The following is a 144,179-nucleotide window of genomic DNA, read 5'->3' as shown; positions in this document are numbered from 1 at the left end:
TCGTCATCAAGAAACTTTTAATTTATTATGTTACATGTTTCTCTTTCGTTTCCACACACCGCTCATGTTTTCTACTCGCCAGTGCAATATTACAGCGAGAGAATTCAGACTGATTGCTGAACACGACCATAATAATAACAATTGTATTCAAGTATAGTTTTCTCGCACTTTGGCACAACAAAATAATATTAAATAAAATTACTGTCTAATAAGTGATATCGCACAGATGCAGATTCGTAGGCAGGCGCACAGTCTCCTCTTTGGCATTATAACCCCAAAATTAATGGCGGCCGCCCCAGGACCAAGAGAAACATGTGTACCTAACTTTAAGTTTAAAATAGCTTAGAGTTAGGTTATCTCAAGTTGTCAAGAGATATCGCACAGACAGGTAGACGGGCGGACAACGACACGATTTTAAGAAGGTCCTGTCTAGTACTTAATAAAAAAAGGAAAACTGTTTATTGAGTCTGTGTAAACACGATATATATTCCTGAAGTTAAATACTTCAGAATCAGTATATAATTCTATTCACATTATAGAAATACAATAAGTCCCTAAAACAAGGAAAACAAACAAAACCTTTAGGCTGTATAGGCTTAAGTAGAAAAGGTCCAGATTAATTCAAGGCGATAAGAATGTGTTTAAAATCAATAAAAATCCGGCAAGGCTTGATCACTTTTTTCAGTCATTCTTTCATGAGTCACTTGTTCCATAAACACTATAACTGTCTTACCTAGACAAATAATAAATAATTTTTAAACTAGGCAAACATCATGGTAACTCTTTCAGTTTCGAGATAACCTCCCTAGAGATTGACCATATTAATCTCTAACAAAGATGCAATTTAATGTGAATGCTGTGTTTATCCCCAGATCACCTTCCTCTTAGAGCATCGTCTGGAGTCTGACGCTGTCACAGAATTGATTCCTGGAATCTGGAGTGATCTTGTTCGTCTGAAGAGATCCAAAACAAATTAAGCGACGAAGAAGCTCCGAACGAACTCTCGACATCGTTTCGACATCAGAGACACCTAGACTACAAAATATAAAAATGAATGTCATCCGGTGAAAAGGTATTCTCATTGTCTCATCAGATACACGATTGGTGATAAGAGACAAGCTGAAAGCAACACCAGGATCTATTATTCAGTGTATTATTGGTTTGTTTCTGTACAGTTAACATTACATAATTAATATTTCTCATTTATTGTTATAAGCAGTAAACAATGAAGCTACAATCTGAATTATAAATAAAACTAAGTAACCAATTTCATTAAAGTTCAATTATTCACAGATCACCACAAGCCAGAATTCGGTAAAATTCAACCACTGCGATTGTTTCCACTCAGAGTTTAATTAGCTTTATTGCTTCTATTAGAGACATATACCAGAGAGGTCACTTTTAATTTAGGTACATTTTAATTTAAAGTAAATCAATTTGCTATTCACAACTCTGTTCCTATTTTAATGTTTGAATCTAAAGAGTAGTTGTGTGGTAAATAATTTGGTTTATACCTAGAACTACGTGTGGATTTCTCTTCTTATATTTTTTATTTTTACTAGCAAATAGTATGGATAGTTTTTTATAGTTAATGTCATATAAGATTAATATAATATGTTTTACAAGTTCAATATTGTAGTGTTTAGTTTAAAGGGAGGTTAATTGTAAGAGAGGGCAATATGGCCCTAATTTAATGAATCAATTAATGAAGTGTAGTCATATCTTAGACAGGACATCTGAGTAAGTAAACTTGTCCGGAGTAATGGAGCTCCTGTTCTAGATGGTTTATTATTCTAGTCTTGGCTCAAGTAGTGAAAGTTTAACGTAGTAAATGAATACTTGGCTTAAGAAATAGTTTTTAAAATAGTTAGGTACTTTTAAAATTGTTCACATCCAATAGAGGATGGTCTACAAGGAGTTCATTTTACGTAATCATAGGTTAAGATGTACATCAAGTAAAGTCCAAAGCCCAATCTAAAAACAAGAACTTTATATTATAATAGCGATAGTTTTTCCCCCTTTTTCATTCATATTTGGTAAACAAACGATTTATATGATTTATCGAACTATATTTATGTGACATTTTTGTTTAAAATGATGAGCACTGTTAGCTGCAGAATTTTGTGGCACCCTTTTGTGAACGCCTTCTATATACGCAAGATATATACAAGGTGTTCACAAAAGGGTTTTATTTCAAGGAACAATCTTGTCTAAAGTTATAAATTCTACCGAGGATGAAGTCTAATGTAGTAACTAGCCATGTGCAGTTATAACATTATTGGATTGGTCCTTAGATGATGAAACCGTAATATTAGTTATCAGGTCATTAAAGGAAATGCGGCTCAGTGTTTCAGTCCTAACAGGCAATCGCCTAACCGTATTAACTAACTATTATAACTAACTAAGTGAACCCTCAATCTTGTGCTTACTTAGGCTCAAACACTCCTAAAGACGGGCTTAAGGCCGGAGAGTATTAAAACTTTTCTCATTAGCTAGCTTGATCAGAAGTATCATAATAATAAAATATTTAGAATTCTAAGGAACAATAATAATACAACTTTACGTTGGTTGGCAGGAATGCATTATTCTATTCAGCAGTGCTTTTTTTCGTTACGACATTTTGGAAAAATGAAGAGGATATTTTCCAATATTATGAACGTAGTGTTCAATTATTGTAAAAACTAACGATAGCAAAAATCTGGATCCTACTATTCTTTCAAATCTGTCGACAAAAAAACTTAAAAAAAAGAATTTTGAAGCTCTAAAAGATTCTGAATCTCGCTTTGGTAAACGTCCAAGTTTTTATCTATCCATATTTAAGTTAGTGTGAGCTAACAAGTGATTCCTTTTAGTAAGAGCCGAGAGCAACGCTCAGTATTAACTATCAGTTATTAACTACCAGTATTAACTAACAGTATCCAGTTAATAATCCAGTTCCATAACGGAGTGGTTCGATATCCTTGTTAAATATTGGACTGTAAAAAAATGTAGATCTTTACACGAATTGTATACATTTCATGGATTGTATTGCTATAATACATGATTACTATTTATTTATTTGCTTTCTTTAGGCATGAACAGATATGCCAAATAATATTTTATCATAAATCTGGCACGTGGCAACGAGAATGGAGATCACAATCTGCTACAGGTTTTATAAGGAACGAATACTTTGACAAAGTTTGAAGTTTCCATAATCTTACGAGTTGCAACTCGCTGGTTAAATAAGGATAAAGTGGGTTAAAGTTAAAAGTCATTTCCATTGATAAAAAATATTTTCCCAGCGTTTTAATTCTGTGTTGAGTTCCATGACAGCAAATCCTATCTTAGAATGTTGGACAGCTAAAGGTGAAATTCTCTTGTCGCGGCATGTTTTTATCAACCAGGCTTTATGTAATAAACTTTAGGGTATAAGGTTAGGAATGATAGATTAAGAGTTTAGATATTCAATAAAGTTTTATTTTCGAATTCAAACTCTAGTGTATAAAAAGCTAATTGTAAACAGTTAAATTAAGAGTAACTAAATACGCGTACTTACATATAAAAAATATGTAAATATAAAGACTGTGTGTATGAGTTTTTGAAAAGTTTTGAATTATTTAAGCAAACTTAAATACTGTTAATAGTTTTTGGTTACTCAATAACCAGTGAATTTGGATGAAATTTTAGTATATGCAATAAGCTGTAATTTTCCATCGATTGGCAACTTTTATGAGGTCTTCTTACGTAGATTTGTTGTTTATACTTATATACTTTTAACGGTACATTCACCAAAACAAATCTTAACTATGACAACTTTGTATGTTCTCCCATAGAAATACGCTGATAGCGATGTGCAAGTTTAAACAGAAACTAGTCACTGATTGTCGTATTTTTTCCTATCCAGTCAATTCAAACCATTATCTTAACCATAACAATCTATTAATTAAAACTTAATTGACTTTTAAAAATGGGAAACACAATGCTCTTCATTGGAATTTAAAGTATGAATAGTTTTCAGCACTACATTATATTTTTTATAATACATATTTAAGAATAATATTGTGAAATATAACAATGTATCAATAGAACTAAGCAAATCAATTTTTTTTAACTATTCTTTTGGCCATAGTAATATATTTCAGATAAATTTATAACCTAGACACTAATGAAATGATTCGGCAGAAAAATCACCCACTAATTTAATATACACATTCATTTTAGTTCACCCATCATGGAGTAGGAACAATCCAGGCGATGTAAATGCTCTACCACTTTTGTGGTCCATTTATTTCACCTCCTGAAATTTATGTTGATGATAGAAGAAGAATTCTGGTCATAACTCTCCTGAAGTCCCCAAAATGATGGGTTTTAACTTACAAAAAATATCTTTTAAGATCAACATTAAGATCTCACTTCAGTATATAAAGTGAAAAAGTAATTCACTTTAATATTATATATATAAATATGTGATATGTTTGATATATATATAGTAAAAATAGTAGGAGCAGTCCTTGCATTTCGGATAAAACCCTGTAAGCTGTTTGTTGCTCAGAGTAGATCAGCTTAACTCATATTTCCAGGCAGCTGGCTCACTATTAAGATGAAACAAAGCGTCACTAATGTCAAAAACATCTGCCTCGGGTTGTTCATTGTTTAAAATGTCTGCTTCTATAGCGCTTATATTTTAATAGGTTTATTTTCTTTCTCCTGTAGAAAATTAGTTAAACTATTTTTGTGTTTGTTATTTCTGTCTCAAACTTTCGTTTTGGTTACTATGTGGGTTTTGCAGCTCTATGTTTCTTATATGATATTTAATTTTGTGATCAGTTTTTACTTTTTATGTATATTAGTACCTACATTATTTATGAGTTAGTTAAATTCTTATACATAAAGTTCAACCTGATTCTAGAACTACAACAGAGACACACAAACTAGAATCACGATAACACATTCAAATAATAAACACTGAAAATTAATTATGTCTAGTTGACTAATTGAACTTGATATGAAAACAAAACTACCTGCCTCTTTTCTCCTGACAGTCTCTGGTTGCTGAGTGTACAATAAATACTTTGGGACAAATCAACATCAAGAAGCTCACGGCCTACTCAAATTGTTAGAAGGATTGTTAAGCTGTCGCTCTGATTTGGCAATAGAAGCCTCCAGTATACTCCATTTATTGGCTAGATTAACCCTATCTCCAAAAATAACGTAATAAATAACTGGCCAGGAATGTCTCCACCTATAGAAGTGTCTTTTTTCAATCTCAAATATGGCCACTTCTAAGAGTGTGTCCCTCCGTTTCTGGAAGTCTATCAGCTTCTAAAAGTTATCGATTGTGGGGTTAAATTGAAGTAAATTTCATATTTACCCGGCTAGGATAGGGCTAATAGCCTTCTCTGACATTTAACTTGGGGACCAACAGCTTAAAGGTACTTCCAAACCACAACTAACGGCCGGGGAAGCGAGCCCGCTTGCAAAGACAAGATCGCTCAGCGGTTACCAGTCCAAACAGCAGCCACGCTCGACGTTGCTTGACTTGGGTCCTAAGCTTCTTGGAAATAAGGACATACAGAAACTTCTGGCATCCGAGAACTTCCGTCCTCTCGTTTATTTTGGCCATAGAATGCCCTAACAACTTGGAACTTCTTCTCTACAGCAGTAAAATAAGAATTCTCCGACCTAAAACTCCAGTTTACAGCGAAATATCGGCCTATGGATATCTGGCCTATCTGAGCTCCAGGATTCTTGAAACTCTCAACATAGAAAACGCTAATAGGTTTTAAAATTTCCAAAAATGAAATGCTCAAAAGTTTATTATTGGTCAAATATTTGATATAGTGCAGTTGGAATATTAGTATTAGCTTTGGAAGCATTATTACTTTAGAACGTTAATATATAGAACGGACTTTCTGTATACAACGATAAGGATCCTCTATTGAAAACTTTTTAGCACAAAGATTTTTTGAAGTATTATTAATAAATTGCTACTTCAAAAATCTTATGTGAGGAGCGTATAGCATGAGTTAATTTGTTTTAATAGCTGGTAAAATAGTGATATCCATTATCTAAAAAGAAAAATGCTTTTGTAAATGTATGAAAACGTTTGTAAAATATTAAAAATACAGCAATGAAACAGACGCAGGAAATTATTTTCCAGGTTAGAAGTGTACGAAGTAATATTACAGGTTAGAGTAAATTGTAAGATTATATTGTTAAGTATATAATCTACAGTTAACTCGTGAACTTTATTTTTAGTATATGTGGTGAGAATGGATAAATGAGTTTAATAAGCTATCATATGTCAAGGAGGGTAGTTTCTTAGTAACGGTTTGGAGATGGAACAGATTGTTTATCAGAATCCATTTTTCACTCGGAAACATCCAATATCCGATCCGCATCCAATGACAGATTGCATGCGTTATTTCTCTGAGCAACGGCTTTTGCATTTTGTAGTGTTTTTGAGATATCTAGAGAGGAAATAGTCAGCCAAATTTTCTTTCTTCAAATTGCACTCGAGGAAGAATAAGTACTCAGTGTGACGCACTAAAATTACGAGTGTCACTCTTATTGGGCAGATGTCATATAAATGTACATATTGTAATCACCCTCATACTAGGATTTTTGGGATAGTATTTTATACATTCTCCTACTACGATCTTGTAAAAACTCAATATGATAAATACATTATAATGCGGGTTTTGTCAAATATATTCTTGTAATGGCTAATTAATTCAATTCTTGTAAAAGGATAGGATTTGCACAGTATTGAATAGGTTTATTCGACAGTATCAACCAATAAAACTATTTGAATGGTAGTCGTCGGCATATTTCCAGATTTTATTTTGTCTGCTCTACACCAGATAAAACAATGTCACGTATTAACTCAAGAATCTTTGAACAATTTCAAACACGTTTTTTGTGCACATAATAGTCATTCCTCTTAAGTCTGAAAACAATTGGTTATTTAAAGTTTTGGAAAAGAAAGATTTTATCCATGTTAATACATTTTCTTTTTTAATTGGTTAAATGGACAAGGGTTTGAAGTTCTCAAATCATTTGCGAGAAATGTTCTCTTAAAATTATTTATATCCTGTAACTTTTTACCATAGTAGGACGTACCAGCATAAATTTTGAAAAATATCCAATAACATAAGGAAGATATAAAAAAACACAACTTCCATAGTTCATCACTCACTCAAAATAAATTAATTATGGAAGTAATTCTTACACACAAATGTAGTAAGTTAGTTAGTTAGTAGTAAGTTGGAACTTAGTTATTTGTAACCCAGTATCAACAAATGTACATTTTCAAGACGGTGCAACGCAGTGGCTTGTCGAGTTTTGTATACACTCAAACATGTTATACAACATGGAGTTGTCATGCAATGAACAATTTTTAAATATTCATAACAATTTTCGAATAACTTTAGCTTGGTTTTCTATATTTCAAGAAATTCAAAGAGATTTCACATGGCGACTGTTAAAAATGTTCTATATTGAATCGATACAGCTCAGCTATCCATATCGTAAAGCAAACAGGAAATGGCTTAAGAATAATGATTGTATTACCACTCTTTATCCCCACCATTTTATCTAGTGTGGTTTATATAGATGCCGTACAAAGGTTTGAGAATTATCATGCTAAACAATACCGCTGAATTCGTGTACCAAGGGTGCAATTGTCATAACATGTAGCTAGTAATACCTCAAATTATTAAAATTATAAAAATTATTATATAAAGTACATTTACTTTACGTTTAAAATCATCAAAAACAGCCTCTTTAAAACTAAAAATATTTCCGTTAACAAGGCCCTGCATCCTAGTAGTAGTACTAACGATAATTAACAATCCATCTCAAAAAGTTATTATTGAAAACAATATTGTTATAAGTAATAAAATATTAACCTTTCGTTTTACTGCACCCTAAGTAAACATTTTCTTAAGATTTGAAATTAAACGAGTGACAAATCTTGCGTGGTTTATATGCAAATGATGCAAGCACTGATGTCACATCTGTGGTTAGGATATGTGATGAGCGCCTCACCACAGATGTGCACGGTGTGGTTAGACCATATGGGGTGCACTGTTATGTGAGCCAGACTGGCATAGCAAAACCTGAGGGCTACATTAATCACGTCAAATATTCTGCATGGTCTGGAGCTAAACTCAGCCTCTTTGTTTGGTCTATTGTTTCCAAAATCATTATATTGCCAAAACAATTAACTAAAAACTGATGAATTTTTATGTTACATTCCTGGTTTATTGACGACATTGGAAGAAAATTAAAGAAACATAACACGTACATACTAGGTGACACACATTGGCTGCTCCAAATGCTGAAAACCACGTCAACTTTTACAGTTTACTAAATTAATTAAATGCTAAAATCTTTCCTTCGGAAGCAAAATGGTGTCCCATTTACAGCGTCAAGAGATATGAATACTTTAATACTTACAAAATCTCATGAGGGGCACTACTGGCATAGTTGTAATTATTTCTAAATAATTTAGTAAAGCACTCTGAACCTTTTAATATTTATTTAAAACATAAACATCATAAGGGTTAAATATAGATAAGGGTTTCTATATTTTTACATATACGAGGGCCACAATAACTTGTTTGCTTAAATGCTATGGTGTTTTATGTTACGTTTAAATATTTAACAGTTTGGTAGACTATTTCTTAGAGATTCTAAGGGGGTAAATTGAAGTTAGCAATAGATATATCCATGTAAATAAATTTTCATGTTCTAAATATTATTAAAACCATGTTTTTTAAAACTTCAGGATTATATTAATTTTTGTTTGTTGGATGTTCTACAACTAAACTGCAAGTTTGAAGTTCTTTGTAGAAATCAATTACATTGAAGGGGTGAAGCGCCAAGCAGATGTTATTCACAAAACGTTCATAAACATATTATACACGTATAAATATATATATTTATATAATATATATATATATATATTATATATACAGTAATATATTAATGGTGATTCGGCAAAGAGGCTTTTTGCGTTGTGGTACATTTTTTTTCCATTAGGGATAATTTAAGGAAAGCTGATGTGAAGTAAAGAACTGATGTTCTTTATTTATAGGGTAGGTTAGGACTATGTATGATACATGAAGATATCACTTAGAATTTGTCAGGTACTTTTAACTATTAAAACATTTATTCCAGGAGTATTTTATGTGGATTTTATGTTTATTTCATATCCCCAAACTTGACATTCCTTTTACATTTTAAGTAATTAATATTATTAAAATGTTTAGTTCAAAAATGCTTAGTTTTATTAGTACGAGTGTAAATAATTGTTAATTAGGTGATTCATATTGAAAATACATTATTTTTGGATTAATATTGTGATGAGATTGCATTTTACAAGAATTATAAATGCATACGAAGACCACTATCTCTCTTTTTAGTATATGAATTATTCATATGACAGTATGAGTAGGCTAATGGGTAAGTATAAACTACAGTGAAAGTCTAAACTTCCCGAGCAAAACTGTCGCAGGTGCTAATGGGGTTCTAAGGGCCCAGACGATCTAAAGAGAGTTTGTACTCTAAAGGGGTAAATGAAGCAACGAATAGATATTCCTATACATACAATATGATATTGGACATTTTCCCATCGTTTTGTTACAAAATGCATAACACAACGTTTCGAATATTAAAAACTATAATCTTCTTCAGGGTTCATGAAATAAAAAAAAAGATGGAAAATAAAAGGGGTTATAGGCCTACATACCCGAAAACTGCTTGAAGTCCAGGAGAAAATGAACCCTAGGGCTTTCATTGCTTAGGATACAAGTCACGAGCACGAGAATTCAAGAGTACTATCCACACGTCTCACCAACACAGGCAAAAGTGGGATACTAACAAGAAAATAAATATATCCACATCCTTGCGGCCTCACCTCATGTCATCTGAAATAGTAAGACAGGAAGGCGATGTTCTGCCTGGGAGAACTAGTAAAGCCGGACGCCTTCGACCCTAAGTTTTTTGGTCTAGACGTTAGTGTCATGATACCTGTACACATTTTGTTGGTTACTAAAATCCTTTTTGTTTTCCTAGTTAGTTCTTTTATAATATTGGCCTAACCTCAACGTAGGGTTGAGTACGATATTGGTCGGCAAATTGTATGTATGAAGCTTCAATAAATTTGCGTTTTAAAGAAATTGTCCTAGCGGTTGTAATATGTTGGCTTTATTTCATTTCATATGATAATTTGCAGACCAGCAATGTTGAGCAATTTTAGACTTTTCCACTACACCTCTTTTTTTCGTATTTTCTTTAATTCTCACATTTAGTGGTCTTTTTTTGTCGTCAATGTTTTCCTATTATAATAACTTATTAAAGTAAAGATGTCTTATTTTTGCCAATTTAAGGCTCAAGAAGCCCTCCCTAACACAACCTGGGGACCAACGGCTTACAGGTGACTTCGGAACCGCCACCAATGGCCGGGCAAGCGGGTTGCTTGCAAGGAGAGGATCGCTTAGTCAACCCACCCAAGCAGCAGCCATCTTGCTGCCGTTGTACGTGCTCCACTGCGCCATTGGCAAACTCCGTTTTTATAGTCCTGTTTGCCATATTTTCGTGTAATATTCTGGTTTTTTTCTTTAACAAGAATTCCTATTCGATTGTTGGTGATAAAAAATGGTAACTCTTAAGTCAAAGTTAACTTAAAACCATTCATTCCTTAGAAAGGGGGTTTCAGAGGCAAGGAAGACTAAAGGCGTTGTCCCAAAATAATATACCAGAAGATGGTGAATTCTGATAAAGAACTCTTCTCTTTACATTGTGTATAAATACACAAGGAACACGTCAATATATTTTTTCAGACTCTAACTTTAAGAAAATAATTTTTATACGAAAAAGAGTACCTTAAAAAGGAACTGATAATGCATATAATATTGAGGGAAAATAAATTGCTCTAATTGGCAATTTTTATATTCAATACTACGTAATTGTACACAAGGTCAGTTATAACAAAACATCTACAGTAAAGATAAAATTAACTATTAATAAACTAAATAATTTTATACGTATGATTGATTAGGCAGGAATATACGAATATAAATTGTAAAAGGCTCCTATTATTTAAACACTATTGATTTATCTCACTGAAGTTTCATTCTGTTAGTATCCTGATTAGTCTGTAAATGAGTCTAGTCTAGTCCATGCATATTTTATGCAATAAGTTTGGAGAAGGTGATAGAAAAACGAAAAAGCATGTAGAGAAGATTCAGACATTTTTTTATTCCTTCTTTCCACAGTAAACTTTGGGGTACTTAAAGCGTTAAACAAATAGTTTGATTTTCAAATAAGCAAATTAATATTTTATAATTGTATATCTCTGTAAGTATTTCCTTGACCCACTGAGAAGCGCCACATGATTTCGATATGTATTACAGAATAGGGGTGATTTATATTATTCCGACTGTTATATCAAAGACATTAGCTAACGTTATGGCACCAATATTACAGGAGTGAGTGCGTTTCATGCGGACCACACGTTCAAATTACACTAATAGCGTTCTCCATTACAGCCGAGCCACAGGTGGCTTTTACAGGTTCTGCTCCTGCTGCTAAACTCGTTACCTGCGTTTCATGTCATAAAAATATACAAAGAAAATACAAATTAAGCCGTTATCGTACATAAACCATACACTACTTAGATAATAAAATTATATCGAGTATTATTGTCATATAACGCTGTAAATTAATAATATGGAGATGTACGTTTTCTTTCTGTTCAACTGTATCAATAGTATAAATTAGTTCTCGACAGATGCAAAATTGATTACATTGTAATAATACTTTAGGGTGCGTATTTTACTTTTACATAAATTTATAAATTACAGGAAGCTTGCTAGACAGTTTAAGCTTTTAAATTAAGTGATTATATTCTATCGTCTAGTTAATAACAGATGTATATTTAACAATTCAAAAAAATAATAAAATTAGTTTAATTTTAAAGAATATTAATAAAAAATGTCATGCATTTATTTTTTTGTGTTCTGAAAACTCCTTAACCCGCCCTACATTTCTGCTGTATAAGGAAAATAATATATGTCTATAATTTTGAATTTTAGAACATATGAAAAGTGTTCAATATGTTTTTAACGATATAAATACAGTACTTCTCATGCCATTTTATCTGGTTGCCTTACCTTATAATGCGATATGTTGGATGATGGGTGGTTCCCTGTTTTCTCAGTATTATAAGCTGGTGCTGTTATCTCATTATTTATGTTAGTTGTCTGTACACATTCCTTAATCTCTTTAATAAAATCCTTAAATAAAACTTTCCTATTATAAGTTAGATTGAAAAAACACATCTTACAATTTTTATTTAAAGAAATTCAATCATCCATATGAATGCAAGCAGAATATAGTTAAAAACGCATTTTTAAAGAAGATGGTTATACAATTTTAATAAGGCACTATAGTACCTGCAAAAAGACCTAAATTTCTTCGAGAGTATACCTCGTTATTTTAATACACTGGACTCCTGCTAATACAAGGCCCAAGGGAAGACCTCGGATGAGATGGAGAGACGATGTGGTTGCTGACCTAAGAAAGATTGGAGCAAGAAATTGGAGAGAGGTCGTCGAGGACAGACCCCAATGGAGACTACTGATTCACCAGGCCAAGACCCATGGAGGGTTGTAGCGCCGAGGGAGTAAGTAAGTAATTAGAATTGAACGTGAATGCTGAAATAATTCTTTTTACCAGTACATTTTCATACTCATAACATTAATTTAATAAAATATGTGCATACACGCTCTTTTTATGCTTTCGATGTTACTTCAGAAATAGTTAATCATAACAGTGAATAAAAATATAGTTGTAATTATTTAAGTAGACAAAGCAGGTAAGACAGTAAGCTACACCCTACCACTAGATTTTATGTTACTCTGTGTATTACATAATAAATACAACAAGATACTGACAAGCTCAAATACTTTTAGCGTACAATCTCTACATTGCTTGTTCATTAACATATCCAAACAATAGTGTTAGCTACACTTTTATAAAAACATGCTACGTATTTTCAAAGTAATTTCTAGATCAAGTCGTGTATACGTAACTCCCTCGTCACTGACCTGACCTGTATGACAACTTAAGCGAATAGTTGTGTGTGACCTGTCCCGTATGTAACATGACAACAATCGTGTGGTTTTAGGTATATCATTTCTAGATCAAGTCGTGTGTACGTAACTCCTTCGTCACTGACCTGACCTGTATGACAACTGAAGCGAATAGTTGTGTGTGACCTGTCCTGTCTGTAACATGACAACTGACGTGAGTAGGTGTGTACGTAACTTCCAGGTCACTAACCTGTTCTGTATGTAACCTGACAACAAGGCCTTACGTATACACGACTTGATCTAGAAATAACATACCTACAACCACACGATTCAGTTGACATGTTACAGCCAAGTCAGTGATAAAAGTTGCCTGTATTTACAGATAATTTTATATAATATTTTTGTTAACAAAATTATTTTGAAACTAAAATAGTCTTGATTATTTTTTCGTATTTTTTAATAAAAATAAGACGAGAAGTAAAGAAAAATAATATATTATGCTCATACTTTATTTTGTTGATTTATCTTCTTTAGAATTTATAGTTTTATTGAATCTAATACAAATTATTTTAATGCTCCTCCTTTCAAAATTCCATTTCAGAAACAGTAGAATAAATAAATAAAGTCTGGATTAGTCCTAAATAAAGTATACGTCTCCTGATTACTAATAATTAAGGAAAGAAAACAGCTTGGAGTTTCGAAATATAAAGCGTGTAACCAAACTACGTTTTTAGAATATTGATTTCAAAATCACTAAAATGAAAAAGAGTTCTTTTTAACTACTTTTGTACCCAGTGCAACCAAATAAGCACTTTCAGAACAGAATGAGCTGAAGAAATTAAATTTTTATAAAGTTATAATCCCGCCCACCCCAAGAACAATTGTGTAAATTATGAATTTCTTCTTGAATTTCAAACATTAAAAGTAAAATTTCTTTTGAAATATACGATCACTAAATTAGACACAAGAAAAACAGATATCACTTGTGTAAACAATACAGCTAGTATGTAAATGATAACTATTGTAGATTAGGGTACATACATATACAGAGTCTCCGGAAATATAATGCCGGGATTTTGTACGGCCGTTACTTAATAACTCTTCAATATAACTAACGAATTTAAACGTCAAACTGAGGAGAAAAGTACAAATTTTGTTTCGTACCTTAATACGATCTGATGTTAACTCTATTTGTTGCTATGCGAGCAATACGTGGTATTCGATTTCTAGGTTGCTGTGACCCCATATCCGACAAGTATGACGATTAACAACACCACCGATTACAAAACCCTTTAAAAAAATTGGGGTTGCCATCAATCTCATTGAGCATAAACCCGCAAAGTATGACCTTTTTTGGCGATCATCGAGTTTAATCTGACACCTTCACTGAATTTTGTAGGCATGAAGTTATATGAATAACATCGTGACCTCTCGATTTGGATATGTTTAACTGAAGACCTCGTTGGACAATCGATTTTTTTCGGACTTTTGGAGCAGGATTATCAGATTTCTTCAATTTTGTCATCACTTTTTTTTGGACGGGCAGTTGAAAGTCCTTTCAAACCCTATGTCACGAACTGCGTTAAACCAGCGACGAATTGCTTAATCATCTGGCGAATTTTGACCTCGATACTTACTACTCGATATGTTACTACTCGAAATCGACGCTGCACACTAATAATCGATTTTAATTCTGTGTACCACAGAACACACTGTGCATTCTATTGCGCTGTAAACATCGTACTCGCCAGGCGTGTCAGTCACAATCGCGGACTGCCACCGCGCAGCTGTTCTGCGCATGCCAAGATCAACGTTTTCTCCAATGCTGCATAGAAAACTACTTAGTTTCAACTTTAATTTGACGTTAGGTTATCTTGAATAGTTTTTAAGTAACATCCGTTCAAAATACCGATATTGTTTTTTGAAGACCCTGTATTATATAAAAGGTATACTAAATATATAGTATCCTCCTAAAGAGCCATACATAACAATTCTTTGAAAGTCGTGACTGTTTTCTTGCAATATCTTTTAGATCTTATTATTAAATTTTTCTTTTATTCATTTTTTCCGCGCTTTTCCCTTAACTTACTGCTTTTTACTTTGAATGTTATGTCTGGTTAAATTTTAGGTAATATTTTTTTTCTTTCTTATACATCAAACATTTTAGTGCAACAAATGAACTTTTTCCCCGTGCACAGGCTGATGCCTATGTGGGGTTTTAATTCCTAGAATAGCCACAAACATATATTATATAAACATATATATAATTTGTTCATGTCTTAAGATTGCTATGATCGAAATAAACTAAAACAAATAAATTAGTGAAATACGTTTATAAAATCTTGTCTACGTTCATTCATCTACGTACATATCATTAATAAAACTACAGAGAAAACTTTTAAAGTTAGTCCACCGTGTTCATAGTGGATTTTATGAACACCACTAACTACTTCGCGGTGTACTGTAGGTTTTGGAATGCATTGCCGAGAGATGCCAAGCAAGGGTTATAGAATTATTTTAGTAAGAAAGTCAGAACCTTCCTTCTAATGCAGTGATATTACTGAATTTGAGAATTTCTGTCATTATGGAACAATTTTACGCTAATACATCAATTTGTACACATGTATTACTTTTGATACGTTTACTACTTGAATATTTCATTGACTGTGTAACTACATGCAAATTGAGAAATTTTAACTAAACAAATTCTTACAGCTACGTAGTATTTTATACCAAAACCCAAACATTTGAGTTATGTAACTGAATACAGTTATTAAACAACAATAATAAAAATTACTGCAGTTTATTGTTGTGGGAGCATGTTATGTACGTTGTCAATAAACTCTAGCAATATTCATAGCAAACAGAGTACTGTATTAGTGAATAATAACTATTCGACCGTATTGTCAATTTGGCTAAGCCAATGCAATACTGTTCAAACAGTGTTCACTGGCCATCGATAAACTGAGCCTGTATGTTAATTATCTTCTGTGCCTTTCAATTACATTATGGCTGTTAAATAGCAGGAAACTTATTCGCCACTGCACTAATGTTCTATTTCTTTCGTGCTTGAATTTGTTAATTAATACTCGTATATACGAACCAGACTAAAACCATCGGATAAAAATATATATATATATATATATATATATATATATATCTTATTACTAGCAGTTACCCGCGGCTGACCCGTAATTTTAAAAATTGAATTACATAGCCTTCTTCGTAAAATCACATTATGTAATCTGATGGGGAGCCATATGATAATTTTTATCGGATATCGGCATATTTAAGGTGCACACTATTGCAGTGTTCAAGGCTACTAATTTCAAAAGTTAAAAAAAAATGCGCTTGGCTCTCATTTGCGATTTTTCTTGTGTATGAGCAATTCTGGTTTTAATAAATTATATTTCATTCGTTATAGTAGCGTTTGCATTTTTGCCTCGATCAAAAAAAGATGGACAGGCTCAGTGTCTGAGAATGCTACCAAAAAGTGTATACAGTTCTTCCGGTTCATGAAATCTACTTCCGGCATTTCTGGAGCCATATTAGTGTGTACACTGCAATACTTTTCAAAAATTTCCATTAAAATACCTGTATGTTTGTACATAAAAGAACAATAATAATTCTGTACATACTTTATTACAAAAGTATTACCTGCCTATTTACAAATTTAACAACATCTGCTATAAAAAAATCGGATAAGAAACAACAGAATTATGATGCTAGATATAAAACAATTTACAGGTTTTATAGTATTACAATATACAGTATTACTCTTTAGCAAGTGATTTTAGGCAATAACAACTGTTAACACTTAGTGCTCACTTACTTACCTTACCTACAAAAACTGTTCAAAGATGCGGCCTCTGTTAAAAATCCAGGCATCTAGTGGAAATTCTGGTCATATAGTTAACCTTCACTAAACTCTCTACTTACTAATTTGTCTATTCGATGTTTTTCTCGTTTCAGTTATAATTGTCTATAGTAATCAAAACCAATTTAACCAGGTTTACCTTCTTGACAGACAGAAATCGGGATTCCCAATGGACCAGTGTTTATCATTTTAAATATCAATATAGATATGGATGTTCATACCAAACTTTAATCTACTGGCCCAGGGGTTCTCAGCATTGGGGTCGCGCGACCTCCAGGAGGCTCGCGAAAGTCCACGTCGGGGTTCACTTAGGATCGCAGAAGAAAAAAAGCTACGTTTTTATTCAATAAAGCTTACCGGTTTATTTATCCTTGAGTCTATGATTTTTGGTTGACGACGTAACATGTTCGATGGTTTCATTGATTCAGTGCACAGTACTTCACGATACACGAGACACTGCGCTTATTTCTTTGGTCTGCATCGTTACTTACGGGATCACTTTTTTGGAAAAAAATTACTCATTACGATACTTAACAAACTAAAAACAGCAAAATAAACACGTGAAGAGTAAGGCACTTACTTGTTAGTCCAAGCAGACAGAAGAACGAGCATGATAGTTTATAAAATCCCTAAATTAGTTCATATATCTCCCACGCGTAGCAGCACAGGCTGATCGCGCTCTTCTGCAGGCTTTATAAAGCGATAAAAAATATTACATTTTGATTCTTTTCCACGTTACGTACTATCGGTTTAACTGTTGTACTGTTATTAATGCAATAAATTTGCATTTTATTACGCATTTAATGGGAAAATAAAACCACAGCCTTTTACAGGATATGAGTCATATTTATTTATTGATATTGAATGCCTTGTCCCTCCCTCCCTCCCCCCCAACTGTAACTTATGGTCGGTGTTTGTCAAAATTTCAGACACAAAAAGGGGGTCGTAGGTGAAAAAGGTTGAGATCCTCTGCTCTGGGCTAACCCGTCCGAAAGTTATCATGCATACTGATGGACAAGCGCATTTACACGGATTACAGAAGACGGACATTGTAATTTTTGTTATACGCTCAACCAATCATGGACATGCGGTATTAACCTTATTAACCACATGTCCGTGTAACCCGGATGGGTTCAAGATAATTGGTATAAAACTCTAATGAGCTTTTTAATTGGTTAAATAATTGATTTCTCGCCTACTACGGAAATAATTAGAGAACACCGTGTTTACTAATGCAGATATAACACTAAGATAATGTTTCAACAATTTTAGAATATTGTATCAAGCCAAAACTTCACCACTCGTGTAAACAAAGTATTGTATAACAAGTGTTTGTAACTCGACTAGGGATATACAGAGCCTCCAACTTTGCTCTCGGAAGCTAGCAAAGTCTCGTCTGTTCTCATATTACTTTTTCTTGTTCATATTGTAACGAGTTTCCTGTTACTCGTACGTGAACTTCCTACAGTACAACTAAATCTGACAACATAATAACAAGTCGGTAAGTTTTCATAACTCAGTGTTAATAAGAGAGGAATAAAATAAATCAAAGACAGTCGAAACAAGATCTGAATATGTGAGTAAATTTTAAGAACATTTTCTCTTAAACTATAAATTTATTTTTATATAAGAAGATAGCTATACATTCTTCTAATTATGTTTCAATGACTAAGCGTTAGCGAAATCTGTTACTCGCGGAGCTGGAAAAATCAATGCAATTCTGCCTGTTTACCCGACTGTCCGGACGATATCGAAAACAAACTGACCAATGAATTTTAAAGGAATGTAGCATTTATTTCGAAGATGGTGAATATCACTCTAAGGGATATGGCTGAGCGTTAGTGAATATTTTTACATTCGTCTTTTGGGTAACCATGATTGCAGCAAGAAAAGGCAGAATAAATAAATTTGGAACCAAACAGAATCCAATTATTTAAGATTTCAACATGTGACTTCTAGTTATTGAATAAAACAAAACAGAGTATAAAGTCATTGTTAAAAGAATGTTTACTATGATGGTGCATTTCCAACCATGGAATTAGGCTGAGCGACATTAAATGCTATGACTCAGTGGGCTGACACCATTTATCTTTTTTCCTTTCGGAGGAGGTATAAAAATGTCTTCATGATTTTTCGTCTTTCTATCTGTCCATAACACATCTCGATAAGACATAGAGTTGAAATTGAATCCAAACTCATCAAAGCCAGTTACGCAACACGTGGGGTGGCGTACTCCTAAATTGTATTTATACATCACGTGAAATACAAGATTTCAAAAGTAACATAATGTTCAACAAGTTTTCCAAATATTCCATATTTGCTATACAAAAAAGTAATATTAATTCAATATCGATACGATCCAAGATTGTTGCCCTACTATCTTGTCTTTGCATCTGAATTGCATTATGTATTTTTTTTAACAAAGGAGTAATATTGTACGACTTTTTAAAACATTGGTTTGAAAATGTTTACATAGGTCGTGGGTTTCAGCCTCACAGGAGATGTCATTTATTTCATACATCAGTAACGATATGTGCAAACATTATGTGCCAACGTCTTACTTTAAAAGAAAGAAGGGTAACGATCGTATAGGACACGTCCACAGTAGATTTGCATTCGGTTGGCATCAGGTCGAATTTTTCTTGCTTGCCTTATTTTTAAATAGATCTCTCAACTTTTGACTAACTGTTATCAAGCCCAATTGCGATGAGATAGGGGAAGATGTGATTGCAAAACATCCTTGGAGATCATCGGATCCTGAAGGTAGGATATATCAGGCTGCACTAAGGGCGATGAATACACCACAAATCCTCTGTCATTACAGTTACAATAAAGAATTCATTTTCCAGCCACAACCAGTCTCACAACTCAATTGTGTATATTATATTCTTATCGCTGTGTATTCTTATCAGACAAAATTTTATTTGAAGGTTTTGCAAGACAATACCGATACGTCAGCCAACACAATATTGAGCACTTAGGTAAAAACCCATTCGTTTCCCCTGTACGTTTCCATTCGTAGGTAAGCCCTATACGTTTCCCCACCTCTATTAAATAATTATTTGAGGAATTACTATCTAGCTAAGACCAGAAATCCAGCTCAGGCCAGTTCAAAACCCATGGCAACAAGCAAAGAAAGGATTCTTGTACATAGCACTCCAAACAAATAGTGGTGCTGGAATTCACAAGTACGAGTTCACGGCTGTTGCGCCAAGGGAGAGCTCTTTAAAGTCGTCAGACATACTTAAGAGATTTCTTCCTGTCACTAAGCTGCTGCCTTAAGAAATAAAACACATTTGCTAGAAGCAATTTTTATCAGTACTGTACTAAAAAATATGTAATGGATTCTGTATACATAACAATTCAACTTGTCGTTTTAGCCCATCTGTACAGTCTTGATTGACCCAATCCTCGTTTATTAAAATTCAATTTAAATTTTTGATTATTTACTGTTTTATTATTTGTAGGAAAACTTATCTTTCTTCAAAGAATACTAATTTAATTTAAATATTCATAATTCTCATAAACAACATGTACGTAAATACCTGACATTTATTTAGGTTTTTGAATTTATTAGTTTTTATTAGAATAAAGGAAGTGAAATTAGGCAGTCCAATCCTCTTTCATCTATTAAATATCCTGCGATATTTAGCAAACGCAAGTGCACAATAATTCGATTGCAATAAAGCTTTCCTCTCAGATAAAACGGTAATTTATAACTGTACCCAATCACACGGAAACTAGCGATAGCTTTAGTTGGAGATAGATACTCGTAGTTAAATAAATATCAGTAGATGTCAGTGCCACGGCAATCTATCTCTACCCTGCCACCGCCACTGCGCCGCGCCGCTGCCAGGGTGCGGAGATTCCTCATCGTCAACACATCGTTTGTTTGGGTTTATGGACTTTTACTTAGAAACCTTCGACCATCAGTCATGAGTGTTGAAAGCATCCCGTAGAAAGCACTATAATTAATCCTAGTAATGGACTGAAGTTAAATAATTATAAATTTATAACTACATAAATCGTTTATTCGAAACAGGATTAATAAGTAATTATACTTTCAAACATTAATAAACAGACCAGAAATACGTCAGAAACTGACTTTTAGATTTCAATAAAAGTAATAATCTCAAATCACTTCAAATTAACATTAAGTTCTGCAATATAATAATTGTGTCATACAATATTAAGGTATGGTACAACATTTGCGCTATATTTCAAATCTGAATTGATAATTACGATGGGAATGCAGGTTTTTATCTGCCTCCCCTTCCCTCTACATTTTCTCATTTCACGATACTGTGCCACATGGAGACGAGCCTGCTGGACACCAAAACCCTTATCAGACCCTGCTTATTTGTCATTTTGATAACACTTTTCGAGTGAGTATATAGACTTTTATGCTGTACTTTGTATGTTTGTCAGCTATTTTAATTTTTTTTTGTTTTGTTTGTTCTCTTAGGGCAAGAAGCTTGGAAATTGCGCTGCTCCGGAGTTACAGGATATTCTACGGTTGGGGGGGGGGTTGGGACCGCCTCTTGTCGAGATTAAAAAGAATTTAGGGCACTAATCTCAAGTCATTATCCCTAAGAAGAAGAGGAAGCTAGCTCTGAATTATCCTCTTCAATCAAAGCAGTCAGGGAGTGTCACATCCTTACGTCTAGGCTAGCAAGAACCTTTGACTCTTAGGGAACGAACTCCACCAACTCCAAGTCATCGAACCAGACCTATCGACAGACCCATCGAAAATACCCAGACAGACATAGGCAGTAGACTAGACCTATCGAATTACCCTTGCATCCCAAAATCTCGGCATTTGTTGTTAGTGATGTGCCGCTCTTGGACATCCATAAGATTGCCCAGATTTAAGTGACACATCGGTTTTTGCTGTGCCTAGTGTGGGTTGAACTGGAAGGTATAAACCAGTCAGAAGTGAACCCAGCTGGAGGTGGGTTTCATACATATTGCTTAAGGGTGAAACCAAATGTGAACGATATTGGTTTACTCTTAATAGCATATATATGCTATATATATATATATATATATATATATATATATATATATATATATATATATACCTATATATATATATATATACCTTCAATATATAACATTGAATAGCAAAAAGTATTTGCTCCGCCGGGACTTTTCGTAAATATATATATATATATATATATATATATATATATATATATATATATATATATATATATATATACGATAGGAAAACAGTATCCTACTGAATTTACCACAAGTGGGATTTTCCATTCATGTTGATGGTTGTCAAGCACTTCAACAGAAATTGTAATGCAATAGTTGCGTGATTTTTTCAGTTAACTATTAAGACAGATTCCTGAATTAAAAATAATAATGATTTCCTAAATAAAGGATGGTGGATATTTATTTGTAGTAATTATCTTCATTCAGTTAACTTGGTATAAACATGAAACTATTTTTTGCCAATATCTTTGACAGTGTCAGCACCTTACTATTCATAAATAATGTTTGCTTAATTATTGAAAATACAACTCATTACATTTAATATTGTCACTGTTGATATTGTTTACAGTAAAATACATGAACGCATACAGTAACATGATTTCCTATTAAATAACAAGTATGACATAGGTATATCTTTTATAATGGCATAATTAAAACTTCTGGAAATGATTTATTGTCACTCGAAGATATTATCTATAATAATTTTGAATCGGAAAGAAACATGTTTATGGTAGTGTTCAGTGGTAAGAGACTCAAAGAGGAAACAACATTTCTACTGGCTCCTATTTCAGGGTTAACGTGTTAACAAGGACTTAGGCCATAGTACTGTTGTCCTTGTTTCCACGAACAAATATTAAACAATAGGTGCAAATTATAACTTTTCAATTCTAAGTGTATGAATCCCCTTTATATTAGGTATAAATTATTTGTCACTCAGTTTCAATCATGTTTTATAGTCACTAATTTATTCAAGAGCCAATTCCACAAAATAAAGGATGGTCATAACTTATTTTGTTCAGGTTAAACTGAAAATGAAATAAACAATACCTTTTATTATACTGACTTACACCCAAGTTGGCGACAAGCGGAATATAGATGACCACGATACCTCGCCAAACTGCACTAGTAGTATTCAATAAATAAACAAATATTGGTGTTTTACATCTGCAATGACGTAAAATATTACGTGTACATCGCTATCCCAGACATTATTTACAGTACTATTTCACAGTTGTTGTGCGATGAATTTATTATAACTCAACGGACATTTTTGTTTTATCGCTTTAAATCTTATTTAATATTCCAAAGTTTTATGTTTAAACTTAATATTTCTAGATCATGATCGAAGTAAAATATTGTTTATATTTAAATACTTAAATACGAATACGTCGTAAAAATTATCAATTTGTAAAACCATGAAATTGCTTTATGGGCTTACTTTGAACCATACCCTTTGCTTTTTTTTGTAAAGAAAATAAAAATTATATCTTATATAATTTATAGAACACCTCATTTTGTTCTACAAATCGTATAGGTACACTTTTTATTTTATTTTATAATAACGTACACCTAAGCCCCTAGGAATAGAATCCTTTAATCATTTTTAGTTCATTTCAATCTAATGTTATAAATTTTAAATTATATAAACATTAAACTGTACCATATCACATTTATGTTTAATTTTTTTAGTTCTGGTATACATTTTTTATCCTTTTCAATCTTGGTTCATTTGTGTAATTTAATGAGATATGATTTATAAACTCTTAAATTATATTATACTACAATTTTTGCCTAGATCATAGTTATATTTACTACATACTAAGTAGGTTTGGTAAGCCTATTTCAAAAATCCCTCTAAAGTTGCAAAGAATTCCATTTTGGTCTCTAAAGTTTCATTTCAGCAATCAAATGTTATTAATTACATTCTGTTGAATGTAATCAACTGCTCTGTATAACAGTTGTTTTATAACAACACAACCACATAATATTTCAAATATTTTAAATTAATTTAACCACTATTTTCAATTTATTTACATTTATCGTCTTGAGGAGCAACAACGCTTATTTATTACAACCTTTTCTTACAGCCGCTGTTGGGTACAGAGTAAGAAAATCATCAAGACAAGAAAAGGGGACACTTTCTTATCTCGTTTTTAGTGAGTTTTAATAAAAAAGATAATTTTAACTGTACACTATAGCAAATATTATGTAAGCAAATGCTTTGTCGGTACTGAAATGGAGATATCAAAGTTATTATTTAACTTGTTTTATAAATTTAAAGACTGTTTAAATATATATTATCTGTGTATCTGTATATATTGGAAAAACGAGCCAAAATAAAGTTGGCATAAAAAGACCGAAGTAATTATCATGGCCCTATTTTAAATATTTTTCTTTGTCTTGGTAAGAAGGAAACTCTCACATAGGCGTCGGTATTTCACTCGAACCAGAAGTCTCATACACGTGCAAAGCCTATGAAGTTGCGTGCGAAGCCGACGCTGGTGATTAAGTTATAAGTTATGAATAAAGGTCCAAAAGGACTGATAGAGGTATATCATGAAATGTATTGTAATTTATAGTATGGCTCGCACTTTACGAAGACGGATTACAAAATTAAGAGGAAAAGCACAGTTAAATATTTTTGGCTTTAAAAGTCTTGAAAAAATGAATATTTAACGGAAGAGAATTGTGACTACATTAACAGAAATGGCCGACAATGAAATGGTTTCTATGGATAATGCAGAGAATCCCTCTAGCTGTGACCAAATTGACCGGGAAAGAGCACGTTAAAACACAACCAATGCGAGAGTGTCCTCTAATCAAAAGCTTGTGCCTTCTAATCTCTCCGAAATGCTCTGACCTTTGAGGAGCTGATTTATACCATTAAGCCAAATTAATATTCTTACTGCTAAAGAGCTAGTCATAAATTACAAGGAAAGTACCTCAGAGCACATAATGTTTAATTCGACGTTTCTTTGTACACTTTATTATTTCTCCAAGGAGAAAGTATTCGTCCAAAAAAAAGGACAATTCTATAATTTGTTATACAAACAAAAGTTTTGCACGTAAAGTCAATCAAAAATTAACAAAACATTGATTATTTGGACTCAATAATCTTACTTCCCATCAAAATACATACCATCAGTGTCTTGGAAAAAACTAAAATGTCATAAAAGACAATAATGTTGCCTTAGAAAAATGTTTTAAAATAAAACAAATCTGATTGCCTGAAGGGGTTGAGTTATCACAAAATAATGACTTTTTACTTGCATTGTGCTCTCATTTCAACAAAAAACCACATTTGAATCTGATTCATCCAGGTTATCACTTGTACTGAGTATTATCCCTTTGAAACTTTAGTTCAAACATGCCTCTTGTCTAGCTAAAACATGTTTTCGTCTCCATTGTTGGACATGACTACACACAAGCAACATTACAAATAACTGATTTAGAGCACATTTACTGTGACAAAACATGGCCCACATTGAGGTTCTCAGCAATTAGCCAACAGTACAAAAACTGAATAAATGGCATCTCTCAATGTAGGCCATGTCTTGTCACAGTAGATCTGCTCTAAATCAGTTATTTTATTATTATATTTAAATAAATTTTGGGTTTCATTATATTTGTAATTAAAGCCTATCAAAACTGTTATTCTTGTAATTCTTGAGGAAAATTGTGGTTTTTTAAGATATTCAAAGTTTAAAAGTTTTAATGGCCGCCATTTTAAAATACTACGGATAATTTCTTAAAATATTTTACTATCATACACATTTGAGCCAAATTTTGGTATAATTTATTTTATTAGGTTTTAAAGATACTATTTTTTTATAATAAACACATACAGACAGATAGATGGGAGACCCATGTTCATATTGTGAAATATGTTTGTCTTGACCTGAGCAATACCGTGGTATATCTTTGTCCAGAGTTACGGGACACTCTGTATATGTAATATCATATCATGTATATTTTTCCTGCTACTATAAAGACGTGTATCAATTAGCCACTTTAATATCGCACTAGACTGTTATTTTGTATATTATTGTCTATCACTTTTATATATGAGCAAGAATAAAATAAAAGTAAATTAATTCATTTAAGGATAGGTGGTTTGGTTTTGGAGTGTTTCTTAGTGATTAAAGTAGAATCCTTGAATTAATGTGATTTTTCTAATAGCTTTCCACAAATTAAATAACTACGTTAATTCAAGCCCTCTGTTTACAAGCACTTGTAAGTTCCTCTCTCTGACCACTTTTTCCGCTGTTGAATTGAATTTCTCTCTATATTATGAACACTTGCGTTGTTTTATGCGAGATTTTATTCTGGATATTTCACATAGCACGTCAGTTATTTGTACGAAGGACGGGTCTCAAGTACTCACAGTCCATACGCTGAGAACTAATTTGCGCTCTATAAAAAACCACAATCAAGGTGTAACCTGCAGGTGTTTACGTGTGTGTACCAGACTAGGGTTATTATGGCAGCTGATTGCAGTAGATTGAGGATCATTGTTAAGATTTTAACGCTCAAGGTGTTCAGCACACGCTAAGTATTACGAAATATAGTAATATGTTCCATTTTAGTCAGATAATTAACGCTTTGTTGCTCATTATTCTACATCCTGATGAAAGGAACCCACTTTTTTTTTTTGTTTATTTTTAGTTCCAGTAATACCTTTGATATTTAATTAGCCAAGATCAACACGCTTTTCTTTGTTCCTTAGTTTGTTTTCCATCAGCAGCAAAGGATTTTCAAACAAGGAATATGAGAGGGAAATGTTTTAACTCGGCGTTGTCTTATGTCTCTAAGAACTTCAGTGGGGTTTCTTTGTACAATTATTTTGGTACACACAGCTTTTGTTTTATAAAAGATAATAAGTGGTGAAAAGTGTATGTTTTACTTTTTGGAGGTATACGCACATTGGCCATTTATTTTACTTGTAGATCCCTGTTTGTATCAACCACAGAACTGTGATAATAGACGGTAAGATAACTATCAGCTGCCCAGTTAAAACTTGATCCTGCAGGAAAAGCCGGATAACCAAGCTAGAGGAGTGGTGGTCTACTTTGACTCTGATTTCAGTTACTCTTATCAACTGATTCTTCTATCCTCTCTGTTGAAGGTATAAATGTTAGTTTAGATATTATATTTAATGGCTTTTAATTAAATCATGTCTATTATTGGAATATATCGTCAGTGTAAAAAAATCCATATAAATTTTATTTTTAATTATTTACAAATTATCTGAAAATTTATATAAATGCTCCTACTCGAATCTCAAATTCTTCTGTATCATGTACTGGTCACATTTTATTAAGTAGCTCCAGAAATTTAAATTTTCAATATTGTATTGATGTATGGATATTGTATGGCCTAATCATCGCTGAATCTGACGTACTTCGGTAGCGAAAATAAACTTAAATTTGTAAAATTAACAGATGGCAAGTCATTGTAAAGACAACTTAGACGTGCTGACTGAAATCCTATATTTGATATTAGATATGTAAACTTGTATTTGGCCAAATTTGTTTATAAAATCTTTAATTAATGTTACATGTCTTCCAGTAAACTTAAACAATTGAATAGTAAAAGTAGACAGCGGAATGAATGGGTAACTAATTCCTTAATAATTTTCATTAATCAAAAAATTAGCTCTATAAATTGTTTTCTATGGACAGCAACAATGGAGGTGTGTGTGTGTGTGTGTGTGTGTGTGTGTGTGTGTGTGTGTGTGTGTGTGTGTGTGTGTGTGTGTGTGTGTGTGTGTGTGTGTGTGTGTGTGTGTGTGTGTGTGTGTGTGTGTGTGTGTGTGATTGTATACATTTTAGTTATACTCATTGTTTGAGATGAGGACAGAGGACATATACACCGGCTGCTAATATAAATAACTAGCGACCCGCCCGCTACTTCGTTAGCGTCTTTTATGATTTCTTACGATTTTATTTTGTTTACAACTTCTTATATCAGAAAGATAGATGCATGTCACCGCTGACTTCATTGTACACGCGCCGTGCCGCGCCTCCGGCCAGCCGGTACCCCGCCGCAAAATGTCCTTACATTTTAACTTAGAACATTATTTTGATCTATCTCGTAGAGTTTAGCTAGCGTTTGCAATATAAGCGCAAAAATGTGTTTATTTACGACTTAAAATTATCTGTGGTTCTCTAATGTATGAAGCATGTTATTTTACTTAGTGGACCCGGCAAACGTTGTTTTGCCACATAAATTCTTTTTAAAAAAATATTTCAGTAAAATAAAATGAGTACATTATTATAAGTATGTGAGGATGTAGTGTATGAATAGTAGAAGCATGGAGCGCTGTAAACGATGACGGAAAATAAATATAACAAAACACGAAAAATTATTATGTTTTTTTATTCATCAAAACTTATTCTGTATAGTTATTGATATAGCTAAAAGTATACGATGATACTATCTATTATAAATAGTGGTCGCCCGCAGCTCCGCCCGCGTGGTTGTCGGATACAGCTGCAATAAGCCTACCCAGGAAAGACACGGTCAGCAAAATGATTCCCAGGTCAATTCACAGACACCGACACTAACATCGACACTAACGCAGTCATTATCCGCAGCCTGCACAGATTGTCATTCTGTGGATGTTAAAGTTGTTAATGATGAAAATATTTAAATGTAATTAATACTAAGATTTCACTTCTGCCGGCAGTCCTGGAGTGCAACCCGTTGTTTTAGGATAGATAACTAAAGCGATTATTGTACAGCTTCTCTATAAACAGTATTTGACGTTAAATTATTTTCAGGTAACAAAATATACTGATGGTCGGGAGCGCCGACCCGTGATAGGGCAACGTACAGTTGCCCATGCGTAAAACATTCTTTTCGTAAATCAATTCAAACTAATTTGAATGTTTGGCCCTGGGATTTTTTTTTATCGTTAGTGCTAAAGAAAGTTTTACTGGAAATTGGAGCCTTTTGAAGGGTATAAGCAAATCAGTAGGGATCATGGGTATTTCTTGGTATATGAGCTAATTCACCAGCTGCAGGGCCGGTGATAATCTTCGCTACTATTAAATTATCTTTTAGCTCCTTTATAAGAAGTCTAGTGCCATTACACATGTTGGGGGGGCTTAAATTTCTGAGAAGCATTATCGGCGTGCCAACTTTTAATGACAGTTTATGAGGTGGTAGGCCAGGGGGTTCAGAGAATTTAAAATTCCTGGGGGTAGTGCACTGCGTCCTCGAGGTTAGTGACGGTGTCTATGGATTTATAGCACTTAACTTCACCCGGTACTTTCTGCATAATTAAATTGTTTATTTCGTTGACTGTTTCATTTCTGGGAGAAACTATTGCTCTACGACACAGCCAAGGAAAATCATTTTGATGTAAGTTTTCGATGTCAGGATATACAACATCTATCAGACTATCTAAATTTATGGCCTAGAGACTCATCCAAAGTAACCGCATAATCGGTGCCCAAATTTAAAGATGGAAAAATTCCTTCTCCAAGTTTCAGCAGCTGTTGTGGAAAATTGCTATGCGTATATCCATGTAGATGAGCTCTCATATTGGTGCGCAAATTCAAATGTTGAACAGATGTCCAAAGGTAAGACGATTTTAAACATGCCTTCATAATATCTGCTCGCGTACCTCTGTTGACGACTGGAAGCGTTTGTCGGAAATCTCCAGCAAATACAAAAGTGATACCACCCATAACATTAGCAGAGCTTCGGAGGTCTTTTAAAGTACGGTCCACGGCCTCCACATGAGCTCTATGACTCATGGTGCATTCATCCCATATTACCAACGACGCGTCTTGCAGCAACTTCCCAAGAGGCCCATTTTTCGAATAGAGCACGTAGACCGTTGATCTAAAGGTACGGATAGCGGGAGTTAAAACGTAGAGTGAGCAGTTTTTCCTTCGTTCAAGAGAATTGCAGCAATTCCTGACGAAGCAACTGCAATCGCTATCTTCCCTGATTCCCGTATCTTAGCAAGTATCAAATTTGCGAGAAAAGTTTTTCCGCTGCCTCCTGGTGCGTCCAAAGAAAAAATAACACCATGTTATTGTTCACGCTGTCCACAATAGTCTCATAAGCATGTCTTTGATCTGGTACTAAATTTGGCACATTGTCATTAACAAACGCTGTTAGATCATTTCTATTATACTGTTGTACCATTGTGTCAATAGTATTATTCTGTCTACAAACGGGAGAAGGTAATCCAAAATCACTTAAATTTTTGTCGTTTAATTCTAGAAGTTTGTTTTCTATTTCAATTAATACTTCATTATAAATGATTTCAGTGTGATTTTAAAGTGTTTGTTGTTGTCTGATATTGTCTAATATCTTCACAGAACTGATCTTTGAAAGTTATCACATAACTTCAATGGTTCCGATGGTTGACAAAATAAAAAGTATGATTACGAACAACTCCCTTAGTTTTTTTGGAGAATGTGATAACGAAGCTTCGCTTAAAGTATTACCCCAATGGTCATCGTTTTCAAGTAAACCTCGGTCACGGCAAGCTGCTTGATACGTCTCTTTGACAATACCGTTTACAGTTTTAAGGTATGCGAATGAGGTCGGACCGCGTACGTGGTGCTGTAGAATCCTAAGATAAAACACTCTGATTGGGATGGATGGATCCTGTAGACTCTACCTAAAGCGACATCTTTTTTTTATCCCCGGATGTCCAACTACATCTTCACCATGCCTCCTTCTATTGATGTATTTCCTTAGTGAATTTGCCCATGTATAGTATTGCGGGACTTCATGATACAGAAGAGTTTTCGCGAATTCATCTTCAATACAGAGAGCAAAAAATGCCAGTAATGTGGTATTGTGTGGGTTTTGGACAACTTGATGAGCTGTCCCTGGTGTAAAATACACCCTTTGACCGTCCTCTAGATGAACGGCCAAATGCAGTACAGAAATCGTAATATTTTAATTTCGCCATAACTTCAAAACCAAACGTCCCATTTTAATCATTCAAAGACCAAATATTATCTACATAAACTGTAATTAGTGATGAAATAATTTATTTTGATAAGGATTAATAGCATGAGTACAATAAAACGCGTTTAAATGTAGTCCAAAAAAATTCAAGATTTTTAAATAAAAAAATTGTTGTCGTGTGCCTTACTCGACATAGATATATATAGTGTGTCACGGATTTTTTTGTAGATATTTATAAGATCTACAATAATTAATTAGAACATTTTATGGTTCTATCTATTATAGTTTAGGCAGCGTACGCAAAATAAGTAACTTTTCTGGTTGATTTTTTACACCTTGTGTCCGAAAAAACCCAAATATCTTATGGAACCCTATTTTTTCCAAAATAAAATATAGCCTATGTTACTCGTTGATAATGTAGCTTTCGAATGGTGAAAGAATTTTTTAAATCGGTTGAAATAAAATGGTTATTTCTGATATTCACAGCATTGCCAGGACACTGTTGTATTATCTTGAAATAGTCTCCATAAATACTTTTCACTTAAGGTTTATAATAACAACATTAAATATAAAAGGTTTTCCTGTGAGGCATAGGCCAAATGCAACTAATTTTTAAATGCTGAGAAAAGCTTGAAATTTTAAAATTAGTTTACAAGGATTGCACACTAACTTATTAATTTTGGCTTAAAACTATTCTACGAAGATCGTTTTCAGTTAAAGGAGAAATTATTATTAAATGGAAGGTAGAACTGGAACAGCAGGAACACTAGTAACTCATGTCCATTAAGATATGGATGATTTATTGAACACCTGAACAAACATGTATCCAAACTAAACTTGGATTGTTGGACTTCAAGTCAATGAACTGATAATAGGTGGATGTGACAAGGTGTGTTTACCTGAATGATATCCTGCCGTCTTTGAACGTTGACTTTTACGGTATTTCATAAATTTATCATTACATGCAAATTTAAATCAAATAAACAAATTAATATTAATACTAAATATGAAATGAATTAATTAATATCAAAGCTTTCTATTACATTTGAGTATGACTTTTTTAGTTATAACTATGTGTAGTTAAATCCAATTGATTAATCACACCTTGTTATTATTCATAAACACAAAATATTACTCTGCAGTAGTAATACATACTGCATTAAGATTTAAGGTCAATGATCTTGTTTTCAGTGGGGTGAGGGGATACCCGTACTAGTCGGGTAGAGTAATGAAGGTAGACAAACAACCTACAAATGTGTAGTTAAATATGAAATAATACTTTTTGCCACTAATAAAGTGGCTACGATTTAAAAAAAATTACATGTCATTACTTTTAAAAATCAAAATACCCTTTGGAATCAGTCGTTTTAAAACAAGGACATAGTTAGTGAAGGGGTTCCAGGGGGTTCGGATCCCCTTAAAATTGTTAATTGTTTCAATTACTTTTTTAGCAAATGATTAATATTATTTAAATAATTCAGTATTACTGACATGTACAGCTGGAAAATTGTTCTCAATACAGATACGGGTCAAGAACTTTGTAAGGAACAAAATGAGGCCTTACTTTCTGTCCACTTGGGGAAGATATTTATTGTCTTGACCTCCCCATCCAAAAAAATTCCTGGTTACGTTATTGCTTTAAAGCACAAAGATGTGTACTCTATAAAGACTGATTTAAAAAAGTAAGTGAAAATGTCACATCATTAGAAAAAACTAATAAGTCCTAGATTCCAAAGCACACCTACTTCCACCAGGTTGAAGAAAACACCAAAACCTAACATGTCTCTCTCCAACCAGATAAACAAATCAACAACTCATGAACCTAGCGTAAACAAAAAATGTCTCAGTGGGCACTCCTGTAGATTTGAATTTCCTCCATCAGCAGAATGCATTAACAAATAGGTGCATATCATTGGAAAGGACCTCAATAGGAAAAAGAATTAAATCTGACCTTCAAAAACACCAGTAAAATCTATTCTGGGTCAACATGAAGATTTGCATACCCAGATTCTCAAATATGAGTTGAATCGCTGCAAAGAAGAAAATAAAATCTTTTAATTAAATATTACACTCCTCCAGACTGACAACCAAAAACTATAAAAACACCTAGAAGAAATAAAATCTAATGGAAATAATTGTCTAACCTTTTACCAACCCTAGCACTTCCTAGTTATTTATACATTAATGTAAAAATTTAAACTTTTTCATTTGCTAGTAATGATACCTTTCAGATATCACAACAGTAGGCTGTACATTAATCGACAAGTTTAATTCAGTTTAAATTTAATCGTTAGTTTTTTTCTACCTACCAAAGTTTATAACTGTCATAATTAAAATATAAATTAGGTATTTTAAAGAAAATGCTCAAGTTTCTTAACGCAGGATTTTTATTTGTCAATATTAAATTACAAAATGCCTTTGTACTCACTTTACCTTTATGGTTTTTAATTATATTATTTTGATTTCATATTTGAATGTAAAAACAGTATTTTATTACCATTTTTTGGGAGAAGTTTACTCCTATCATTTGCTAATTATTCGGCAATTGAAAAAGTCATTTGGAAGAGACTGACCTTGCTATAAAACATATGTACTTTTTGCAAGTAATAAATATATTAAATACATTTTTTAAATTTCTCAAAGTAAGGGAAAGGGTTTTTGATTTATCAGCTTTAACCTAAAACCTTTAACCTTTAACCTTAGCTTCAACCTTTCCTTTAGGCAATTCTAAATAAGTTGAACTATAAGAACAATTACAACTGATGACTAGAATGACTAGAAGATGACTCATTCATAGAAGTCCACTCTGTTGACATTGGCAACAGTAGACTTCTTTTCATGTTAAGACAATAAAAAAAACCAGTTGATTAGTTTTCACGACTAGTCTAGTCAGTGTTTGAATGTAGTCGACTAGTCACTAGTCTGATAGTAGCCTTGCAATCACACTATGGTGGAAATCTGACTATCTATAACAAGGTTAAGATCCTTCAAGTTGTGCTTGACTGTGACCTTACATTTTCTGACCATGTCACTAACGCCACACAGCATGCACTTTGGCAACCTCTACAGGTTTAAAGCACTCCTGCCACAGTAACTGCCAAACTTCAGCTTGTGCAATTACTTGTCCTCTCGACATTCTGTTACTGCTTTCCAGCCTATGGAAACAGCATCTCAACAGGAGACATTAATATAATACGGGTGACATGAAGAGCTCACATTGATTGCTTAAATAAAAGACTGTCACGAGTTATTTATCTCTTGAGTAGACTGAACGATATAATACCAGTAAACTACATTAGAGCTGCATATTTTGTCTTCTTCCAATCTGTTTTTAGATATGGACTAGTACTGTATGGTAACTGCTCTAGGATTGAAGAAATATTACTACTGCAGAAGAAGGCTATTAGAGCTCTTAGAGAGCCTAGAGAGCGTTGTAAACCACACTTCATGAACTTATGATTCCAAACTGTTATTTATATATATATATATATATATATATATATATATATATATATATATATATATATATATATATATAATATATAAGCAAGTACTTTTTGTCATTCAATGCTTATTGAAATTAAATTAGGCTATTGCCACTTATACAAATTAAATGAAAATAAAAGTCATTTGACAGGTATTTGGTGTTAGTTTGGTTATTTAAACACACATGTGAAAGAATCGGCCAAATACAAAATAATTGAATCGTAAAAAGTAAGGGCTCTGTGGTGTAATGGTAGCACATTCACCCGGCAAGTGAGAGATCCGGGTTCGAGTCCCGGCGGAGCAAGTACTTTTTGTGATTCAATGCTTATTGAAATTTTATATATATATATATATATATATATATATATATATATATATACAGGGTGTATATTATGTCTGGAAACACCCAAATATGTCCTTTAATAATTTAAATATAAATTTGAAACCTCTTACAATCGTGATAGAGATTGGGCATCTACTTTTTGGAACAATGTTTTTGTTATGTCACACCAACGGGGGTACGTCCTGCCGAGGGTATCATGAATATTCTTAATGGAAGCCTATACCTTGTGATACATAATTTTTAAAAGGTAATAGCTTACTGAATTGAATGCCACAAACCGCATCTCAAGGGAATTATTCTATCAGAAAATAGAGCATTTTTAGTATTGAAAATTTACTGATGTTCAACAATGTAATTTTAACATGGTTCTTGCCACAAAATGTGTTACACTAATTTTTTAGCATTTTTTTTAAATGTTCAATTAAATAAAACAAAAATTTCATTTTTAAGCTGGTTCTATTAGCACAAATTTGCCAGTTTTTATTACAGTACAATTATGGAAATACTTATGTTATTGATTTCTTATTACAAATAAAAAATAATGTATGCTGTTAGAAAAGTCTTACAACAAACGTTTTTACCTGCATTTGGTGTCAAAGCAATTGTTCGAACTGTGTTCCTTCTACGGTTTGACAATGAGCCAATCTTGTGTAAAATGATTCGACAGAGTTGCCTAAACATTTCTTCAGTTATCAAAGCAATCTCCTCTATAATCATGTTTCTTAGGTCTTCCAAATTATGAGGCTTTCTTCTATAAACATTGGATTTTAAATGACCCCATAGGAAATAATCGATTGGTGACAAATCCGGAGATCTTGGAGGCCATTCGATTTCTCCTCTTCGGCCAATCCATTTATGAGGAAACCTTAAATCCAAATACTCTCTTACCTGTCTCCCATAATGGGGTGGAGCACCATCCTTGCTGAAACCATACATTATCAAAGTATTCTCCTGATGCAATTTTGAATAGCTGGGATTATTTCATTTTGGAGCATATTGTAGTAAAGTTCGGCATTTAAATTTCCATTGATGAAAAAGGGTCCAACAATTTTGTTACCTAAAATTCCACACCATACGGTTCAGTTTTTGTGGTTGCTGTGAATGGGACTCAGTAATCCAATGTGGGTTTTCACTAGCCCAGTAACGGCAATTGTGCCTGTTAACATTGCCATTTAGGAAAAAAGTTGCCTCATCAGAAAATAGTATGTTGGTCAGAAAATCTCTATTGTCATCACATTTGCGCATCACAAGTTCACAAAACTCAACTCTTCTGTCGTAATCATCCTCACTTAACTGTTGGACTAAATGAAACTTTTAAATGGTTTGTATTTATTAATTTTCAAAATCTTACTCACAGACATAGGGTGCATATCATGTTGCTGTGCAGCTTTTTTTCTGAGCGATGTATGTGGGTCTTCAATAAATGTTTGCAAAAACATCTAGTGCATGTTTCTTCATCTTTTGCAGATTGTATCCTACCCGACTTTGGCCCGATTACGTACACTCCCTGTCATTTCAAAACGCTCAATAGTTTTTGATATTGTTGAAACACTTATGGGATTCCTTTCTGGGAAAGTGTCATTAAACAAATTACAAACTTCCCGATAAGATCTTTGACGATCGCCATATCCTCGCATCATCAACAGAGTAATTCGTTCTCTTTCAGACAATTCCATTAAAAATGCCAAATAAAAACTGAACTACTGTAATTAGATAACTTGTTGACAGCAATGCTTCAGAGACACTGATTAACTAGACAGGAATGATATGACCTTTGTCCATTTGTAATTCCCAAGCTTAGACCTGTCTAGTGAAAGCTCCATGCTCAACAAACTGAAACCTGTAGACCAGATGATTAATAACACAATAATGTTTCTCATAGGCTAGTGACCTTTGTCTCTTTAAACCTTCCTGCTGACTGGAACACACCAAGTACAGATTCATAAGTAATCAGAGAAAGTGACTCATAAGTTTTATTCATTGTAATAAAAACTGGTAAATTTGTACTAATGAAACCAGCCTTAAAAATAAATTGTTTATTTTATTTTAATTGAACATTTAAAAAATGCTAAAAAATTAGTGTAACACATTTTGTGGCAAGAACCATGTTAAAATTACATTGTTGAACATCAGTAAATTTTCAATACTAAAAATGCTCTATTTTCTGATAGAATAATTCCCTTGAGATGCGGTTTGTGGCATTCAATTCAGTAAAGCTATTACCTTTAAAATTATGTATCACAAGGTATAGGCTTCCATTAAGAATATTCACGATACCCTCGGCAGGACGTCCCCTGTTGGTGTGACATAACAAAACATTGTTCCAAAAAGTAGATGCCCAATCTCTATCACGATTGTAAGAGGTTTCAAATTTATATTTAAATTACTAAAGGATATATTTGGGTGTTTCCAGACATAATATACACCCTGTATATATATATATATATATATATATATATATATATATATATATATATATATATACATATACGATTAGTTATCTATATACTTAAAAATCCAAATTTACTTAAATTTAAACATAAAATTCAAAACCATAACATGCGTAATAAAAATTATGCTGAAATTGGACAATGTTGATTAAGCAAAACCCTTAACAGTCATGTTGTGGTATCGTTGAAGGTTTATAATTATGTTGAAAGACAAATTAGCTCATATCCCTTTGACAGATTTAAAAATAATTTCTATTCCTGTCGGTTGGAGAATCCATTTTATAGCTTAGATGAATTTTTCAAAATTAAAAATATGGATTTTTAATGATTATTGCTTTTTGTATTCTGTTACAATCACTGTTGTGCTGTATAAACTTAATTATTGTAAGTTTTAAGATTTTGGCGTGGCTGTAATAATGAGCTGTATCTTTGACTTTGTCAATGATGTTGTACATTTTTGTAGCAAATAAAAATGATGAAATGAAATGAAAATGAAATGATATAATCTGATAGGCTAGAAACTTGAAAACGTCTTATAACCTTTCATTATCAAAATAAAGCCAAAAAATGGAAAATAATAAATTCAGAACAGTTCTTCTTACACTTTTTTTATTTCATATAAGAACATAAATGCTGTACAACTAATATAATGTTACAGTTCTTAAAGATAACAACAACAACTAAAAACAATATATTAATTTTTCTACTTAAGTAAGCTAGCCTAAAGCTCAATTTTGTTCAAAGAGACAGTATAACAATATGATTTTCACAAAATACAATATTTTAATTGAACACGTACATTACATAGTATATTACTTGATATAGCAATTTATGTATAAACATTAAATTTAAATTGTCATGGTAGGCTTCTTTGTTATGAACTAAAGCTATTTTATAAACTATTTGTATAAAATAAATCTTTGTGGCTCAAAACAAATACAATATAAATGTGTAGAGAAAAACAAGAATTTGTCAATTAAAAAGAAAAAGTACTATATTTAAGAAATTTGTTATAAAACTCTTATGTAAGGGCAAATTTAACAATCATGTAAGCAACATGTATGGTTGAAAAACTAAAGTAAATAACTGGCCATATACTAATTTGATCTAGTCATGAATAATTATGTAGGGGATAAAACGTAATATTCAGTTAAAAAATTTTACAAGTTGAAGCTATGACTATTGTATTTTAAAACTCTAAATTGTATTTAAAATATTGATTAAAGTACAAAGTAATGTTGTGTTCATTAGCAGTATTATCTCAATGGAAATGTTGTTACTACAAATAACATTTAAAGTATTACAATGTGGTTAAATACACTATAAATACAATTTTCTTATAGTAACAACATGTTGACAGATTTTGCAATACAAACATGGTATAACAAGTTGCAAAACTAATTAAGTGTTTCATTGATTTTTTAAAGTTATTTTAATACTTTCTCCTGAGTGCATAATACATTTGAAAACATTTGATAATGGTCTATATATAACTTTAATTAATTCTACAGAAATTGTTGTTTTGATAATCTTCAATAAAATATATTGAGTTCACTCATGAATTTATTTAGTGAATATGGTAAGTAATCTATAACTAAAACCAATAAACTACATGGTTTGATGGGATTCTGATTTAAATTCATTGCATGGCTATTTGATATTTTCTTAAAATTTAATTGTTTGGCCAAAAATTTATTTTTTTATCTTTACTCGCCCATTTATTAAAAACGAGATCTGAACACAGAATTTTAAATACTAAAGCTGAGTATTAGGTGGACAGTACTGATAAAAATCCTCAAACTCAGCAGGATCCTAGCCAAAGCTACTTTTAACCCAGAATTTAGTCTAACTATACTGTGAAGCCACTAGTTTTACCAGTATTCCCAAAATTATTGTTATCCTTTTTATTCTTTTTTTTTCTTATTCAGACTGTCATCATGGGCAAGCAATATTTCGCCATGAGAAAGAAAGGTTAGAGTTAAAGTTAATGAAGCAAGCGTATTTTAATGTGGCTTGGAGGCCGGTGAAGGAAGGCTGGAGAAATCATTGTATTTCTACTGTTGCTTTGAGGCTGGAGAAGGAAGGCTGGTTAAATCAGTGTATTTCTACTGTTGCTTTGAGGCTGGAGAAATAATTGTATTTCTACTGTTGCCTTGAGTCTGGAGAAGGAAGGCTGACTAAGGGGAGTCAGATTCCCTATCTTCTGTAATGTTAACTTTATGCTGTTTATCTCTATAACTTGTCAAGCTAGGACTCTGAATTTTTTCTGTCCATTCTATGAACTTTTATTTAGACACACACACACACAAGATAAATAAAATTAAACAGACATTTTTATAAACAAAAAAATATATATTACGTAAATAAATTGCCCAAAAAATATTTTAAATATTTTTTCCCAACACAGAATTAGAGTTTATAAACATTATTAAATGCACAAACTGCAGTATAAACACCATTATTCAGTGTAGGTAATGTCACAAAGGCCCTTTTTGGGACCACAGACCACATGATGTAATGATGTATAACATTATTCATCAACTATTTGGATTCTGTGTTTTGTCCTTTTAGACACTTTTCCAAAAGCTACTTTGTCAAGTCCTGAAATATAGGCTTAATTTTAGACATAATCTCTTTTAAAATTTTGAAATGATTTTTATAGTCATGCTATGTTTTGTCTAATAAAGATTGGTTATATTTACTCCAGGTGCCATAACCAAAAATACACTATGAAATAGTTTATAAAAAATGTATATATTTGAAATTGAGATCAAACACAAAGTAATATACCATTGAAAAGAGGCGATTTCAATGCATAATAAACAACAAAAAAGTAAAAATTATATTTTTTGAAAGAATATCGAGTTAGACTCCCCTTAAATCAGTGTATTTCAAATGTTGCCATGAGGTTAGTGAGTCAGAAAGGCTGATGGAATCTGTGTATTTGTTGTAAGTGAAAGTAGGATATAAAGAGAGAGGGAGGTGTGGGTTACTGGCAAAACATGATTAATTACATTTCAAAGAGAAATAAGCAACAACTTATTATGAATGTTTTCATATTATACATAGCATATATTAACATAAAGAGCATAAAAACTAATGAGCTTTAAAATTGCTTCACAATTTTACTTAGAACAGAAAATTACAGCACATTAACAGATTTTAAAAAATCTAAGTAGTTATTTTCAATTTATGAAAAATTAGTTTTCATTTGTAACTGTATTTGAAAAAATATTTGTTTATTATTATCCAATCCACATTCTAAAGATGATCTAAATAAATCTACTAATGATAAAATACTAATAAACTCTACTCAATTTAAACACAACTGATAGGTGAAAATTCAAGCAAAACTATGAAATAAAGAGTATACAAATCTGGATATTTAATGTAAAAGCGAACTTTTATACATTAAGCTACAATAGAGATAAGTTATTATTCAATGAGGATAATATACAATTATTAAAAATAATAATTGGATTGCATTATTGGTGATTCACTTATAAAATCTATTGTCTATATTGAATCGCTAATCAGGTACACAATAAACTACGATGAGGGAATTACTCATAAATCATACAATATAAAGGTGAGGACTGTTTAGTTTACTTAGGATTGTTAAGTATTAAACTCTAATCATGGAGCAAATAATATTTATTGTACCAATTATAAAATCCACTTTTTTTAGTTATATTTAGTTAATGTAGTAAAAATCGGAATGTACGCATTTAGAAGATCCATAGGTAGGTTACGTACAGTATTTTATACTGTAATTCCAATAATGCACTAAACTTGTCAAAAGTCTTTCAAGTAAAAGATATACTGTATCAACACTCATGAATAAATATTAAGTAAGAATCACAAATTACAATTTTAATGAATTTAAATTTTAAAAAACATGTGTCTTTAAATTATAGTACTTTTTAACTAAAGCTAGTAACACGTCTTATGGTTAAGTATTCTGTTTGTGATCAGTGGAACAATTATTTTGAAAAAAGACAACTATTAAAAGAACTGTTATTAAAGAAATGTTAAAATTTTTTTATTAACTTTTGGGAACATAAAATACATTGAATTATATAATTGAGTATTCTGATTGTTCTTTATCAGACCTAGGAGAGTTTTATGTACTACAATAAATATCCATGTATACAAACTCTATGAGCTATGAACTATCATTTGCATTATAATAAATAACTATAATCAATTTGTTGATCAAAATAATATAAATTTTTTAATAATCATTCTCGTTAATAATTACTCAAAATTATTCCATGATGATAAGGAATAAAGGATAATCATTTTATCTCAAATAAATCATATTATAGTATTATGTAAAAGTTATTATTCAAACATTTAATGTTTTGTGGATCACCCATTATCTTGACAAAACTATCGATGGCAGATAATAATTTAGGTAAATAATAATTCTTTGGTTCAACAAATTGAGTTTTAAAATGTAGTTAAAGCTCAGAAAACCAATTTTAATAATTGTATTTGTTTTTCTATAGAAAATTTAAAAGAAATAAATATAATGGTTAACACACAATAAAATGGCTAAAGTTGTACTACAATTAATACAAACTATAGCTATCTATAAAAAAAGGTATATAAAAGATTAAATGGAAGTCTAAAATCACTGGTATCAAAATAAAAAAAGCACAAAACCTAACAAATATCAACATACACCGGTTATGCGGAGATTCGATGTAAATTTGTACTTTATAGTCTGTATATCATATTACTAAGTATTAGTACTGTTTTATTCAAGTCGAATGAACAGTAGAACCATGTTGTACACAGTTCACATTAAGTAGTAAATTGAATTTAAATTCAAAACTAGTATCTTTCTGGTTAACAAAGTTATGTACAAAAATAAATTAAAATTTTTACAAAATAAAAACTAACAAAATAAAAAAACAACAAAATAAAAGCAGCTTGAAAATTACTGCAGAGCGTGTAAAGTGCAATGATAGACATAATAAAAAGGTGTGAAAATATAAGCTTTGGTTATCAGTAAGCTTAGTGTGATGTGGTTATTAAGGTATTAATCCTAAATTGATGTATAAACATATGATATAACCTACAAAAATGTTCTTTACTTATTTAACAAAGAACATTTTTGAGAATTACCATTGTAATTTTATGATAAAAGTGATGTCACTAGAACTAATATTAAGCACTATGTATCTCGTACAAAAAATATGGCCTTGATACTATTCTAGTGTTCACAGGGGCAGGTATTTAATATATTCAGTCTATCGGCAGGCTAAAGTGTTAGGGAACGAGGTTTGAATTTGGTCTGGCCGAGGATCTGGTGAGCTTGCTCAGTCAGTTCTAGCTGGTCTCGGGTCTTCCCATATGCCACCATCTCCCACTTTACAACCAGCTGTAAAACATTACACAACACAGTTAGCAATGACCACATGTACAGCTCAGAACTTTATAAAGTCATAACAGAAAATTATACAAGTCATAACAAAATAAAAATTGATTCTAGTCAGATTGTGAACATTTCTGCTACGCTAATGCTCAGCGAGGATTGTAGAGCATTACATTTAATTTTTACTCGACTGGAATTATTGTGAACACCAAATTAATTATGATGTAATAACATGTAATGAATTTCTGCTTATAAATATATTTGATCATTTCCTAAATTTTACTTCCAATCCAATGAAAACATGTTAGTATATAGCAAAACTTCTATCAAACAATTAACTATAAACAACTGTTCCTGGATAATTAATTTTACAAAAACATTAACAATTCGTGCTCAGCTTTGATTAGATTTCAATTATCAATCAACACCTTTTAACATAATAGATTATTTTTAATAAGGGTCACTTTTTTATAACAGCTTTAACTAAAAAATGTAACTCTTCCCCGACCTTGCTCCTTAATATCATGCTGGTGTTTAGTTTCAGAAACATCGATAAAAACTTGCATAATGATCACATCTTTACCATCAGGATTTTTTCATAAACATAATAACTATCAATATTTATAGAATCATCGACAATAACTATTAAAGTAGTTTTGGTCAGATAAGTTTTTGAACTCAACTGCTATATTGTATAAAATATAAAATTGTATTGCAAAACATCAGTTTTAAGCATCACACATCAGAATTTATGGTCTTTGTAATATTGATAACAATTTTAATACAACTTTTTACATTCAAGTTTACTGTAACTTGCAATCTAGTCACAGTTACTGGTTTTGCATTTATCATTCTTTTAATATAACAATGTTCTACTTTAATCAAAATACTAGAATCAACATCAAGATAAAACTTTTTGGAATCTACAAACATATCCTACCTAAAGTTTATCAAAAACTATGTTATACCTGTCACCTAGGATATGTTTATGACATACATTACAATTCAATTGCAGTAAGTGGATTTTTCATAAAATTGAACAAAATTGTAGACAATGTTAATGAATGTTACTATATTTTGCAGAATGTAAAAGTAATTTATACTTATCTAAAGAGTTTTACCCACATTTTAAAGTCAGACTAATCTAGCTTATTCCTGTGTAATATAATGTATCTTAATAAAATATCATTGCTTGACTAAAATCTCATTTATGTTGTAAATAATCTTTTATAACAGGCCAGTACAACAAACAATTCATACATAACTATGTCTTGCGCATTTTTCCCTCAGTATTAATTATTACAAATACATGATACAATCAAGTTTTGCCTGTATTTTAATTATTGTTATACTACTAATATTTCTAACATATGAGTAATAGATTTTAGCACTAATACAACAAAAATGACTATAAAATAATGTATTGCCTTGGTTCATCCACTCAGTGAAGCCCACCTCTCAACAAAACAAAGTATCTGAGAAGTATCAGATTACAAATTTTATTCTTCAAAATAATTAAATTTACAGTGTAGCCCACCTCTCAACAAAACAAAGTATCTGAGAAGTATCAGATTACAAATTTTATTCTTCAAAATAATTAAATTTACAGTGTAGCCCACCTCTCAACACAACAAATCATCTGAGAAGTATCACATTACAAATTTTATTATTAAAAAAAATCAATTTCAATCAAAGTACAAACATATAAAGGCAATTATGATATAGAACTTAATACAAATTCAAGAAAGAATGAGTTTCTCGTTTTTTAACTGTTTTTAATCATGGAGTATGTTTACAATATCAAAACTGTACATAAACAATGTTTAATATTGTTGACATTTCCAGCAACATAAATTAAGGTAATTACAAAGAATATGGAAAAAAGAGAGAAAATACAAATATTTTGACTCCACACATCCCTCTCATCTTTGTCACAGAGTATTAATCAACCAAGACATGAGACTAAGTGAGACTACCCTCAGTGATGACTTAAGAGTCCACAAGAAATTATTGTAAACAATAAAAGCTAGGATGAACTTAGGCTGTGCTGTACAAATAGCTTGATTTTTCAACTACATATATTCTTGTCTGATGATCTACAGAACCATCGTGATTATGACACCATTCTCTGGAAGATAGCGAAGCGTTAAGGTTGTGACTTTCTAATCGACAATTCATGGGTTTCAATCCTGGGGAGGTTAATCAAAATTTGTAAATGCGTTTGGACTGATTCCTCTCAAAAAAGTTTAGTAACCAGTGGCCTTACAAAGAAACCAGAAACGCATCTTTGAGCAGAAGCAGCCATTATCAAACCCAAACAGGATTACAACGCCCAATGGTCTCAATTTTGTTCAACAATACTTTATCAAGCACAAAACTGTCTTCTTTAAACACTGAAAAGGAGAAAGGAGAGCAACATTTTTACTAGTTGGGATTCTAAAGCAGTCTTCGTTACCCAATCAAGGCTCAAATACAATAAACCTGGCATTGTATATGAATGTAATGACCCTTCTCTTAAGTTAATCACGGGAGATTCACAAACTTGTTCTTCATACATTGACTGGCAAGGACCAAAGACAAATTTAGCCAGATTAAAGACTACGATGTAGCCACCTGCTCCATAACATCCACAATCATCTCAAACCCTCACTCTGACTTCACTAACAAGATCAAAAAGAGTTGACTCAGTGGTTCTCTACGTCAAAGTTCACATCTTGGAGTGTGAACCTCAAAATAACATTCACACAAACAAAAAACAAAATTGGCAACCAATGGTTGACTGAAATACTAGCTGTGCAATAAATCTCTAATCCAACCAATCTCCAAATCCCCAATCCAGCAAGAACAAGGATTGATTAAGACTTTTAACACTAGAGGTGACTAAACTTGAAGAATTTGTTTACATTAGAATTGCATAAAGAATATTTTTATCCTTTCTTCTTCCTCTTTGCTATTATGCTATGCTTGGTAAAATACAGACTACAGACTACCGAGTCAATCTGTCCACACTCTGATTTGTTGTTGTTTTTAAGGCAATTACCTTTAAAATGTACCTATGGAACACAACTAAGCAACTACGACAATTAATAACTATCCCAAGTTTGACACTTGCTAGTTCAAAATGCTTAGGTAGTCACCACCCCCAGTTGTCTAGCAATGTATATTTTCATATTGATCGAGAAGCCAATTGTTTGGGCTCAGAAAGCTCTTATTCTGGATGGTAGAGAACAGCTACTTATTGAGTACCAAACAAATTGAGTGGAGTGTAGGAATACAAATCATAAGCTCCCAATTACAGAACTTAGTTCCATTAAAATCCTAAATAACGATTAAGTGCAGATTGTTAAATTACAAAAAAAATTTCTCCAAAAACACCATAGGAGAAGGGTGCATCTCAATGTCCAGTCCCAGGTCAGTGCTATTCACCATAGATAATTGTATGTGATACAAATTTGCCATAGAATTTAAGTATATGTCTGTAGTCCAGTAGTAAAAAAACACTTTTTCAGTGACAAGGTTGCTTTCGTTTAATGTTGCTGGAAATGTACAAAAACAGCACTCACACTCAGTTACTTTTTACACGATTAACTGTTCACTCGCAGTTTCAAATTAAATTAAATAATTTTTAAATTTGCAGTGATATTATTCAATGATAAATAGAAACCAAACATTCCTGTTAACTATAGATAATTTTTTACATTTTTCAAAAAATCCTCATTTACACCTAAACAACAGTTACGAGTGACACTAAGATGGAAGCGGTACCTTGGAGAGGTGGTGCTGGGTGGCAGACTCCTCGAAGTGGATACGTTTGCAGGCCGAATGTTTGGCAGGAACTGGCGAGCTCTGACAAAAGACATCGGCTACAGTCCCCGTAACTACAAAACCTCCCCACTACTCTAGCTCACATTACACTAGCTCTACTCTAGCTCTAGCGCATTCACCTATATGTTACACTTACCTGCACTCTACCGAAGTTATAGCTCAATGTGCTTCAACGGTTGAATAAGTATGTGGTACGAAATGTCTCACTGACTCTAAGAACATGTTTGTATTTCTATATATTTCTACCCTAACCAAATAATTTTTATGTATTGTCCTGTCCACTTCAATATAAATTAGAAAAGTTTACAGACGTAAAAAAAATTGTGAGCATTTTAGCACATAATAAAGATAATAAATGGACTAATATGTGGTAATGACAATGTTAAATCATGATACAAAAAACTAGGAATTTGGCAAAAACTGAGCTTGCATACCCAACTTGAAACTTCTGTGTGGTATTACAATAGATGACTGTTGCATAACTTGTTATGTTGGTTTTTTAGGTAATGACTGCATTATATAAATTATTCAAGTGATGATAATCCTACATAGATTTCAGCCACAGAATTAAAGCAGGTATAGTGGAATCCTAGCATTATGTGGTTTACTATTGACAATAATAATAAGGAACATCATTGAATTTGTTTACCACTCGTCTACACATACTATTCCAGGTCTTGTCTTGTTTGTGATTCTACATACTCAATATACTACATATCAAGATACTGTGGTTTCCAACATTTAAAAGTCTGCAGTGCCATTGCTTTTGTGAATAAACATTTTGATTTTGATAAATCCCATTCATATTTAGAGTTGCAACATGCTACCTCTCAACTTAAAAGTTTAATAAGAATCAATAATGTTCGTGAAATAAAAAAAAATATATTAGTGCAATCAGTATTTTAAAATTTTAAACTTTCACTTGTAACATTTGTAACCAATAAAGAAAAATTATAACATATTAAATTTATAAAATAGTTTACAAAAACTGCTTATTTTTTACTTTGTAAAACATATGTAGGGGTGCTAAAATGAAAATCTTAAAAGTTTTACAGGTGGGAACAATATTGAGCCTTCTAAATTAAAATAAAATATTATAATAGAGGTTAAATATGTTTAGTTTAATAAGGGCGTTGAAATGATTTGTCAAACCTTTTATAGCATTATCAAACTTTTTTATAATATTCCATAATTAATTTATAATAACTAAACTTTCAACTTTTAATTTAAGTAATATAGTAAAAATGTGTTAAATGACTAAATTATATTAGCATACTGAATTTTAATTATAAGCTAGTGCTGTGAATGTAAGCTGCAATATACAATCTCCAAGAAGGCAGCAAATAATATAAGTAACTAAGGACAAAGTTTATTTAGTCTCTCTTTCACAGCTGAATTTTAAGAAGTCAGTTACATTGTAATCGGTGGTTTAGCATGACTGTAAGTATCCGCCAAAGCAGGTTGAGTGGTAGAAATGAAAATTCCCTGATTTGTTAAATAAAATTTCTATGTGATTAATTGGTCTAAAATATGAAACAAAAGGACAAAAGTACTATAACTGACATTTAAGATAACGAAATCGTTGATACACAATGACGGCCTTGCATATTAGAATTGTTCAGTGGTTATAAAACTATAAATTCCAGGTAAACTTAAACAAGAATTAAATTGTGCATAATTTAAATTATTAGTAATCTAATGAATTCACTGCTGGTATCCATGAAACATGTTTAAATTATGTTATTTTAATACAATTTTTTAACTTTTCACAATTAGTTTCTTGAAATATGTCTGTCTTACTGCGGCGAGCCAATTTAGCGAAGAGAAGTTAAACTGAAACTCAATCCATGGACTTTGTGATTAAAAAGAATTTATGCACTCTCAACAGGCTATACCAAAAATGATCCTGCTCGGTGGATGTCTCCAGAAAACTGATCAAAAAACTACATTTTAACAAGTACTCAACCTTTTGACGTGGCTGTTGAGAGTTACGAGTTTGTGGTATGTACAGAAGAACTTTTTTAAAACTAGTATAAAACATTGAAGCTTAGTAATATCTCAATATCTTAGATAATTTTGGTCAGATTTTATATTTTTCACTCAAATATTTATATTTAAACACAATTAATCTATAATAATTTTCTCATTGATTATTTTTGTAAGCTTAAATTAAATTTATTAATTACTTCCAGACAACAAAGAAACATTGTCCATTCAGCAGTCGATTTCACTATCACAAGCTAACATTTTCACAACTCATTACAACTTGGAGATAACCTATTACAACATTAAACACTTCTATGAAGAAAAATCAATTCTGCTAATGTAAATAATCCATATAAATGTTCTAGTACACATAAATTACCACTTTGTTTATTCGCGCCTCCATAACTGCGGTCAGGTGACAGAAGCCTGTTAAATACTGAAGATATTCAGCAAAACAAAAAGAAATAAACAAAAAAATATGAATATGAGTTCCTTATTTTGTGTACAACGTTCTCTTAGATAGTTTGCACAATAGAACCGCGTGAAAAACTCACAGTAAAATAAATTACTCCAGGCTACAAAATATATGGTATTCAAAAATAATTTCTATTGACTAGAAAACCAAAGCTTTAAAACCATATACATAATACAGAAATGTTTTCACTGCTTCAATGTGTAAACATGTTATAATGACCACCCAATCAAAATGGAAAACATGGATATTGGAATTGATGTTTGGGTCAAATCGGACTTTGTTTACAAATAGCTTATTTTTAACTAAATTATTTATTGTAAGATTTCATAAAACTAATATTTAATAAAAGACGATCATGTAGGCATGTTAATCTTATAATTAAATATGCGATAAATGCTCACAAATTCTGTTACTAATGCGCTGTTCTAGCATTGTCATAACAGTACAATTTATTGATTTAATTTTCTTTATTTTCATCCATTTTATGGAGTTTCTGTTCATATACCTATGTACCTATTTTTTACAGGTAGAAAAATTCTGATTAAAATCCGATTTTGAGTTTTAAGCATGGTACAGATACTTTGCTACACGGGAGACTAAGTTGATGCAACAACAAAATTAAACTATGGAACATGTGTTCTTCAGAAATCTACAAATCTAACAAAACTAAAACAACTCATAGGCACGCAAAAATTTCAAACCCAAATAATAACTGATATAGTAAACTAAAATTAACATGCAGCTAAAATAACTACGTTAAATCACTTTGGATATTTGTAACATTATATTGTTCTTGAGTAATGTTTTTAATTCCAGACTTTTAAAGTATTATCCTGGTGCATTTTTACTAATGCTAAGCGAAATACAAAAATGTAATTGAAAAGGTTTAATAAAATAAACAAATCTTAAATGTTTGTAATGAAATCGCAGTTGTGTCCACCGATGCTCTTCTGTTTTGTGTGAATCGGGACATCGTAACTGTACTATGCAAACAGTGTTATGTTTTGTCATGTGTTTATTATTCAAGTCCATTAGAGTTATGAACACAAGCTCAATTTGCTTATTCTGTGCACGCTGATAACTGAATGTTGTCTTACCTAAAACAAACCGTTATTGCTTTTAATGTTGACTGAAACTCCCTTTATTTACAATGGCATTTACTATTATTGAAACCTGAGATAAAATAATATATTGATTTACCACAGTATTAATTTGATTATTATTTTGTTACCTAATAAAGCATATTTCAATAATTGTTTAATATAACCAAACATAGTGTTTGATTTTCATTGTTTAGTTATTATATTCACAAGTCTACTACATTTAATCATAAAATGGTTTCATCCAGAAACACTTAAAAATTATATTTTAATTTCTAATTTTTAAAAGATTGGTATAGAATATTTTTGTGGCCTGAATACATTATACTTTATAGAAATACTTTCATGTACTTTCCATTGTTCCTTATAAATTGCAGTTACTTGTCCCTTCCAAAGTAACAATTATAGTGGCGGCCATCTTGATTTCAGCCCATAAAAATAATGCTATCCCCATGGATTTTTTCGACCTCATTTTTAGTCATAGAATTATGGTAGATTCCTCATTTAAAAAGTATAATTTTTTCTATAATTTTATTGGATATTCAGAAAATAATCACAATTTGATGTACTTCTCCGTTATATATTAAACCTTTATACACTGCATTCCCGGATTCGCGGCAACACCCAAGTGCCAGGCTTAGTTACATATTAACCCTTTTACTGCCGACGTCCGACATATCGGACGTCGGAATTTTTGCCGAAAACGCCAACGTCCGATATGTCGGACGTCTGTTTTTTTTATTGTTACTGGCTACTGTTATGTTCAAATGCCGAAATATTCGGTATTTTGGTTGTTTAGGAGGAAAGGATAATGAAAGAAGCCATTTGAAGAACTTTGGATTTCTATTTTTGTCGTCTTTGACTAGAATTGACGAACTACCTAGACAGCTGTCAAAACCAGATGATCGGGTTAGATTACTGAAATCTTCGTTCATTGTTGTTGTTTACAATGTTATCGAAAGTTTTTTGAAGTGTTACTTTTGTTGATCAAGGATAAAATGAGTAAAAGAGTTACATCTAACTCTCCTGTGAGTGAGGGAACAATAATTAACAGTCTAATCGATGGTGGTGTACAAGTGCAAGACGAACTGAGTGACAATTTCCTTCAGAATTTGTCAGATTTAGATGCCGAGAACGATTCTGATATTAGTGTTAGGGCTATTAATGACAATCAAAGTGATGTGGATGACACTGATGACGATCCTGACTTTATCTTACCATCAGATAATGAGGAGTTATTAGATAGTGAGGGGGATGTGGCACAGATAAGTTTACCTTCAACTTCCACTGGTAGGCCTAGAGGAGGCCTACCAGTTTTGGGAAAATCCTCATAGTGCAGCTATGTTTCAAGGTAGCACCTTCAAATTTGGTATATGTTCTAAGCAATTGCTCTAGTTTATAATGATATCATGCTCAAAATTTTAGTATAATTTTAAAAATAAATTATCAGATGCCAAACACAATTTTTATTTTTTTATTTATTTTTTATTTACATAATTTTTAAAATTAAATAATGAGTTTGTTTCAAATTAAAATTTCTTTTTATTACTTGAAAAGCAGCATTTAAATACGAGTAAATAAAGTAAAAATTAATGCAAATCTAATGAAAAATAAAAAAGATACAGCATTTTTTGTAAATGAATGCACAACAGCGATTTTCCCCCTTGGCAGTTTTGACTGGTACGATAAAAAAATGGCCGGCAGTAAAAGGGTTAAGACTCTCCAGCATCGCCAAGTATAACATAACCATAACACGATAAACACTTTATTTAAAATTTAATAATAGAGTAAACAGTTAACAATGTTTACAAACAAATGTTTTCAAATAATGTAAATTGATTAAATTATTACAACACACTAACACTATCACAGAACTATCTAAGAATAAACATCGGAAAACTACACTTGCATGGGATATCTCAAGCAGGGTGGATGTTCGCAAAACTAAAGTTGTACGATATATCTCGGCCGTGGCAGTTAAAGAATTAAAAAATTAACTTAATAAAAAACCGTTTGGATGCGTATTAATAAGATCTTCAATATGATATTTCACCCATAATGCCACAATCAAATATAAAGACATAAAGTGCATGAGGTTTAACGTTGTTCTTATGGGGAAAAACCCAAGATTGTTTCACAATAGCCCGCTCTGAATTCTTTCCAGGATGTACCACGACTGTGAGATTGTGCTAAATGTCTGAGTACTTTTTGAGCCTTTCATCCAGGAAAATTGTAAAAGAATCGTGTACAATTACTTTTTTTGTATAACTTGTGCAACATATCTTTTGTGTTGACTCATTAAATAAATGAAACAAAACTGTCCAAATATTGATTTTCTTCATATTTTGTAAGTATACTACTACTAGCATAAATACTTTAAAGTTTATGCATACCTTTTTAAAAAAAATTGTAAACATCAAATAAAGTGTTATTATTAGTTTAGCTTTATAAACTCCAATACAATAAAATGAAAAATAACCTTACTTTTCAGGACAATATAACTATAAAAAAATCCACATCAGGCAAGAGTTGGTGTTGCTACATGATTAATTTATAGTCCTTGTCACAGTGCATTTCATTTGCATTTTGTACTAGTTTTTGATGAAGGTAATTGGGTAAAACAAGAACACAGTTGTCAATGCTAGTATGATCTCAGACCATCCAAATATCATTGTTTGAACCTGATATTCTGGATTAATATCCATGTATGTTTATTGGTATTTATTGTGAAGCTGGGAACCAATTTTTGTTGTCAGCAGAACTGGTAGAGAGTATTATTTTATTGCAAATGTAAGTATTTGAATTAAGTATCCAGAGCTAAGGTTTTCAATATATAAATAATACAGTGTCATTACAAATCAAATTACTCCAGTGTTAAGAATCAAAACTAGTCCATACCTAAATTCTACAATCAACAGGTTTGTAATCAACTGAATTCTTAACATTGAAATATAACCAAATTTAATTGAGTGATAATTTAATTTGTATAAATAATTTATTTACTGTTCTCTATTCTTTCACAAGATGTGGTTAAAATTTCATTGATTATCTAAATTTATTAACCAACATTCATTGGAGAAGATTGAGCTAGATGATGAGAAAAACTGTAGTTTTTGTATCCATCCATCTTTTGGCCCAAAAGTATTGAAAATTGTACTTTTTTCAAGTTTTATTCAATAAAAAAATTAAAAACACTTCCACCAAACTAAAAACTAAAATCACACAGCTAAAAGCACCACTAACTGGTGTGGAAAGTGCAGTCAAACACTAAGCGGTGAAAACTACTGTACTTGTGCCAAGCTAAAATTGTAACAAAGGTTTCACACGCCGGGCTCCTCGAATAGCAACTTACCCATTATAAATCTGAAATTGATAAAATCAACTATCAAACCAATGTCCTAGTACACATCAAGTAAAAACATAAAGCACAAACTAACAAGACAAAGGGTTAAAATTAATAAAATTTAATTGCAAAATGTACAAACTATCTGTACAATGCCTAAAACTTGGCAAACCCTACAACATTTAAATTTAGTTTAGAATAGTTTTAGATATTATACTTAAATAACAAAACTAAATGAGGGAATTCATATTGTGGAATATAAAATATGGTAATGGCTAAATCCTGCTGAATGATAAGAAACAATAATATTTCAAAGATAACGTTTACAATACATTCAATGTGTTTCATACAGTAACTTAAAATGGAGCTGAACATTTGCAGTAGTTTAAATGTTGTTTTTTTTTTTTCTTAAAAAAAGCATAAACTTGAAATGCAGTTTTCAAGTTTTCAAATATGTCCATAATTTTTATCATCTTACAGTACATGAGCAGCAATTTTTTAAATATATTGTTATATGAAAAATTAAATCATCATGATATGAAAAATATAGTTACAATGTATGAGAAATTGAAAGCTGATATTTTTTAAATGTTAAAGTAAGGAATTTTTTAAATGACTTCTATACAAGATGTGTGGAAGATTAGGCTTTTTAAGTCAAGTTGAGTTTTGATTTATGAAACAGCATGAAACATAGCATAATGCAGTACTTTACAGGTAATGAAGTTTCAATCTCTGTTTATGTACATTTGATTTCTTTTATGTGATATGAGACTCTATTTCTCTCATACATACGAGGGGGTATCCAAAAGTTCCCGGAATAGCTCTGCTGTGGGCGGAATTTGTGAAGTACGAACTTCTGCTGCTAGGTATAGGTAGCGGAATTTATTGCAATATTAGTGCCGCCTGGCTTGTTCTGTTCTTCTATAGTGACAGTTTTTGTTGTTGTTTTGTGGTATTTTCCTTTTTTATGATGACACATTTGAGTGAACAGCATGCAGCTGAAAATCTTGCTTCCTGCTGTTGAAACTGTTTTAAAACTGAACAAAACCAGGATCAGTTTCAAGCTGTTCTTTTAAATCACAACATCATTCAACTCGATGTTCTTTTTGATTATCAGTCAGAACATGAGGCACCAACTTGGTCTCTTCTCATTCCCAAATCTTAGATCTAAGTTATTGAACCGAGCTCCATGATAACCCACTAATCTCCGAAATTTGACCAATAGTCTGTTGATGATCTGAAAGCACAATTTCTTAAATTGTATGGACATTTTGATCTGTTTTGGCAGTCTGTTTGGATTGACGTCCGAAATGAAGCTTGTCATCAATAAAAATGTCACTATTTTTAAACCGAGAAAACCTCTTTTACACTTGGATTTTCCAAACAAAATTTCACAGCTGCACCCTGTTCACTCAAACTTGCCATCATAAAAAAGGCAAATAGCACAAAACAACAACAACAAAAACTGTCACTACAGAAGAACAAAAAAGCCCAGTCAATGATCCAGACAGTACTGAAATGGCAATGAGTTGCGCTACTGATTTCTAGCGGCAGAAATTAGTACAGCACAAGCCCCGCGACAGCAGAGCTATTCCGGACACTTTTGTGTACCTCCTCGTACAATGTTGCATAGTGATTGCTTAAAAACCTGGTAAAATATATTTAATTTATAAAACATTATCGGTGATAAAAAGAAATCTTTATTTAAGAAACAATTTAACTTGAGTAAATTCATGACTGCATTTATATTAAGACTATTCAAACCTAATCTTACAAAGTTTAAGGAATGTTCTTTAAAATTATTTCTTAAAAACGTTTCAAAAATGTTGGATATTTTACATTATCTTTTCCTCAAGTGCAATAAAAGATTTAATAGTATGAACATTATCATTTAGTAGGATTTCCTATACAATTCAATTTTGTTCCCAGAGTAAATGCACAAAAAAGCCCTATGTACTCTCAATATTCATCAGTGATACAAATTCTTCCAAAGTACCTTCCTCAGATAACAAAAATCAATATTCAATTAGAACCCCGAATTGCTCTCTAATTTTGGCTATATTTTGAGTTGAGGACTGACTGTTGATTTAGATTTTTTAAAGTATTCAACGCTACTGATAACTTGACTTTAAAATACCTACACTTTATTTATCTTCTATTAATGTTGTTAGTTTTCAAATTTTTTCTAGAAAGAATGTAACAAATTTAATTTATTACATTTTTTATCAGTATAATAATGGACTAATAACTAAATGAAACTTAAAAAATGTAATACATAAAAATGTTTGCACAAATATTTACACTATCACTAAGGATATTTACCTTTGGAGGTGAAAGCCTAAGGTGAGGGGTGGAGTGTAGGAACGAATCGTCAGTTTCACTCAACATGTCCCTAACTATTGAAGGCGGAGAGAAAAGTACAGAAGATTCACTTCCGGACAGGCACTTGCTCTGAAATGACAAAACAATACAAATTACAGCTTTTACCACAATATGGCACGTATACTAAACCACTTGGTGTAATTGTTTTAACTGTCATCATCTTCTTAACTGGCCAATCTCTAATCCATAGCAATTCTAAAAATAAGCCAAATATTCATTATTGTCAGAATTTTACGGTTAAAAATTTCATATCTTTATAATTTTAGTGGTTAAAGATAATTTTGAGTTTAAATTCTAATAAAAGTCCTATATTATTCAGTCCGCCATCACATATCAGTGAAGAGCTTATTTGTTTGAACATTATAATAAGATTGCAACAAATGAATTTGTTGATCATTAGTACTCACTAATGTTCAATAAATTGTTAGCTTTATGTTTGCATTTTACAACCAAATGGAAGTTATTTTTTGAATATCCTTTTATGAACAGATAAAGTTGCAATTACTCTTTTGGTTCTTAAAGTCACTAAAAAGTCACGGGTAGAGAAATTAGATGGAACGACCTAAACTTTTAGCTTGTTCCCTGGCTGAATGTTTATTCTTTGGTGTTGATTGGCTATTGTTCATAGTTGTGTATTCACCATAAAAATGTGATGTATTACAGTCCTGTAATTCTAAATTAAATTATGCTAAACAATTATAATAATTTTATACTATTGTACTACAAATAAAATAATTTTAAAATGAGTTCAAATTGGATTATATGGTTTGTAAAGAGAACATTGAACTTTTGATCTTACGTTTAATCAAAACTAAAATGGACCTACAACTAAACGAAAAATTACTATGAAAAGTTTAGTGAGCTTTTTTTTAGTGATTTTTATGACTTAATTAAAACGCATCAGAGCTCCTTCTATTGTAATAAAATTACAATAATTATATCCAAGACCTCCGAATCATCAAACATTTACATAATACCAAGTTTGACTGAAATGCTAAGACGTATATCTCACCGGTGTCTCGGCGAAGGACAGGTCTGTGACGCCAGGTACACTGATCATGCCCGGAGTAGACCATGACGGTGCCAGAGCCTTCCTCACCCTCTTGTGGGGCAAAGTGTTTTCCTTGCCGTAGTGTGAGGCCTGCGCTGGCTTCCTCTTGGCTGTCAGGTACCCGCTGTCTTGTTCACTCTGTCGTACAGAGTACAAGTACAGTTATTTACTGAGGTTAGTTCTTTCAGTGTTAAATACGCCACTACTCACTCCTATAACAATTTCAAAAGTAGTAAAAATAGGTTTGAGTTAGCTGTATGCCAGAAAGGCTAAAACAATTTGATAGAATATCCAGCACGACAAACATAAACTGAACACCTGCTAAGTTTGTTACACATTAAATAAACACAATAAACCTCAGTACTTGTCTTTAATTATTGTTTTTCCAAATGTAATGGGAGATTAGACAGTTAAGTATGTGAAGGTACCAGGATTTCTTATGACATTTGCCATCATTCAGTGACACAAGAAATCAAGTTCTGCAATCCAAATTTTCCATAATTGGATAACTAGCCATTTTCTGATCCTTACATAGCCAAATGAAGTCTTCCGGTTCACATAGCATCAAAACATTGTTTACACAATTGCCTTCTGTAAAGCACAAGAAAGACTTTCCAGACAATCACTTATTATTGGCAGTTTTGGTTTAACATCTGTTAACTGAAGATGCCTTCTTACAGTGAAGCCAAAATATTAAAAAAAAATAATTTGTATAATCAATGTTTAGGCATGGTGAGTACCGGAAGGCGTTGATATTAGTTATGACACAGGCCGTGTACATCTAAGATCTAAGATTACTGTCTGTATATTATGAGGCATGTTTTTAAGTAAGTACCATTTTGATACATACAAAAAAATAAGAAAACTATTTGTAAAAGTTTTATTTTTATATGAAAGCTCACAGTTTCTTTTCTACAGTTACTTTTCTACATAACTGACATCAATATTATTATCATATCTAAAAACAACCTTTTGTATACTATCATCATAATGATATATATCATGTATGTAATATCATGACGCCTGATTTAATAGCAACAGCAATAATTTTGACATTACTGTTGTTGTTGCAGTGCTGACCTTCAAGATGCTTCTTCTGATGAAAAAACAAATTATATGTTAGTCATTGGGGCTGTTTGGGAGACTATAAAATTGTTCCTAGCAAAATGCTGTGACAAAGAAAACAAATAACAGCACGTACTTCAATAGGATTCTCAATTGATGGGTGCATTTGAAATATGATTGTAAAAATAATCAATTTTTGCTGTAATTTCATCTGTGTCTTGCTAAAAGATAAAAGTAGACAGCGTGTACGTGGGGGAACACCGAATGAATGCAGTGCTGGACCAATGGAATTTATAAACCATACTTACTTTTAAATTTCAAAACATCTTCTGTTTTACTTGCTTTTTACTGTATATTGGCTGTGTTTTAAAATACTTTTGGAGTTAAGATATGTAATAAAAAATTTAATCTACTGTTAGAAGTAGAAGAGTGTTTTCTTAGAAAATAAACTCACGGTATTTGCAATAGACGTGTCCATTTCATAATGCGAATCTGACTCGTCTTGTTCCTTTTTGATGATTTCTTGTATATCCTCTACTAGCCTTGTCGGTGTTTGAGGCTGAAACAATTAAACATTTTATTAAATAATGTATAATGTATTAAATACTGTGTCTTTTATACAGTTTTAGTAAGTAAAAGACTTTAACAAAGTAAAAATTAAGTGACAAACTACTATCTTCTATTAACTTATTTTGTAAAGCATTTATATTTTAAATAATAGAAAAAGACAGCTGGGCAAAGGCACAGAAAATATGGTAATGAAATAATTTGAAAAATATACTGAAAAAAATGAAATCAAAGTTGACATTTATACATTCTCTAGTTAAACACTAAATTTGATCCTTTGTATGAATTCCAATAACTGTTTCTTCTATAAAACTGTATAAATTGCATAATTCTGTAGGTATTAAGTTTTAAAAGTTGAAGTGTACTACAATGAAATATGACAAAATTTATATTAGTTATCAAAACTAACACAAGGCTTGTGAAATATACAAGGATAGTCCAGAGAGTAATCTGTATAACCATCCAAAAACAAAAGGTATCAACACAAAAATTTATTTTAAAATGTTAAACTATGTGATCTACTTTTTATTGTAGTTGCCTCAAGTTGTCAAAACACTTATTGTAATGAGAAAACAGTTCCTTTCATAACTTGCCAACATCCGATATATCAAACATCTACAAAAATAATCTTTTGAATGTGCATATAATAAATAAATACATTACATATTTAAAAATGTAATCGTCATATTATGTCCAATTGCTATTAAACTACATCAAACTACGCAAAACAATTAATTATGGATTTGAACAAAAACAATTAATACATAATTTATATGAAATTATAAAATCAGTTATAAACGTTTTTGGTTTTATATAAAAAGCAACAAAATTATTCATAAATGCAATTGCATCATCAGTAAAAAGTTATTAAATATTATACAAACACTTTTAGAAACTAGAGTGCATTTTGTCCCAAAAGGGCTTTGAAAGTGTTCAAATATTATGCCACAGTGAAATGTCCATTTTTACCAGGATTAAAAACTGTTTTAGAAGAGGATTTTGTGACCATTTTACTTACTTTGTAAAATGCAAAAACAGTTTTACACATAGTAAGTTTATCAAAACTCTACATGTGAAAAGGTGGTTGTACCGTGTAGGAATGTCGTCGACTTCGCTTCTCTATTTCTGCCAGTGCGTTCTTGAACGGGGTCGGAGTTCTGGGGGTGTTGGCAGGGGGTCGGCGGGAGCGTGGGGGTGTGGTCTGGGGAGCCGTGTCCTCAGTCTGGGGCCTCAACTGTAGAGGGTTGGGGGTTACCAGCAGTCCTGGACTCCCAGATTTCATATCGTGACTTTGCTTGAGTGGCGTGGATGCAAGTGTCGCATCAAACGACAGGTTTGGACTGTTCAGAAACTGCAAGCGAACAATTTGGTTTCATGTTTTACCTGTCATAGTGACTAATGAACACTTTAAAATGACTATCATTTAAGTAACATGAAGTGTTCATGCATTCAGGAAAACACCTTAATTATTAGAACAGTATTCACATGTGATTCCATTAGTAATAATATACACAAAATAAAAACCCATCTTTTAAATTACAAAAATAAGAAAAAAAAAAAAATAACTACATGTAGGAACATAAAGCTTCCATATTTGTCAAACTCATCATGAAGCATTATTGTACCTCAATGTGTGCTTGAGACATTAGTTAAAGCCTTGTAAAAGAAAACGAAACTCTAAATAAAAAACAAACCTGTAAAGTTGTTTCAACTACTAATGTACATAGGATTGCAAACACTATAATCTTAGTAAAAAGATTAACACATCATAATCATAGATATTAATATTATTTGTTAATACTAAAATAAGGCATAATTTCAACATTTCAGCGTACTACTGTTATTTCAAAACCACTCTTTAACTGATTTTACCTTATATAGTATACGTGATCTAATGGAATAAAACATTCAATGTGAGTGTTGAGCTTTGCTCCAGTTCACATTCCTTTAGTGCAGCATCTTTACATGGCTCTAGGAATCTGCTGTCATGTTCGTCTGAAGAAGCTCAAAACGAAGTCTTTACATGGTATTGACATCAGATAACTAGAATATAAAATATAGTGCAATCTAAGTGAAAAAATATTCTAATTCTCTCATAACTGTAGTAGGTGTATATTTTGAAATCTAGATGTCTCTAATGTCGAAGCAATGTAAAGAGTTCGTTTTGACCCCCTTTGTCGCCGACTTTCCTTTTTCTTTTCAGACAAACATGACTCCACATTCCAGAAATCAAATCTGATGTCAAATTTCAGTCACTGCACCAAAGGAAGGTGAACTGGAGCTAAACTCAACACTCATATTGTATCAACCCTTCCCACCATATCTGCGTTATATGTAGAAAACATTCAACATGAAATTAACTGAATGCTGCTAACTGTATATAAACAAGCAATACAGCAAAGAAATTTGACCACCCTTATAACAGGAACTAAACCAGTCTTTATCTCCTGCACTAACCTGTGATGGACTGAAGGGAAGTTGTTTGATGGGAGTACTCTTCTCTGGTGTTCGAAGACTTCCTCGCATGAACGAGTTGTCTGTGTCTTCACTCTGAAAAACCACCTAAGTATAAACCAGAAGCGTAACCTAAATACTAAGGCACACTTTAACTTTTAATAAATGCAAAATTTTGTACAGCGTAAATACTGAAGAGATACTGAACATATGACATATAATACTCTAATCTAGTCATATTTAACCACAGTATAGTATACTTTATTTTTTAAGTTCAAATACATAAGTTTCATACCATATAGTTCAGTGTTGATTTTAAAGTTTGAAAATGTTGATAACGATTTACAAAACATATTTAATATTAGAGGTATGGTTACAGACTGCACTCCTTTGTCACTTAAAATACACACTTGGGTATCATTAACTGGACATATGAAATTTACACTCACTTAAATGGGATTTATTTATGAATCCCATTTTTTTTCACAAGCAAGAAAGTGAGACTCTTCTTTGGTTTTTTTAAGGAACACTTTCTGCGCCAATAGCACTTTTATATTTTTTAACAAGATAGGGGTACACTACACCACGTGTCGTGTAACACCCTTCGCTAAAATGGCATGTAACACTTCTGTAAAATTGCATGTATATATTTCTACACGGATTATTCAATGATTGTTCAGAAGTCCCGAACATAAAGAAATGTTAACAGTATAACAAATGTTTCTTTAGCCAAATAGAATAAGAAACGATCACTTACAGAGAAGGTGTCAAGAGGTATGTATTCCGGGGAGAGGTCTGTACACTCAGAAATACTTCGTCGTCTGGTGCGATGGCCCCTCCTCAGGATGGAAGGGGGAGACACAGTTTTAACACTGTTTAAAGGAACTACATCCGCCTCAAGGGATGATATTTGGAAGTCATTTGAGTAACCTGAAAGCATATTTTTCTTAGATAAAACATAGAAACAATGAACTACAGTACATCATTTTAATGCACAGAGTATTAAAATATAACGAAAACCCAAGAAATATTCAATACTCAAAATTCCAAGTAATGTGTTTTGATCCCAATATGTACTATAACTTCTTTTTATTATCAAAATAATTAACAGACTTCCTAATCAAAAAGCTGGAAATTTAGAAATGTGCAGATCTTCCAGCCAAGTACTTATTTCACTATCATCTGTCAGGTGCTACTGCTGTCCTCAATGTTTGGCTTGGAGAGCCATTAAGTTTATTTTTCTCAATTAACAATCAGTGACAAAGGTTTAAGTTAACAAATACAGCTGAGTTGGCTGCTCTATACTAAATTTAACTCATAATTTCACTGTGAAATTGAGCTAGTTTTTTTTTATCTAAGGTGCTAAGTCTTATTTATATACAAGGGCTATCCAGAAAGTAGATTATATTTTGATATAAACAAAGAACAAAATACAAGAAAAAAACTGTATTGTACGAGGCACGTCCAGAAAGTAAGTGTATTGGTACTCTCTTAGCTGTAGGGAATACTTACAATACCTCGGATTGGTCTCGTTTTGAAGGGGAGGATTCAGGCTACGCGGCAGTGATGCCAACATGTTGAAAAAGTATTCCGTACAGCTGTGAGAGTACCAGTACACTTACTTTCTGGACGTGCCTCGTATACATTGTAAAGTGACACCAAAATACTATTTTTCAACATAGTCACAATACAAATTTAAGCACTTTTCATAGCGGTGAACTAGTTTTGAAATCCCAGCGTTATAAAATTCTACCGTGTGAGACTTAAACCAGGTAGTCACACCCTCTCGCATTTCCACGTCATCATCAAAGCGCTGCGTCGCAAGCCAAGATTTTATTGCTTGTCTCGTCTCGTCCATGTGTCCTAAAATGTCAATGGTGCAGCCATATGCTTTTTATGGGTTTCTGTTAAGATTTGCACAGAATGTATGATATCCTAACTTCTGCATAACAATTTTGGGTAACTCCTTAAAATTTGAGGAAAACTTAAGAGTTCTGATATTATGAATCGGCGGTCTTCTTTAATCTTCTCATCGTTATCATACTTATTAGTTCGGCCATTTTTAAACCTACTGCACCACTGACGCACTCCACCTTCAGTAACCACATCGTTCCCATAAACTTCATAGAGTTGGCAATAAATCTCAATTGGTTTATTGTGCTTAGTCAACAAAAACCATATTACCCACCGCACTTCATAACTCGCAGGATTTTCAATTGCGTTACACATTTTAAACTGCTATTGTAAAACAACAAAGAGCAACAGTAACCTCTCACTAGCACAGCTGGATATCCCCTAAACTGAGAAATGCCCTGACATCAAAATGGTTGTGATAGTCCTGCCCCTAGCGACTACAGAGTGAAACGTAATCTACTTTCTGGATAGCTCTCATATTTTGCAAGAAAATTACTTTATGCCAGTAAATTTTAAAATAAAATTTGTACATTTACTTTTATAAGTCAATTCCACATACTTTGGAATGTAGTTATGCTGGTTATTTTTATTTGACATAAATTATACTTTAATATTACAACCAAAGAGCTTTTTTCAAAAATTCAAAACAGATTTATAAAGTAATATTTTGGCAATAATATTCTAAATTATTGAAAGTTTTACATGCATACATTTGGGTTATTATTGATAATTTCCATTCAACACTTTGTAAATTACCTATAATAGAAGGAGAGTTGGGATGACTTAACCGAAGGGGAGATGTAAAGCTATTGTAATCAACCACATTTAGATCCCCAAAGCCTTCATCAGGAGACGTCAGTTTCAGCGGACTAGCGTTGTGATGGCCCATTCCAGTGACTCTGAAAATATTAAAAATAGGTTTGATTATTATATGTAAACTTTGACCTAACTTAACCTAGTGTTTATGTACATCAATGTTAATGAGTGTAATGCATAATGAATGTAGAAGAGATGTCTTTGTTATAGCCAAATAACATTGTTTCATACCTCTCTGTCAGAACACATTGACATTGCAACATTTTCATTCTAATGCATTTTTTAAATTCTGCTTAACAATTAATTTGCTGCTTGGACTTGGATTTGTTGCTATTGGCATGTAGATGATATCAACCATGTTTTGTTGGTTTGCCAATATATAAAGTGGTCATTTACGTTTTTGCATATATGGAATCAAGCCTACATGGAGTGATGAAAGCACTGAAAATATGTATTTACACAACAACATAGTTTTCAGTGGGCAAAGATGTCCGAGTCTCCAATTAATAGAGTGAGAAGTACTGTGAGTGAACAGAAAAAATTACTTAAGTTAAGATGGTGAGGTTATAATTAATTAAAACACTAAAAAGTTTTAGTAAATAAAATATACGTTATTCTTAAAACACTAAATATAGACCTAGACGGATATCCAGTTGCAGCTGGACTAGAACTTCAATAAATATATAACGTAAGTAATCACTGAGCATTTGTCTCAGTTTTTGCCTGGTCTTATACTTATTTCAAATTAAACAAGATTCAAATTGTTAACCAAAGAAAATAGATAAAAAATAGGTTAAACGAAAGTCCAGTGTCAATGGTACAAAAGATGTTCTTAGAGTTTTATCCATATTCAAAATTCATAGCATAGATGTATTAGGATGCATCTGCAATTATGCATCCAATGTCAATATGAATTATACGTCACACAAAAATTCCTGTGCACCTTTACAAGTCTCCGTGTCAACTACAAAGTTGTTGTGGATTTTACGTGATACAAACGATGAATTCCAAAAACTATGCCACAAGTCCCAATCTTGCTAAAATTATGATGTACATTTATAGTGCTTAATAATAAAGGAACATTCTTTAACAACGTGCACTAAATTTAGAAATACTAAAATTCATAATCCATCATGTTCAAACCATCATTATAGAGATTACATGCACAATTGGATTTCCACCTACTAGCCAAGATATACACCTGCAGTCTCACAGACCTGTAAGTGTTGAAAGTGCGCTGACTAGGAGAGTCCAAAGGCACAGTAGCAGGTCTAGGAGGTGTATCCAGAGTCAACTCAAACTCTGGTACCCTTTGATGTAGTTGCAGCCTGGGAGGAGACAGCTCAGTCATTGGCTGCAAATAAATATTAATCATGATCTATACGGCTTATGTAAGACTGGTCATAATTACAGCAATCATGTAAACTTCACTATTGCATGTGATAACACATCAATGCTTCATAAGCTACATCCGGGTAGACTTTAATAAGCAGCCTACACTCGTTACTCTATTGCTATTATCTAATGGTACGATTATTTTTATCCGAAGGATAATTCAATATTATAATTTATTTAACTTAGCATACTATTTCAACTTATTAGCTATAGTAATTTTAATGTAAACAATAAACAAGAAGTAACTAATATTTTGAGACTTTGAAAATGGCGATGAATATGAGGAAAATATGTAAGATATTTCTCACAAGTGACGAGATTTGTTTAAGTAGCTTCAACACGTGGGTTTGACTCCTGGTCATCCTTGGGAAGAATTCATTCCCCCATTTCACAAAAGTGGTTACCTATTGATATCAAGCTGGGCAAGTTGAAAATACTGTAAGTTTTCTTTGATATCTAAGTCTAGACCATAGTTCGTTTTGTAATGTTATTGTATAAAATTTATGTATTTAAAAATTGTAATGTACGAGACTCTTCTTGTTACAGTAATTTATTATAACTCTTATTGCGCACGATTTTTACATATCTCGAAGTTGGATAACATACCAAATTGTTCGATAATAGCAATTGAATAACGAGTGTAGACCGCTTATTAAAGTCTCCCCCTACCTCCATCTTCCCACAAATTCTGGTGTTTCAAAGGCAGTCTTTGCTATTAAAATTTTAATTTAAAATGGTAATTGAGACCAGTACTCCTCTTTTGTTGAAATAGTTCATTAAATAGCTCATCTGCACCATAAAGTCAAAGATATGTAGGATTACCTTTAGAAATGAAATTAGCCTCGCTTTAAATCTGAATCTCATGCAGGGAATAGGCCCCTCACAAACTTGAACCTTTAAGGCTATTTGACCGGACACTGTACACTTGTAGTACCTGAGAAGCCGATATGAAGTGTTCCTGAGACTGCTGAGGGAACCATTCCTGTTTGACAGGCTGGATATGTCTGATCGCGTTGTACGCCTCATAGTTAGACTCTGCCCGCTCCAATGCCTGTGTCAACAGGTGTGTTTTACTCCCCCTCGCCTTGCTCACTTTATTCTTCTCCTCTCTGGCTGTTTTGTCCTCAGGGTCGTACTTGCGCCGCATTGTCGAGTTCCAGTGATTCTTGATTGCATTGTCCGTCCTATACAAACATTAGCTTCAGTAATACAACTGGTTGAGGGAGAAGGATTTTAAATCACGAACATTTGGAAAAAGTTTGGAATTCAAATTAGGTTTGTACTTTATTATTCTCTTTGGTACAGTGTTCACAAATAACTAACTGTAGTAGATAGTAAGTGAAACCAGTCCATTCTAACTTGCAACAACATGTATTGACAAGTTTTTTTCCTGATTGTCTGGGTATACTCTTCACCACACCTCTGTGGAGCTACTAATCGTTGTTTTCAATATGTTGAAAGTATTATATTAGTTCTATTTATGTAAATACATATAGACATCACAAAATAAAATTATTTCAAGTGTGACCATGGACAAGCTACAAACCATGGCCAATTATCAAGATAATTTTTGATATATTAGACCTAAAATACATCTTATAATAGTACAATAGAAACCATTATAGTTTAAACACATTGCTTTTTAATTTATTGATAAATCGTAAATGTATATTGTCAACACAACATACATTAAGTAATAGTTTATTACTATTGCCAATTTCATTATTGTTATGCTCTTTTATGCATTATTTGGTTAACATTACAAATTTGAGTAGTGAAAAAACCCATCCTAAGCTTGGTACATGGTATAATAGTAAAATTGTGAATTTTTGCCAATCAATATTCAGGCCGAACTAGATACTTGTGGGTGGCCTTCAAGGCCATCTTGTCTGTCAAACTATCGATAAAATAAGAAAAGGACACATATCTTATATAACTAAACAAATTCATTTACAAAAATAAAACCAAGATTTTATAATTATGTCTTTGACATACAGAATTTAATCCCCTTATTGCTATGGAGAAAAGTAGCATAATATTTTAAGTGGCTTTTTTTAAGTACACTAGTACTTTTTAACACTATTAAAATGTTTAACTGGTCTTTAGAACCACTTAATATCCCCTTTTTACAAGGAAAAACGTAAAAGATGTATCACACAATATGAACTGATGTTAACTTAATAACATTGAAAGATACATTTCATTATAAAAGATGTGTTTACAAAAAGCAAATAAGCAATTGCTTCACTTCAGCAGTATCTGTACCACGATAACACGTAGTTACCTGCCAGGCAGCAGTTTGGCTATCTTGGCCCACTGATTTCCCCAGCGCTTGTGTGCATCATAGATGACCCTGTCCTCGTCCTCGGTCCAGGCAGTCTTCTTGATGTTGGGGTTGAGATGGTTGTGCCAGCGCTCTCGACATTGCTTGCCTATCCTACCCTTGAGGTGCCGGGCGATCAACGTCCACTTCTTAGGGCCGTACTTCTCCACCAGCTCCATCACGGTCTCATCCTCCTGTCACACAGATCATAGTTCCATTATTGAAGCTTGCAGAGAACTCCAGAAAATTGTCAGAGGCAGTAAAGTCCTCTTAGTCTTGGGTTTATACGGGTTAATACAAAAAAATTATGTATTACTTTGGTATTACTTTATTCTTTTAGTCTTAAAGAAATAAATTTGACAAAATTGGTGAGATAAAATAAACTAATTGTTTAACTGGAGATAGAGTAGTGAGAAAGAGAACTTGTATATCAATTACAAAAGTAACAAGGTAAGCCTGTGTGCATCCACCATAATCTATTCACTTTATTGTTTCATGTACTTCATTACCACTGAACTTATTGACTGAAGTGGATTAGATAAGAGTAGTTAAGACGCATTTATTACATCACTTATCATCACCACTTCATAACAAATAAGATATTAATATGTTTGAATATTTACAAGCTACATTTTACATGTCCTAGCAATTCGTTTCTCTTCTCGTCGGCATTCATGAAATTTGTGTTAAAATTTGTAGAGGACTACCATTGAAACTATTAAGTTACGATTTAAAAAATTAAAAACAGCCAGACATGCTATGCTAAATGAACCAAAAATAACCATTTGCTCCTTAAGAAAACATAGACTGTCCACACAATACAAAAAAACGACATGATAATATTTGTTTTTGTTCAATATATGTTTCTTTATGATTAGGTACCTTTTTTCATTTATTTTTAACCGAAAACATCAAAAATACAAAAAGTAAATATAGTCGGTATAATGAATACGTACCATGAATTACATAAAAACATGTAACCTAATTTGTTTGAATAGTATGTTAGGTATTTTTACACACTTATGCAATCAATATTTGCTTGTAGGCTATAAAATTTGTGGTCTTCACCAAACAAGTTAAAAATGTAAACCAACGATTTGATGTAAGTAAATTTGTATACTGCTTTAGAGAACAAGAGCTATTTTATTGCAGATAGTATGATACTATACCATATCATTGTATAGTGCTTTAGGGAACAAGAGCTAATGTATAGCAGATAGTACGATACTATACCATATCATTGTATAGTACTTTAGAGAAGAAGAGCTATTTTATTGCAGATAGTATGATACTATACCATATCATTGTATAGTGCTTTAGGGAACAAGAGCTAATGTATAGCAGATAGTACGATACTATACCATATCATTGTATAGTATTTTAGAGAAGAAGAGGTATTATATTGTGTATGGTATGATACTATACCATATCATTATATAGTGCTTTGGGGAACAAGAGCTGTTTTATTGCAGATAGTATGATACTATACCATATCACAAGATTTGAATGCATCATTAATTATTTAGTATGTAATACTGAAGAACATGTTAGTGTTCCTGTAAAGAGTGGTGGGAAGGCAAGGTGGATGGGTTATATAAAGCTGTATATAGAATCGATAATTACGTGTAAGGTAGAAAGAGACGGAGATAGAGACAGATGCTCTGAGAGCCAGCTGCTACCTCACTTCCCCACCCTCTCTCTCACGCACAAGCATAGCTCTGTATTGTGTGTTATGGCAGCGTGAGTCATCATGGCATATGGCTATCAAAAGTACGATCGATTTAATTTCCCACCCATTCTCTCGATAAAACTCATCAAGCAGCCTTCATTCTGTTTCTGAATCTATAGCAGAACCGTAAAATTAGTAAAATTTAATTCCATAACTGAAATATCACTACACAATTTGAAAAGCAACTACTACAGTCTACAGCAAGTCTGTGTAAAGTATATGTAATAATAATGTAAGAATTATAAAATAAACAAATAATTTCAGGTCCTAATTTAGAGCCGTAAGTATTTAATTTTTTTTGCTAAAAGCATATTCTGTAAACAGAATAATACTAATCTAAAGGAGAACTTAAAACCAATGTCCTTCGTTTCCATCTTTAGTACATAACTGAAAAAAAACATAACCAAGGTTGACTTTCAAATCAATTTCCTATAATTCCATATTGTAAAATGAAGGCCCTACACGTTTTGGGTACAAATCACCACACGTGATCAACACAAGGAAATCGCCGCAGGGGCGTATTCAGAAGTACATTCTGAGGGAAAAACATTTTACTCTATAACTAGTATTAATACATATCAGGGTTCGTTTTATTCTAATTAAAGCAAATTATACATTTTTTTTAACTGAAAATACACAAACATTCAGGAATAAAATGTTAATAGGCCTAACAAATTTAGTTGAATTTCAATGTTTTCATTTTTTATTTAATATTTACTACTACTATAAACAAGCATTAAAAAGGATATACGCAATGTTGCCACCAAAGTCATTTACTCTCTTAATAACAACAATCTTTATTTTCACCTCCGAAAACTCTTTTTTGACACATATCTCGAGTTACGTTAAGCATTATTGACTAAATTAAGTAATTAATAGTAGTACTAGCTAATGTGAAGTTTAAAATATCGGGTTAAAATGATAAAAAAGTAGTAAGAAACAATTTAAATACAACTTTAACGTGTTCTGTAAAGAGAGTTGCACTCGTCGTGTAAAATCAACCTTACAACACCTTACTGAAATTCAGCTACTTTAAAGACGCTATAAAAGAAAAATGGTAAGAATGTTTTATGGAGTTTAACCATATTGAAGGAGGATTGAGCAGATGGCGGCCGCCCGAACTCAGCTGGAGGATGTGATTTGTAAATAATTTTCTGTGAATGGATCCAGGAAGGAACCTTTGTAAATTCCCCTTTGTATAATCGCCAGGTACGCCACTGAGGCTGGAGGACAGCGGAAAGGGAACGCAAATTGGAAGGCCCGGGCTAGTGGAACTTGACTTTGAGAAGGTCAAGGATTACATCATCGCCACTCTGCCCACTCTCCCAACTCAACCGTCGCCAGATTCAAACTGCCGGGAACTTTCACTCCTTGTAGCGCAATCACCAAAATTCATATTAAACATTGCAAACTACAAATTAAACCTCAAAATTTACTCTACAAACAAAAACGAATTTTAAGTCAAGTTTCCATATTGTAAATGCTTCCTTACTTCTGATCAAGTTTGCATGGAATTATACTAACATCAAGTCAGCATTCGTGAAAAATGCGCACGACTGAACAGGTCAGCATCTCATCTGCGATCCTCATTACGGTACTCGATTCAAATATCATTGATTAATAAATTACGGTTAAAACCAAGACCTGAAAAAATAACTGTTATAGGACTGATACAAAATCCATTAAAAAAATTAATATATTGTTCTAACAGAGCTACACAGTGCATTTACATTAATTTTACATTAGTATCGACCACTCTTATTCACCAACGGATAGAACTGAACCGTTCTTAAGGTTACCGTTTCTTGATAGTTACTTCTATACCAATGATAGACAGACCACTGTAAGATAAAATTGCTTGTAAATATTCGGTGTTTTGTCTCTGATAAGGATCCACATCAACCAGAGTATCGGTATTGCCTAACGCTCCTTCTTGCCAATCGTATCGGGAGAGAGAATCGCCTGTCATTTGTGACGGTGGCCCTGAACAGAACACGGCGAGGGGTGACAAAATACTAATATTGCTGCATCGACAAGAGGCCTTGGAGGACAAAGATGCGTGCGATCCGCGACTCTCTGGAGTGGTTCCGTAACACCGGAGCTACTTGCGCAACAGTAGAGCAGGGGTAGTCGCCCCTCGGCCACCAGCCCTCGTCCTACCCCAGCCAGGTGCACGCGGTGATCTGACGAAACTCATCGTGCCGCGGCTACGTCCAATCCTCTTGCGACATGCAAGGGCAGCGGGAATTGCGTGATGTTTGAGATCATTAGATACCGCTGTTGGTCAGTTTCTGCCGGATAATTATATTTCATAGTTCCGTATTACGAATGTTGACAGCTCCACTTCATCTTTCTCTCAGATAAGCATCTGAAATTTCACACTGCAACATTCAATAATTTTACAAATCCAACATTCAGGCCTAGAAGTGAAGGCGAATATATGCATCACTTTGACTTTTTGTTGGAAACGTCAGGGCATTTCCAGATTCCCACGTCTGAGCAAATTTACACTAATCTTTTACTTGAATGGCTGTAACAGCAGATCAATAACAAGATCAGCTTATTTAAAAAAAGCCAACTTGGAGAACAGATCTGATTACATTCTTTATGGGTAATATAGGAGAACTCGTGCTAAATCATACATCAATCAGTACGGCATCTTTCACATGAAAGACAGTCAGTTACTCGACAGTTTTCTACTTTGATATTGGCACTCCAAGAAAATTGAGTTTTAAGAGTCAACTGTTAAAGAATGTTTTTGACACCGATCTGCCGAAGTAGCAAATTAGCCAATTTGGATGTGTGACAGATCAGTCCTGATAAGAAGTACTTCGGTCCGGGTAAGACCAGCGCCATCTTATACTCCGACTCAAAGTCTTGAAGTCCGAGTGAGGCTACCGGACTTCCCTTAAATTCCACACCTACTAGTATTCAAAAGATCCCTTATAATGATTTACATTGCATGTAGGTAGGGAACAGGGGGGCCATTTATTAAACGGATATATGTAACTACTGTCTTCAAAATATTGGATTTCTACTACGCAGTTACACATTCTTGTCACTGCTGACTTTCTCCCCCACTTCCTCTATTTCCATACAGGACAGGTGGTACATCCAGCAGCATTAAGTTGTGGTGTGTCCCGGTGTGGAGGAAGACAGGTGTCCGACCATCACCTGCTGCCAAGGCCAACTCTATCCCACACCGCCCCTGCCCCTATGTGCTACCACAATTATAACTCTTCTTTTCTGCAGGTATTTCGTGTACCGATGTCCCTTGGAAGGTTTCATGTCACCATAATCATTAATGTCTAATTAGGCAAATAAGTCGATATAATGTGCTACTAAGGGGCCGAAGATGTTTTGTAGCCTCACTTAAATTTGCACTTAAATGTGCATTATCATCATCATATCGGGAAGGACATTCGTTGATCGATACAATCTAAAACCATGAAATGAATTCAAATTGATGAATCAAAGATATTACAAGACATTAAATTAGTTCAACAAATAGTCTTCAAAATAATGAATAACTTCACATTTCACGTTTCTATAAGATGTTTGACAATGACCTGGGATTGATTTCGAACAGAAACGTAACACCTTGATAAATACAACTCTTAGCTTATTACTATTTTTGTAGTAATGCTGGAATATATGAGACTAGATAGGCAGAGGATTTTTTACTGTAAGTACATATTCTGATTCTGATGCATCGCAGATAAAATGTAATGGTAACTTGTCCAAACCGGTTCAGTTGTCTCTATCACTTTGTCGTACACCTTGAAGATTAATCTGAGGATAAGAGCATACTCATAAGCTGTGAGGATACAAAACGGCAAAACTGGACGATACTGGTTGTCCCGGAGCAGTGCGCCTCTACGCCCGATTAGGTTTTCTTGAGCTTAAAAAAACTACTACAATCTCAATCGGAATAGACTTGTTTAGGAAACCCTGCACTATAACTAATAACTACGAGTGTCAATGGTTTATTACTATTTTTGTAATAGTGCTGGAATATATCAGACTTGATAGGACAGACAGTTGATCTTATGTTCATGTATTTTTAACGGGAGGTCGCCGAAATAAATCCAGTTATCTCCTGACACAGTTCAATTTTGACTTATCGGCAAGAAATATAAAATTTGTTCCGTGACGGCCGTCCTTGCTTCTTCTAATTGTATTTGTTTATTAATCATAGTTAATCTCCGTTGCATATACATATATCCTAATTAGCTTATTATCTCAGTGTAAGCTCATGTAGACGTCATTTTATTGTTACATAGGAGAATTGGTGGAGTCTTAAATTTTATGGGTAACTTCTATAATATTTATGATAGGGTCTAGGGGTGGTAATTGCTACTTTTCAAGGTGTGGAAAGCGACAGATCTTCCATGATCCAAAGGATGTAATCCCCAAGTTTATGGTAGGGTCGCCTTCGGGGTGTTAAAGGCTAGACCTCAAGCCTCAGTGGGAAGGGCAATACTTTCACCTCAGGAAAAGAGCCCAGAGATAATTCTCGAGTTAGTCCAGTTCTTAACTCGCAAGCTCTCTACATTTCGTATAGTCTAAGACAGAGGGCATCAGCTCTCTGTATATCATATCACTTTAGTATTACTCCAACATATAATATACAATCCACTCAATATAAATACAGTTTTTTACCAATAGTACAGTGCAAACTAAAATAAATTTGTTTTTACTAAAGAGTTACTTAAGTGTTGTTATTTATAGACAATTAATATTCCGCCACGTTCCTTACCTCCTTCGTCCAAGGGCCCTTGACGAGATCAGGATTGACGACTTTGTGCCACCGCTGCTGGCACTGCACGTCCGAACGCTCAGGAAAGTGTTTGGCGATCATCTCCCAGCACTCATTGTACTCTTCCACCTTATCCTTCAGAAGGTTATCCTGGAACATTCGACACTTGATGTTTTACATGCTTTTAACGCGGAAAGTAGAGTGTCAAGGTTAGAGGTCACTCCATACGTGATTCAAATAAGTAAAATTACTTAACATTTCTTAAAAAATTCTACATTATAAACAATACAAAATATCGAGAAATCTATTTAATCACACGTAGAAGACGCGATTGAATAACCATTCCTTTCTAAATCGCGAGGATGGGACACCACGCCCAAACAACGGCAACATCTAAGAAAGAACGTGTCATCTATTTATGGAGATTATCTGACACTTGCATAGAAATCCAGTTTTAACGTGGATTATAGAAACCACATCATGCTATTCTCCAACCATAACCACGAATCCACAAAGGAAGGAGCTAAGAGACTCCTAAAAAGTTTGACTCTGATACATTACTGATTGGTACACAGGACTTGATGAGAACTCCAGTATAGCACCGATAGACTCACTACGTCAGGCTTGAGTACTGCAACCAGATTTTTTACTAACGTTAAGAAGATGCCGAAAGTTTTTATTCACACTTCATCATTTGGACACTACAAAAGTACGATTTCCCAACTAACTCGGTATTCCTTGATCCGTGAGAAGTAATGACCAATGAGTGATCTCGAGAAGCCGGTGAACCGTGTGACTCTCGATGGGACGAATTCGCGGCACTTTTATCCACAGGGGCGAACTTCCTGCATGTATGCAAACAAGTCCGAGCTACCATTGTCTCGCTCCCCACTAAATGGTCCTAATTGTCCGCTAATTCCTTCCGCCATACCAATTATACGGGGAAATTAATCCATTATTTATACGGGGACCAGATCCGGTCAGTGTTAATTGCTTCACAACTATTATCACCATTGTCTTCTACTCTCAATATATTTAATAGCTATCTTAACACATGATTGCATATAAGGGGGCTCAAGCACCCCCCCCCCTCGAAATTTAGTAAAACACGTTAAAATTGCACTCAGAAGTTTGTTTTGACTTAGAACACATTTATGAGGTCTTAAAACCCAATGATTTCCCGAGGGAAGATTCCCAAGCCCCTGCTTTGGAGAATATTTTATATCTCCTAAACCACCCAGTGTCAAGCCCCTTCGAAATAATTTTCTATATACGCCACTGAAACACTAAGTGATGCGCTTAGGGAGCTATTAATTTATACATATACATTTCATGATAATATATTATGTATATATATATATATATATATATATATATTTCTTTGTGTTGTAACTTAGTAACCCTAACTGGACATAAAAATATTCACTTGAATAAGTGCTATAAACAATACTACCTATCACGTAATTTGGGACTAAATATCACGGGCATAATATTTTTTATCGGCCGTCTATGCATCATTGATTCAGTAAATCAATGTAATTAATTACATATTATTGCATATCTGTAATATACATTGTGAATTTACGTCATGCATTTCGCATACATGAAAAGAGAGAACCATACTTCTCGAACCGGTTGTTGTGGTCTAGGAAAACGACAGTCACCGATGACTAAAACGTCCCTAGAACCTGGACAAACCTCTGGTTCTGTAACTCGGATAGCAGAGAGCTTACACATACATTCTGAGCAGCAGGACCTGTCACTGGGTCAACGAAGAGGACTGATAAATAATCTAGTTGGCAACGTCATTATTTGAAACCTGAGCAGTCCAACAGAAACCTTGAAGATGAATTTTGTCTACCCTTTTTTATAGCAGTTTTGCGATCGGTAAAATAATATCGAGGAATTACTTGCTCCGCCTGTACGTGATTCGATGCGGCGACGGCTGCGGTTGGCAAAGAATTGGTTTTTACGCATCAGTCGTCTCCATTAAGGCTACCACTAGTTCAGGGTTCATCCTTAACAGGCTGCAAACCTTGCCTGCAAATCGTCTCCGACAGTATCGCATTCTGGATGTGTTGCGAAATGCTAGAGCTCGGAAGTCCTTACGCGTAGACGGAGAACATATATTTAGTACCCTAAGGAGAAGTGGTGGGCCAGAGAGAACTCAGGAAGTGCCCGAATATTACTGTATTTTACTGCACGGGTGGACTCTGCTTTCCAATGGAATCAGACGTCAAAATCAAAGCCTGCCGCTCAAATTAGGCCAGACCAAACCGCATGTAAACAGGATTCAATGTGTTATTGGCACTCAGGTTTGCGTGCTATGGAAATATAAAAACATCGTAATATCCAATCAACGTGGTTCTGTCTAAGGCAATAAAAGAACTCGTCCGTGCAGGACCACTTGCTCCGCGATCTTTGTCTGGTCAGACCTCACGTTTAAATTACTTATTGAAACAATGACTGGGGTTCAAGCCATGTGAACTTCAGAAGCTGAAACAATGTAACCAAGAGATGTGATAGGGTTGGACGAGGACTCAGCCCCCTCCCCCAAAACCACAAAAAGGTGGTTGAAATAGCGGATATCACCACCATCCTACCGCGATTTCCTATTTACTTTTCTCACAGTTCTTTGTTTCCGTTTATATTGTTAGCAATGAAAAAAACATGTGAAGTAAAATATGATGAATACTTTGAAATTTAATATATGACTGATTTTGTAATCATTCATAAGGGTCAAACTCAATATATCCAATGTACAAACAAGTACTTACGTTATTTTATATGAGTTCGACTGCGTAAAAAAAACAATGGTTGAGATTGTTGGTACCAGTAGCGTCCATCCTACCGCTATTTCTTATTTACTTTCCTCACATTTTCCCTTTGTTTTCATTTATACTGCTAGCAATGAAAAAGACAGGTGACGTAAAATATGGTAAATTGTTTATAATTTAATATATAATTGATAGTGTAAATCATTCATAAGGGTCAAACTCAAGAAATCCAATATTTGTACATGCGTTATTGTATTACGTGTCTTGATTAGCTTTTATTATTGTTTTCGATACCAATAAACAATCGCACTTTCTAGCGGTTCTGGAGTATTCTGAAAGCTGTAGCCGATTACCGATTTCCCAGTGACGAGTCGCCGAACTCGCTCCCAGAATAAATACGTTTATGATAGCCAAGTTTTATTCCGGTAGTAGGGTCAGAGTGCTTATAGGTATTTCTTTTTCTGTAAATAAGTCTTGAGTCACTGAGGTGACCAGCTGGAGTTAGCAATGCGAGTAGATAAATGTTTGAAATGTATTACTTATTTTGAATATTCTCAAGTAATACGCATCACACATTTTCCAGGGATTTCCAGAAAATTTGGAACCCGAATTCTGTATATGGTGTACCCGAGATGGCTTTCAACTTCTGTAAGTATCGGATATGTTCCAGTAGAACGCAATCTTGCAAAAGACACATCATTGCAATTATTGTAACTGATTAAACTACTATGAGTGCATTTTACAAGCAGTAAATTTGTGTCGTGTAAAATTTAACTAAGTTTTGTTGTATTTAAACAACTTAAATAATGTTTGCATCAGTTTTATGGCGGATTCTGCACCACTAATTACCAAGGACGTAGCTAGCGAGGGAGTCCGAGGGGCCCAAGGGGTCCGGAACCCCCTCCAAATATTCATTACTTTTTTATTAAACAATTATTATTATTTAAATAATTCACTGTTACTGATATTTACTGCTAATAGATTGTCCTCAACGAAGAAATGGGTCAAGAACTATTTAAGAAACAAAATGGAGCCTTACTTTCTGTTTACTACGGAATAATATCAATTGTCTGGACCCCCCCCCTCCCAAAAACAAACTTTTTTCCTGGCAACATTCTTGCTAACTACCAACACGATATCCCCAAGTATTTCAAATATCGAGACGTATATCTCGTCACTAAGTAATATCGATTGTTTCTAAACATGTGCAATTGTATCAATGAAGATTCAATTACAAAAAATGAAGAAGAATGCAGTTCCTAGACAAATTCTATTCCATAACCGCGTACATGTGATCCAGGCACATATAAAGTTGTACATGTTCATCCAAGTTATATATTTTACTACGAGGTTTCAGTATATCATAGCCTCAAACTAAAAATGTCCCAAAATACGACTTCAAAGTATACGGAATACCCTATCTTAAATGTTTTGACCTTCACTGATCACAAATGAAAAGTGTAAGTTTATACGATAAACAAGAGGAACCCCAAAGCTTCGATTTTGGGATCGAGCTTTGCCCACAGAGGAACATGTTGCTATCAGTATGAAGCCACTGCCACGGTGACGGTGACGGTGTCTAGTGTAGAAGCTATCAAGTGGCCATTGCCCGCCGGAAGTACGCATCGCCTCCCATTGCGAGGCACGCCAACCTCTCTTACCCATCGCTACCACGGCTCAGCGCGCCAACACACACTGGCCTGCCACTATCTGTACACTGCTATTTATAGCCTCTTACCTCCCAGCCACTCGAAAAATGGCGATGGTGCCACTAGTTTACTACTATTGATGCTACAAATCCGTGAATGGTTAACATCGTTAATAATGTCTCCGAATAAATGAAAATACGCGATATTAGGTGTAACTTACAAGTTAAGTAACGTCAACTTTGACCAAGTATTTGTCACAATTAAATGATAAGTGTAACCCGATCGTGTGTTAGTACTTAAGAACATTTCAGAACTTCTCACGTTGAAGTTAGCTAGAGAAAAACATCAACTGATGTATCCACTACAACTTAGCTCTAGCCAAAATTGTTCTCGTACTGAATTTGAGGACAACCACAGAATGAATATTTTAACTCAACAAGTATTTATATGCAATTACCGAGAGCTCAAGTAGCTTTTTTCAAATTAGAGATTGGAGAATTTACATTACAAGTTATGTGTAATATGTTCTTGTTCGCAACGGAGGGAAAACTGCGGATCGTACACGTGTACGGAATGGAATTTGTATACAATATAGTACAATATATTTTTATCTACTTTAGATTACACTAATTTCCAATAACCTGCAATACAAGAAACCCCACCAGTTTTCCTTAAATAAATAATAATAACGTTTAAATAAACATTTAAAACAACAATAACATTTTAATTAACATTTAAAACAATAATAACATTTAAATAAACATTTAAAACAATAATAACATTTAAATAAACGTTTACAACAATAATAGCATTTAAATAAACGTTTACAACAATAATAACATTTAAAACAATAATAACATTTAAGTAAACATTTAAAACATGAGAATAGGGCTTGCTAAGAGATTAAGAGTTGCAAACTATAATTAAAGCTTTATTGTACAGGCCTAAGTTGTAAGGCAGTTCACTCTGGTGCAAAGAGCACACACGTATGCGGATATGTCAGTGTGTAGTTGTACGTTATATGCACATTCTGAACTATCATTAGAGGTGTAATGACTGTTGAGACTGCTATGTGAACAGTACAACACGTTGTGTTGGGGACGTACAAATGTGTAAAACCTTCAGTCTGTCTCAGCCCAACCCGACGGGCACAGTTCACAATAGGCTGATCAGTACAGGCTCCTTACATTCTCAAAGGTATCGTTTGACGTCTGATCTCGCTGTTGACGTTTACACGGGAACAATGGCCGGTAATTCGAACGCGCCAGGAGAGGGTCAAGAACGCTCCCAGAGGCTCCGGAACTCCGGCCTCAGGGACCGCGCCGCGAGCCGGAAGCTAGTTCCGAGATGTTTTCTCTTTCACGGGCTCCCGAGGTCGGGCAAGGGAGGTGGGGAGCTCTGCATCCCTAAATACAATCGGAATTAATAATTAATGTAGGGTTCAAGAAATAGGGGAGGGCAGGGGACAATGGGGAGGGGCTGGCAGTCGAGTCTTGCGACACAATACCGAGAAGGGAGCCTTACGTACGGCCTTCGCGAGACAATGGAAGTGGAAAGTGAACCATCACTTACACTTGAAAGTGAGTTTTGTACATGAGAAGGGATGGAACTTCAGAGTAACTAATCGAATAAAGAATTGAATGTGTAGCCTTGTGTATATCTGTAACAATATTTTTGTAGACTTCGTTGGATGTATTTTTTTCAAATATATGAAACTACATTAGCTAAAAAGTTTCTTCAGTAATAATTGACTTTAACCCTGTAAAATCGGTTCGGTACAGCGAGAAAGTTGTAATTTGGAAAATTCTTTACATTTTTAAGTTGAGCTTCATTTTACAAATTATTTTTAAGGCCAAACACTTTAGCAACTAAACCAGGGCCGTCCGAAGAGGGGGGCGAACGGGGCGGTCCGCCCCGGGCGCTGCAGCCAAGGGCCGCGCCGCGGCTAGGAGGTGCCTTACTCATAGTCAATATTAAATTTGTAAAACAAAATTTCAAACGATATTCTACTATATACATACAAACCCCCCAAAAACTACGCAACATGTCGACCAACAGATTTAAACATTATTTTTTAATTTCATTTTAAAGTAAACAAGCATAATTTTTTGAAGAAGTTTCATTTTTATTAAAGATTATTTTATTAAAATGTCTAAAAAAACTATCAGTGCTCAGAGACGAAAATTAACAAAAGACAGTGAATTAGCTCACAGTGCTCTTTTTAAGTAAAAGTACCCAAGTTGACAAAATTCTTCACAATAGCTGAGGGCACTACCCAACAACCTACTTCATCTTTACTTGCTTCTTCAAATACCCAGGACTTCGACCATGAATGTGAACAAGACCTAATTTTAACTGAGGTAGAGGAGACTGCTGAAATACTGAAGGAGGAAACCAGTGACAAGCTTAAGAAGGGAACTGTTGAAATGTTAAAACTACCAAAAATAAAAATTTTTCAAATGACACGTCAACTTGGTCTGAAAATTTAACTGTCAGAAAGAGAGATGAAATCATAACAAGGGGTGCTCCGTCATTTAAAAAAATAAATGATGACTATCCACTAAACATGAAAAGCGTCATTTTTCAAATGATTTTTCAATATCGCCACGCAGAAAATGGCGAGAAAGTGAAAAGGCGGTGGTTAGTTTATAAGAATAAAAGAGCAAGAGCTCTTCTGATGCAGTGTTCTGCTTTCCATGTCGTTTATTTGACAATAATCCACACTCAAGTTTTGTGGCAAAAAGCAAGGATTCAATAATTGGAAAAAATTTCATGAGCGAGCTTTCATCTCACGAAACGTCATCTGAGCATTTTAAGTTTACCCAGCAATGGATTGTAGCTGAACGTAGAATCAACCAAAATGCAGCAATTGATACTGAGCTCATTGGCCAAATACAAAAAGAAGCCGAGAGATGGCAAAACATACTAAGAAGAATTATTGCTATTATTATTTACTTAGCAGAACACAACTTGGCTTTTCGTGGAAACTCAACAAAACTTTTTACAAAAAATAACGGAAACTTCCTTGGCCTTATCCAGTTTACTAGGAGAGTTTGGGTTATGATTGAACATTTAAGATGCATTGAAGAGAGTGAATATCGAGTTCAAATGTTAAGTGTCAATATTTAAAATGAGTTGATGAACTGTCTGGCAAAGGATGTGAAAAACAATATAATCGAGAAAATAAAGCTGTCACGGTACTTCTCAGTTATGTTGGGATTGTACGCCAGACGTAAGTCATAAGGGAACAAACATCTCTCACACATTCGCTAATGTTCACGAAGAAGAGGAGATCGATGGTGAAAATTGTTATTGAAGAAAGTTTTTATAGGCTACACGATTACTGAGGAGTCAACAGGGGAAGCATTGACTCAATTGTTAACAGAAGAGGTAGAGTTATGTGGTTTGGACATGAGTAACTGCCGCGGGCAAACATGGCAGGAGCTAAAAAAAGGGGTCCAATCACGAATATCCTCAGAATATCCTTTAGCTGTATTTACACCCTGCGGATGCCACAGCCTCAACTTGGTTGTTGCAGATGGAGCCAGATCATCCGTCAAGTCTACTCTACTTTTTGGAATCCTTCAAAGGATTTACACTATTTTCGCATCATCTCCAAAACGTTGGTGCGTTGTCAGTGACCATGTTAAAGGTTAACTTTGAAAAAGGTTTGTGAAACAAGATGGAGGCTCGAATAAGTTCTGTATCTGCCGTTCGATACCAGTACAAAGACGTCCTTGACGCTCTTGTAGAACTGAGTGAAACTGTCAATGACGCTACAATCTCATCTGAAGCTAAGTCCCTCCAAATTCACATGGAAGACTTTTCATTTCTGGTTTGCCTTATTGTTTGGCACGATGTTTTGTTTGAGGTAAACTTGATAAGTAAAACCTTACAAGGTAAAAGCACTGATATTGCTTTAACATCAAATCTGCTGCTGCAAAAAACTTTACAGTTCATAGATGATTTTCGTAAAGACGGTTTAAATGACTCAGTTTCAAAAGCCAAAGAGATTTGTAGTGAAATTGACGTGGAACCATTGTTTAAAGAAAAAACGCCAAAGAACAAAAAATAAGCTTTTTTGATTATGAAAGTAAAAGTGACTACAAAGCAACCCCAGAAGAAGAATTTTAAAAGAAACGTTTTCTACCCACTATTGGACATTATGCAGTCTTCCCTAAAAAGAAAGGTTGATTCAGTTTTCAAACCACAACTTGAAATGGGGGTTCTTATACGACCTTAAACAACTCCCTCACGCAGAAGATTTGAAGGAATGTTGTGAAAATTTACAGAAACCCCTAATCGTTTGGGCAAACCTCTGACATAAGCGGAAAAGAACTTTATCAGGAACTCCTTCATGTCAAAACTATTGTGAATGAAGTAAGCCTAGCTAAGGCAACCCCATTACAAGTTTTAAAAAGTGAATTAAGAAGACAGACAGAAAAGGACCTATACACAAACTTATGGATGCACTTCGAATCCTTCTAACTATTCCCATATCTGTTGCCCAGTTGTGAAAGAAGCTTTAGTAAGCATTAATAAAAACCTACTTGCGTTCTTCAATGTCTCAGGAGAGACTGTCATCCCTTGCCATGCTGTCTATTGAAAATGAAGAATGTAAAAGGCTGAAGTTAGAAGACGTTATCAAGAAGTTTGCTAGTGCAAAGGCCAGGAAGATTTCTTTAAAAAAAATAAAACTATCTCTGTCAAAGGTAAATAATAGTCAATGACATTAAGATTGAAATAGTTATGCATTGCGTTTATATCTGTTACTACTATTAATAGCCCTAAAGTTCCACAAAAGTAATTGTATGCCAAAGAGCCAAAGTAAATAATTTCTTTATATCAATGTATACAGGTCTATTCAATAATTCTATTATCTATTCTAAAAAAATGTACACATATAATATATTTGGTATTTTGTTACACACAGAAAACTGGAGTATTTATTTACATATAACAATTTCCAAAAATTCCTTATCACTTGGTATGGCTGTACTGACGAAATGTAATTTTTTATGTGGGGGCCCCCAAGGCATGATTTGCCCCGGGCGCATTAAATACTGGGGACGGCCCTGAACTAAACTATAGTATTATCATGCAGGAGTATAAACGAGCACAAACAAGTGCCACACTCACCTCTTCCTTGGTCCAGCGGCCCTTATGGACCACCTGCCTGGAGCGAGCCTTGGCAGCGTCGTCTGCGGCCCCGGACTCGTCAGAGAGATCATCGCTCTCACTGCTCTCGTAGCCTGACCGGGACCTGCGGACACACGTAGTGTGCATTAGCAATGGAACTATTTAAAACTGGAGAGATGAGGATTATTCAAACAATCTGTGCAAGTCTCCTTTACAATGGTACGCCGTACAAAACTCATAAAATTGTGTTGTCCTCTTGATTACTGATATTAAAGCCAAAATCCATATACAAAAAATGGCCTTGCCTTGCCGTATACAAAACTTGCATTGAATACCAGCTAACTTTGGAAAAACAATCTTTTGCTCATCCGACTTAAGTTTACAATCTTTAAACTAGAATTTTACACACAAAATTTACGTCACTTTATTTTGAGTTTTTTTTTTCAACAGCAAAATTTAAATTTATCTTACAGTTTTTATTTCACAAAATATCCTATTTTCCCAATATTTAGTTGTCAGCGTGTTTTGAAGCTGAAAAACATTGTTGTTTTAGTATTTACAAGTATATAATCGTTATGTTAATTTGCATTTTATTAACATAGCTTGAACCTTGTTTATAAGCAGTTAAATTCTTGAATAAATTGAGATAAAGAAACTTTTCTAACAGCACATTTATTATTTCGTGATTTTATTATATAAAATACATTTCAAATGAAATGCTTAGTGATGAATCCCAACACACAATAACAGTGATCCCGACTAGTTTTGAATGAAATTAATTCACGGAAAGTTTACAATGTAATTGCCTGATATTGATTACCACTGTTGAATTGGTCTCGGTTTATCTTATCGAAGTTTTTAACATCGCGGACCTCTGACTCCCGAAACCATATCGAGGCCCCGTTGTGTGTAGCGCCCACCACGTTATCTGTCACGCGATGTACACCACCTACCCACATACGGAGATCTGCTGAATTCAACAATTTGCTGAAGATTTTAATTGTGGTAATTAATCATGCCTTGTTTCATAGTCGCCCTAGGCGAAACCATTCCCACGAGGGGGTAGATCCGGTCCTTAGGTGTCATGACCTCGCAGGTCGCGATGGCGCAGAGTGCAACTGTGGGGGGGGGTGTATGTGAGTGGGGAGGGGAGTGAACATGTTTCGTGCGGAGTTTCAACATGACAATTTATCCATTCTTGTTTAATTTCAGACACAATCAGTTTTTGTACCATATTCGTTTTCGTGACGAATAGTTTTTACATTTATTTTAATTATCTGTTCTTTTGTTTAAGAAAAACTTTGTACATCTTTTTAAAGTCCATATCTTTGTTTTCAAATTAATCCATTACATACCTACCGTTCTAATGTTTTCTCAAGTAAAAAAAAAAAATAAATAAAAAAAACAGAAAGTCACTAAATTTTCAACAATAACACTGAAGATTGTTACAATTTTGTCATATTTATTTCAATTATTGTAGTTAATTAATTTTATGACTGAATTTTTCGCGTGAAAAACCAATTAATTTTTATCAAGATAAATCAAATTGATAAATAATCTTAAACATCAACCTTATAAGTCTTTAAATTTACTGATGGTGGATCTCGCCCCAAAGTTTAATTTAAGAGCACTCTCGAGACCTACGATTAACGTCCACAACAGATAGAACGGGTACAAGTGACCGCCCACTCCAACTGAATTGTAATAATTGCAAGATATATAGAAATGTTCATTGCACGTATTTAAGTTTATTTTGTATTTTTTTTATTTTATCCCTTTGCTTAAGAATGTAGGGGACACTAACTATTCAACTCTTTGGTTGTGATGGCTACCAAGCGGAGAGGATTAAGAAATAAAAATCGAAGGCCATTAAAAAAGTTTTGTCTCCACAGTTTAAAATTTGCAATTTTGTACTTTTGTTACAGTAATACTATACCTCATAAAATCACAAAAGTTGACATTTAAATAAAGTACTCCAAATTAAATGATGTACCATTTAACCAGAAACGTCATAAGATGTTAAGAATTCCCAAAATTGAACTGCTTAATAAAAAAAATCAAATAATTTTAATCATTCCATTTGTAAGGATAAGATAAAATAATTTATACAGCTTTCAATTATGTTGTTATTACTCTCATTGGTCTACAGTTTGGGATTATTATTAAAAATGTTTAATTGATCCCTCTTTCTCCGCCTTTTTAAGAAAGAATCAAAATATACAAATACAGTACATAAAAAACACATATACAGTTATCTGTAAAGACATCGCAAAGGCCTTCGTTATACTTTTATAAATCTTAGAATAAGACAGTTAAGTTACTTTAACGTATGTAAATTTCTTATGAACAACTTGAAATTTTAATAAATCGTCACTTTACATAGGTAGAAAGTTTTTGTGGATGGTAATGGATTTTAATTTTTATGCGTTTATTTTATCAGTATGTTATGCGGCTATGAGAGAGGGCTTGTGTTTGAATATGCTAAATTCTATGGGATCTATCAATTATTTGAAAGTTACAAAATCCAAAATATTAAAAACTAAAGTTGTTCCAAACAATTGCAAGAGAATTTAATATTTAATTTTAATCAATAAACATATTAAGGAGGTGCATACATCCTTATAAGGTTCCACATAAACAAGTCACATGGACTCATGCGCTATATACATAAATGCCTTAATAGTAAAATTGCTATAGAGATACAGTATTATCATACAACAAAACTCACATCAAAACCAAATCACGTGACTACTCTCGCGAAGGACTATTGTCACAGAAGAAGAGATCGCGAACACTACACCGCCTGCGTCACGAAGGCTAGACCGACTCGCGGCGTGAGACCTTGGCAAATAATTCGCCACAACCCGCCGTCCTCTATCTGTTGTGTTGGCCTGCTCGCTTCTATAATTGGGTTGGAATTCACACACTGTACTTACATTCCTCGTCAAAACAAATGGTGCTTTATTCTGTCCGGTCTCTCTGATTTGATAAGAACTAATTTGGCCTATTGACTTGTATCGTGTACTGCAGTTGAACCAGCTGATAAACAAACCATTGGGATCAATCCCGTTAGATTACTGCCAGCCAGCATCGTTGTTCTTTATTTGGGGCCATTCCAGCGATCTGATGAGTTTCTAGTTTACTATTTAGCCAATATATTGCGCCAAGGTTAGCTCAAGCGGAAGCCTCTGAATCAGATACAGGAGTGCAGTGGTGTTAATAAAATATTATAAAGAATTGAAGGAAATTACCCAACCATTGTGCCAAGCCAAACCCTAAAGACAGTTCTGGTACTGAGCCGTTCTCCATAATTTGTCAAAATTAGAAGACAGTTTTCAGCTCACCATAACACATACGTTTTCCTTAAAAAAGTTTCTCCTTTTAAACTTTCGTGAAAACAATAAACACTAGTTTTCTATTTTCGGTTCAATTATCAAATATTAATGCATTTGGTTTTTAAGGTATGTGGGAGGGGGGAGGAAGAGATGGAAGGAGTAAGGGCCCCACACATAGTCGGCAACACGAAATTCGATGCAAGTTCACGGAATATTTTTAAAGGTGTTTCATAAAGTTGTACGGTATGTCAAAAATTCGCGTGAATTTTTTTTAATATCTCACCATTAAGATGGTGGGTGCTGTCAATTTTCGGATGGAATTATTGTATTCAACGTTTGAAAACAATCTTGTCCACAATCCTTTTAGAAACCATTTCTAAAGGCAGTAAAATAATTGTTTTACGTGATAACTCTACGAGGACCGGTAGCCATTTAAAATAAAATTTAGGCACATCTCATAATCAAGCCCTCAGAAAATGGTATAATATTAAAGCTGTGAAATGTATATACTATGTCAACAAAAGAGGAGAGCGTAATATTTTTTATTAATTTCCTTAAATAAAAGGATTATTAAAAACACATGCTTTTGTTCTTACATTATCTTTTACAAAAAGTGTGATTTCCTTCATTCATAAATGAGTAAAGGGACATATCACTCCCAAAAGCTATAACTTGTGTACACACTGTAGTACATATAACATTTTTATCTATAGTTGTTATGATCTGGGTATGAGTACCAAATTGTCAAAATTTCCTACTTTCAAAGCCTAAAACTCATTTTGGACTAATTAGTACTAATTGGACAAAAGTAAACTTTAGGGGATATTAATTTTAATTATTAAATAATTTTTCCTGAACATATTAATGAAAATGTATTGAAGTATTTGCGGGTTCAATCAGCTTACGCGTAATGTGTAGAGCGAGAACAATGAACTAGTGAGCGCTGTTGGTGGTCTGCCAAGGCTTGGTTCTGCTGTGACCCCCTCGGGGTCTGACATAATGTTCAATCCTTGATTACTGTACATATCAATGAAAACTTATTGAAGTATTTGCGGGTTCAAGCAGCACAAACGTAATGTGTAAAGCGAGAACAATGAACTAGTGAGCACTGTTGGTGGTTTGCCAAGGCTCGGTTCTGCTGTGACCTCCTCAGGGTCTGACATAATGTTCAATCCTTGATTGTACATATCAATGAAAACTTATTGAACTATTTGCGGGTTCAAGCAGCACACACGTAATGTGTAGAGCGAGAACAATGAACTAGTGAGCACTGTTGGTGGTCTGCCAAGGCTCGGTTCTGCTATGATCCGCTCAGGGTCTGCCAAGAAACCGTCTTGTCCTAGTCCAAACCTCACGGCGACAACTGCTAGCTTTCATTGATCTAGAAAGAAGTGAGCATTGCTTTGACTAAAGAAAGCGCAAACTCGACTGTGGCAAACTCGACTATGTTCCATGCAAACTCTACAGACGCACTGTGAATAGACGACATAAATTAGATATCGTAACCAACGATAAAAGTTTCTAGTTTCCTCAACTTGTAAGGTGGAGCACGAACCAATGAAATGTCACTATCGGTGCAGAGTTCACTGACAGCGGCCATTGTTTACAAGGAGGGTCGTTCGCTAATTGTGCGTCTCTGGGACCGGGACCGGGAGCTCAGACCCCCGTGGGAAGACTCTCCCCTTGCTTCACCTGAGTCCTTAATTACACAGTCCTCACCCCGGCCCGGCCAGGAAGTGGGACCACACTACACCCGCGGCAGGACCTCGGGATAATACATTCACGAAGGACATCATCAGAGGGAGCATCGCTGATTTAATAAGTTCAGGAAAGGACTGCACCCTAAACATGTCCTAATGTCTCCCACGTCAACAGGAACACAAGTACGTACCGTGTTGATGAACCAGTCAAGGTATTTCCTACTCGTTGACATTTTCAGACAGCCAACTTCCTCAAACCCTGGGGATATTATATGGTTCCTGAAAAATTCATTGTCAAAGGGTTCAAATTTATATTTCACAGGATATGCTCCATGTGAGATATTAAAGTAGTTAAATACATCAAATAAACGTGTACAACAAACTTTATACACATAAAAATGTACTCTAAAAAAACATTGAGACTTGAAAAACAAATTTTGAATATTAGTAAATTTATCAACAAAATACAGTTTTTTACTCTTGGAAAAAACAAATTCAGAATATAGATTTTTGTGTTCTTTTCTGCTTCTTCTTGAAGTCTTAAATTTAGTGCGTATAAATTTTCTACATAATTTCATTAAACACTTCAACATTTTTATATTAATAATAAAAATTTAACGATAAGATAAATTAAGATAATAACATTTTTACTATGCAAAAAACAAGCTGTTCTAATATAGGAATCACACTATAGTATTGATAAGGCGACTTGTTACGATTTTCTGGATAAACAGAAACATTACATTTTCTGGTGGTAGTAAGAGTAGTGAAATTTTTTAGCTAGGATGTGGAACATGTTTACTAGTGTACAATAAGAATGACTATTAATTAATGTTATAATTATATTTGTTTAATGGTCATTGTTTTGACACTGTTAAAGCTTAAGATAAAATTACGTATTTGCACATAGACTCTTATATATGTGTTGCTCGATTAGTGTATATGTGGATGTACATATGTTTAATATCTCTAAATTCTTTTACTTGTTGTCTATGTCACGTTTCGATTTAAACATAACCAATAAAGACACATTTTTACATATCATTACTGATAATTCAAATAAAGTACTTCCTCTATCCGTAAACAAAATAGGATCACCTCTTGAGCGAAGTGGGGAGTCTCAAGACGGATCCTAGATTTGTATTCGAGAAACCACGAGGAGACAATCAGACATCACTGCAATATTAGATAAAATTGTAAAAATATACAGTTAATTTACGTAAATTTGTATGAAATAAACATATAAGGGAACGCACCCCCACGTTAATACCAATCAGCAAGTTTTAAGCGAATGCATTGTTATTCACATACTGTTTTTGTTTCCAACCCCCTCTGACTAAATTGATCTTTTGAGACTACCCCAATCCCAATTATTCACTGCATTGTCATTGTGGAAAAAACTACATAAAGTTAAAAAAAAGTACGCGGGAAAGGCAGGTCGTGCAGGGGAGGGGACGGTCACGGTAGAGGGCACCCCCGTCCCATCGCCCACCCTCTACTCCCCCTATATCCGCATCTCCGCGATCATATGTAAATACCGGCAGCCACGGGGTCGAGACTAGCCAGTCTATGTACTTCCTGATGGTATCTGCCGGACCATATTGCTCTCCTGACAGATCGGCCGGCCGTGGGAACCATCTGGGTTAACTCCAGCAGACGGCATAATGAATACCCTATCTGAACGTTCTTACTTGTTTATCACTACTATTCAGCAACTAACGAGATACCACTGGATTGTAGCTGTGTTGTCACAGATTATGCTGCACTTCTGTTTGTGTTACCGCTTAAAATTACACTTAATCTGCAATGGTTACCTATGCATATCAGTATTAATTAGCTAGTATCACAACCGCCAATTCCTGCTATTACAGTTGATAAAGCAGGGAGAGAGAAGGGCGACTCACGTGATACAGGAGCCCAGAAGGGCCGACGCAACCAATTTATGTCCTTCCAACTTTCTGGGAATCCTGGTCAGAAAACGTGTAGGAATGCACAAGCACGTCGCAACTTTGCAATAGAACTACATTTACATTCTTGTGTGTAGGAATTCACAGTGTGGCTCGCTGTTTTCTGTTTTATGAATTATCTGAGCCGATAGATATTTGTTTACGGAGCAAGGAATGGGTCAACAGAATTGTATAACAAAATTACGTTTACTTTTGTCACTGAACTGTATATGAATACTTGAGTGCTCTACGGATAAGAGCAGCGCTTTTAAATTTTAGTCTTGCCTTGGAATACTTATTACTTACAGCGTGTAGAGTGAATTGTGATTAGAACAGTGATGAGTATACTTTTTATCACGTCCTAGATACAAAATGTAAGTAAAATGCCTAAATTTCCTCTAAAATCTCTCGGCATAAGAATAATAAATACATAGCCTTTCAGGGAGTCCACTCTTAGACTTCACACAATGAAGCTGGATGGAACTAACGGTTACAACACAGCTATGGTAATAACTTTTTCTGTAGTCGGTAACCATTTTTTAATCGCTTCTGTATAAAGGCATTGCTATGTAAAAACGAGGCTAACTAACCAATTCCAAATCTCAATCATTATGGCACTTATCTTAGGTCTACCTTACTTCCACGCTCAACTCGCGGTAACTTTTTCAAGACTGGGTTAATCATTTTACAGAAGCACGAAAACGCCAAAAAAGGGTCCATTAAGTAATTTTTGAAAAAGTGTAAATGGAAGGAAATGGTCATTCGTGACACTGTGTAGGGGACGGTGTAGCTGTCATGCCAAGATGAAGAGCAGTCGGAAGGAAGGCGGCAATCTGGTGATGGGGGAGCACGCGCTGAGGAGACACCCTTGGCTGGGCACCGAGCGGCGGAACCGAGGAAACGCGTGCCAGCTGACATCATAGCAGCCAAGACGGCGGTTATCTTAGCTCGATAATATTATATTGGCTAATTGGCTTTCAGAACACAATTATGTCGAGCAACATATCTAAGTATTGCAGAAAAGTAGCAGAAGTATTTCTGAAAAACCATCATAGTGTTGATATTGAATTGAAGATACCTACCAGGAAAAAAAACATAATATATTTTTAAAGATGTTTTCGCCATGTTGAATTTATTTTAATATTTATATCAACATTCTAAATGCAACTATCCCAAACGTGGTGTTAATATTGATACTGTAAACGTCGTCGCTGAGAATCTCAATCCAAAATTACAAGGTTTTACTTTCCTTCTTATTATTGTTATAGCCGACATTCAGTAGACTCTTCTGAATATATATATATATGAATTTGTATAAATGGCAATAGCCGATTTTAATTTATTTCAATAAACATTGAATCGCAAAAAGTACTTGCTCCGCCGGGACTCGAACCCGGATCTCTCACTTGCCGGGTGAATGTGCTACCATTACACCACAGAGCCCTCACTTTTTACGATTCAATTATTTTATATTTGGCCGTTTCTTTCACATATGTGTTTAAATAACCAAACTAACATATGATAGGAAGACCAATGAATATATATATATATATATATATATATATATATATATATATATATATATATATTCATATAACTTTTAGTAAATTCTTGTATAAATAAAATTGTTTTTCAAATATTAGCACTTATATTCCGGTACCTACAAAAACGTCTTCAGGTGCATAAATTGTATAAAATATAAAAGAACATAATGCAAACAAAAGTAAATAAACAGTGAATAGATAATAATAAATAAAGATGACATGGACTAAATAAAGTCTTCCATATGTGGATTTCAAATTTAGATGGTTTTGGCTAAGTTATCAGATGTTGAGTCCATGTGGAATTTTGATCTTTAAAACCAATTGGTGTGCTTGTTCTAATGTTCTGGGGTAAATTGGGTTTGAATTTTGATGCACTTGCCGACATTTTGAGGTTTGACATAATATGTATTTTCAAAAGTACATGTAAAATACTAGTAAAAATAAAATTGTGTGTTTCGTAAAGTCCTTGCATATATAAAAATATATATATACGATACCAAGTGACATGTTTTGAGATATCGTAATTTAGGAATAGCCTGCTACCGACAGTACTTTTCGTAATGGGGATTAGATCTGAAATGGAAAGGAGAACGTGTATTATAATCAATGCATCTGTGTACTGTACAGTCCGGTCGGATTAAAATTGTCACCGAACCATTAGAAATGAACCCCTTCCTTCCCGTTCCCGGCCAGCTAGAGCAATGGCCCGGAGACAATGCGACAATGGGTGGCTGTGGAGGTGTGGCGGACTCAGCTGGCTGTATGCGGGTGTCAGCTGGCCCACAGCTGTCTGCACGCCGACAATGGCTTGTTTATACACCAGATAACTTATCTATCCGGGCACGCGACTACGCTAATCTTGGGCCGACTCTTCTACTTCCCCGCTACACATCTAGGGAATTATCCCAATATGATATTCATACTTATTAAAACTACTTTCAGTGAAGAACAGTTACGAACTTTCATACCCACCCGAAAACTCCCATTGTGACACCGACTTGTACATAATTTTTTTGTACATAAATTTTGCAAAATATACATATGAAAAAGTCTGATGAATGTAAATATTTAAGTAATTACATACTAATTAATTTTGCCAGGCTTAAGGTCTCACATGATAAAAAATATGTGAAACCAAAATAATTGAATCCACCCCGCGAGTCTATATATGTACGTATATTGCCCATTTAAAGTTGCAATTTTTCATAATCATTGTACGTACAAAGAATTGAAAAAATTACAGTTTTATTTATTTTTTCTGCATATATATATATATATATATATATATATATATATATATATATATATATATCTAATTGACAAAAAAAGGAGTTATCATTTGTGGTTTCTATTTCATATATTTCGAAACCATTTTAAAATAGTTTAACACGTTCGCTAGACTTTTTAAATCATACAAATCAAATTTTTTAAATAATATCAACAATTATTTAAACAAATATTGAATTCATTGGTTTAATAACGTCTTGATTATTAGTAAGAAATAAATCACTGAATTTGATTTAGTACTTTTGGTGAAAGGAGTAAACTATTAACAGTCGGTAAAATTGTATATTAAAAAAGGATCCGTAAAACATATTTGGCAATACGCTTCCATGCAAACTTTTTAATTCTTGTTACAATCACAGAATTTATTTCACCTATGTCGTATTATTTAACCTTAAAAAGATCAAATAATAAAAGAAAGTTAAAATACTATTTTATGTTTTAACGTACCAAATAATAAACCCAAGTTCAAATTTTAACTTTATTGGCACATTTTAATTGTTTACACACCAAAACAATTATTTTTTATTACTTAAGTGACTAGGTCGAGGTACTGGAGTCGCGCGACATGTTAGAGCGAGACAGAGATAGAGGCAGGACAGCTGCGACCCGACAGCTGATCTCCACCCCCCCCCCCCCCACTTACATTCTACCACTCCTCGCGATCACGGGATAAACGCGAGAAATTAAAACACTTCCTGCATCCGGCCTCTGAATGCTGTCTGTGTCGGGATCGCAAAACTGGGACACGCGGGTCGCCGCCGTTGTCTGCAGAGAAACCTTTGTAGGTCAAGTTTACCGCTTCCATGGAATGTCGTCCTGCGTTAAACAACCATGTGGTTAAAGTAATTATCTTATACATATAAACATGTAGGCGCAAATCCAAACATCCTTAAAATTTACTTAAAGGTATGACATCGGGTGTTTTTTAAGTAACAGTCCTGATAACTTCCTAGAAGACAGTGAAAATACAATGAAAAATATATCACTTCACTTAGACGTTTTAAGTTAACAATTGGAGAATTCTTTTATATATATATATATATATATATATATATATATATAATCGGTTTCACAGCGTATGTGGTCGCCTTCCGATTCCCAACTTCCACTCTTTCCTATCATTCCAATCACCAGGTCATAAGTTCCGTTCCGACATTGCCTTCGATATCCCCTGCTTCCACGTTTCTCTAGGGCGCCCCCTCTTTCGTCGTTATGTTTAATTCTTTTATCTAGTCTCAAATAAGAACGGCTGAAGATTTAAAAATCTAGAATTTGGACTTTCGGAAATGTATTGTAAAATAGTTTGTCCCTCTCTCCAACTGTATCTCGTGCACAATAAGACATTTCAAGCATTTTTAACAGTTAAAGTAGAGAAGAGACTTAAGGCTCTACTGGGACAAATCTCGCAAGATTAAGCCGTACGTTTGGAAATAATTAATCGCGGTTAATCCCCTAAGAACCCGCAAATTTGACAAGACATCTCAGCTAACGTGATAAGAATAGAAGATGAATTAATAGAAAATCATATTATAGAACATGATATTATTATAAATTATATGATATTAGTAGTAAATGAATTTTAATTAATAATGGAGCAAACAAGAAATGTAAAAAGCTATACTCAATTAAGGAAAAAATGTTTTTATGTTTAGAGTAACATATTATACTTTTTAAAATTATCGTCATCAACGTAGATACAAATGCTACCATCTTGTATAACCATAAGAGTTAATATGGCTTTCACAACAATACTGTTATCACTAATCTAGAAAGGGCTTGCAAGCACAAAACCAATACAACATTGGCGTACTTGGGCCTCACCATACCACATGCGTACACATTTCTGACAAAATTTCTTAATAAGACACATACATTCTTCCCTAAAGTATCGCGACCTTCACCCGTTATCGCACAGAGCTGAAAATTGAGCGAAACGCGTCATCTGGATAGAACCCGCTTACTTTTGCATGGGAATCAAGGTCACTACGGCTGAAGAGAATTCATTGGAGCTTTTAACGAGACATTCCTTTAAAACAACAAGGAAACGTCTGTTGTCATTCGGGAATGAATGAAAGGTACGCAGCGCACAAAACAAGATTCCTTTTTCTTAGAAACGGGACTAAGAGCGGTAACCGAACACCGCGGTAACAGGAAAGCGGTCCCAGACCCTTTACAAGCCTTTCGAAAAAACTAACTGGCCGAGAAAACCGCTGATTTACTACCTTCTCGGAATCGCAAGTCACACCTTGTATACATGAAATGTGAGTGAATGAAAACGTCCGTAGCCCAACTGAACAACCAGTAGGCTAAATATAGGCTGTTATGTTGTTCTGTATGTCATTTGAATAGAGCTGCTCACTCATGTGTTACGTTTCACTACAGTAAAATAAGACTGTTATAGTAAAAAGAATAACCTCACTGTAATAAGTTAAAACCAAAGTTATCTTTACAGTTACCGCCATAAAAAAAGAGAAATGACCGACATTCGTAATGTTATAAATACCAATCAAACTCTATGCAAATTGTTGGGCGCATTATTTCCAATAATAGTTATCTTGCATTGTAAATTTGACACATAAATACATATTCATGCATCTTATGCCACAAAAATGTATGTATAGGGGCTAAAACATCAGATATGAGGGGAAGATCTGATTTATGTCCAAGTACAAATGTAATAAACAGTCCAGTTAGTTAGGGGTTCCTTCGGCAGCAATTAATTAATAGTTTACTCACAATTTTAGTTTATATATTTATAATTTATGGTAAAAACAGATGTAAATTGAATGTGAACATTTTGATTTCGGAATCAATTATTGACTACTTGAGGAAAGCCGGTTTACATTTAATTGTCTTCAATTAAAATTACACATTGAAATACTTTATATTTCATTTTACTATCAAAGATAAACCACATGTTTATAAAATTACGTCTCTTTGGGTGAGAGTCAAACATGTCATTCGCGCTTAAACTTATGGTGTTTGAGACAATGTCCAGAAGTCGTCCGTCACCAACAGCCATTGGTTCCCGCAACAGTTTTCACCCACACAAGTTTAGTAAGAAAAGCTAGCAATTTATTTTTATAAGGAATCCGAACCAGGTAGAGATCGATTATAGAGGTTAGCCGCGACTTGCGGTCTTCCCCACAAATGGAATCCGAAACATTTCGACCTGGAGAGAAGTCGCAAAACTAAATTAGTTAAAAATAAAATGAAATTTGTAACTTACGCGTCATTGTTGTAGTAATCGAGGAAATGATGCGCTTGGTGTGTGTAATGTGTGTAGGGACGAGCGGCCATATTCCCACGATCTAAGGTATACCACTGTCACCGGCACCGGCACTACACTGGCGACCACTAGCGAGCCTAGGGGCGCAGAGGGGTGCCAGGTGCTCCCCCTCCCCCTCTACACTGGGTACACTCGGGTCCTCGGGCTACAGACCTCGTGACCACGTCCAGTTACTGTACCGGCACACGATCGTAACGAGAGGCTTTATTGTATGTCTAATTAATTACAATGCAGAATTAACCTGTATTCATGTAATTTACGTGGGCTTTACACTTATACACTTGTAGACCTACATCAAACTATATTTTCATATGTAACATCTCCCTCTTTCTCTCTAGCTCCGTAAAAGTAACGTTTGCACAGGTAATAAGTATTCCAATAATAACGTAATATTATTTTTCTCTTAATTTTAATCAATCAGAATTTTAGGATCTTGTTCTTTCTTAGCCTCATGCCCGTAAAAATGCAGACCAGTATTAGGAATAATATATGAGCGACTTTATTAATACGAGTTCAGTATAAATTTCTGCTCTGTGTTTTCGAAATTTCGCATATAATTATTATTACATTCCCAGCATTGTACACGGAAACGAAGTTGGGCAAGAAATAAACAGAAAAAGGGAGAAAAATAAGAAAGAAAAGGAATGAATGATACAAATGCTATTATACACATTACTGAGAGACCCCTACAAGACCTATGTTAAAGTAAACCATATGAGTTTATTATGGTCTCGTGTTTTTAGGACACTAGAATGAATATTACCTGGAAGGATTAACTGTTTATGAGAAAATAAAAAGAAACACGTAACTATATCTTTTGGAAGATGAGTGATGCTATATAATAGAACACTGTGTATTTTTACCATAGTGATATTGATTAAATAAATCCTTACTCAACGCAGGTCCCAAATGAGTTAGCATGAGGGAGGGATCTGAAGAAGTTATAATGAAAGGGAAGTTATTTTCGTAAATTGCACTTCGCAACCAGTATATAGCTTCTTTTATACTACTTTTAATCTTTGTTCCAGCTTTCAATTGAAAAATCATCAAAGGGCTAAGTTGCACTCTCAATAATATCGGCTTAATGGAAAGTGATCATTTGCCAGTAAATCAGTAAATGATGATGCAGGCTCAAGTGGTGCCAATAGATGATCAAACTCAGCTGTGTCAACAATTGATAGGCAACTATTCAACTGTAGCATATGTGCCAATCTTCAAACAACTCTCAGCCTATATTGGCTATATCGGCTATCATAGTTTGGTCAGCGTAAGAATTAGGCAGGGTTACATCGAAAACCCACTTGTGGTCACATTTTACTCATGAATTCTCCTTGAACACGTTTCTTTGTGACCTCTTTCGTGTTGTCCTTCATTCTGCAAAACTGGTTGTAGCTAAGATGGAAAGCATAATCAACACATTTAATCCTAGCATAAAATAGTGAAATCCCCTACGAGCATCATCTTTTATGATTTCAACCTGTAGCTTTGATAAAACGATCATGTGTTAATGCTGTGCTTCACCACATTCTATATAATTAATTTGCGAACGATGTGTTAGTTACTACTAGTGCTGTTTTACCGTCTAACACGGAAATTTGCTTATTAGAAATACTAATTATAAGTCCCTTGGAAGTCACTAAAATCTACAAAACTTCACTAGTTTTGCCTTAAAAATGTACTTCCAGGCAGTTCCTTTATTTTGTTCTCCACTCAATTTCTCAAACACCGTAAGCTCAGGTGTATCTTTGTACATTTTAGTGACTTCTAACGGACTTATAATTAGTTTTTCTGATCAGTATTTTACCGTGATAGACTGTAAAGCAGCACTAGTGATAATATACCAATGTATAACTATGCAGTGAGGTTAAACTCAATATGTAACAGACAAATCAGTTAACATGTTTAAATTTTCGAAATTCGAAAACAAACTTTCTATCATCTATTATAAAGAATATTTGTAAATTTGAACAATTGAATCAAATAAAAAGGAGGAATAGAGATTGATCTTGTTTCTAATTATTTGTGTCCTTAAAACGTTATTGTCTTCGTACATAGTCTATTTAAACTATCAACATTGATAAATAATACAGCTGTTCAGAAACAGTACCTACATAAATTCCATTCGAAAGACCATCACATAAATACAACTACATTATAACACTCACACACTAGTAATTATAATTATAAGGTGGATTGATCATACAGTGCTTCTGCCACGCAGTGTTCAATGGGAACTTCGTTCATACCCATAAGTAATAGTTCATACAGTCGTATTATAGTGAATTTATATTATAACAGTCTCAGTTGTGTTGGTTTTTATAAGCGCTGAACGAGTTTATATCGCTTATAACGTAACTTGTTCTATGTGAGATCGTAATAAGTTCAATATCGGCTGTGGACCGTACATATCTACTTCACGCCAACACGCCGCGCCGCGCGCCGTCCAGAACAAGCGGCTTTCACTGCTCTTGGCCATAGTACAGATCCCTGCAGTGGTCTCGATCTAGCTGCGTGAACATCAAACACCCTGCGAAATTTTCCATCTATGTTCAAATACCTACAAGACTGTTCTACATGTCCATAGCTCCACGACCACTAGAACCAACAGTGAATCGCCACATGAATAGAGCTTCACCGCCCAAAAACCCAAATCCATACCACCAAATAAACATGTACTTTTTCCCATATTTACAGATATCAATGAAGTAATAGAGCCGTATTTTTCATTATATTTTTTCACGACGCTCGGCATAGAACTTGTTCCACGTGTAGGTTATATTAGTCAAAACCATATCGTTCGCAAAATGTTCAATAAATTTGCCTACTGATATTCATTTCGGATCTGATGTTTGCACAAACCAGAAAAACAAATGACAATCAATATCAACCTGATGACATTGTTGATGATCTGTTAGAGTCACATGTTTCACGATGTAAGTATGCGACCTGAGATAATAACACTCAGGGCCAGATTTAAGTATAGACGACATAGGCGGGCGCCTAGGGGCTCGCACCACAATCACAATTACAAAATGATGTCACTGTTCATGTTTTATTATCGTAGATAGTACGTTGTACATTGCGAATGTACATGACTAGTGTATGGTGACATTGAGAGCAGGGCAGCGCGTTGGCGTGCGTTTGAAGTATCTCTCACCGGTGCAAGGAGCGGGCAGCGGATCCCGCACCTGCGTGAATACGATGAAGGGTTCGGAAGTGGTCACACCAACTACTTCTCTTCTACAATACGTGAGGAAGTCGTAAACACAATAGATAAACGTGTTTGATGAGATCATATCTCCAATCAAGAAGTGTAAATATTTCTCAATGTCTTCAACATCCAACAGATTCAACATCCGGTGAAGGTCATGTTCACCAACTCAGCTTGGTCTTTAGGTACTTCGAAGATTTCATACCTGTTGAAAGATTTTTGATATTCATGTCTAATCAAGGACACAAAGCAAAAGACATGAACTGTGTATCCTTTTTGAAAGAAAATTATCTGGACATCAAATACTGTCGTGGTCAGTCTTACGACAATGCGCGGAAAATACAACAAGTTGTTTTAGAAGAAAGCAGTTTAGCAGCATTCATACCTTGTGCTGGACATTTATTGAGTTTGGTACTCACTACCTCACAAAGTTGCAGACAATTGTTGTCTTGATGTTGTAAGGTTTTTAGAATTTTTGGAAGTGATTTTTGTAAATTTCACTGCCTCAACCAACAGATACCAGACTCTAACCGAGTGCTTGAAACGAGGAGGAACTGAAAAAAGTTCTCGTACAAAAGAGAACGATGAAAACACAATGGTCATCTAGAGCTGATGCTACCAAAGCTCTTTTGCGAGAATATCGAGAAATAAAGCACGCACTGGTGTAAATTTCAAAGATATGGATGATTCTGGAATAACAAGAGTGGTTGCTCATGGTTTAGTTCAAAATATGAACAAGCTGGAGACAGAGCTATATGCCGTTTTTTGGGACGATATTTTGGGTCAAGTAAACCCTTAGAATCGACGTGAACACAGCCACATCATTGTTGAAATCTTTAAAAGCTTGATTCAAGGTAAACGGGAATGTTTTGAGGATTATGGTCATAAAGCTATGAAATTAACTTACAGTCTAGAATGTGAAGTTGAGGTTTAACTAAAACAAATGTACGTTTAGCTTCCATTGACTGTGTACAAGGTCTGGAAGTTGTCCTAACCCCATCTACCAAAGCTTCATTACAATCATAGATGAACTTGAAGGTTCATTGACAGGCAACCTCAATGAACAACGAATGACAAGGTTCTTTTATTGTAACCTCAGGTACATTAGGCTTCAAGCGTACGAGCTTAACGATACGAGGTTTGGGTTCATCAACAAAATTGGACATGCTCTGTAATGATGAGGTATTAGCAGCAAGGTAAACGTTAGTAGACAGTTACAACGAATATCTAGACGAAGAATTGGGCAACGAAGTTTTACAATTCAAGAACTTAAGATCACTCTCTACGCTGAAGCTAATCAATAATAAACTCCGGACCTCTATGCCAGAAGACAGGCTACACGTTTTAGTCTTGCTTAGTGTAGAACACAATAGTCTGAGACGAGTCAATCATAAGGACTTCATAAACGCTTAAACGGAAACCAATCACAAAGAGTGACTGAAGTAAACATGATTAGCAGTAGATTTAATTTATGGCTAAGGATTTATTTATAAGTACTTAATACTGACGTTTACTTTCTTGTTGACTCACCAATGGACGTTAAAGTGTTAAAATTTATGTTTACTTTTTTGGCTTATCTTTACCTAAAATAACCTGGGTTATAAATTAACGATATTACAGTTGTCTAATGCCTTAAGTTTTCCCATCCATATGTTATAACTGACGAAGCATTAATATTTTCAAGCCAAATAATGCAGAATATTTAGCGCCAAATTCCCTTTAAAAAAATCACCATTTTGAATCTAATTTTTAAATTTAAAAATATTAATAATATTCCATTCCCTCCAAACCACCAGCCCAGGACCTGCACCATAGGGGGAGCCTAGAGGCCTGTATTTTCTAAATCCAGCTCTAATATCTCAAAAAAATTCTGTTCTTGAATTTGTAAAATTATTGTTGCCTTATTTGCTCAAAGTACTGAACTTTCATGTCACGAAAGATGAATTTAAAATTGTGCTAGATGCGAATTTTGATAAAATAGTAGTACTTGATGGTTTCATAAAGCTACCTAAAACACCCTATAGTAGCCCAGCACTTGTACGGAACTGGAAGTAAGGATATACACGTAGTACAACCATGGATACGTTACAACCCGATGAAGGTTTTGAGCGTCTGCCAAGTTGACGGTAAGCTGATTGATAGGCACCGTGAATAAATCAGACGACCAGTAAATCGAAGCACTATCTAGTGTGGTACATCTACTACTCTGTGCCTGAGCTCACCTGATTCCGCATGGAATATTTGGCAGAAATTAATAAATCACCTAGTATTGTGTAGTGTGAAAGGTTACGTGAAAAATAGAACACACTTTGACAGCATAATAAACTTCCTGCAAGTCTATTTGCCCCTTCTAAAACACAAATTAAGTGTAAAGTTGATTAATCATACGTTGTATTTCCATCTTCTACGAGAATTTTCATATTTAAGAATTTGCATCTACCTAATTGTAAATTCATGATTTAACAATATAGAGAAATTTATTTGCTTTTTTAAGGAACGGGGTTTTGATAGCAGCAACCTTACAATAGCAAAAACATTATTAAGATAGGATTGTATATCAAAACTTTACTATCTCTTTATGTAATAGGTTTCTTAGCATTTGTTCACTTTTTCCAGTACCTATTCAAAGTATTACAATCCTTTACAAGATAATGCAATAGAAATAAACCATCACTTTAAACTGTGATGAAAGGAAGTAGGTTTTCACATCATGCATATCAAGCATACCTTGGATAACACATACTATAGTTTTTTTGGCATTTGGCCTAATAACTGCGATCTTATGCATAGCTCAAAGGCTATTAGAATTCTGTTGTATAACGCTTTTCGAATCATGATGCACCGGAATCCTTGAATGCCAACCTCAAATACCTCTCTTAGTCCGGTAAAATAAGGATGCAACCTCGGAATGAAAGATAATAAGTTAAAAATTTGCATACGTCTTTATTTTGATGGTATAAAACTTACCTCAAAAGTCTCATATAATCACGTGTACGCGACTTAATATTAGAATTCATTTGAAATATTTCTTTTAATATTGTATGTTTGGTAAAAATAAAATAAGTATTATTTAGAGAATATATAATTTATAATTAATATATATAAATATGGTATATTAAATAATAAATAATAATAAAAATGTAATAATAATAATAACAATAATAATAGTATTAAGTAATAATAATAATAGTAAGTGAATAATTAACAATATAACTCATTTATTTATTGTATTCTACTGGCTGACCTCGCATTATCGTATATACAGGTAAGCGGTCCCCTACTCTTTGCGGCGCTGTATCTCAAAAAGGGTTGAACGTACATAAAATTACTTCAGACAAAAGTTGAAGAGAAGCGTAAGGGAAACGAGATATTTGCAAAAAAACTGATTTTCGCGACCTTTGACCTTAAATATCTTAGTCGCGTACACGTGATTATATGAGACTTTTGAGGTAAGTTTTATACCATCAAAATAAAGACGTATGCAAATGTTTAGCTTATTATCTTTCATTCCGAGTTGCATCCTTATTTTGCCTTATTTTACTGAGTTATCTGTCCTTACATTCGCCATGACGATTATACGTTGAAAATTGAGTTTAGCTCCAGTTCACCTTCCTTTTATTGCAGCGTCTGGTATATGACACTGTCTCAGGCTTCACCTATTTACAAGGTGTCTCTGATGTAGAAACGATGTAAATGTTTCGTTTTGAGCTTCTTCTTCTTCGTCGACTTTCTTTGTATCTCTTAAGACGAACATGACTCCAGATTCCAGGAGTCAAGTTTGAGACAGTATCAGATACCAGACGCTGCAATAAAAGGAAGGTGAACTGGAGCTACACACAAAATTCAATTGAATCAACTCTTCTTACCTACGTTATGTGATATATACGTATTGGGTAGTTACAGAATACTGTATTGTATTCACTTCTCAGCTATTGAAGTGTACTACACTTTTTTTCATTTTCACTATCCGACAACTCCATGACCTGACCTACAGCAGCATTCTACACTACTTCATCACTTCCTGCATCTTTTAATAAAACGCGATGTATAGAAGTAATACCGGTCACGGATAGTAGAACTACCGCGACAGAAGGTAGGGCACACACTCCACACCTGGTGTACTGGGGCACGTGCTCCTTCTATCCCATATAACAATGAGTCTGGGTCTAGCCCAACATCTTAGCTGATATCGATCCGTACCATTCCCCTCACTTGGTTACTTTGCTACACGACCGTTGCCGTAGCCGGAATATCGAATTACAGTGAACTTGTTGCTTGCTAACTTAATGACAAGCTAAAAAGAAATCGAGTAGCTTATATTAGAAATTGAAGTAGCAACATTGTTCTTATTAAGACGAACTAGCCACCCGGACCAGCTTCGCAGGGGTCCAGTACATTTTTTTAAATATTTGCATATTTAATCATAAACGACCATTATATTTATTATCAATATTTTGATATTGATCAGAATCTTCCCAACAACCTCAATATAATATAACGTACTAATCTGGCTAATAATAACCGATTGGCTTAAGATTTAAATGATATTACGAAATGAGATCAATCTATAACCATTTGTCCAACATTAGATTTCTACTACTAACAACAAAGTATCTTTATACACAATATGTAAAAGAAGTTGCTTCGTTGGACAACCCAAATAGATTATTCTTGTAAGCTACTCGTGACAGGTCAAAATATAGATAGTCATGCAAAAAAAACGCTGAACGCTTTACTCTAATCCTGCAACATTTAATGTTTGGCTCTGTGACATTAATGGTCATTTAAAAAGAAAATTTCACAAGAAATTGCAGCTGCTAAAATTGGAAATGAAGTCTGTAGGGATTAAAGGAATCCGTGGAATAAAAACAACTTCTCTAGTTCCACGTCCAGTCAGTATTGTGTATCCTATTATGTAGGGTTTTAAAGAATGTACCAGTAATCATGCACCATTGGATAATTTAGGGGAATTAAGATTACATATTAAAACGAAAGGACATCCTACTTTCAACGCTAATTTATGCGGACGTATTCCAGAGGGCTGCAAGGAATTCAGAAATTCTGTAGGAAAATGAAGTGCCTCATCAAGATCTAGCACACTGTCTACAGAGTAGTATGTTTACACTTGTGAATTAATGTTTTGAAAGGTTCAAAGTATAGCTAAACATTAGTTATTCTTGGATTTCATTATTATACTTCGCAATGAAGTGTAGTATGAGGCCCGACCAATAAGAGCACAGCGCCGTTCTTTGGTCGTAAGTCCCGCAACCAAAACACGTGCGTTGTTAACGTAATACCGATCTACCAAATTATTAATCGGAATTATTTGCTTAAAGATTAATTTGCCCTAATCTTTGCGTATCATAATACATTTATGTGGATTCTTCGTTGGTCTAAATAGCTTCGGAAATGCTAATAAAAATGTAAACTTTAAAAGAGAAAAATAGTTATTGTGGGTTATTCTTTGGAGAAAGATATATTCCACTGCGGACGTTTTTGTATGCCTTTTTTTAAATATACATTTTCGTAGTGCATTATTTTCTTATAAGTCGTGAGATTTAATCAATATTAACAATAACAGAACTAAAAAATGTGAATTTTCGCATTATAAACACTTTGTTTTATTTTCTGTGATTAAAATATTGGTGTATCATACCTAGGAACCTGCGCTAGTTCATAAGAAAGCTGACAGTGCAAACTGTATCGAAATACATTGAGTTTGTGTATCGAAAAAGAATTTCGATACACAAACAGACCAACACAAAAAGCTACTTTAATATTGACGATTCATGTTTTATGTAAGTAATTTCGCCTTCACAGCAATTTTTCGAACTCATTAATGATAAAGACACCGCAAGAGAGTATATAATAGAACAAAATGTTTGGCCAAGGGGCGTTTATTCTAGGAGTTTTAATTTAACACTGGGGATCTCAATGGCAACTCTGCAGGGATGCCTATCACACCCTACCTTTTCATTCTCCTTCCCCCTCCAAAACTATTCCTAATTTCATCAATGTCCCCCTTGGCTAAATGCTAGATCCACCACAGCCATGCTGCATTGCTGTCGCAACCCTAGGTATACAAATAGAAGAGATCTAATACAGTAATAATATTTCATATTATCAATATTGCTATTAATTGACAAAATTGGTGTGTTCAAATAAACTGTAGTGGTCGATTGCGCAATTCTGCGTGATTGTGATAAAAAGCACCATAAACCATAAGAATGTGCATGGGGGTCTTGGTGATTCAGAATATGATAAACTGATCAAGAATGTTTGGTTTCAGATGCAAATTACCATTCTAATATTCTTACGCTAAATTAGATCGTAACACGTCATAGATCAAAACAGTTAGGCTAAAATAAGGGCGTCCATGATTCTAAGAGATCCGTAACTACCAGAAATCGTTTATTTTTTTCTCTTATTTTACAGAAGTTCAATGGTTTGAGTGTTTCCAAGAACTGATAAATACACTTTCAATGTCAAAGCTACTGGTTTCGCATAGTTTCAAAGTGTTTAACTTCTCAACAAAGTCCTTAAAGTTTTCAACACATGAGTCAGTTTGTCCTAGAATGTGTGTCAGGATGCCTAAGAGAATTTTAGTTTATTTCCTACATTGTGAATTCCAGTATCTAATCATGCCAAAGAGGAATATCAGATTTGTGTATTTTTGGGAGGCCTTACCTATATTGGACTTTTAAAATTGAGGAGACACTATTTTTCAATGTAATTTTTAAAAAATCCAAATTTATTTAACACGATATAAAGTTGAATATGTATAGTGGTATATCAACATCAAATTTTGAGAAGAAATTATTTTTAACTGATTATTAAGCAAGAGAATTGTGTATTCTAAGAAGTGTTTAACGTTCGTACTGCAGCGACAAATGATTGAGACTTTTTTAAATCAAATTTTGTAGTATTTTGTGCAGTTGTTAAAGCTATAGTATCTATATCAAAATACTCAGCATATCTGTTAGAGTGCAATGACAATTGTTCATATAGCAAATTAAGCTGTATTTCAATGTGAATAATCGCATTAATAAAAAAAAACTCGTTCAAAAGTCTTTTGCGAATGAAGTAACGCTTAAACAAGATTCATAACGAGTTTTTGTTTCCTTAGGGCCGTAATAGTGGGAATCGGCATTTAAATGTCTGCCACATACCAACATTGTGAGCAATCAACATTAAATTTCCGGTCAAACGCCTTATTGACGTGATCCACCACTTAATGCACCGTTTGGACTGTTAGTTTCTGCCTCTTACGTAGTTTTTTCCATAGTAAGTGAAGCGAGTCGACGACGTAAACTGCCTTTTTCAAAGTCGTTTTGTCGTCAACGCAGCTGTTTCAGTTCCGCTTAGGTACTGTGAATACAACAGTTAATTTTCATTTGTTACACGTTCACGACGACGTGTATCCCGTCGGGTACACGCGATCTTTCACAACTGCCACCTTGAACCCGATCGGGTACACACCGGGTTACGTAAAGCGCGTCGTGCGCCCGATGAGGTATAGGTACACTGCCACGCATTTCCTTGTTGCGTTTTTATTGTTTACTTGTATCGGTGGTGTATTGAAATGTGATCCCACGCTTAAATAAATACCTTAGACTATCGTGTACCTCGTCGGGCGCACGATTGCTTAATTTTAAGATACCCCTTGGGATACAAGGAGGAATATTAAAAAACATATAGAGATAATTTTTTGTAAAAAATTTCGAAGCCTACATACAACCCTTGTTCAAAAAGTATCGCGAATTTAGTGCATTTTCCAAAATTATTTATTTATTCGTGAATATCTATTTTGTCCCATTCAAAGTAATCCCCCTGGGATATTATACACTTGTGCCAACGTTTTTTCCAAACTTAGAAGCAATTTAAAAAATATTTTTTTGTATCTTGTTCAGCTGCCGTCTCTATCTCGTCAATCGTGGCGTAGCGTCGTCCTTTCATGGGCCTCTTCAGTTTCGGGAACAAGAAAAAGTCACAGGGGGCCAGATCTGGGGAATACGGTGGCTGCGGTATCATTAGTGTGTTGTTTTTGGCCAAGAAGTCGCCTACAAGCAGCGATGTGTGAGCAGGGGCGTTATCGTGGTGCAAAAGCCAATTTTTGTTTTTCCACAAATTCGGGCGTTTCTGGCGGATTGCTTCGCGCAAATTGCGCATAACTTGCAGGTAATATTCCTCATTCACCGTTCTACCTTGTGGCAAGAACTCATGATGCACAACACCCCTGCAATCGAAGAAAAATGTAAGCAAAACTTTCACATTCGACCGAACTTGACGTGCTTTTTTCGGTCTTGGTTCGTGCGGCAGCTTCCATTGAGATGATTGAGCTTTGGTTTCCACATCATAACCATAAACCCACGATTCGTCACCAGTTATGACCCTCTGGAGTAAATTCGGGTCGTCGCGGACAGATTCCAACATCTCATTAGCAATGTTCATGCGATGCTGTTTTTTTATTGAAATTGAGCAATTTTGGTACGAATTTTGCGGCGACCCGTCTCTTGCCCAAATTATCGATTAAAATCGAATGGCACGAGCCAATCGATATTCTTAGGTCCTCGGCAATTTCTCTAACGGTAATTCGACGATTGGCCAATACCATTTTCTTCACTTCATCAATTGTTTCGTCTGTTGTTGAAGTGCTCGGGCGTCCGGCACGCTCTTCGTCGTTCACATCTTCTCGGCCTTCTGAAAACATTTTGTACCACCGATAAACGTTGCTTTTGTCCAAAGTAGCTTCTCCGTATGCCACAGTCAACATTCGGAATGCATCCGCGCACTTAATTTCGTTTTTCACACAAAATTTGATACAGGTTTTGTTCCATTCTTTTGAATAGGTAAAAATTGAAGTCGAACCAAAACACGTGCAAGCAAAGCAGCTGTCATCAATTAACTGAACATTCAAAATGGACGAAATTGTCAACATAAGTGAGAGACATATGTACCAACATAACGCCACAAAAAAATCGAAATTCGAATATACGTAACCCGCGAAAATTCAAAATTCGCGATACTTTTTGAACACAACGTATATTTCTCGTTATACTCAGACGTTTAACATACGTTTAAGATAACGGTTTTTTGCTATTAATATTGAAAAATTCGACGCCAAATTGAAAAGGTCCGGAAATAACCAGTCGTTATGAATGTGATGTGAAAATTTATAATTTCTATTACTGTTCTCAGAGACAGCTATGTGAATTGTAATAAAACGACTACAGCAGTCGTGCACCGAGCTCGTGTGAAAGTAGGGTGTGGATTGAATTGTGGTAACACTGTGGCCTGCTTATCATTCCTCTGTTTTTCTATTTCCATAATTCCCTGGTTGTTTCCATTTATTTTGCTTCCAATGTCAAAGATAAACAAAACAACAAAGTTGCAAATATCTCCGTAATTGCCGCGAAGACTTGAAATGCCTCGTTACTTTCTATCAGGTTTTCTGATCCCCAGTTGTGTAGGTCTATTTACGGTTAGAATCAATCTCCAAATGATCAGGTATAAATCAAATTTTATAATGCATTGTATAGGAGATTGACAGTGATTTATCTCAGTTTTGCTTAATCTTCAGAGAAAAATATTAAGGTTCAATGGTTACATCATGGATGAATTATTAAATAAAGGAAAGGGCAAACCACGAAAAACACCTTTTGGTGTAGCCAACATTTAACAATAAATTATAATACTCCACTTCAAGTTATCACTTCCGAATTAATGTTTCACAGTAATTTAATCTGTGAACAAAAATAATAATAAACAATAGTTAGAGTAGTGCCTTAGTCTAGTCCACTGTTTCAAAAAAGTATATTATTAAGCATCCAACAGGTCTTTCTTAAAATCGTGACGCTAACTTTGGGTTAAAGTAGCAAGAACAACTTATTAATTTGAACTTATTTATTTGTAGCGACTGGATTGTTAAACCATACCTAATTTTATTCAAAAGGTTAGATAGAGCCAACGGACGTGAGGAGTGTGAAGGTCTGGTGCTACAACGTCGGTCCTATGAGACGTCCTATGCGCGGCGTATTAATCGCGCTAACACAGTAACTATTATATTTATATTATTATGTATGGTATACTAATTTAATATTTAAATCGTGTTAAATAAACTCGGATTTGTTTAAGCATTAACTAGACTAACTCCTGACAATTCCAAATCCCCATACCGCTATGACCTTCCAAAAATGCACAGATCTGGCTTCCTCTTCCGTCTACGATTATGATTAGATCCCTGAATTCACGACGTAGCATACAGGTACCTTTGGCATTGAAAGCCTATTCACTAATATACTAGTTCTGGAAACAGTCAAACCATTGAACTTCTGTAAAAGAAAGAACAAGCTATAAACGATTTCGGTAATGATGTAACTCATAGAATTATGTATCCACTCAATTTTTTGATGTAGGAGAGATTTAGCGTGAAAATGAGAGAATGACAATGAGGTTTCTTCTATTATCCCATATTTTACTCATCTTTACCAATATCTCCATGCTAGAATTTGAGTAAACAGACCAGGGTGAAACTGTCATTGGATTTCAACAAAGAGTTCTGTCTAATTTCCCCCACCACACTTCAAAGCCACTCCCACCACTCACCAAAGCGGCGATAGGACAGTAAAAATGGCGGATGACTTTCGAAAGGTTTGATTCAACTAATTGTTGTGATACTTCGTCATTCGTCTTCCACGTCAATTTATTGAAGAATATACAAAACATTTAATTCTACTTATGTATCTATAATTAATCATTTCAGACTTTAAAAGTTAACCTACAAACATGGAAGTCTTAATATATACGCTAAATAATACAATCTACGAGTTAGCACATTACATAACTTAATGCTTATATTAATAGTTACAACTGATAAGCGGCTGGAACAAAAATAAACTATAAGTCACCAAATCATGGTTGGATATTTTCGATGACAGGTTTGAAAATCATGAAAAAACTATTAAAGATATATATCTATATATTTACAAGTATAAAAAACTTCCAAAAAGGATCATGCACCTTATGAAAGTAAACAATATACAAGGCATAATAACATATAATACTTCCAGTTCTATGCACTGAGATCTTTCTTAGGATACAACAAATGAGTACATTATAATAATATTTTTGTAGAAGGTAAAAACTTGATTTCTCAAAAATACAAAATGGCTCCTACAAGGTAAACTATGAGTAGACTGTTTTATTTAACCTATAGATTAGATTTTATTCATTTATTTCTTCCATGTTACATTGATGAAACACAACAGGTTCCTAACAAAGAACAAAAAGTAGGGTAACAACAACAACATCCAATACATAAAATATATAAACAACTTAATAATTTAACCAAACAATAACAAAATGTAGAGGCAATGTGTAGTGATTTCCAAGTGAAGGTGCAGATTAGCATGCCCAGATTGTTGGTGTGTATGTGTGTGTGGGAATGTGCATGTTATGATTAATCTTGAGTACACAGGAAAGATGAATCAGGTGGCAGGCAGAATACACCGTTACCTCTTAAAGGAGTGGAGGGAAGGACTGAAGAAGTCAATGCAGCTGCATACAAGGTTTCCAGAGCACTGCAGACAAGGGAAGATGCTGGAGAAACCATAGGGGGTGTAGAAGAGTTTCCTACCTAACAGTTCAGAAGTTCTGGTGCTCCAACAAACCCTCAGATCTACTTTGGCAAGCAACCCAGGCCACTCAATGAATCCATTGATGATCTTGAAAAAGAATATCCATATCTCCTTTGTGGATAATCTCAAGACACCCTACACCTCACCTACAGGGGCTGAAGAATAAGTGAAACCCAGCCGAATCCCAATCAATCTGATTAATCTGCGTTGGACTCTTTCCAGGACATCACAGTGGTTTCTCTGGTTCGGAACAGAGTCGACACAACAGATGCATTCTCCAGATGAGATCTCACAACTGAGATGTAAAGAGTCTTAAGTGAGTCAATGGAAAGCCCGAGACAAGAAGATCTCGTAACGAATCCAAAAATTGCCAAAAATTTCTGTGCTGGCCTTGATCGACACAGGAAGAATGTGATCTTTTGTGTCACAAAAGAAATCAGGCAGAAATATGACAAGCACATTTTTTATTTTACACACTCTATTTAATATATTGGTTCCAATTGTATACTGATTTAGCCCTGACATGTGAGAATGATGGTAAGATATCACAACACAGTTGTCAAAATTCAAGCTCATGTGATTGAAGGTGCAGCAATTAGTAACGCTGTATAAACTTCTCCACAGACTCAAATAATCATCTCTTGAAGAAATAGTAGTAAATATCTAGGCATCATCGGCAAAAAGCAGGACCCTGGATGACACATACTGCCCAATATCATTAATAAAAAGATTGAACATTACAGGCCCCAAAAGGAAACCCTGTGAAACTCCAGAAGTGCAGGAAACTCCCCCCACCAAACCTGACCACCAGGTACCGGCCAGAGATGTAGCTCTTGATCCACTGCAGAAGAACACTGCAAACTCCATAAGAATGAAGCTTGGCAGCCAGATGGGCATGACTTATAGGTCAAATGCCTTGGCAAAGTCTAGATAAATATCACCAACCTGTAGATGATTGGAAAATAATGTTGTGATGTAGTTGTGAAAAACTAACATAACCGGCATAAAACCATTTTGCTTCTCCATGAAATCATTTTTGAAGGCAAAGTTCAGTAAGTCCAAAACCACATCAAAGATTTTTGCCAGGACGGATTGGATCACCACTAGTCTGTTCTTGCAAACATTATTCTTGCCTCCAGACCTATATTGTATTGGAATTATAAATCCAGTCTTAAAATTACTAAAATTCTGGGGAAATTCCTTTCTCCATAAGAAGATTGAAAAAGATGGTTAAATATGGCACGATAACACTTGAACAATAGTTTAGCATCCGTGGAGGTATTGAATCTGGACCAGGGCCTTTGTTTGGATCAAGATCAGCAAGTTTCTTTTCATCTCAGCTCAATTAACAATGCAAGTTGACATATTCAGGTTCATCACGGACATAAGAGCCAGGGTTACTGTTCAACAGTCTATAAACAGACACAAAGAACGATGCAACCAATTCACACATGGTAGAAGGATCCTGAGTGACGACATCATCCAAGAACATTTTTTCTGGAGCAACTGGACTACTCTTTGATTCTTAACACGGCTCCTAAAGCCTTGACATTATCTGGGACAGTAAAGTTTTGTAAGTAAGATCTGTAACAATCATCAGCCAGTGCCATACATCTACATCTCAAATTTGAGAAATTCAAGTAGTCAACATCCTTTTGTGAAGATGTTGAAGATGTGAGATTACGCTTCAATGTCCGTAATCTGACCTTACTCTTCTATCACTTCAGTCAGGTGAGTGGTGGGGAGTGGCTATGAAGTGTGGTGGGTGAAATGAGGGGATATAGGAATGGGACATAGCTCCTAGGTACAAAAGTTATTACTTAAACTCAATTCATACTGAGTATCTTGTAAAAATGTATGAATGGTGAATGACATTTTCTTTGTCTTCTCTTATGGAAACACTAAACTAAACGATTTTTTAATCCCATTCTAATAGCATTTTTCCCTCCACAAGGAAATATACCCTACTCTGTGCACTTATCAAACCATAAAGGTAGAATTCCAAAACATATTCCTAATTTTGTGGGGTAAGGGATAGGGACGTTCTTAAGAGGACAGAATTAAAAGATTCATAGGTCAATATTTTAATTTTTAATCGAACCATGAAAATATATGAGAGAAAGAGTTGTGTACTAGTCTTTGCATTGTGCATAGGGTATGGTTTTTCTTGAAATCGATCATCAGCCACACTAGTTTTGATGGAGGTCCAAATGGAAAAGTATCAAAAGATTAAAAATATGGAATTTTTTATCAAAATATATTATTAATTTTTTATGAGATCATATTTTTTAGCTTGATAAACTTGTGATAAACGAACTGTTAAGACATGTAAATACATGTTAAATCAGTATTAGCTGTCCATGAAATTGACAACTGTCAGTCAGAAAGTCAGTCAGTTATTTATGATTGACAACTTTCAGTCAATCTATTATTTATGTATAGCAATCATTTTTAGTATATCTGGTTAAAGAATTTACCTGTGATACCCTCCTGCTGTACCTTCCACCAAAATTAGCATGGCAGACGCGTTTCATCCTTAGAACAATTCCTCAATAAATTTCAAAGAAAATCAGGTTGTGTGCTTATACAGGGTGGTTATAAATTATTGTACACATTTTAAGATTGAATAAATAAATAACCAATCAACTTAAAAACATGGAAATTGTTTTATTAAATAGCAAATTTAAAACAGTTTTATTACCAATGAAGGACAAAAAGATTACTGTTACTCATACTTTTACAAGGAAACTAAACTAATTCCACGTGCTCTCCGAGGTTTGCACGCAAAGTTTGTAGTCTAAATTCAACCTCACACCATGTGTGCTGGGAGTTATGCTTCCAATAACCTCTCGAACTCTATTCTCGAGTTCCTCAATATCTTGAACTTTTTTGGTGAAGACTCTGTCCTTGACATAGCCCCACAAAAAAAAGTCTAAGGGTGTAATGTCTGGGGAACGTGGAGGCCAAGGAATTGGACCATCCCGTCCAATCCAACGACCAGGAAACGTGTCATTTAGGTAGTCACGTACTATCTTACCCCAGTGTGGAGGGGCACCATCTTGCTGCCAGTAAACATTTGGTTGTCTATGCTCAATTTGCGGTATTGCAAAAAGTTCAAGCATGTCGAGGTATACCTCTTTAGTGACTGTCGGTTCTGCGAAGAAAAAGGGTCCTATCACTTCATCTATAGCCAATGCACACCAAACGTTTATTTTAGGGCTGTCTCTTTCTTGTTCTCGAACATTATGAGGATTTTCAGTACCCCAAATCCTACAATTGTGTCTATTGACCTTACCAGAAACATGAAAGGTTGCTTCATCAGAAAAAATTACTTTTTTCAAGAAATTGCTTTCTCCAATGTTTATTGTTTGTTCTTCGAGGTCAAGTAATCTAACAGCAAAATCGTAGCGTCGAGGTTTATCGTTAGGTTTTAGTTCATGTAATAACTGAATTTTGTATGGATTAAGGTGTTTGTGCAAAATTTTTAAGACTGTTGATCTAGGTAATCCTAATTCCAAACTTGCACGCCGAGTAGACTTACCAGGGCTCCTCATAAACAATTCTCTTACTTGATCAACAATAGCTTCAGAAACTGGAGGTCTACCAGCACCTTTTCTATGTTGGACACTTCCCGTCTGTTCAAACTGCCTATACCAGCGTTTTATAGAATTGTTACTCGGAGGATTGCGGCCATACTCTAAACGAAACCTTCTTTGAACAGTTATTACAGATCTGCTTTCATGAAACCAAAGAACACACCTTGCTTTTTCTTGCACACTAGCCATTTTGATACTGAGGTTAGTTTAGTGTTTGTTTAGTCAACTGTAATTAACAGCTGGTGTGGAAAGATCCATTGTTGACCAGCTGACTATGTCACAACACAAGTCATTAAGAAGAATCATAACTTACACCCACCGTTTAAGTGACATTTTTACTTTCTTTTTATAACTACTTTTTATAATTATTGTAATGTGTACAATTATTAATTTTCAGTCAGTATATAAAACTGTTTTAAATTTACAATTTAATAAAACAATTCCCATGTTTTTAAGTTGATTGGTTATTTATTTATTCAATCTTAAAATGTGTACAATAATTTATAACACCCTGTACAGTACAAATTGGCTGTTGCCTCCTAAACTGTACTCTTTATATCACAGAACAAAATAGTGCTAGATTTTGACATATACCCTGTGCTGTTGTCTAGTTTGATTTTATCAATTTCGTCACTCTATGATGTGTGCTTTTCATTCTGCATTGTCATATCTAAATTACTCAGTTTTTAACATATGACCAGATTTAAAGATATGTTCACAGACAAAATCCCACGTTGTGAACATGATCAAAGACTGATTGAGGACCGGAGAAAATCGAAGGAAGACAATAAATGTCCCCTGCCGACATGCTTAGTTAGAGCAATATGATTTGTCCTTGGATTGTGCCAAGGCTGAAGCACAATACCTATTTGCACTATATGATATAAAACACATCATATAACAGCTGAGAAGCCCTAATAAACATATCAATATTTTACACATACATTTTTTACATTTTGTAAATAAATGTCATTCAAAACACTTTCACTTTTATACAATACTAGCAGTTACCCCTGGCTTCACATGCAATTTCCTACTGATAACAGGGAAATCATGGATATTTTTCTTCTGAATAATGTTCTTAACTCTCCTCAGATAAGTGTTAGTCACTAAAAAAAATCCTAACCTCCTAATCCATTTCAGATTTAAATTTAAATAGCAGTTTTTGGGAATCTGAACTCAAATAGTGAAACAGTTTTATAAGTAATTTGATACAACTCAAATTTTTTCTCTAATATTGTATGATTATTATTGAATAACTCCACCAATGTCAGTAACAAATGGACTATTTGAGCTCAGTGTGGAGGAATCCTAAAGTCAAAGTCCTTAGCTTTTCAGTTAGCACACTTATGATGCACTGAATGGTAGGACCCTAGATGTAATTTTAAAACAAAAAGAGGTATATTTTTTGTACAAATTATTATAATATTCATGAATAAGAACTTCAGATGAAAAGTGGGTGCGTATGTTTTTTAGGCTTTGCACTTCTTGTTGGATTAAAAACTATACATGGTGTCCGAAGCAGAGATTTGGAATGGCCGTTACTTAAAAACTATTCAAGATACTATATCTAGTAAACTAGTAATATCTAGTAAACTAGTATTAAATCAGTAAACTACCCATTCCCTATTATAACCTACTATAACTACCTATTCGTAAATTTGTTGCCATGGAAAAGAATATTTGCTTTTTATTTAAAATTACAGCTTATAGTCTATAACACATCACTTGTCATCACAACATACTTTAGGGCACTTCAGTAGAGTGTTGATAATTCAGGTTGTCTAAATCAACTCATAAAGACCGGGAGATATGTTCAACATTAATAAGGAATGAAAGTAAAAAAAATGAAAAGATTACTGTAGTCTGATTATAACATGTTTTATTACAAAAATATAATAAACATATGACCTTGACGTTTCCGCCATCATTGCTCCTCCTGTAATTACCCAACATACAATTCACACATAATTCATATCTCATAAGTACACGAACTCTAGAATTATTTCCTAGAAAAAAATAAGTATGGGATTATGATGCTATGATATCGGTCACAGCAAAGGCGCACTAGATGGAATAGGTGGCGTACTTAGAAGAGTTGCTGATTACCTGTAGAGTGATTGCATTTGAGGACAAGATATCCCTAAATTACTACTATAAACATTTAAGTCTAAGGATGTTTTATAAACTCAATACAATTATATACACTCAAAAAACTGTTAGCATAAGACAATTCAAACAAGTCATTGATACTTGATTAAAGATTAAAGCTTTTCACAACATTGACGAGTTCTTTGAAACTGTAATGAACAATCTTCTTTTAGTCTTAATTTTTTTAAATCTTAAATAACCCTATTTTAATACGTATTAAATGTTTACTGCACTCATGTTCGAATTATAAAAATATTAATGATTCTATTGACCATTACAACTTTGTTCAACGACAATAAAACTTCTTTTTATCAATATTATTTAATCAAAACTCATCTTTATAATTAACAAGTACTAGAAGGATTACCTGATTAAAGCAATTTTTTCACTGGAATCATACCCGGATTATTGATGATCCAAATCTATTTACGTTTGGATTAATAAAGCTCTACTATTATCTTATATCAAAACAGGTATATCACTACACGCATTATATATTTGCTTCAAAACGTCTATGCACAAAATCCAATGCTGTAGAAGAAATGTGAGTTAGTTACAATACAGACAAATTAAGTGATTATAACCAAGTTTTCAGTAACTACAAGGGCAGTTCGATAATTCAGTGACTTTTTAAATTTACCACGCAGTAACTTTAAACGCAACAGTGCTGTCGTCAACTGTAATCTATCAGTGGTAACTTCCTAATTTTGAGCAAACTGCATCGTGCAGTTGGTGTTTAATAGCCATTTAAAGCAGATAACCTCATGAATTTTCACAAAAATGGAAAAAAAGCAAATTTTGTGTACTGATTACATCACTTTTTACGTAAAAAATCCATCATTGAGACTATGGAAAGATTTGATAAATACTACAAGGACTCGGCACATTCAAATTTAATGGTTAAAAAGTAGTTTACAGAGTTCCGTTGTGGTTAATGCAGAATGTGTTAATGTGGTCCAGCACTTAATGCAGAATGTTCAGGTCACCAAAAAGAAGTGATCACATAGGAAAACATCGATAAAATGCATGGAATCACATTGGATGATCGGAGAATGAAAATGCGTGAGTTGGCTCATGCTTTAGGTATTTCAACTGAATGGGTAAACCACATTTTACACAAATATTTGGACATGAAAAACTCTCTGAGAGATGGGTGCTGCGATTACTCACACCTGAACATAATTGCAACCGTGTGACCACTTTAAAAGGCATTTAGGGATGTTCATCCGTAATCTGAACACGTTTTGGCACTGTTTTATAACTGTGGACAAAACATGGATCCATCACAACACACCAGAGACCAATGAACAATCAAAACAGTGGGTTGCTCAGGTGGATCAGAGAAGGTCAAGTTGAGTCAATATGGTCATGGCCACAATTTTTCGGATGCACGAGGTGTCATTTACATGGATTACCTTGAGATAGGTGGAAACGATCAATGTTGATTGAAAGCAAAAACAGCCGCTTTTGGCGAAGAAGAAAGTGCTGTTCTATCACGACAATGCACATATGCACATATGAATTAGACTACAATTTGCTACGCCATCTAGCATCTTTTCCATATTTAGTTCCCTGTGAATATTTATTGTTTCCAAAAATAAAGAGATTGTTGGGCAGTAAGAGATTTGGGTTGAATGAAGAAGTCATTACTAAAACAAATGTCTATTTAGAGAGCCATGAGAAAACTTAATATTTGGAGGGAATAAAAAATTAGAAAAACTCTGGACTGTATTTAGCTAAAAGGTTCATTATATTGAAAAATAAAATTTTTATTTGCCAGCTTATTCAAAAAGTCAAACTTATAAAACCACCCTTCATATCATAAAAGCCATAATTAGCACAAATGAACTAATTTTCATCATATTTCCAATAATAAAATGGACTGCAGTATAATAAGCAGCCATGACCATAATCGAATTAGCGATATTTCTGACTATGTAAACTAGATAACAATACAAATTCAAAATGTTGAACCGAATTATGTCATAGCTGTTGTAGGTATTTCTAATTATAATATAGTTCAGTTGTGTTTTTTTATATCTAGGAAAGTAAATATTTAATGATTAAACCTTACAGCGCAGCATATGGATATGTCTGAACCATCGCAATTGTGGTAGATATACAAGGAATATCCCTTAAGTCTTATTTTAGTTTATTGTGTACATTATAATTCACAAAAATGCTACAAATGTGTAGGAATGCGTAAATGTAAATTGATCAACGTCATTAAGCAAATTGGATTGTTTGTGGCATGAAAAATCAAACAAAACCAATGGTATCCACGATTTAAATAAGACTTCAAACTATTTTAAACCTATGTGAAGGAATTCCAAAGTCGGAGTTATAGCTTTCTTGGTGACAGCACTTACGATTTAATATGATAGGGTCCTATGATGTTGAAATGGAATTAGTTATATATCAAGTCATGCATCAATAACCATTCTTTCGGTTTTCATGATTGAGAGGATTGGCAAATGGCAAAAAATTCTTATTTTAGCTTTGCGCTTTTAAGAGAATTTCTGGTTTGAATTCATTATACAGCACTTCAGACACCATGAAGTGGAGTTTGCTATTTTGACCTGAGAAAGAATATTTATAGACCTATACGTAATTTTGTAGTGAGGTTTGATTCAAAACAGAACAATTATAAATGGAAAAAAAACTGAAAATAGTGGTTAAATTAATTTAATATATGGATGTGCTATTATAAAATAATATTTACACAGAGCATTTGATTACATTTAATAGGCACTTTCAATTAATATTTAGCAACTTTAATGATCAAGATGGGATATTTTTCTATTTTTGAGACCAGTGGATTTTTGAAATAAGAATAGGCCTGTATTCATACCAGGGAACACTAAGAATGTCCATATAAAATTCCAGTACAATCAGTTGAATAGTTTATGTGCACAACAAATCAAACAGACAAAGCCAATTTCACACTTATAATATCTTTAGGATTATTATTTTAGATATGTTGATATCGATTGATACTTCTATTATTCAAAATATTAAGTATTGATGATAATACTAAGCAATATAAAAACCAGGTTCTCTGCCCGTAATCCGCTATCATACTCTGTATGACAAGTTACTTAAATAAAAATACCTAAACACTTATAGAAACCTACTAAAGTAATAACTTATGTGGCTGTAAAAACCTGTACAATATTGTTATAAATGTAACTGTTTCTGTGGGAATAAAATAAACAAGCAGTACTTTCATGATACAAAATACTATTTATTTGCACACATATTATTTAGGTATTTATAGTTTTAAAAAATAGAGAGTTTTGCTTCTACGTAGTTTTAGCTTTATTAGACCGAAACTGAGTTTTTAGAAGATCCTGAAAGATGAACTGTCAATAGGCCCTATTGATCACATAACCTCAAAATTACTGGTACATAACAACAGCCAGTATGTATTACATATCTGTAGTGGCACATGTGCCAGAAAAAAATACAGAGATACTACATTTGGGTAATGGCACATAAATATATGATTGTAATTAAACTCATTTCAATATTCTATTTCAATTCTATTTATTTTCTTTAAATTACACTATATTTTATTAAAACAAGATTGTATGCGCTATATAGTAAAAAATATCTCAATTAACTGAGAGCAAAGCAGAATAGGCTACTAACATCTAACTTAAAGCTTTATTTCAAGTTTTGGAAAAACATTGAACAGTTCTAAAAAAATAATCTAAGTTGTTTATTTTTAAGACCATTTAAGGTCAAGAAAATATGGTTGCCAACAACTAAGACATTATTGGTATCAAATGTGCCATTGTTTACAAAAGGATGCAGATCAATTGAATTTTTTATTTTTAATATAACTTAACACCCACATTTCAATGCCAATGTTTCTGAAGAGATTAATACTAATACATTAAATAAAGCTGGAAAAATTAATTATAAATAACTGTAACAAGAATGTTTTTGTATTCAATTGTTTATGTATTTATAATTGATAATTTGATTAGGCCTAGCTGATTCACAGTATCACAGTGTCTGCTTATTATACTGTAGCCCTGAAATATTTGTTTATAACTACCTTGAAATATATGACTCAAGAGTGTATGTCTATACTTTGATATGTTTACAGTAGTATTACAAAATGTAATGTTGATTTGTAAATTGGTTTTATCAGGAGCATCTTTACTAGGCATACTCTTTCAGCCATCTACTACCACTGTCTAAATGGTCTGGTAGTAACTATTGTTTTTCAACCTTATACTAATTTATTAGGCATAACAGATAATTTTAATATAAATAAATTCATAGGTAACAACTGGTAAATGAATTAAACATCAATGAATGTAGACCAGTAGATGAACTAAATTCAAATGTTATTCTAGTTCCGTCAATCTATTAATTGTATTAGAGTAAAAACACATACACTGACTTACCTGAAATTCTTTTTTGGTTTGGTTGACATAATGGACGACCGGGGTCCTTTGTATATTGGACTGAAAGCCATCCATAGGTTAACACTTTCGTGCAAATAAAAACTATTTAATAATCATTATAATTACGTAAATGTTAGGGTTAGGCTATTAGATTGGTTTATAACCAAACACTAACAAACCGACCAACCAAACACTACAACTCTGTCAAACTACTAAGCACAATACAAGAACATAAACTCAACCAAGGAATCAAGAACACTTCTTTTTTGTTATCCCTATTTTTTAGTTTTTGTTATTTGTTTCGCCTTTGGCGGCCGTTGGCGGCGGCGTCGGATACTACCATATGTTTTTTACGATGTAATGACCATAGAGAAAGAAGAACAAGAACTTATAAGCAAGGCTTCAAATGATAGACGTTCAAAATCACAGACATGTCACAAAGTATACAACTCTTTTCATATTGTTATTAACGTTTTTATATCACATTATCCAATTAATTATGACATAAAAAAACTCGTTAAATCAAGTTATTTGTAACTTTTATTGAAGATGATGATTTTGAAACTGCAAATTCAGCTAAACAATTGTTTGGGGGATGTTAGTAAAAACTGGTAATAAAGCTATCGGAGGGCAGTTTTGTCATGCACGGTACCGTCTGCTTCTACGTCCAATAGGTGAACCAACCCTCAGATAGAAACAAAGGCCTAGATCGTCTTGACTACTTCGTCAACAAAGATATTTTGTTTCCCATAAATATCATTCAATTCAGTCTGTTATTGATCTATAGTTTGACCTTTACCGGTTATTTTGACAGTTAGCTCCTCAATAATTTTAGAGGAAATTAGTCCACACATTGTAGTTAATTAGAATACATTAAGTCTGGTTGGACATTTGTCGCCCTGTCAGCATTGATGGTAAGGGCCGCTGTCTAAGAAGTAAATTCGCCAGGTGTCATTAATATTTTAGGAAGAATTATCTAAGAGTGGGAATACATAGGAATTGTTGGCAAACGGATTTCATAATGCATTACATGAATAACCCCTAACTATGAGTAAGGCATCCATGGTGCGCGCGCTTAACCTCCGAATTACCACTCCTTACTCAGGATATAAATTACATTGTTAGGTACTTTGCCCTTATTGGGTAGTAACTATACTATTGCCCGCTCTTTTTCCCAATCAATCTACCTAATAATCCTACTCTCTAAAGACTTCTTAGCTAAAAGAATCAACATCCACTGATTTAACTTGAAAAACAGTCTACTCTTCACACCAGCCACTTTCTAGCAAATGAATTCATTCCCATATTGAGCTCTTATTATCAAGACGCATTATCCTATATGAGGGGAACAGTGGGTGCAGCTCCCTTCGTACTCTTTTTAATCAAACTGAGCTTGCCACGTATGTACAAATGTTCTTCTTTGCTAACAGCCGTATCAAAGATGACACAGTACCATAGGGCTACGACCAGGAGCATATTCTTTAACTCTAATAATAAGTGCAAAAGTAGGTAGAGTTTGATGTCTCTCCGACCCTTCTCTCTCGGTGCTGGAAGCACAATCTTCCAGTTCAACAAAGTATACTGGAATACAGGCAAACACTAGCCTTGACCTCTCTTCAGGGTTGGTGTCGTCCAAAATTATAGAAGCGTATCATCTTCGACTACAACAACTTCGGCATGCAATCTGCCTCTTCTACAGCATGGAAAATTAGATGCCAGACTATACTTACTAATATTCGTGATAAAAGATGTTTCCAGTTCGAGCCACTCGCAGTTTTTCGTATAAAAAAGCTATAATATATTTTGGAATGGAACTATCGAGAGATCACAAACAAAGACAACAAGAATGGTTTAGAAGGTCAGTAACGGGACTATCTGCATAATATCTACTATAGGAAAGGCCTCCATCATCACACTTATTGCACTTCCAACCTTTTATAGCCGTAGCAATAGGCCAGTATCTAACAATAATAATAATATAACTTGTATCACGCTAATAAGCATTTAATCTCTATATTAAACATAATGGTACTTTAGTGTTCTGCAAACCACTGTTATGAGAAAACAAGGTTATTACGTTTTCTTCGTTTTTTACACATTTTAAAATCAGTTCTATTCGTCCAAGAAAACCAACGTATTTTTCATAAACAGAGAAATTAGTATTCTTACAATCTCCTTATCAACAAAAACATTGATCCTCGATCTTAACCACAATACAAACTTCGTTGAGAGACAGGTAATTGCAGTAAATCACGGTTGTTTAATTCCCTGACAGTAACTTAAGACAGATACGAAGACAGTACGCAAAATTTTCAAAAATACCTAAAAATGTAGTTGTTCCAAAAGTTCCACAGTACAGGGCCACAATGAAACATAGAAGACTATACTTTTGTAAAATTTACAAATTTGATCGCTTAATAATAACAAAATTATTTTATTTTAATAGTAAAAGCGTACTATAACTTAGTAATACAGGTACCGTAATTTTAGTTTTTGTAACTGCATATTACTGTAAGTATACAATTGTGACCCAATTAAGCAATGTATCTGTTCAAATAAAGATTTTCTTATTTATGGTCAATAAACTAGCTTAAGGGAAAATATTGAAACTAGACACATTACCTACAAAAGCTAAGAACCATCGATGTTACCCTAACTTACCTACGCCAAGGAAGCGTCTGGATAAACCATGCTATGTCCTACTAGAAACGTTACATAACATACAGTATATATAGTACAGGGGATAGTTACACCAGACTAGCCAGAGGAGAGCGCGATCACAACTGCAACATTGTCACTACCGAGCTGTATTCGCAACGGAAAACTGTGCACATTATTTAGGATTGGTAAACACTATTACGCCAACTACACCTTCTTCACAATAATTTGAAAAGAACAAAGAAGAGTGCTAGTATATACACCTACTAACTCTCATGGGACCCAAATGTTTAACACCGGGTCCTTGATCATCAGACTGGGATCAGTACATCTATATACGCGTAGAAATTACTGAAATTTAAAAGAGAAGAAGATAGTAATCGATCGGTAACGGCTAATCAGATGGAACACATCGGAATATGAGTCTTTGTAGTCATCCTCATGCGGAATACGATCCAGCGGGAAAACGATGCATGGGCCATTGGGTTCTTAGTGGGTGAAACTTTTACTTACCATTTACTAAAAGCATAAATTGGCCAGTATCCTTATTCTACCTTATCCCTTTATTCTTTTCAATACAAACCCAACTTATAGCCAATGGTAATTTTTGCAACAGAGAAATACATATACAGTGAAAAATGAAATGAAATTAATAATGACGAAATTAATTATTAACATTTAGTACAAGCTAAGCTATAAAAAGTGTATGTGAACTAGAAATAATCTAGACGTAACTTATTAAGTACGAATAGTAATAAATTATAATAAAGACAATAAGAAAAATAAAACAAGCAAACTACTTGAATCAGTATTGTGGGATTAACTCGGCACCTAGAACTAACGATTCTAGGCAATAATTTTAACTTAAGGAGTAAACTAAATTAGGAGCTAAGTCGTCAATCTTAGCCGTCATAACACAAACCGCCATAAACCGAAAATGGACACATAATAACGATAAGGTACAAAACTAAAATTATAACGAAAAAAGTACTTACACATACATCGCATAAATTCATTAGCCAGTATAAACCACTAAATATTGTAAGCTGGCGGACATTTGTGTCTATAAAACATTTATACCATGACTTCCACATAAGAAATTTAAACATTAATGTACTTTAAAAACTGTGAGATATTTTAACCACCCTTGTTTATTACACATTTTTATATTTTCTTAGATCACTTAATACAAAGTTAGCACTTACACGTTTTTTATATCGCTTAAGGTTTCAAGGTAAAGACGGTACAAGGTTTTGCGTAGTAGACACCAACATAGTTTACTACAGTGTTGACATTGTGTTTTATAGTAACTTAAACGAACTGTATTTTCAGACACAACACATTGTAGATTTGTCGGTCCACACGGATTACTTTGGCTGCAGAATACTCGTACTGTATGAGCCTGTCACTCACTGGTGCTACCACAACACAATCCATGTGTGAAATATCTATGTCTCTAACCACCGTGGCCAGCCTGTTATACCGAAAATATTTGTTTCGGTCAACGTTTGCTACACCTGAGTGTACCACTGAAAATGAATATTTGTACTAATTGTCATGTTACCGTACTTTGCTGATAGGATATGCAAACACACTTAATTTAGCGACTGTCTTATTGTTCATCTAATTATTTAAAAATGTTAACTTATAATTTAGTTAAATTATAGCATTAAAGTCTAGCATTCGCAGTACCCAGTATTAGGACCGAAAAAGAGACAAGTTAATGTTAAAACACTGTAATATAAATATATTTTTATTGCTATCCCAATGGTGGTCACTTCAACACTTTCTTTGTTTAAAGTTTGTCATTTACGATGGAAGTTTGGAAAGGATAGCAAGATTTCGGACATTTGCAAACGTTATTGATTATAAAAGGTATAACACAACGTTTCGAATATTGGAGGCTGTCCTGTTTATTAGATGGGGGAGGCATTTATACAAACAGAAAGAAGTAAAGAATGTAAAGAAAAGGGTTCAAACATACCCCAAAAGGACCACAATCACACATCTCACTGGATTGAGATCCTCGTACTTGTGATTTGTGCTCGGGACTTCCATCCTGTGAATTGACAACGCCTGGACTGGACTCCAAGCAGTTTTTGGGTATGTTTGAACCCTTTTCTTATAAACCTTGTGTTATATCTTTAATAACCTATAACGATGGCAAATGTTCGAAATCCTGTTATCCTTTCAACACTTTCATTGCCCAGTAAATTTGTACGTGCATTGCTTATAAAACAAACATTCCATTGTTTTATTTATTCAGATTCTAGATAAATTAATAAGTTACGCTAACAATGCATTGATTTTTAAAGAAAGTTTTATTTCGAACTTCCACTTACTGTAACTGATTTCCAAAAATGTATAGATTAGTGAAAAAATAGTAACTCTCCAACAGGAGTGTTTATGTCGTAATTACCAATCTTCTGAAAATATGTCTGGTTGACATCTTTGGGAAGCTGAGAATGCACTTACATTTTTATACTACGCATACGGTGTATAAAATATTTAAGAGCACCAGGGACGTAGCCGGCGAGGCAGACCAAGGGGTCCGAACCCCCTCCCCCACAAAGTTTCAATTTTTTCAATTACATTTTTAGTAAACGATTATTATTTAAAGCATTCAGTATTACTGTCATGTATTACCGAAAGATCGTTCTCAGCAAAGAAACGGGCCAAGAACCTTTTAAGGAACAAAATGGGGCCTTACTCTCTGTCCACTACGGGAAAATATCGGTTGTCTGGATCCCCCGAAATTTTTCCAACCAGCGTTCTTGGAGAGCACACACATAAATTGAAGACTTAAATCCAATTGAAGTATAAATCCTGTTAGAATTAAAAACTAGAGATACATACGCTTTACCCAATACACATAGCTAATAACTATGTCAATAGAGCAGCATTATTAAAATTAGAAATACTTAAAATGTTTATATTTATGAGTCTGTCCGGCTTCAAATTATAGTAAAAATAACTTACAAACAGCTCATAAAATAATGCACATAAATGAAAATTATAAATAACTAACCTGTACAAAACCAATGTTAATATTACGAAAATTCATTATTTTTAATTATTGCAAGTTCTTAATTTTGAGTTTTATTTTTCCATTTTGTGGACGTTGTAAGATATAATACTATCTGTAATAATTATATTTTATAGTAATACAAAAATATATTATTGCTGCGAAGTTACATAGTAAGATAATAATATCCATAATCATATCTAGAGAATAATCGGAAATGTGATGCTCCTAGGATTGGTGATGGCTAGGAGCACCCTGTTCTTGGTAGGAGTCTGCAAGCCTTAGCGTTAGTATTTAGTATACTATATAACTTTTTTCTGTTTTCAGAATTCACAGCTGTTCCTTAAAAAAAATTGAAGTGTTTGAAACAACATAAACTGCCCTTTGGTTCAAGGTCTTTCGCTACTAAGGTCGTTACAATATTTTGGTAAGAACTGTATAATCTGTATTTGAAGCAGCAACAGAATTCCTGCTCTCACAAAACCGAGGGTACCGATGAATCTGTAATTATCAAGTGTAAAATTTAAAGTATGTCTCTATTAGGATCAATTTTTAAGGTTTGTTCTTTAACACTCTTTAATCTGCAAAAGACAATTTTTAAAAACCCATATTTTCTTGTACCTAAATTTCTTGAATTTAATTTGATATCGACCTATACTTAAATGTGCGTATTTATTGTTTAAAAGGATTACATAAATAAATTAAAATGTCACATCATGTGGGGCACTTGCAGTTTTTAACATTTAAATAAGTTTTTTACAAATCATTTTTAATTTACAATTGTTTTAAAACTTTTATTTAATACTAATAAACCCATTTAATTAATTTAACAATAACCTAAATCTTGCCATAGGGCCATCGCGTGTGTATTTTATATCCTCTATAGACCCGTATTTGACTAACGCTGTTGAAGTGGGAGAGGAAAAATAGTTCTATATGACTATTGGTGTTACACTGTTTTATATTAGGCTATGTACGTAAGTTTAAATAAACAAACGTAAGGTTAATGTGGTAACAGTTGGAGGTAGGTAACGAGGTCTGGCCTGTTGCTTAATTATGCTACCATCTGACATGAATATACTATTATATAACTAAGTTTAAATAAACAAACATAAGGTTAATGTGGCAGCACTTGGAGGTAGCTAACGAGGTCTGGCCTGTTGCTCAATTATGCTACCATCTGACATGAAAACTATTATATAACTAAGTTTAAATAAACAAACATAAGGTTAATGTGGCAACAGTTGGAGGTAGCTAACGAGGTCTGGCCTGGTGCTCAATTGTGCTACCATCTGACATGAAAACTATTATATAAGTAAGTTTAAATAAACAAACATAAGGTTAATGTGGCAACACTTGGAGGTAGCTAACGAGGTCTGGCCTGGTGCTCAATTGTGCTACCATCTGACATGAAAACTTGCCGAGAATACAGTTGCCAGTAGTACGGTGCTGGTCGCACGAGTGCGTGAATTTCAGCCGAGTGTGAAATATCCTTTGTGCTCACCCACCGCAAACTATGCACTTCATGCTGAACGTTGCGTTGGCAAAAATAAACGTTGTGGATTGTGGTTTTAATGCTTCACCATTTGTTCATATTTAACTGCAAACCATTTAGATGATTATCTGTCGCAAGGTTTGTGTTTATAGTAATCAGTTTATCCGGTTAACGGTGTACTAGTATTATCAAAACAGCTAAAAATGGAAATTTCTATTTAAACTTCAATAATTGTTCTACAGTGCGGCAAATAAACTGTTTCTAATGAAATAGCTTTATAATATTTGTTTCTCGTCTATTTCAACAATATTTATAAGCTAATAGCATTTACCTGCGGCTTCGTACCCAATTTCGTTTAAAAAACAGAGACACCATGGGCATAATTATGGCCACTATAATTTACTCCGGTCTTAGTATTTTTGTGTTGCATAGTTGTTGACATGCCTTATTTCCCCGATTATGACAAATATACATATACACCGATATGAGAAACCTAATTTATATCTCCTTTCTACCATTTTCAGTGTAGGCTACTTCCAGTCTAAGACATTTCTGGTGCTATAGTTGAGTTCGCTTTGTTTGCCTCGCCAAGAAGATATATAAATAAACACAGAAGCCTACTTTTGGCAAAAGACAACTAAGATGGGTTTTATGATAGTCTTTAAATTTATAGTAAAATGTAAATAGTAACCTTGTCTTTGATGTCTGCATTATTGCATTGACCAAGCATTGTATCCTTAATGTTTGTTAAAATGTATAGTTAAAAGTATATGTTTACTTAAACGTCTAATTTTCTTATCTGGATATTTTATTATTCTGAGCTCAAAAGTGGTTGCTCAAAATATTGAAACAAGAATGGTTCTTACTATCAAGCATTTTCTATGCTTTCTAGACTACGTAAACAAATTTATAATAATAACTATATTAATAATTTAAAACATTGATGTGCTGTCATAAAACAATTTTTTCACCGAAAAGTTGATTAGGTACATTTAACAGGCTTAAATTATTTAACTTGCATACATTTAACCACATACTATGGATTTCTGTTCTATATAGAAATATCTGTAGTCTGTGGTGTAATTTTCAATTAGTAACATTAATTATTAGTAATGATTACTAATAATTATTAGTAATTGAATTATTATTAATTCAATTAGTAATGATTAATTCGTCACTTTAGAGACCTGTGGAAGGTAGCCCGGAGGGAATTTTGAAATAGGAATAGTTTGTGTTAACCAGGGACTCCAAGAACGTAAAGTTTCAAAATAATCGGTCCATTAGGTTTTACGTGATTGAGTAATACACACTCGTATACACAGGCAGACACCATTGGATTTTTATATAATAGTATAGATTGTATATTAGAAAAGTACTATATAAATTATTTGTATACCCAAAACATATAAATTAGTAGACTATACATTGGTTTGTTTAATTTGATTATTTTTTAATTTTGATTTGTAACTTTACTTAGATAAAAAGGATCAAACCTTTTCAATTGAAGGGGTTGTTCTAACTTAAGCGTAAAAATATATCTTGGCTTCAAAAATTAAAGCAAAGACAAAGTTTGATGAATGTGACAGTACAGTAAGGGAAACGCGCAAAGGGTGTATTGGTTATAAAATACTGCACTAGCTGTTAATCGTAGCCATACTCGTAATTCCCAGTATTTCAGAAGTATCACGCTACTTTAAAATTACACCACGCATTGCTGAGACCAGTGGGAAATGTCCCTATATTCGGATACGCAGCCGGAATCATTGATATCAGTATAACTGATATTAACTGATATGTCGGACACAGTCAGGGAGCAAAGCTATTTTCGACTATTAACTAGCATACATTTATTGTCTATGAAACATCTCGTGGCAATTGCTTGAGATTTACATATCAGGTACTACAAATAAGTAGGCTACAGTGGAGTTCAATTCTTAAGGTGGAGAGAAGAACATTTTCGTAGTGTTCATTTATGATGTAATATGATTGTTTATGCAAACATACATTTTTAAACAGTGATGGTCGGGTAATTTCTCAGATGTTTAATAGTTTCCTTTTAAAAATCCAATATCAGTGGGTGAAGATGTTAATTTGGAGAACTGACACATTTTTTAAAGCAATGAATATGAATCTGTGAGAAGTTTTGTAACAGGTGTCTCAATAGTTTGAATTTTAGTTATATTTAAATTTAAGTCACAACGAAGCAAAACCCTAAAATCGAATAAAACTATTGGATTTGAATGTTAATTATGAGGAAATATTATTTTCTCTAAGTTTTACAATTTTACATTGCAAAAACGTAAGGAACCGATTCACTTTTTTAAACCCTGAAGCGAGTAGCAGTTTCTTAGGGAGTAGCATTAGTTAATTTAAACTAAAATTTACATCTTTTGATTGAGTAGTAGGCTATATGAGATTTCAACAGTTAGATACACTGAACAAAATGAAATCATTTTTCAGCTGCAATCTCGTTATTCTAAGAAGCAAAGTTGATTTAATTTTTTAAAACGATTTTCATTGTATTTTCAAAATTTATATCATGAAGCGGTAAAAACTAGCTTAGTACACCAAACGCGTGATCGCAAATAAAATAATTTTTGGCCCAAGCAGACTATAAAGCCGTATCTTTCTTACACGTTAAATGTCTTAGGAATAGATAATATGATACAGTAGATAGACTACGTAGTACGTACAATCTATCAAGTATCCAAACAGACATGTTTATACTAAATCTGAGTATTGTTGTAGTTTAAAATTACAAAAATGCTATTAGAGCCGTCTTATTTTTTTATGTTGTGCAACAATCTTTCGAGTAAATACCGAAAATAGAATAAAATTTTGATATTGATTATAAGTACATGGTCGTCTTTATTGTCATCGCCTCATTCTCAGGTTTGGTTTATAACTCCTCAACTTCTAAGATTTTAGCTCTCAATAACGGATTATAAAGAACTAGACTAATACTTAAATTACGTTTACACCATTGTCTTATACTAATAAATGACATCCGAAGGAGGTGATTTTAGAGGAATTGCAACATTCCTAAGCAGTTTTCATAGTTTAATCAATTGGATTGGAGAGAAGAACATTTTCATAGTGAACATTTACGATGTACCCTAATATAGTAGATGTAATATTTCCCACTAGACTGCATTGCCGCAATCCCGTTATTCTAATAAACAAAGTTTATTTAACGGTTAAAGCGATTTTCAACATTTACATCATAAAGCAGTAAAAAGTAGCGGTAAAAAGTAGCACACTTGCGTGATCGCAAAAGAATAATTTTTGGCCCACGTGTAAATGAAAAATAAACTTTCCTAAAGTGTAATCTAAAAGAAAAATATTTGGAACAAAATATTATCATAGTAATTACAGTATATTATAGTAATAACTTTACTAATCATCTAATTTATATTTCAGTTTACAATCAGCTAATATATATTTCACATAATTCACCATCATTCTCAAAGACAACACAAACCAGAATGAGATTAGTAACTGAACCAACAGAATTCGTTAGTGTAGCGTTACATCCCGCCAATGTTAGTTCTAACTCTAGCCGTCGGATGGCGCGGTGATCAGTGTTCCAGTGAGGCTCCTGTATTGTAGTAATGGGAGAATCGAATACGGTGTATTCAAAAGCACCCTTGTATTCGAGTATGTATTAGAATACTTTATCTGCGTTGGTATTTCTAACAAACAAGTCTAGACTTGTCTTACTTCCTTCTCGTAATCCATTGTTTCTTGGTTATTTGGGATTGCCCTGGCAAAAAGGCGGGAAAATCCTTTGCTTTTTTGTGTCTCCTACAAACATGCCATACCGTACCCAAGAATTTTGACCTTCAGAAAATATGTATTTGTTAACTTGCTACTTCAGTCCCAACTGAAAAATTCTTTTCTACTGCAGGTTTTGTCACAAATGATCGTAGAAATAGACTGAAGGCAAAAGCCCCAATCATATTTTTTTGTACTCAACAATATGAAATACACATTCATTTTTGTCTTTATTGTTTACAAATTTATTTATTAATTGCATATTTGTACAATTATACATATTAACAAGCTTGAAAATTTTCAATTTATTATTCCAAAATATACATAATTATATTCATTTAAAACCCTCCAATGAATACTTGTATAATATATGAATACGAATACAGCTCTTGAATATTTTATTTGAATACCCACTATTAGCCCAAACGAATGAATACTGCAGGTTTGAATCGATTCTTCCAGAGAAATTGTATTCATTTCAAAAGCAATCGAATTCATTTTGAGGTATTCGAATATGTGAATAGTATTTGATTCTCTCATCACTACCGTATTGGCATGAATTGTTACACAGGCAATGTGACTAGTACCACAATTGAATTCGAATTTAAACATTTATTGTTCATAGACAAATCAATGAATATACAGGTAACAACACTTAATTGAAGTCGGTACAGCTTTTGGAATGCACCTAAAAATATACTATCACAGACTAAAGATATTTCCATAGATACATAGAAATAGTTTTAGTCTGTGATACTACATAACCTTAAAATAATTTTATTTAAAGGTTTTTTTGTTTTACGTAGTCAAGACATTCATAATGCGTTAACATACAGCCAGTTTTGTCTGGCATTTGGCAATTGGATTAAAGATCCGACCCCTTTCGCACATAAAGATGTTACATTATTCTTGGTATCTATTCACTGTTTCAGTTGTTGACATCTTCTGTAGACGCAGTGTTCGAAAATCTTCACATGACGGTATGGTCTAATTGTAGAGTCAAGTAACTAAAACTAAGTAAGGTTTTGGTGTTTGCATTGTAAATTTTAATTTAGCCTTAGTGGACAAGGCAGAAAGGGTGCATCTAATATTGAACATGTAGTCGTGTATACTTTTGAAAGCAGTTAATTTTTAACAAGTTAGTGTGGAATTTGACTTTAACACATTTCATAAATTTCATAGAAATATATTGAAGGGGGTTTGAAACAATAATGTTAAAAGAATACACAATTTCTGATCATAGCTAAAGACCCGAAATTTAGGAAATTATTGCCATTATTTTCCTATCTTCACCTTTAGCGGTTCTGGATAGCCAAGTTAATAAAGAACTGGGTAAAACTATAATTCAATTACTTTACAAGTATCAATTCGTCGAAAATTAAGAACCGTAACTAAAGTGCATGTGATTGATAGTTCAGATAGTAGCCTTTCTAGTGGCAACATATTCCACGGTTATTTAATTTCCGTTGGTCAAGTTCCTTCCTTCGGTTGGATCTAAAACTTGTGCTGGAGAACAACGAACAGTAAAAGATGAGGACTACCACCAAGCTTTCTGGACAGATTCAAGATGGATTCTGGACGGATCTGTTTCCTCTGGTTTTCTCTTCTTCATTACATATTACATTATTGTAGTCTACTGCCTTATCTAGTGTTCCAATACAAACCTGACGATTAAGTGAAACCGATTGAAAGACTTCATGGACACCATCTCCCATTGGTTCTATAGAGTGCTGGCTAATAATGATAGCACCGCACATGGCAGGGAGCCCGTGCGACAATCGGTGCCGTGGTGGAGCTCTCAACACGGTTATCGCATTACCACGATTGGCCTCCTTGGGTCCCGACAGGACCCCTATTCTGTCTCATCAGTTGATCACCACTCATATTCCCTGTGGTCCATTCAGACTTACATGGGCGGCTCAACCCTTCCTCTCCGTCTTTGATAATTGTTTACCTATTACAAGAGCACTTAGATTATTAGAAGCTACATTCTAAACCAAAACTTATTTTGGTATTGGCATATTGGGTACAATATTATTTTGGAACTTAGAACATCTTAACAATATTAAGTTTAAAAATTAAAATTAAAATGCTACGACTGCATGTGATAGTCTATACATTGGGTTGTGGACTAACAAAATTGGTGATTTGCAGAATATATCTTAAATACATTATCTATTAGTGTGCAAATCAGGCCTTTCAAACAAACTTTATGCAACCTTGGCAGAAATTTAGCTGTCATCGCCTTTCTTTCATGGTGCATTGGCTTTTTAAAAGATAAATAATAATTTATAACTGTGTTGTGTGTGTAGGGTGCTTGATTCATACGTAATAGATTTCCGCAAATATGATCTACATTTGTCATTGTTAGTTCATTGGTCGATAACCAAGTTGGTTTCTGTAAGCACACAACTTTTTGTAAAATGGTTTACAGACAATTTGTCTGAGAAAAAGATTTCAACTCCACTAATTTTCCCCAACAGCCGAAGTGAAAGAATATGGTTGTACATGACTACATCTTTGAAATTACATGCCAACAAATGTGAAAATCTGTAAAAGAGAACTAGGTTATAATAACTGATTTTACCAAATTTATTCATGTACGCCTAGGTGGAAAAACACTCCAATTCTCTTCTTTCTCCTGCACAAATTTCATTAGCTCATATGTCGACGACAACTAAGAAAACGACGTATTTTGCACGATGTTTAGAGGAAATATTTCAGCCGACAACTCGAAAACAGTTCATTTGTAATTGAAGTTGGTGGCATAATTTGCAAACGGAACAAACTTATAGATTGCTCATAGGCAGCAGATAATCGTTTGAAGTTAAAACCTCCTTCGTTAATTCCAAGTTTTATTTCTGCACCGCCTCAGGGCATAATTAGAAGGAACTTCTGAAGCAAGACTGAAGCTTAAACAAGAATAATTGACGCAGGAAAGGGTAAACTTTGGCGATAGGAAGGGGTGAAGGAGGGGTGTAATGGGGTTCGGGTCACGTACAACCCTTGCTCAATCAAATCATCGCACAGGGAATAAACAAGTTGCAGCCAAACTGTGTAATCTCCCCTTACAGAGCGATCTTGGCGCCAAGTGCTGTTATCTGTTGACAAAGCTACGAACTACCAACGACAGTTCACTGCTTCAATGTAGCAATGTATTGAAGAAGTACACAAGTTTAAACTATTAAACACTAAAGCCCGTTTAAGACACAAAGATGAACTTATATTAATAATAATCACGAGTTAACTAAATACTATTTTTCAATAAATTACTCAAAAAGATTCCTTCAAGAACCAGGCACGGAATGCACGAGACGCCCGAAAGAAGCAAAAAAATTTTATTATATGTTCTTCAAGCATGTTGGACAAAATTAGAAAAATAAAATTGTAAGTATATATTGTTAAAGGTATGATAATTACGGTTTGCGTATCCAATATTCAACAAACCCACAGATAAATGGGTTTATATAATATTTAAATAAGATAAAGTAAAGTAAAGATGTCTTATTGTACCAGGCGAAATTAGGACTAATAAGACCTCTCTAACACTTAATCCTCCTCTTTTAACTCTCCAACGGTTTAAAGTGACTTCCGAACCACCACCAATGACCGTGACAATAAGAAAAGCCTACAATTTAAAATTTGTTGTTTTTGAAAATTTTGATCCAGTGATTGGTGTATGCCACGATTAGTGCATTGTCCGAAAACGATGCTTAAGTATGATTTAGTACTATAAAATTACCCTACATCTTTATTTGGTACTTACGTAATCAGACTTTTACCACTCCATTTTCGTGTTTATATTTTTTTAACATCGATAAATCACATGTTAGGTAGCTATTTTGACACAATGTATGTTATAATACAAAAAATACGCCTTCTAATATACTGAAATGATGTCATATAACAAAAATTACAAATCCACATAATAATTATGGTCATACAACAAACTGTTCTACGCCAGAATTCGATACTAAGCATTTGCTCATTGTTGCTACAAATCTATCCCGGAAACATATTCTTACTCAAGAAAAAAAATCTTGTAGATCATCTAAAAACCATATTATTCAAATAAGAAATAAATTATAGTAATTGTATCCGTCACATATGTTTTATATAAAAGAAATTGTAAGGTTATTAATTATGTTTTTTACTATCACTTATACGTTATACGTTTAATGTTTCAGTAGGCCTACTTATAAATAATATCAATTGTTTTAAGCTTTTTCAATACCCCTTCATTAGACAGGCAATTCATAAACACCCTATCCAAGAATAGCGGGTACGATTGTTCATGAACAAAAAGAAGAAAAACGTTCCAATAACAACAATGAATAGAGCAACAATTAACAATAGAGGCTGTGCAGAGGACATTCCTCCGTGGATGTTCTAGACCTTTCCTGGGCTGGTTAGATTAGATACACAAGAAAAGGCTACGAAGTTTTTAAGTTACTTATTGTTCAGCTCATCTATTGTTGTGAATTTGTTTTATTAATGAGGCCTTCATGACAACAAATCCAAGAGTCCAAGAAATTTACAAAATATTCATTTTCTACAGGTAGGGTACCGTATATATAATTATTATTGATGTTTTATTAAAAGTGATAACAAGTTTTAAAACACTACTTAAAGAGTCTATTATCTTTCATAAGCCATTTCGTCATTAATTCAATACTTTCGATTTGCTATGAATAATTGAGAATGGGCATGTAAATTTACAAAACAGATTTAATAACATCTGCTTGAGTACTGTTTGTTTGTTGTTTTTTCTCGTCACAATGAAAGTGAAATAAGGATCCACCCTCCACTTGGCGCTTTATAATCGTCTACCGTTCCCCCATTTCTAACAATTTGCAGGACAGAAGAGCCCATCTCAACAGTATGACGGGCCATTTCACGCCCATAATTGTAACTGTAATTAGTGTTGTTTAACTGCGCGGACTGTTGGCCGACTGATCGATGCCGGGGTTGTGCGGGGGTGCGGGGGGGCAGGGGAGGGTAGGTTGTCAGGTGCAGACGCCGGGATGACCCGCGCCACAGCCGTCACTGGCCGCAGGGGGTGCTGTCACTATCATCTTCCGCAACATTCACTAATCATTATTGTTTTCCACCATCGGGACTTGACATCTGCAAATATTGGAGCGAATGTACCTGACTCCGACTCTCAGGTAGTTAGGTTATGACAGGCGTCATGTCCGCCTCGCGGAGCACCCTCTCCAGACCCGCGTTTAACGGTTAGCCTTACAGCATCGTCTCTCACAGAATGCACACTACAGTGTTTTAAATATCGGAACAATTGCAGTAAAGGTCAACATTTCAGTTAAAGTTTAAATTGGTAACTATTTTAAATTCCCTACATGGGCTTCTAGCACAGGTAGAATGGCGTTTTTCATTCTGTTCCTTCCAAAACATTACTTAGACACCATGGGGCGGGAAAATAAAACTTGAAACTTACTTAACAGGTTTGTTATTTAAACACGAATTGATATGGATATGGTGCGCGCAAGGAACTCTCACAGCAAAATAATACCACCCACAATAATAGCATATAACTCAAGTGGAAGAGAGATAAAGTGAGTTTGAGTGGAAGAGAGGGCTAAAATAGCCCTCTATTCCACTCAAAATAAAATCATTTATCATTTCATAACTAAAGATAACAATAAAAATATCAGGAAATTCTACTTGCATGGAAAAATATAGATTTTTCAACCTGGTTTTCACTCTGAAGTCTTTCCTAATAAAACGACAATGTTAATAAATAACATATTATTATCTAAAAATAACAACAAGTTATTTTCTTTTCAAATTCTCTATATTATGTACCCCACAGTAAAACTATACTGGACACATACAAATAAAAATGACAACTCCAGGTAACAATTATTGAGGTGATGGAGACAGCAACAAGTAATCAAGTGATACAACGGTGTATCGGTGGATCCTACAGACCGTAACGAAAGTCAAAAGTAAAAAATGGAACCCTTTTTTCAGTCGATCTTGCTTTGAAGGCGACATTTCAGGTTATGTTAAAATGTTCCATCCTTTTATGACACCAACCAATTCAACAAAATGACGTCATCACACGAGTTGGTAATTTACGGTAAAAGCCGTATGATTCACCTTTAAAATGCATTCAGTTTGTTTACAAAAAACTTTACAGTTTGTGTTTTTTCTGCGTTTACTTGTTGCCATCGTGATTACTAGCCCTTTGACCTTTTTAGTGAAAAGTTTGATTTACTTTGGCCTTTTTACTTCAAAAAAAGTGAGTTCCTACTTGGATCAAGAGGAACCTACGTACAGTAAAAATCTCTAAGGACCTCTTTATTATCTTAGTTATCACACAGACGAACATAGAACGACACGATTTTAAGAAGAGCCTCTAGGATCCTTTACAATCCTTTAATAAAAATAATACCAACCTACCAACCCCATGCAAACAATAAGAAATATTAGTTAATGCAATATAATAAATGGCAACCACGTAAACCAGATCCTTACGTAAAAAGTAAGAAACCTTAACCCTCTTGTAGATTCAGGAGCAGTTTTCTTATCAAAGAACAGCTGATATATTTACGGCTGGGAATGCGGAAGTCGACCATCTGAAGGATATAAGGACAATACCCTTTCCAGACACAACCCGAGGGAAGAAAGGACGTATGTCATTGTCCTTATAAAGACAGGAGGCTAGAGTTGTAGAAGCTGCTTAATCCGTTCTATAAAAAAATCTAAATATTGAATCTCAATGGTATTCATAACACCTTCCACAGACTGGAGTCAAACTAGATAAATAAACTATATTTGTAAAATAAACTTATCTTATACATCTATGCAAACAAGATTGTATAAAGAGAAATTGAACTAATCTTTGAAAACGTTTTCAAAAATTATAATTTCAAATATTTAACAAAAAGTAAATATATTAATTAGTACAATGTTGCCTGTTATAACTTTGGGAAAGGTGTCTAACTATATTGCGGTCAGTTTCGACGATTACTCCCAATACTAAAGCCGATAGGAATTGGCCAATGTTCATTCAGTTTAGGAAGAATTTTCAATACCAAATAGTTGAAATTTCCTTAGCAATTTGCGATAGTAAATTTGTATAGTCTTCAAGAAAAGATTTGTTTTACATTTTCATTAGCATATAAATGGGGCAGGAGAAAATAAGAAGGGATAATTGAAGAGGTTACGAATAGTAGGGTGAAGTCTGGCACCTACAAACCCTTTTAGTTCACTACACTTCCACAGTGGAATAGATAGATTGACTATCTGACCGCGCAGAGCTCCCTAAGTTCTAGTAGTCATCCTGCTTTTCCTAGACACGATAACTCGATTTGGGAAGCAGAGCTGTCTCAATTATATTAATTCTGAAGTATCAAGACATTTATATCCTCCATAAATCATACAAAGGATGGAATTTATGGTTTGAAACCAAAAATAGTAAAGTGTCAAATATACTTACTTCGAATATTAAAATGCTAAGTGGTTCTACACTGTACAAAATAATGTAGGCTAAAGACTACCACATGTAATTTTGAGACAGTTTTTCCACATTCCAAATACAAAAAAGAAATTCAGATGAGGACAACTTATAGGCTAGACTTCCAACATCCAAACCAATACTTGAATATGAAACGATAAAAGGAAATACGACTTTGTCTCTTGACAATGAGCAATAACCATCTTTAAACGAATTTAGCTCAAAATATAACTAGGCAATTAATATCATTAGTAATTATTGTTAGATTTAAACGGAGCACACTCGAATTGTCTTTTTCAATTTGATGTTCACCAGAGGCAAAGATAAATGAATGTGTGAGAAGCATAACTACGTAGAATCTCCAAAAAAAGAGGAGACATAAAGTCAACATGATCTCCTGGTCAGGAAGAACGCCACTGAAGCGGTCCTCTACCAGTAGTGGCGCAAGTGGTGAAGATTTTAGTACGTAATCTTAGAAGGCGAAGGGAGGGAGTGTGTTGCCGTTCAAACAGAACTTAAATAAAATTCAGAGCCTTTGAGGTGCAAATCCATTCCTTTTTCTGAAAAAAAATCCATAGATATGAGAGAGGATTCAGGTAAGACGATTTTGACTCTGACAAAACACTGCCTTCTCTTGCAGCGTCCAAGTTGAAGCACTTACATACCAATCATATTACTTTGGCATGTTGGAATATCTTTGTATTGGAAGTTGATTGTAAGGATTATAAAGAAAGGTTCTAACAAGTAATACGAGGCCTTTTCATAACTAATACAGGTCCTCATTTATTGCCAAAGATCAATTAATAGTCATTACCAATCAAGAAGTTGTGCAGTTTTAATTTTTTCGAAACTGAAATTCAGTTTCCATTCTGAATTTCATCTACTGATCAATCCGAAGTCATCAGACCACCAAAACGTCATGTTATCAATGATATCATCCAGAGGTTGCATACGTCAGGTATGGGTTCCTATATAATGTGACCTCAGACATTCTTCGTAATTCAGGAACACGACAATAATCTTGGTGTAAAATTCATTATAAGTTTGGTATATGTTATCAAATCTCGTAATCTTAATTTAAATTATGTGCCCTCAGACAATCTTTGGAATTCAGGTACACGCCAGCAATCTTGGAGGAAAATTCATTATAAGTTTGGTATATGTTATCAAATCTCGTAATCTTAATTTAAATTATGTGCCCTCAGACAATCTTCGTAATTCAGGAACACGACAACAGCTTGGTGTAAAATTCATTATAAGTTTTATATATGTTATCAAATCTCGTAATCTTAATTTAAATTATGTGCCCTCAGACAATCTTCGTAATTCAGGAACACGACAACAGCTTGGTGTAAAATCCATTATAAGTTTTATATATGTTATCAAATCTCGTAATCTTAATTTAAATAATGTGACCTCAGACATTCTTCGTAATTCAGGAACACGACAACAGTCTTGGTGTAAAATTCATTATAAGTTTGGTATATGTTATCAAATCTCATAATCTTAATTTAAATTATGTGCCCTCAGACAATCTTTGGAATTCAGGTACACGCCAGCAATCTTGGAGGAAACTCATTGTAAGTTCGGTATGTGTCATAAAATCATATAATCTTAATATAAATAATATGCCCTCAGACTATCTTTGGAATTCAGGATCACGAAAACAATCTCGGAGGAAACTCATTATAAGTTTGGTATTGGTTATCAAATCGTTAATTTTAATAATGCCCTGAGATAACCTTTAGCATTCAGGATCACGACAACAATCTTAGTGTAAATTTAATTGTAAGTGTAGAATGTGTTATTAAATCCCATAATATTAATTTAAATAATGTGCCCTCAGACACTCTTTGGAATTCAGGAACACGACAATAATCTTGGTGTAAAATTCATTATAAGTGTAGTATGTGTTATCAAATCGTATAATAGTAATTTAAATAATGTGGTCTGAGATTGTCTTTGGAATTCAGAATCACGAAAACAATCTTAGTGGAAACTCCTATAAGTTTGGTATGTGTTATCAAATCTCATAATCTGTAATTAAATAATGTGCCCTCAGACAATCTTTAGAAGTCAGGATCACGACAACAATCTTGGAGGAACCTCATTATAAGTTTGGTATGTGTTATCAGATCTCATCTTAATTATTGTCCTGAAACTCTCCAAAGATTGCAACATTTCACCATTGACGTCCATCTATTTTTACCGTGAGGAGGTCCACCCAGAGAACAGTCAGTGTGACAGGTCGACCCGCCCCGCACAGCTGAGAGTGACTGCGATGACAACACTGTGAAGCATTACACTCACGTAGCTCCGGGACGGGGGAGTTTTATTCCGCTCACAAATTGAGTAGCAGCCAACTCGATTAGCGAGCCACCTCGCCGAACGACCCTCTCGCGTTGATGCGATCAAGGCATTAAGTGGCAAGTGAATTAAATGACTACTAACACAAGTGCCGAATGCGCTGCTCTGGGGATTAGCGCCGTACCGGTCACGCACGGCCCTCTATGGTGGCTGGCTACAGTCAGGGATAATTTGAGTGGTTTTGATTGTGGCTCAAGATCTACAATTTTATAGTTGTGTTATTGACGCATGCGCATTCAATTTAAATATCAATCCTTTGTTCTCCGTTTTGCTCTTGATAATCAACAAGATGTACACATTTAATAGTTTTGTAAAAGACGCATGCGCATTCAATAAAATATCAACCCTTTATCTCCGTCCTTGATAGTCAAATTTCATCACGTCGTCAGAAGCTACCAACTGCCATTTTATGTATACTAGACTACTGTTATGGATTTTATGAAAAGTTTTTTATAGTATTTAGTATAACAATATACAACTTAAAAGTATATAACTTGTAATATTTTTTTAATCACGTACTCGTAACTTATTAATCGTACTTATTTCTTCAGGACAAATGTCTAGTTAAAAATTAATTACAGACCAAACAAACCGTTTAATACCAATGTTTTATAGTGCAAATATTACCAGATGAATATCATGTTACGTTATTTGTAATCGTTTACATAAAGCACTTTTTCTTCTTCTTCTTCTTCTAGTTCAAAATTAATTACAAAGGCATACATCAAATGTGGTTTTCGCTGGCTATCATTTTCCATCAAGAGTCATAAAACGGATGGCGTTTAACTAAATTTATCCTCAATTTTAATTGCATAAACATCGCTTCTGATATCAAATCCTATCCAGCATAACGAGTAAAATGAATGTCTACAATTCACATATGATTAGCCATGCTATAAGTTTGCGATTGTTTATAGAATGGCATGTTCTATCATAAATTTTCCTAAAATTATGATCCTTTCCACATTGTCACTAACGAGGATTAAGCGGATACTATATTCTATTGTGCCTCAACGTTCACACCTTAGTTACGCTGGCCTTGTAAGTAAATTGTTGGAACTTTGTCTAAATAACTGGTAATAGCAAAATTTCATAGTATAATAACACTAATAAATTAAATCTCGTTTATAACAATAAAATATTGCTTTTTTATCGTAATTTCAACTCTTTCAACTAACTCTATTCTGCTTCACTTGCGGTGAACGTTAAGGTGTTTGTAACAAGGGCGACTTAGGCGAGTCTTTTTTGTACCACTGAGCAATGGTAAATGTCCGGAAAATCCCATTTCCTGCATGCCTATTTTATTTAGTAAGGACCCAACAGATCCTTCTTAAAATCGTGTCTTTGTTTGAACATGTCTTTCTGCGCAATAGTTTTAGATAAATTGGTCTTAGAAACTTGAACCTTGGTACTTATGTTCCCGTATCTCCAAGGAAGTAATTTTTGTAGTCAAAATTTCAGAGAGCAGTCCATACCCAGATATCGGCTGGAAGGTACAGGAAAATGCGGATAGGTCTCTAACGAAGAACAGAGAGAATAGGGTTTGTTTTTTTGCTTCGGCTAACCGACTTGATTGCATGACAAATAGTAAACAACGAGGTCAAATAATCTTTTCTTGTACAAGACTTTCTCACATTTTACATTCGATAGAAGTAGATTCAACTCGGTTGTTGAGATCGTGTCGCATACCCCTCAAGTATGATTTAGTAGAAAATCAAAAGTCAAACTAGGTGCATTTTGTCAGTCACTTCTTTTCGTAAAACTTGAAACCCGCCGTTGAATGAATAATATATATTAAGCTCTAGATAAACGTGACATCCATTTTATACGGTCAGCTAGAGACTGAGAATTATTGCTTGAATGTTTAATGTATCAAAAGTGGTCCGGAACAAACAAGTAAATGAAGAGTTTTGAATACCGAAATCGAAAAATCAATTTACTTATTGTAGGATCATA

The 144,179-nt window shown here is 33.9% G+C and overlaps 1 protein-coding gene across 6 annotated transcripts; it reads right to left on the bottom strand.

Annotated features, from left to right (window-relative positions):
- Positions 1-37,771: 37,771 nt before the first annotated feature.
- On the bottom strand, positions 37,772-121,740 carry LOC124355144 (myb-related protein B-like). 6 transcript variants are annotated; one of them, XM_046806120.1, is made up of 16 exons: positions 121,425-121,740; positions 83,312-83,435; positions 73,747-73,896; positions 67,220-67,452; positions 65,870-66,119; positions 64,758-64,894; positions 63,481-63,623; positions 61,568-61,740; positions 60,814-60,906; positions 59,447-59,707; positions 58,244-58,348; positions 56,686-56,862; positions 55,614-55,742; positions 53,301-53,311; positions 46,328-46,408; positions 37,772-42,568 (listed from the first exon to the last, which is right to left on the bottom strand). In XM_046806120.1, exons 1-16 carry the CDS (start codon positions 121,493-121,495, stop codon positions 42,559-42,561), a joined length of 2,148 nt encoding a protein of 715 aa, XP_046662076.1. In that variant the 5' UTR covers positions 121,496-121,740; the 3' UTR covers positions 37,772-42,558. The 6 variants fall into 6 exon arrangements, with proteins under 6 accessions (XP_046662076.1, XP_046662077.1, XP_046662072.1 ...); XM_046806121.1 differs by lacking the exon at positions 46,328-46,408; XM_046806116.1 differs by lacking the exon at positions 53,301-53,311 and having other exon boundaries at positions 121,425-121,739.
- Between the last annotated feature and the right edge of the window lie 22,439 nt (positions 121,741-144,179).

Source organism: Homalodisca vitripennis, chromosome 2 (genome assembly GCF_021130785.1).
Source record: "Homalodisca vitripennis isolate AUS2020 chromosome 2, UT_GWSS_2.1, whole genome shotgun sequence".
Taxonomy (NCBI): Eukaryota; Metazoa; Arthropoda; class Insecta; order Hemiptera; family Cicadellidae; genus Homalodisca; species Homalodisca vitripennis.
This window is presented reverse-complemented; position numbering and strand designations above follow the sequence as displayed.

Coding starts and splice junctions, on each gene's coding strand:
- LOC124355144 (XM_046806116.1), bottom strand. CDS start 121,495: ATGGCTTTCAGTCCAATATACAAAGGACCCCGGTCGTCCATTATGTCA. Junction 67,453..73,746: donor AGGGCCCTTGGACGAAGGAG/GTAAGGAACGTG, acceptor TCTGTGTGACAG/GAGGATGAGACCGTGATGGA. Junction 56,863..58,243: donor ACACGTCTATTGCAAATACC/GTGAGTTTATTT, acceptor TCTGTACGACAG/AGTGAACAAGACAGCGGGTA.